The sequence below is a fragment of the Astyanax mexicanus genome, chromosome 20 (genome assembly GCF_023375975.1).
Source record: "Astyanax mexicanus isolate ESR-SI-001 chromosome 20, AstMex3_surface, whole genome shotgun sequence".
Taxonomy (NCBI): domain Eukaryota; kingdom Metazoa; phylum Chordata; class Actinopteri; order Characiformes; family Acestrorhamphidae; genus Astyanax; species Astyanax mexicanus.
This window is the reverse complement of record NC_064427.1, coordinates 8,665,001-8,795,000: the sequence shown is the minus strand read 5'-3', so window position 1 is coordinate 8,795,000 and position 130,000 is coordinate 8,665,001. Positions and strand designations below refer to the sequence as shown.

Here is a 130,000-nt window from a genome sequence, read left to right as displayed (position 1 = left end):
GAGCACCCGCCGCAGGCTGATGTCTGTGGGAGAGGCCATGTCCCACACGGCGATAGAACGGTCCTTGGAACACGTCACCATCAGACCGTTACAGAAGCGCAGGTGCAACACCGCCTCGTTGTGGTGAATCAGTGTGTTCAGTACCTCCCCCGAGTTCACATCCCACACCCTAGAGTTGTGCGTGTGTTTTGGTAGAGAGAGAGAGAGAGAGAGAGAGAGAGAGAGAGAGAGAGAGAGAGAGAGAGAGAGAGAGAGAGAGAGAGAGAGAGAGAGAGAGAGAGACAGAGAGAGAGAGAGAGAGAGAGAGAGAGAGAGAGAGAGAGAGAGAGAGAGAGAGAGAGAGAGAGAGAGAGAGAGAGAGAGAGAGAGAGAGAGAGAGAGAGAGAGAGAGAGAGAGAGAGAAATGTCAACACAACACAAAACAACTGACCAGTCATTTACTGCAGCAGAAATGGTGCTCAGTAAGAAGACAGAGGCAGCATGGAGGAGAACAGCAGTTATGGTTTAATTGTTTACAAAGTCGTTTTCTAAAAGACGGGTGCCCTGCTGTAATTACCATTTTGGAAGAATGTAACCAAAACACACAAAGCCGTGGTTTTGAACAGGTCATACTGTGAGCTCTGCAGTTCATTCTGAACGGTCAACAGAGTCTGCAGAACTCTTAATTTAAAGCTTCACAGAAAATACAAAAAAGAAGAGAACTACACTAACCGGACTGTGGAGTCAGAGGAGCCAGTAACAATGACCCGCTCGTCATACTGCAGACACAGCACAGACCCTGTATGTCCCGTTAGAATCTTCAAACACTCCAAAGACTGCTTATCCCAGATCTGAAAAAACAGAGAGAGAGAGAGAGAGATAAATAAATAAAATTGTAAAACTGCAAACATTTTAAAAACACACAATTTGAATTTGATACTAATGGTAAAGAAAAACAGGTTGCTAGTGAGTAAGTAAGCAGGAAGCACAAAAATGCTCTGTGGATTTCAACCTACTTTCTGACTGACATCACAAATCAATGTCTTTTAATTACAACAGAAATAAAAATCACATTAAAATACCAGTGTGCAACAGGATTATTTAAAATTTGCCTAGTGCTCACTAGGGCTGGGCGATTAGTCATGATTATTCATAATTCATGAGGAAGATTTTAAAATATTAAAAATATTATATATATATAAAAAAAAATAATAATAAAAAAAATAAATGATGGTACTGATGCTGGTGCAATAGCTGTAAAGTATGTTTATAACAATTCTAAATCTAAAGTAGTGTATAAATGTTTCTACACTGCTACAATGCTTTTATAATTACTATAGGTAAAACTTTAAATTGGTATTTGGGTAGATATTTGATTTATAAAAAAAAAAAGAAAAAAAAAAAAGGTTTAATACATAATCTTAATCTTTATGTCCAGACATGCCAGTGCACAGCATGGACTTTAGTCATTATACATACAGGCCTTACTATTTATTTTACAGTGAATGATTTATAGCACAGCTGAAGATGCATCACTGACCATTTACTGTTTAATTTGAAACATTGGTATCAACAGATGAGCAAAACAGAATTATTTAAATAGGGATGCACCGAATAATCGTTAAGCAAATTTATCCGTCCAAATACCCAGTATATTTTTGCCATTTTCAGTCAAATAATTGGACGGTATTGGTCATACTGCCCACTCCCAATTAATATCTACGTGTGCAATGCAAACTTTTTACTTTGCCGAAAAACAATTAAACATAATCCCAGTCATTAAGAAATGGGCATGTACTGCAGATTTTCTTTTTTTTAATTGATAGGATGAACCAATGAGCATAGTAGGGTTGTGCCATAATAGATCATACACAATATACAGTAATTTGATTAAAAAAAAAATCCATATTGCAGCAATAGTGGTTTTCTGTCTTGAAAGTAGCCCATTGTTTACTGTGAAGCTCTAAGGGTATTTTTTTTGTGTGCGTGTTTACGTTTGCAGCATATATGCATGAACTAAACACATGCTGCACTTTAAATTTTGAGAGATTTTATTTTTGCCATATCAAATAATTTTAAGTTACATATTTTACATATTTTAAGTTGACATATATTTTTTTTAAATAACGACTAATTCATTTTTAAAACTGTTATACTATACAAAACTACCATTTATTTAGTTGTACGAGCATATTCTTGACATTAATTTACATACTATCGCAAAAATTGCCTTAAATACTGTGATTTTATTTTAGGGTCATATTGCGCACCCCTATATGCATAGTCCATTTAACTGAAACATGTCCAGAAGGAAAATAAGTCATGCATAAAAGAGAGACTACCTGTTCAGTCCATCTATTCACTGCACCGTCCTGCATTAAAAATGTATCACAATAACAATAGCACTGACCAGCCCTGACCAGCATTCCAACATACCTTGATGGAGTTGTCTCGGAGGCCGCTGATGATCTTGTCATCATCGTACTGGAGGCAGTAGACTCCTTTACTGTTCTCAGACCTGCACTGGATCCTCTGAAGGTTGTGCCTTCCACAGCGCCAGTTAGCCTCAATGGTCTGTCAATAGCAACACAATGATGCAATATTAACAATGTTGTCTGCTGACTTCTAGGAGTGTACATTACCATCACACTGCATGATTTTCCTATGGTTCAGACTGTATGCTTTACAGGCAAATTTTCAACATGCCACTCCCCTTTTTTTGCAGCTTCTGCAACCCTTTGATGTCATACAAGCTGCCAGTAGCAAGTTGATCAAAGATAACAACTGTTTTTTTTCCCTCACACACATTTCATACATGCAGCACAGAGTAAACATAAGCAATTTGAGGTGTGAGGTACTCACTTCAATGTCCTGAATGATTTTTGGGTAAAGAGAACGGTAGTACGAGTTTGGCGGAACTTCTGTAGTGCGGTTCTTGAATAAGTACTTTTCCCTGTGGGAGGAGAGAGGGGGAAAGAAAAAGAAAAAAAAAGGTCACATTAAACCAACCACTAAACCACAGCAGCACAGTCACAAAAAACTAACACAAATAGGTCAACCAACTACTTTAAAGCAAGACTGTGGGCTTGAAACGGTAAGCCAGTTTTTAAAAAGTCCTTTCATGTGTTAGTGTTTTTTTATATTAGGCAGAATATTTAATTTACAATGGAGTAAATAAAAAACATTAAAGAAATGAATTAATTACCAATGTTATGTCTGCACTGTTTTTATTCTAATCTGCATATTTAAAATGGTTGATAACGGGTAGATATTTTAGAAAATGGACAAAGAAAAATGTAAAATTTAACGACATACAGAAAGTTCCCTAGCTATTATGGTTGTACATACTATGATTACTAATTCACATAACAGGTAAAATTCTCTCTACATAAAGAACTGTTTCACACCAAACCCCTCAAAACGAATCTGAACCTTGCTACTACTGCTACCACTGCTACTACTTTTATTAATTGGGATTTGGGATTGTGTGCTGGCCTGCTCCATATGGAGACTAATTCAATAGTCTTCAAATATATGAGTTATCAACTAAGATTTACATTTTTAGTTCTTACCATTTAAAATCATGCGCAACCTATTGTTTCTATAACATTTAATATAAAATGATTATTTTTCAAAAAACAATTAACAGACCCATGCAACCTTACATGCAGCTTTTATAAAAAAAAATAAAATAAAAAGAAAAACCTCCTTGTATTACAGTTAAGGAAAAGTGTAAAATATGTAAATCATTGCCACTTGAAAGTTCTTTACAGGTTTCTGACAGAAGCAAATGTCTATCTACCGATATTCTCTTTGGCCGCTTCTATATAAAAAAGATGTACCATCTCCATTATCCTATTTTAAAGATCAGTATAAAACTGCAATTAAAAAAAAAAAAAAAAAAAAATTATTTTTAATTCGATTAATCTCCCAGCCCCAGCTGGAGAGTTTTTAATAAAGTTGACTCAAAAAGTAAAGATTAGTTAATCTTAGGAGCTTAGGAGTAAATGCTTAGAACATTATAAAGGTCCTGCACGGTTGTGTAATGCCGTGTCTGCCTGGGAAGGGAAGAGTGGAATTCAGCTCCAGCCTCAATTAGAATCAGTGATAGAAAGCTAAAAGGTTATGGAGGTCACAATCGCCATGGACTGTCCATCATTACACTTACACAGTACACATTTTTAATTTCTGATCCTATATTATCCTGACAGCAGTAGAAAAGTGTCCTTTAAACTCAGTACAGAGTGGTGCTCTGTGTGTGTGTCAGAAACCATTGCACCATCACTCACCACTGATGCCTCTCGGAGAGGCCCTTCCAGAGCGGGTCTGTGCGCACCATGCGCTCAATCAGTTTCTTCCACAGCATTCCCTCGGAGATGACGCGCTGCCACTCCTTACATACCAGCTCAGCTGAGCAGAGCGAGCGTGCGTCCAGGAACGACAGGATGTTTTCCGCTATGTGGTCCAGACCCTGAGCTGCAATGGGCACAAGGAGGAAATTGCAGAGATAAGAGATAACAGATTCTAAATGCATCCTAAAACAGTGACTAATTATAGTAGTTACTTTACTGATGACCCTATATAAAACCAAAACCTGCTCAATACCATCACAAGACTATACAATATCAATATTTTCTTACACACTTATTTACAAAGCAAAAAGAAAAAGAAAGCAGGAATGGTAGAACATAAAAAGGAAAATTAAGAAAGAAAATAAAGGTATACCTGGCAGCGCTGTGATAAAGTCCCTTTGGAGCATGGGTTTGAGGTAGGAGTTGATGTGGCCGTGCTGGTAGTGGCACATGCGTGAGATCAGATGCTCCACAAACTCCACCTGGTCAGTTTCTGACCACTGGTCAAACAGCTGAATACAAACGTCCTTCTCTTTCTCGTAGTCACCCTCCGACGGCCTCTTCCGGGAGCCCGTCAGAGGACCATTAGTGATCTGACAGCGAAAAAAAGCCAGTTAGAACCACATGAACCATCTGCTTCCCACACGTATCGTGTGACATCAGTACACATCATTCTGTATCATATTTAGAGATTTATGAACCGATACAGCGATTTAGGGCTGAGGCAAATATCTGATGGACCACCAGACATTAAGACTTCAGAGTTTAAGGTTTACAGAAGTTCCTGAAGCTCCATTTTTCTAAAAGCTGAAATGTGGTAGGTTTTTTTGAGGTTGCTTTCACGCCAACATTGTTTTTTCTTTAGTTTGGTCCGAACCAAAAGAGCAGTTGAGAAACGTTCCATCAACCACAGCACAAAGGAAAGGACCCAAATTTTGTTCAATCAAAAGCTGTGGTGGTTTGGTTTGTTTGAAGATGTGTTGGACTTTCGTTTTGACCAATTACAGAAAGCTGAGGGGTTCTATTGTCAAATTCAACAACAGAAGAATAAAAAGAATCAAAAGCCAACTGCCTTGTACAAGTATAAGTGTCCCTAATGCATGTGAGTGCTGTATCTACTGTAACTGTAGATTAACCCTTTGATCAAAGAGAAATAAAATGAATCAAAAGGGTAATCTGTTAAGAAGCCGAATTCGGCTTTTTTTTTTTTTTTTTTTGCTTAATGAACCACATTTATTTAACATCTCAGGATAAAGGGCAATTTATACCCCTGTTTTAACCCTACACTGCAGCTTAGGCTATAGTTTGACAGACACCACGCCATAAATGTAACTACATCATGCGGACAACAGCAACTCTGATTGGACCGCTGAACTGCACACAAATTCCCACTTTCATGGTTTTAACTGCACGGTTTTAAGCGCAGCTTAGATCAGAACTTTTACTCTGAGATACCTATTAAATGACCATATAAACACCACAGTGCTGCTTTAAAATCTGTGTATATATTTTTTTTGCATATAATATAATTCAGCATTATAAAATCACATAAAAAAAAAACATTTAATTGCATTGATTTGTATTAGGAATTCAGTGTATGGTATGGTATTATGGTACACTATGTGTGTTCAACAGGGATTGGTCTCACTTTACTCACTTTAAATACTGTGGTAGTCTTCTGGGATAGATCTCCAGTATGGGACTCCATGACCGAGGTGTTCTGAAAGACAAGAGATGCAATCATTAATAGTTGCTAATAAAAACATCCCAAAGTTTAAAATAACAATAGATTTGCAATGTGACTTTCAACGTTTACAGAAATCTCCCTTGGCCATTTAAATGTGTATGAGTATTTTGGACAGAGAACAAACAATGTGGTGCTCTGTAAGCTTTGAAGAGAGTACATGGTGCATTTCAATGGAACTGCTATATACAAGAACCTGAAGCAAAAAGCATCTCAGAGCATTTAAGACATTGCTAGATTAACAGACTATTTATACATAAAAAAAAAAGTGTTCTTACTGGTCGCACTTTATTGTGCCTCAATAGACTGAAATGCTCGAATGGATGAATTAAGCTGATAAAATAGAAAAATAGATTTTCTCTCCTACTTCGCTTCCATATCTAAATGCTATAGATTTAATATTGCAACTTTTGAGAAAATTAAAATCAACAAGACGGCAAACCATTTGCCACAGCAATCGGGTTCGCTTGTATTCAGTAATCAGTCTAACAGGGCCAGGCTAGGTGGATGTTGTTTGTGGACACTGGGCAGGAACTCTCTAACCTATGAAACAGCTGCAGACTAGTCTTGTTCCACAGCCACATCAAGGAAGATATGACAAAGAGAGCAGCAAGACTGTCTCCATTCCTGCCACATAGTGGGCTTGCGTGTGCTTTGGAGTTAATTCAAGTGCTTAGGATCAAGCTACACGTCCCAGACACCTTAATTATCTCTTTAACAGAACAATATACTGGAACTGGACACTAGTAATTGTATAGGTGCCCTAATATAAGTTTACTAGAGTCAGGTTTAATGTTTTGCTTTGTGTACGGTAATTACGTTCAATTATTTAACACAACTTTCTTTAGAATGATCAATAAATTAGCTGTTATATACATACATAAACACACACACACACTATTGAATTGAATATCACAATATACTACAACACTGCAAAAGTTTAAATCAAAATGTTTTGCTTTGTGTACGGTAATTACGTTCAATTATTTAACACAACTTTCTTTAGAATGATCAATAAATTAGCTGTTATATACATACATAAACACACACACTATTGAATTGAATATCACAATATACTACAACACTGCAAAAGTTTAAATCAAAAAAAAAAAAAAAAAAAAAAGAAACACCACCACAGTAACACAAAATCTGAGTAAAAGAAAAGTGCACTTCTTATCCAACCAAAACAGTTGGATCTCATGTTAAATACAATACTGAACCACTTGAACAAAAATAAACCACTTCGAAGATTAACCTTCACATGTAAATGAATAATTAAAATTCCAAACTGTTTTTAAAACATCAATACACTACGGCAAGACTACTTTTTTTTTTTTGGTGGTGATTTTTCTTGACCAGGCAGTGTATAATAATACACCACATTCCAATGATCGGTCAATACATATATGTCAATATATATTTACACCCTCCATGTATCCAGTATTACAAGCAGGTACACGTCAGGAAAGTGAGAAGTGTTAATTGTATTTTTTTTTATCAATCTTTAGTTTAAATTTTTCATTTGTTTTAATTTAATTTGCTTTATGTGACCTTTGTCCTTTGATGACAATGCAACATTTCAATGACTGTGCAGAAACAATATTTAGTTTATATTTACCTCAACGGAAAAAGGACCAGTAAAACATAACCCCCACCTTCAATCAATCAGTAAGTGATTTAATCAATAAGTCCTTCAGGACACCCAACACGCATCTCCCAAAACACTCTAATAATGCAGTGAGCGCCCCACAGTGAAGTTAATACACTGAAGAATTGGCTACTACACCAGCTTCCAAAAAGAAGGGGTGCCTATATTACATCAAGATGGGTTTAAATAAAATATAAGCATTAGTATAAACCAGCCTTAAGGTCCCATTCACCCCTCAAACACATAGGTGTTCACACCACACATCTTCAGTGGCTGCTTGTGATCAGATTTCTAACATTTTTGCTGTGGGAGGGGCTGGTTACAATAAGAATTTTCCAGTTTTTCACTGAACTGAGTCTTCATCCTAAATAGTTTTAATTGTGCATGAGGTACGAGTATCACCTTTATTATTAGCTTGTAACTGCAGCTAATTCAGTAGTGCTGTTTTTTATTTTTTCCCCTTTGCACTGGACTTGTACAGTGAACTGTGGGCAACTGAGGGCTGTAAAGGATAAATCGTTTGCATCTTTCAGAGCAGTCCAAATGTCGGCAGCATTTTTCAGCTGTTTACTTAGAATTCTTTGATTTGGAACTGCCTTTAACAATGTAATGCCCAAGAAATGCAGTTCACCTAGGATGCTGCATCGCATCTGTGCATCCCTAAATTTGCAAGGTCATGTACGGCCAATGAATCCATACAAGTATTGCTACATCTTCTATAATACACAATTCACACTACTTTCTTTTTATACTTACAACTTATCTACCAGACAGGTAACATGAGCCAAAATGTCATTTAAACCATTCAAATCTATGATACACTAACATTATTAATATATATCAAACATATATCATGATCTATATATTGGATCACTGGCCATCCTCTAGAAAAATCTTGTGAAAATTCCTCTATTGTTTAATATTGCAATACACATCACAGGCCATCACAGCTTTTCCCAATATCATGCAGCCCTAATACAGTCTACATATAACAACTGAGTAGGCCTGTCACGATAACAATTTCTTGAGAACGATATTTTGTCACAGAAATTATTGCAATAAACGATATGGTTTGGCATTTTTAGACCACTAATAAAATAACTATCATAACAAAGGGATTGACCCTTTTAAAAGACAATAAACTTTCCTTTCTTGTTCTCACACCTACTTTTTTAACCTGAAAAGTTCCCAGCTCAAACCAAAGTAGGATATAGTAGGTTCTTTAGTGTATATAAACACATTGTGAAGTGCAGAGGCAGGATAACCATGGGTCTGCCCCACACCATGACATGCAGCCCCAGTCTGTCCCAGCTGGTACACGTTGAACAGGAATAAAAACCCTGTAAATGGAAGGCTGAGACAACATGAACCTAAGACTCTAAAATTTAGCTACTAGAGCCGCACCGGGCTGTTGCTATGTTTCTTTAAGTTTGTTTTTGGTGTTGATGGAGGGCATTTTTCCCTAATAAAAGGTATGTTTTGAGTGAATTTGCTCCCTGTGTCTGTGTCTCTCTGTGCTTACCGGATCACTGCAGCCACGTCCACAGTTACAATATATGTATGTACATTTTGAAAGTGCAAACACAATGGACAATATCACGCTTATTATAATTATTGAGGTAATGTCCATTTATTGAACGATAAGTCGATAATGTAGTTATTGTGACAGGCCTACAACTGAGATCCAGTTAATGAGGGTGCTGCTTTGCTGTCAAGGACATACGATTTACTGTCGTTTACATTACAATAATAATGTGGTCTTGTGTGTCCACATGTCTGACCTCATCAGATTACGGTACCCTGTTTACACCTGTACTTTGTCCCAGCCACTTATGATCAGATCATCCAGGGCGCATGTAAGTGGCAGGTGTGAACGAGTGTCCAACTAAAGAGGTCTGTGTTTTCATATGCCAAAACATACTTTGGGCTCCTATTTTTGTGTCATCTTATCATTTATTTACTGTTTACATGCTTAAAATCACATTTTTTTATATAATAACCTTTGTTCACTTTTTACTTAACCAGGACATTTGAACAGGGTAGCTAAAATGTTTGCACATGACTGGATGACCAATGGCGTCCCTTCTTAGACACACCTAGTTCAGTAAAACTACCTGCCTAACATTGTGCATGCCATAAAAGCGCTGGCCTGTCAAAGCATGAACCCCACAAGACCGATAAAATGGTGCAAGATAATATAGAAGTTGAGAGATGGGGACTTAGACAACAGTTTTGGGAAGTTCTTACCACTGCAAACTAGGAACACCCAAAACAGTCTAATGTTTTGGAGATGTTCTGATACAGTCACATCCAATCATTCAAGCAGTGCAGATTCTCCCACCTGGCTATTTTTCCAGCTTTCAATACACATACCCGACTGATTGTTCACTTGCTGCCTAAAATAGCATTACATATAAATATAGTAATATTAATAAAATATCCATATGATTACCACAAAACGGACAATCGTTACCAAGCTGTCCCTAGCAGTGATGTTCATCCAAGCAAGAAATGTGGAAGAAAGTCAATGGGCAGCAGGCAAACGTCAGGTTTAGTTTCATTTTTACACTTAACACTAAATTAAATTAAATTAAATTAGATGCACAAACTTTGTTTTCCTGCTAAAATCATTTGTTTGACTGGCTGCAAATTTGTGTGTAAATTTCACTTTCACTTTCACATCTGACCCGAGCAGCACTGCTGATGTAATTCATGACTAAAATTGCACTGCTAAAGTTAATGTAATTTTAAAAAAGCACTACTGGTATACACACACAATGCCAAAAATGAACTACTGAGTAAGCTAAACATGTGACTAAAAAAACTGCAAAAAAATAAATAAAATAATAATCATGATTAGAACAGCACTGCGGAAAAAGCTAAAAGGTATTGTGATTTGTTGGTATGTGTTTAAAAATCACAAAAACTACAAATTATTCTTTTTGGCTATGAAAATTATTCACATATAGGAAATTTAAGTGAAAGACCTTATTCTGTATTCATTGTTAGGACTTTAACAGATGTATCAACCAAAATCAGTTGGACAGTTTAGGCCCAAGTTTTATTCCCCTGACTTGCACAACTCCTCAGCTCTTCTGTCTTGATGGAGAAAAGAGTGGACACACTCCTACCCATCTCACTGTAGCCATGGCAACAGGAAGCAAACCCACAGCCAGGGCAGATGCTATAATATAATACAGAGACTGACAAAAAGTGATGCTATGTACTAGAGGAAGTCTGTACTGATTAAGAGCAGTGGATTCTGAATGATGCTTTTTCCCACACTACTAAAGCAGGAGAGTATCGCACATGCATTTACCTCTGCTGCCCTTCCATGCCCTGCTGAATTTCAGATCAGATTAAAATTTGACCTTAAAGATCACTTTCAACATTAAACTCGCTTAGCGCAGCAAAAGGTAAGGCAAAACAGACAAAGCTAGCTAACCACAAAGTCTGAGTCAAACTACAGGAAAAGAGAGACAATAATTGTTATGTTAGATTTTAGCAGAGATAATACTTTTATCCAGTTCACTATTCTGCTCTCTGTTTGAGACGAGGACGAGTCTGTGGGCATACAGACTCATATACGACAAGAGTGCAGTGGGCTTACTGACCAAAACATTACTCAGACTGGACCACAGAGGCACAGATTATTATGCATGTGGACAATAAATTAACTACCAAAGTTTAACCATAATAGTGTAGAATAAAGTTTTGCTTAGTAGTACACAGATGCCAAAACTGTATATACATAAAAGCATCTGTATTAGAAATAGTGAGCACAGGTACCATAAAGAAACTACTGATGATGCTGACTGAAGCCAGTAACATGTCCATGGTGAGGGATTATAATGCTTAGCTACTAGCACATTGCTATTTTTATTACTTTTATATAAATCTTATAATGCAGTTTTCCCCAAATAACACCTATATAACAAAATAGTTTCAGTTGGCATCAGTATCAGGATTCTGTATTGCAAACACCACAAAATCTTGAATCAAATTGGAGGGGAAACATAATATCGGTGCATATCTAGTTTTACTGCTGCTTTAGTTATTCACACGTTTATTCCAGCCATATTTAGACAGCATTGGTAGACTGGATTCCAATGCACAGCAAAAAGAAAATGCTTTTTACCTTGCAAAGTGTGATGCGTCTTTTGTGTAACAACAAACATCGCAGTAAGGTTCATGTCAGTAAGACATGTCAGTCATAACGTATTTATTCTCATATCTGACTCAAACTCAAAAGCTACTGTAAAATGTGTAAAACTAACATGCCACATAGGAAAGCCAAGACTAACACCACAAGCATTCTGAACTAGGAAACAGCAATCTTTATATGGCGTCGATATAAAAACATTAAATTTATCATTTAAAAAAACAGCACCCTCTTCAAACATTGAGTTGTGTGATCCTAAATTCAGTAACTGAGCCTGTATGTCAATTGTTTACAAAAAATATATATATTTATACACATATTTCAATTACATATTCAAAGGCTGTTTCTAACTGTCCAAACTCCACTTCTCTTTAAAATGTTGTAAATGAATTATTATGCCATCACACCATCATTATATTAGTGGCATAAAATGATAACGATTACAGGAACATGGTGGATCACAATTTTATGTACAATATATTATCCATCTAATGATTACTAGCAGACAGGCCTAATCACAACAATGACACGACTGGACGTAGGACATAATGCTAAAGTATTAAAATATCGTGTAATATATCTAAATATTGTGTTAACAATGGTTTTAAATGACCGTATTCATTCACTTCAGAACCGAACCTACAGGAGGAATCTGATGGAGACACCTTAGCCGCTGGCTAATGGTAGCTAGCTATGTCGTTAGCTAGCATTTCCTCGTATGCCGTATTCGGCTTGCTAGCGTTAACTCTGCTTAAGACTAAACAACCTAAATGTGTGACTAACAACGAAATACGCGTTACTTCTTATATATTTTAGACATATCTTAGCGCTGGCTCAGAATAAAAGCAAGCCAGAACCTATAATATCTAAGAAATGGTACTGTCAGCGTCCAATAGAAATTGACCTAAGCTAAGCTAACCGGTTAACTATAAGCTAGCTGGCTAACAAGCTAGCCGCGTTAGCGTCCTTCTACGCAGCGTAAATGGGACAGTGAATATGTATAATAAAGGGCAAATATTCATATTAATACTACACCAAACTACCTCTGTATTCGGATTATTATAGTAAAACAACAAATACGACGGAAATATGATTGTATATGTGAGAGACAACAAATCATTGTACCCCCCAAAAATCAAGGCGAGGCTTCAGCTGTAGCTAACCGCTAATAATGGCGCAGCGGCGCCGCAGTGAAACCCGGTGTTCTGTCGATTTGTGATACCCTGTCAAAACATGCTACCATGGTGTATATTTATAGGTAAAACTGGCTAAATTAAACAACAGAAGGTCAGATATTCACATAGGGTCAAATCAAAATATCAGAAAATGCTCGCAGCAGAAGTATTCCATGACGCCCTAAACCACAGTATCAGACCAAAATGTGGATTTTTTTTTTATATACACCATCAGTTTTTCATACTCTTGTATATAAACTTACATTTCTTTAAATTAAAAGTGCTCTTCATTGTCATTCAAACACTCATTAATGGGTACACAACTAGATAAGACTGTTTCACCAAGTTCCAAAAAGCAAATACAGAGTAAGAAATAGTGCATGTTTGTTCACAGTAACTACTGTGTCAGTGTAACATTTAACCAATTCAAATTTCAAACCTTTTAGGCTAAAAAAAATAATAAAAAACATTGTGTAAAACTTCAATGTTCCTTTTTCCCCTGTTTAGTATAGTAAAAGGAGAAATTGGTTAATCTATTTTTCCAAATTTCATCCTGTAACAAAAGTAGGTTGGGTTATGTCTATAGATTTTTGTTCCAAAATAAAAATAGTGAGAAAAAATATCAAAATAAAGTGCAACCTTTCCTAAAAGTTAGATCTAAGGTGTGGAACTGAAAAACTTGAAAATTGGAAAAATGAACGAAAACCTATTACTTGTTCACTGTGCTTTATGGAAAAAATAAAAATAGTTTTATACCAAATTTTCTGATTTGGCCTCAAATGATTAGAAGAATTACACTTTCAATATTTCCATCTCAAAACAATAACAAAAATAGATCCATCTATCTATCCATCTATCTAAAATTCCAAAAAATACACAATCTGCATGTGTGTCTAAACCGTCCAGTTACTCCAATATGGTGTGTTGTTGTAGTAAGGTGTACTAAGTTAAGTAAATAAAGTTTATCATGTTGTTGTGGTGTTTTTTTTTTTTAAATCACCGTACTATTGTACACATTTTTGTAACACACTTGTATTACAGCTGTACTCTACAAAAAGCGTGAATTATCAAAAAAAAAAAAAAAAAAAAAAAACACATGGAAGCGGTTAAGATTCTGGGTCCGCGCATACGCAAAAAGCAAGCAATCAGCACATACGGATGGGTAGCACAAATCGGCATAACACCGGCTAGCCAAAGCGACGGGAGCAGCAGCCTCAATAGCCAGCTAACCTAGGTTACCGACGTCGCGGTGGATCGGCTGAATTCAACTTAGCTAAGCTAAGCTAGCTGTTAGCTAAGCTAACTTCCTCTCTTTTCACCGTTCTACCAGAGCTACCCACCACACATTAGTCTTTAATCACAGACACGCTGGGCTATATTAACTTTAAATATAAGGTTTAATGTTATAGCTATAGATTCATAAAGAACAAGGCACAGAGCAGGAGTGATTAGGAACCGAAGCAGCAAAAAGCTGCCTGGATGTTCACAGGCCTCCTCCATAGCTAACATAACAGCTATATCTATTTAACCCCTCTGGCACATATTCTGCTTTCCCTGATTCTTTATAAAACACAGTTTATTCGCTTAAATAAGCTTAAAACACATATACTAAACAAGCTAACTAGCTACATCGCTAGCTAGGCAAGTCAGGGCTCATCTAACGCCAACGATACTCAAAGCTAAAGCTCCACACAGACCTCCCCACTTCCGACGTCCATTTAAATGTCACACTGTTCTCCTTTCGTTCTCTTTCTCAACAAACTGGAAAGCCCAGAGATCAACGCTCACCATCAGCTCCAACGTTTTGTCCTCCATGTCCGGCTCCATATTGTTGTTCCCCAAAACTCGCATCAAAAAATGGAAACCCAGCCCTGCAGCTCCGGCGACGTCATACGAAAAAAGGGAGAAGCAGGGGCGGGGCGGGACACCGCGGCCGACTCAGCCCGTCTGATTGGACCAAAAAAGCGCACCAAGGGCGTGGCTGTGGCCCGCACCTTCGCTGTGATTGGCTATCTCCAACCCCGATCTAGAGACAGAGGTGATCCCCAAATGATTCACGTTTTCAGTACGAGTGATGTTAAATGCCGAGAAACGTTCAGACGGCTGGATTTAACAGACTCGTTAAAATAGCTTTAAAATTAATCATCCTCAAAGGATAAATGGTGCTATACTGAATCAGTGTATCTGTAGGTATTGGGAACATTGAATTTAAGACTTTTAAATGCCATAAGAGACAGAACACCAACTCTGTAATAACTAGCTAACTAACCATCTAAGCAACAATCTATTTATTTATTTTTTATTTCATTCACCTGAAATTCACCTCCAGCATTCTGAAATACAGTGCTTTTAGCTGATGCTCCAAGCAGGCTTTAAAAAGCCTTGAAATTTAACACACTCGAGGATAAATTGTGGGATATCGAACCAGCATATCTGCAGGACATTACATTTAAGACTTTTAAATACCATTAGAGACATAAATAATTAACACCAGGTCTGTAACAATTAGCTAACTAACTAAGCTATCTAGCCAACAACCAATATGTCAGACACTTTTTTTTTTTACCAAAAAAATGTTTGTGCACTGAAAAAGGCAAACGGTAAAATGAACATTATAACGAGTACAAACTTTTGTTTGCCTCCAGTATTCCGAAATACATCGCTTTTAGCTGATGCTCCCAACAGGCTTACAATGCTAAAGATATGGGAATATCGTAGCCTGTGCAAAGAAATAGCTATTTTTATACCATTAACAAGCTCAAAATTGCTCCACACTGACATTTAAAACAAGGCACTGAAAAATGGCCTTTTTTAAATTTTGCAACCAATTTGTTCATGCTTTTCATCATCAGTCATCTTAACATACCTTATTTTTAAGGTGGTAATACTGGGAGAACTACCTGAAGGTACTGTGTTGAATAAAGAGTTTTATAACAAACTACCTGTGCACCTTTGAAGTTTTAAGTGCCTTGCTTTAAATGTCAGGATCCTCAGAACTCCACTAATGAAGTGTGGATCCACTTTAACCTTGTTAATGGTGTAAAAAGAGTAATTTCTTTGCCCGGTTAACGCTATTCAAGAGAAGTTTGTACTCGTTATGTTTCACTACATCGCAAGTCCATTTCACACCAGATTTCATCTTTAAAATAGAACCCCCTCAGAGCCTCAATCAGTAAGCTAAATTGCATATTAAGTTTTTTTTAGGACAAAATAAAGTCTTTTCTAACTAAATGAATTTAATATATTTTAAAGATCTGCAAATACCCTGGCTTGAACCAATAGCACACTTTCTAGCTTGGACCTTTCTCAAACACATAGCTACATGTTGAGATGTGCACTACCTCTATTCATTTGGATGTTAAGGGTGTGTCAAAAACCATTAACATGACCTTTTTACTGGTAAAGCTGTAAAAACAAACTATTTCTTCTTTTTGTAAATTATTGAAGATCATATGGAGAAAAAAAACGTAACATTTAAAGAACCAGATGTGTCATCATATATTAACGAAACATGCTAAGTTTAAGCAGTTTTTTTTTTCTTGCAGGGTTTCAGTCTTCATGGGTTCACTATGATCTTTGAACTTTCTGCTACAGCCTGGACATCGGTTTGTTTTAGTCTCTGATCCATTCTTTGGGTTGCCAGGTATGGAACACAATAGCAGGGAACAGCCTTGGTATCCTTTTAAGAAAGCTCCATGAACAGAGACGGAGTAAAATGCTAGTAAATATTTTGGTACGCTTGGTAGAGTGGTCTATACGCAGCTGGGTTAACAAGGCATTGATTATTTGAGATGGGTAAAGTGATCCAGACTAGTGCTTGTTCACACAGCCAAGTTGCAACATCAGTAACATGTAGGTTCAGTGCCTTCAACCTGGCAGCCTTGGTGCCTTGGTGGCGACTATGTCTACACAAGTATAGTACAGTGAATAAAACTTTATAATTAGTAAATAAAAAAAGACAAGACATTTGCAAACAATGAGAACGTTTAATACATCTGTGACCTTATGTAACAAATGATTTATACAAAATATTGATGGATTGAGCAAGGAGATGAATACAGAAAATATCTGTTAAAATAGGGAGCCTCTTTGTTGTGATTACTTCTCTCCTATTAGACTACATCATTGGGTTTGCCTGCTGCCTAGTAAATCTGACAAATAAAAAAAAAAACAATAAAAATAAATGAGACCGTGCCACAATTACTGATCATGTCCAGTATGTTCTCATCTTTACCCCCCAAACCTAATCTGAATATTGCTACTAAATGACTTGGCAAAGTGGAGGGCTTGAATTCTAGTTAACTAACATAAGGGGGGTGGTTACAGACATAAAGGATGGACGTAAACCCTAAATAAGAGTCGCACATCCATGCTGTAATAGTCCAGTTAAGCGGAGAGCCCCTCCACCATGATTAGAATCCTATCTGCTTTTCAATTGGCCTGTTCAGTCAAGAAGAGCTATAAGCTCCAAAGCTTAAAAGTCCAAATCATTAAAATACCACAAGGCATACAATAAAAAGGTCCAGACTCTGGTGAACTATGCCATCAGTTATTTTTTTCCACACACATCACACAGTTCAGGCACGCAAACATGGCTCGTATGAGGATGGGGTGGGCATTTTTTGTTCTGGGGTGGTAAAGCATATAAGTGGCGTATGCAAACCTGCCTTCTTTACATAAATGCAGCAGAACTGGAAAGGAGATCCAGCTCAGAGATGGTCCTTCTGTGGGGAAGACATCTTCAGGTGCACGGTCAGGTCATGTGCACACTGGGACAGGAGGAGCAGGGCAGGTAGAATTTAGCTGGCCTGGAACGAATCACCACTATACTGATATCCAGCAGAAACAAGGCCCACCAAAAAACAAAGGAGGGAAAAAAAAAAAAAAAAAACACAGAAGAACAGAAGTGCTAGTATGGACAAAAGAGCATAAGGTTGCTGTGAACACAGAACAGATTGAAGTCATTCCTTTTTGTCGCATACTTTACTTATGACCAAAAAAAAAAAAAAAAAAGTGTGTTGATTTAAGTACAGTCCTGGACTACTGTAGCTTTTCAATAGAGACTCTCCATTCAAAATGCATTGTTGTCCAGGACTAGACTCAATCCCCTCTCTAGGAAACCTTTCCTAAATACCATACACTCAAAACAGCACAGCAGTAGCAGCAGAGGCCAGCAAAATTATAAAGAAGAAAGTTTAAAAAAAAAAAAAAAAAAAAAAAAAAAAAGGGCTGCACAATATATTGTTTATCATGGTTTGGCCTTTGCAATACTGACACAAAGGTGACAGAATTTTTTTTGGTCAGATTTTCTGATATTGTTTGAGATATTGTGCAGCCCTAACAAAGAAAACTGGGGATAGGGTTTTACAAAAGCTTATCAGTATACATTTCATCTGGAGAGCCAAGGCAGGGCAGGAAGAGGGGTTCATCAAGTTGGTACTGTTGTTGTGATGCATTAATGAGGTGTAGAAAGGAGCAAAACCCAGTCAGCTTCATCCAGTCAGGAGATGGAGTCACTGTTTTCTAATGCCAGGGATACATACATGTAGATACCATTTCGCTTCACCCTCGCGTCGTAATCTCCTCGTCATCGATTCACCCTCCCTGCCTTCACCCTCCTCCCCATCCATTCTCCGAGCGGTAGAGGGAGAGATCCTTGACTTTTGAAAAATCTCCGGTTTGTCAGTCCCGACTACCTAGTAGTCATCTAAATCAAATAACTCATCATCCTCCCCCACGTACTCCATGCCCTGAAAATCCACCCGGTACCGCAAGATTCCTAAAAGAGAAGAAGATAAGTATGCACAGACGGAAAAGGTAAGTTTGCAATTTAAACATATTTGGGATAACGTGATTACACTTTAGTAAATGTTAAGTAAATGATTCAATTTATACAATGAATAATCACTTTGATAGACTTTCACTCCAGTATAACCCTGCATTAGAGCCACTAAGTGTCTATGAACAATATTTATCTTACCTCCAATACCGCCAAATCCTTTCACAAACTGCGACCCCTCCTGGCTCTTGTCTGTCACAATCTCCAGCGTGGCCCCAAATTTCTTGTAGTTGTTGGCAAACCACTCGAGCAGTGGCATGCTCTCTAAGAGTTCATGCTCTTGCCCTGTCTAAAACATTTGCAAAGAGACAGATCGAGTCAGAGGATATGCAGTTGAGAATACCACAATATCACTATCAAAACACAGTGAGGCAGTACAATTTCAGAAATGTAGGCTTAGTTGAAACACGTAACACACTTACCTCCTTGTCTGTGAAGTGAGATTTATCCTTCTCCTGCTCTGGTGTCAGATACAGAGTCTTCTCATCTAATGATTAAAAAGACAAAGTGAATTATTTAAAGTGCAATACCTTTATAATAATTTTGAAACTCCCAAACCTGTACAAGTTGTGAGGAGATCTTGTGAATGATTCTGAACAACTGACAATCAACTCTTATAGCATTCTATAACTTCCATTGAACACAGCAAAATTCATGGTGTCAGATACTAGCTCCTGTCCAACGACATGTGGCAAGCCAGCATAAAATGAATACTACATCTTAAAGCAAATCAGTGTCTGGGGGTTTCTTTGGGATGCTTCATGTACCATTGGCTTAATGATCTGCCAAATAACTATGAGAGTTTATCTGCAACATTTCTAACAGTAAAAGAACCTTGAAATGTACCATTTTCCAGCGTAGTGCCCTCAGTTCCATGGCAGCGCAAAACATATCGCATAGTGTCCAGGTTCTCATAAACGATGAGGATCTCCACAGCTCCCATCTCCAGCGCTTTGAGTGTGTCTTCCACTCCAAAACAGTACTTTCCTGTGTCCTGACTGATCTCATCAAAGTAGCGTCCTAAAAACAAAAAGGAACAGACACCGAGTGAGACTTATCACAAAGCCTTCACCAGGCAACCCTCTTTCAAGTGCATTTTAAGATTTATTACCTATTAGTTTCTTCTCTTGGATGAATTTGACGTTGGACAGCACCTCGGCAGACAGTTCGATGGCCTGATTAAACCCATTCTCCCCTCCATAAGAAATGTCAACGAGTTTCAGCACCTTCGCTTGTAACCTCTGTATGCAAGCAGAGAGGACAACATTTCAAAAAACAACCAGATTCACACTGGCTGCAAGAATTTCACACTTAGGCTGGACATGAGTAAAGTCTTGTGTTACAATTGAACTGCATCATAACGTTTTGATTTTCTCAAACTGATTGGGTAAAATGTATGGCGTCACATCAATGTTAAAAGACGAGGGTGCAAAAATAACGGGTGAAAAAAATTAAACAGTGCGTTTTAAAATTGAGAGTGTATATTAACTTCTCGTGAGCACAAATGTGAAACTAGCGAGTAAAATAAAGGGAATCGTGTGCGTCCTGAAGAAAATGTTGCTCTCAAGCTTAATTTTTTTTCTCTCAGGTGCTTTTTTTTTCCCTTTTTTTTTTTTGAGCTTGAGTTTTTAAAAAGGGGTGGTTTTGACAGTTTGGGGGTGGGTCCAAGGTTGCCTCCCTTAGCTATTGGCTGATATCCCCGGGGTTCGTGACAGACCGCCTACCTCCACAAGCCGAAGGAGGGTGGGGACAGAAGGACGGCAGGAGGGTTAGCTAACTGGCTATGCTACAATCCAAACAGCCCGTTCTCCGGCGATCGTCTTGCCGGATCGGTCTGCCTGGGTTAGCGCCTAGAGCTACAGACGAGACACGGTTGATACAGACGAGAGACCGGGCAGACAGAATAGAGCAGAGTCGGCACGCCGGAGAGCGCTAACTCTCCTGCCATCTTTCTGTCCCCGCCCTCCTCCGGTTTGTGGAGGTAGAAACATGAGAGGAGAAACATTTTCTTCCGCGAGCACATGATTCCCCTTTTTTGCTCTCTAGTTTCACATTTGTGCTCACAAGAAGTCAATTTACACACTCACAATTTTAAAACATGCTGGTTCATTTTTTTTTCCACCCGTTATTTTTGCACCTCCGACTTGTATTTTTGCGCCCTCGACTTTTGACATCGATGTGAGGCCATAGAAATACACCAGAAACAGAATCAATCATTTAAAACATACACTCAAGAAGCCAAAAGTATCTAGACATCGGATTCGAGCTTGTATAATTTTAATAAAAAAACCTCACTCAAGCCTGAAGTCACAACGCAGCGACTTCTAGCATTTAAAGTGATACATACCGGGTCAAACATGTCTGACTGACTAAGCTCAGTCTTGAAGTCAGCTGATCCAGCAAGAACCATCCCAGCCACGTTGACCTTGTCGTTGGAAACAAACAGCTGGACGGCCGTCTCTGCCACCTTTCTCACATAGTTGTGTCTCTTCTCCATTCTCAAACGGGCGAAACGCAAAGCAGACTGACCTCCTCTGCCTGAAAAAGAGCAGCAAAGAGCAAACTGGTGAGCAAAGGTCCCAGACAGGCAGATATGTTCAAAACACTGACACTGTGCAGATACATTGAGGGCATGTTCTCATTAAATCAATATTAATGTCCTATTTACAAACTGTACATGGGATTACACTGATTACACTCTACTGACTTGAACTAAAACGTGAATGTGTTACATCTATTTATACACCTGTATACGCCAATAATACTAATACTAATAAGGAATAATTATATAAAATCAACTTGTCAACCAATATATGGACCATGACCAAAAAACATGTTTGCTGACCATGATATTGTTCACGGTGCTAACTTGTATGTTGGTTCACATATGAATATGAATGAACTTGACAATTATTTTGACCAGTCATACAACAACCAATGATTTGATAACAGCACCTCCATACACACAGGTAGACAGGAACCAGACCACCACCTCTCAAAATGTTCCAGTGTGGTAGTTTTAGTTCACATCCAAGCGTGAATACTATACAGAGGTTGAAAACTAACCAGTGCCTGATTTAATTACAATACTGAATCTGAGGTAGACAGTAGGTAAATAAATATTTGGTAAATATTATATATAAAAATATATATATAACAGTATGATTAAACTAACAGCCATCTAAGTACTTCTATCAGATTTAATGAAGAGAAATTAAAAGGAGACAATAAGAGAAGATGTTTGTTATTTTACCGTGCTTTTTGGGCAAGTCCACAGTGAACTTGTGCAGCACCTCTCTCGTGTTGCCCTGCAGAGTTCCGAAGAGGGCGCCACTACCATCAATCACAATGAACCCAAACTTGCTGTCATCCGAGAGCAATGCAGTGAGAGCCTAAAGGTGTACAAGAGTGAGACAGGTTCATGTGTTTGGCTCATAAAATGCTGACCACGGTCAAAAAAGGAGCAGATCAGCAGAACGCATTTTATTTATTCATTTTTTTCACATTAACAATGTGCATTTGCAGTTATATTTTGTGAGAAAATGCAAAATGTAGGTTAGTTTTCAGACCAGTCAAATTTACAAATATCTTAATGGAGGTCTCACCTCTGTGTGGAACTTGTTGTCACATAAATACAGGGATGTGTTGATTGGTTTAAAGGGTTCAAAGTCAATGTTGACTTTCTTCTCTTTGCCCTCCTCCGTTACAATGGTGCCACAGTACACAACCAGACCATTGGGAGGCACTGAAAAGAAAAACAAAAAGGCCATTAATTCCACATTTCTGTAGAAAATACACCAATACATTGAAATACTGTGTGTTCTCTGTACGAATGCATGCCCCAAAGGACTGGTACATCTTTACTACCAATTTAATTACTTAAAACATTTTCTTGATTTATATTACATTATCGCATAAACTGATCTTCTGTTTTTGATCTTCTGTCTTCAAAATAATAGTCAGAAATATTGGTTTAAAATAAAGAAAGAGTGCCAAAAAGACATCTGTGTGAGCTAAAAGACATACAAAATGACTACCTACAGCCACAAGGCATTGTAGACTTAGGGACTTTGGTCTTTCATCCATTTAGCCAGTAATTCAACTCATAATCAACTCAGAATCATGGCTAAACAGCTCAAATCATCAAATGCCTGCTGCAGTGTCTGCATCTTTGTTTGAAACAATGTCTATTTACGACTTCAGAATTTTTAATAGAAACGTGAGGCATAATGATTGGCAATAATTGTGAATAAATAAGCAATAGTTTTGAGACACCACTGCAAAATATATAGGGATGTGAGAGCCAATGTGGGAATTCTGGGCTGATATGGATTATTACACATGTACATATCTGCTGATATACATATGTATAACCTACAGAGAGACAAGATAACCCCCAGTATAACTTTAAAACTAATACAAATAAATAACAAAAAGCGTGTTAAAATGTTCTGTGTTTACTATTTAAAAGTAATTATCAGTTTCTAATGGCTTTTTCTTTAAAAAGCGAAAAAAATAAATACATTTAGGCAATTTAAATTATGCAATAGTGAAAACGGTGGCAAAATTAATGAAAACCTGCGAAAAGTGTTTAGCACATTTTGTTCAGTTTAAGTCAAAACATTTTAGTTTGGTGCAGATCAAACACATGCATACACACCCTTATTGTAGAGTTTGAGTCTCTGCTGTACGGAAGTGATGGCACCCAGCACTGAGAGTCTGTTCACTCTGCTCTTAATATTAGAGGCTGTGCCAAATTCATCAGCCAGCATCTTAGCCACACGGGAGATCTGGTCCTTTGGAGGGATGATTAGGGAGATCATACTGGTACCATTCCTACAAAAAAACAGGAACAAAAAAAAAAAAAAAAAACACAAAAGGTGACTGGTAAGCATTAGTAAGTTAACATTCGCAATATAAGTGCAGGTTAGTAATTCTGCTTTGACCCTAGATAAGCTGAGAGTGAGCCTGCAGGCACTAGAGCACCAGAACTCAATTCTCAATAACATAACGCGTTTACACAACAGATCACTAATAATAGAGGCACTGAGGTATAATTGCTCACTGAAATTATGTTTGATGATTCACAGATGACCTCTTGAATGTTACTTACACACCCCTAAAGAAAGTCTATGGCAATACTCAGACATATTACAAGGTTTATATTGGAATACCAAATGCATTTTAAACAAATATTCAGTGATGTAGAGATTTCAGTGCCTCTCTACATACTAAAAAGCCTATAAATCAAGATATGTTTATAGACAAAAATAAACCTGGTCTGGTCCAATTTCTTTGAACGTTACACTGTCCTAGACATTACTGCGATACGTTACATTGTCGTTTTAGGACGATTTTACGCCACAGACTTTAAATTTATACAATACATTAATCATTTAAATAACCAATAGCTTCCAACAAATCAAACAAAGCACATCAAAACACTGTCAATATCTTAATAATTTTAATTTTTTTTATTTGAAAAAGAAATGGAGGTATACTAAAATTACCGACAACACAAAAAAAGACCTTAGTGATCAGCAGCTGTAGTAACCTCAGCTGTACAGTAAAACCTCCCAACATTAGAATGGAACACAGCCAAACCTTTCCACTGAGCAACAGCTGACCATTCTAAGTGGGTTAAGGGGCGGAACATTGTTACATTACCATTGTATCACTCCAAAATTTCAGCTTTCAGGGGTTATTTAGCATCCTTCCAAGCCTCTACTTAGAAGCTGGGTGGTTAAATTGCTCTGCCAGCTGCCAGGGTGGCTTATGTTATCATAAATACCCTAAACTAAACGCAAGGCCTCGTGCCATATTCCATATTCCTCACACCGCATTAAACAGCTGTCAGCAAAGCTGGCTGGCAGCAGGCTCAGTCTAGTTGCTCTAAAAGCTGGAGACACCACCCCCACCCCCACCACCACAAAAATTGTCATGAGAGAGGTGTGGCAGGTGCCCTCACCCTCTGGCAGCTTCAAGACTTTTGATCAGCTTCTTGATCTTCCAGATTTCCACGTTCCTGTCCGCCGCACTCGGGTCGTCCGCCATCTTTCAGCGTGTCGTTATCAGAGACCTAATGGAAAGGGAGAGTGAGAGAAGGGGCAGCTAAAGCTTTAGATATGAACATATCATTAGACACCATGTGCAGCTAAGATAAGCTTAGCAGTTGGTTCACAAAGACAACAAATGTATAGAATAGAAGCACATAGATAAATAACTTTAGGGTGGTGTTTTTAATCTGCATTTGTCTGTAGTCAGCAAAAATGTTAAATGACTAAGCTAATTCCCCTGGAGTTGCCTAAAGCAGACTTAATGCAACTATACACACAATGCCAAGCTAATGCTAACCAATGCTAATAAAATTAGCTTATAGTATGGGACACAGTTTTTGTCTAAAATGACAACAGCAACAAAGGCCCTTTTAGTAATAAACAGTAAAATCTGTAGTGTAAGACCTCTGTAACTGTTTTAATAAAAAATCTTCATGTTTATAAAGCCTCCTGACAAATCAATACCAGAACACCATATCTCAATCCCAAAACCTAAATTTTAAATTAAATTAAATGGATATCTAAAGTGATATTACATGGATCTAAAACTGAACATATCTGAAATTCTAATTGCAACTATTAAAAATGTTAATAAATACATTGATAAAACATTGATTTGCATTAATACTGTCTAGGGCTGCACAATACACGTTCAGCATCAATATTGCTTTGTACATATGCACAAACGTCATCACAAGAAATGCAATGTCTTGTGCAATGTCAAATTATTTTTTAAACGTTTTTGCCACATTCAAATAAAAGATTTACAATATATAGGGCCCTATAAAATATGATTTTTATTTGTTTTTGCTTTTTTGCTTTCATCCGTTCCTGTACATTTTGAATTTTTACATTTTTAAAGCACTGGTAGCCAAAAAAAAAAAAAAAAAAAAAAAAAACATATTACTTACATGCTCTGTGATCTAAACAAATCGCGTGCATCATCAAAGTATTTCAAACTGTACAGTTCAACTAAACTTTAGCTAAGGAGCAAATCAATAAAAGAAAAACTGTTGATTAAATTCTTACTAGTAGAAACATCAGTTACACATGCTTATAATTACTAAAAAGGAATTACATTGTAAATATCTGCAAACACTTTTTACTAGTGAAAAATACGTAAATTAGTAATAAGTAAACAAAAAAAACAATTAGTATTATTAACTAATAATTTTACATCTACAAATCCATTCAATGTAAATTTGACTTGTACATTATTATTTCGACATTAAGAGTATTTACTTGGAGTATTAGTTTACTAATAAAAACTTAAGTTATTAAACTCTATAATTAATTTTTACTATTAAGTACTAACTCTAGAAATGCCAAAATCAAAATAACATTTTACTAGTCAAAAACATTAAGGATATGTGGTCCTCTTAAAATTACCAGTGAGGACGGTTTAGTGGATCTATATATCTGACATTAACAATAGGCTGTCATAAAGAAATGTGTCATTTGAGATAATATTGGTAAAAAAATTGTTTCCTCTAGTTAGACTTCTAGTTAGTACAGCTGGTGTAATTTTGGGCTAAACGGTTTGCCAAACAACACGGCCATTGTTTTAACCGCTAGCTAGATAACTGCTACAGTCACAGTGGGTAGCTAACGTAAGCAGTTCTCTTATAGGGACCTCTTATGGGGGTTTTCCTTCCACTGTCTCTCCCAGCCAAGTCACGGTTACTAGCTAGCTAACTAGCAGGCTATATTACTGCAAGGCTGCTGTGAGAAAGCGTGTACTATACAGTGCTAGTTATACTAACACTTCAGTCTGACTAAACTTGAAGTTGAACAGACTCAGCTCCACAGCTGAATTTAGACACGGCTACAACTTCTCGCCACATGCCGACTCGCCAGCCAAGTTAGCTAACCTAGCTTAACTAACCTAGCTCGAAAAAAAGACAAACGGCGACAGCAGATTCTTTACAATTAATAAACTATAAATATATACATTTCTGATGTACCTTAACTACACAAATAAAGCTCATAATGCAGCTGTCGTTATAATATTGGGTAGCTAAAGTTCACACCAAGTCTCACAACTTAGCTAAGCTAGCGTTAGCCACCTAACTAACGTTACCTAGCTAACCTACGTCGCTAGCTTGTACCAAGTGCTAAGCTAAATGTAGATAGCCTGCCCAGTTAACAGGTTAGCCCAGCTGTTTGGGAATCAGGCAGATATAAAGTGTTAAACTGTGGCAGTGACAGAACTGAAGGGTTAATTTGGAGCGCGCCTGGTTGCTGACAGCTCGAGCTCCGATAATAAGCAAGTTCCCGGATCAAACAACCGGGCTAAAGTTCCCTCAGGCCGGCTAAGTTAGCTCAATAGCTAAGCTAAGCTAACTGGCTCATCTTGCTGAGCACCGCGGCCTCGTCTCTTCCTCCAGGCGGGCAGCGGTTTAACAGTGTGGGGTTTGCTCCCCGCGCTTCCCCGCTGGAGGGGACAGAGGTAAAGAGGACATCAGCTGAACTACAGCGTGTTTTTCTGATAGTAAGGCCGCGCTGGGCTGATAGAAAGCGGGTAAAGGCGCTTACGGCTGCTCGCAGTTCACCGGTTCTCTCTCGCTGCGCGCGGCGTGGTCCGGCTGAGAGGCGGCGCTCACATTTTTTTCTAAGATCACTTCCCTGGAAACGCCATGGATACGGCACACATCCGCGTCTGCGATTGGGTAGCTGTCTTGTCAGTCATCAGAAGAGACGGCCAATGCCCCGCCCTCCCAAATCAGTACGTAGTGTTAAAGTTTGAGTGTCATTTTTGGATTTGGCGACGAAATCAATCTAGATAAAATAGCTATGAATTTCCCTGATGCGCGTAAACTAAAAAGTAAAAAAGATAAGTGAAAAGATAAAAAGATAAGTTTAAAACTACAGCTTGTGCACCCACCACAAGGGAGTACATGTAAATAGTTTGGTGGGTGTCTTTCAGGCACAAGAAACGAGTAGGGCTTGCACTGCAAAAAAATCCATTGGCAAAAACTAGACAAACTATATGCAAATTAAGACAAATATATGTATATTGAGCAAAATAAATCTGCCAATGGGGTAAGCAACATTTTCTTAGTAAGATTTCTTACAAAAAGCAATGGCAAAGTCTCAAAACGAGTGAAGTAACACCTAAATCAAGCAACAAAGTCACTGTTTTGGACACAAGAATCAGAATAACTTGATTGCTGCTTGATTGTGCTTATTTTGAGTTCAAATTACGTAAAATAAGGTACAAATTCTAAGTAAGAATGATTAAGATATTTATCCCTAAAATAAGCAAAATAATCTAACACTTACAATGCTTAGTAAGGCAAAAAGTGTAATGTAAATTTACCACTACTAAAATTACTACTTAAAGTAATGTAAGGGGAAAAAAGGGCATTAAGGGCAAAAGGTTAGGCCACGCCACAGGGTCCTATAGTGCACTTCCCCCCAAAGACCACATTTTTCTAAAAGCCATGGTGACTATAATGTTAAATTACAATGATAATGTTGATAAACTTGGGATGCACTAGGCTCCCTGTTTCATGAATGCATTTTAGTACAATGCAGATATATTTAAGAAGCTTTTTTTATTTTGAGAGATCAAGTTCTCTTGAGTCTCTACACAGATCTTCTTTATACTAGGCTACATACGTCTGCTATGTTCTTGTTGGAGTGTGGGCGTGACATGTGCAGGTGCGATAGCTCGCGTATAAACCAATAGGGTGTCGGAATGGAGTATGTTTATACATCTCATCCAACCACAATCAGATTAACTTTATCCTGATGAAGAGATTTATCTAAATATTGGTTATGAATGCCAAAATGAAATCAAGCCGAAATGAAATAGGAGTAACAAGGCTACTTTTAAAATGTAAGGAATAGAATGTACAGACAATTGTGTGAAAATGTAAGGAGGAAGGTTAAAATTAATCTGAAAAAAAGTCACTCCAGTAAAGTATAGATAAATACATTTCTACTTAAGTACAGTAACAAAGTATTTGTTATTTGTTACTTGTAATTTACAAAAGACTAAATGGCTATAAAAAACATGTTACAACATTAAAAGGGACATATTATAACTCGATTTATACAAGTTAGAAAAGGTCTATGGGGTATACAAAACATGTTCATAAAGTGCTTTGCAAAAATCATTCTCACACAAAGAGATCACACCAGCTCTATACATGATTAACCTTAGATGGAAGCACAAAACTCATTATTTGATTTGAAAGTATTTACATCTTCCTTATCTGCTGACCTGCCACAAACAGTAGGTACAGATCCCCCCATCAGACGAAGTCTGCTGGCTAATCCTGCTGTGTACTGTCCAATGTTCTCAACCAGCAGACTGAAATGGCAGATGGTGGTGGTTGACAGGTGAGGGGTGGTGCTAGGGTTGTTCTATGTTGGTTTCCTTATTGTGACGTTACAATGAGAGAGTCATCCAAACAAAGCATATGATTCCTGACACCAAACTATGTAAAACTAACAGATTCACAGAAAACGAATAGATGGATGAATGGACGTTTTTTTTTTCCTGCTTGGAGTGTTTATAGGGGCAGTTGAGACCCAAGTTATAATACAAAAGCATGCATAAAATGAGTTTTGCATAATATGTCCCCTACAAATCATTGTTTATATGGTTCCAATGGCACCTATCTTGGAGTGGGATGCATTATCAAACAAGTGAACAGTCAAAGGCTCCAAGGAAGCAGATGAACTGACAACAGCATCTTGGGTGCCCAATCTACCCCCTGCCCTTTTACTCTGAATTTATTAGTGGGGTGATCCAGGCTGTACTGCTTTTCCAATGAAGCTCAGTATATAGAGCAGCCAATCAAAGCAGAGCTGATTAACACAGAACATTCATATTAACAAAAGCAGCCTGTTTAAATCTATAATAATAAGGGATAAAAAAAGCTTAATGGGGGAATAATATTTTGGATAATGAAATCATACAATTAGAGTCATAATTAGAGCAGAAATACATAGGATAAAATATATAGGATATATGCCCTTATGCACTGAAGGGGTACATGTAGATTGGTGGCTGTCAGAGCAGGGACTAAGTGGGGCAAAAATATATTTATTATATAATAATAAAATGAAATGGTAAAAATGAGTGATGAAAAGAAAACAAGGAAATAATATATCCCAAACGTTGTGTATCTGTAGGAAGAAGAAGAATACTGCCACCCCATTCGAATAAGTAATATTGCGTTATAACGAAGGATTCTTAGATCAAGATTTCTATAAAAGACAAAGAGGTATTACTGACATATATTTGAGTGGTAAATTGCTTATAGCTCAGAGCTCTTGAGTAGGTCAGTCTGCCCACCTTATAAACACTACTTAGCTGTTTGTAGGGAAAGCTGGAAATAAGCAGTTTTGATTGTGTGTGTTCATGTATTTCTCTCTCTTGTGGCCTATATACACTCATCATCATAAATCATCATAATTGCACTCAGAAGGAATGAACAGACAGGAAACATGGTGGGTAGTTTTGACATTGTGAGACATGCAAGTGACGTTTTTTTTATGTTCTGCTATATATGAGACGTTAACAATCACTGTATTTCACTGACTATACTGTATATCTATAACATGTAAGGTCCTGTTGTGTGTGCTTTCTTTTCTGACTGCAATTTGAGTAATTTAACCCTTGTGTGGTGTTCGGGTCTGTGGGACCCGTTTTCATTTTTCATCAAATGATACTAAAAAAATATTTTTTCTAACTCAAACTCATTGGCATTGGCTCATTTTTTGTGAAAAACATATATCAAAACACATTTTCAATAAACACACACTGTACACCCCCCACCGCCCCCCTAACCATTTAAATTACATACAGTATGTTTGGCCAAGGGATAATAAACATTGCTTCATTTGTAAATTTGAAACTAAACAAATTTTCTACTCATATCTTGAGTTTAATTAATTTTTTTTTACATTTTATTAAAAAACTAATAAAAAAAGAGTAGCACTTTTTGAAAGAAATGTAACATAAAGGTAAAGGACAAATATTAACCATGTAAGCTGTTTATATTGCTTGCAATTTAGTTGAAGCAAGCATGTGTAAAACATTTTAATGTCGAATTGCTCAATTTTGCTGAATTAAATACAAGTAACAAAGTAAACGAGTATCAAAAATATGAACACCACACAAGGGTTAAGCAGTTGGGGTCACATCATTGGGCTCTGGGAGGCAGGATGGCCTTATTGAAGTATTGCATGCCATACCAGGTGTACATGATCATACCATGCTGTTAGTGGCAGTGGATCAAAGAAGGCACTAACCAGTAACACAAAAATTCTGGGAGATCTATTTAAACCACAGAGAGGAAGAACTGATGGATTGTTCAGCATGCTAAATGTACATCATTATTTGTAAGTTGCTTTGGATAAAAGCATTCGCAAAATGTAATATAATTTGTAATATAATTTTAACATATCCGAAGCTCTTGTGGTCAATATTATAGAGAGAATCATGAACATATGGTTTGGGGCTGCTATTTTAATGGATTAGAAAAGCAGATTATTAACAATAACAAGGATTATTAAAAAGAATTATTGTCATTTTGTCATATTCTGGTCTTGTCTCTGTGTTATTCCCACGTGACCTGTGCTCTTTTGTGTCTCTTGTCAGTAGATTTCCACCACGTGTTTCTCATTTGTAGCTCCGCCCCTTCCCCAGGTGTTTCTAATTATAGTGTGTTTCTTGTTTCTTTAAATAGCCCTCCTCTGCCACTTTGTCTCCGTCGGTCTTTGCACCTTTCCCTGTTGTTTTGTCTCTCTGTTGCTTCACCGCGTTTCATAGCCCTAGTCCTTGCTCTGTGTTTACCTCTGTTTATCTCTTCTGTATATTTCTAGTTTCCTATTTATTTCCATTGTTTTCTCCCTTGCCCTGCTTAGTTTAGTTCTCCTTGTCTAGTTTAGTTTCTTGTTTAGCTCCATGTTCCCTAGCTCCCTGTATATAACCTTAGTCATTTGTTTCTCGTTTATTTCTTGTTTTCACGTTTATAGTTTATTTCCCTTGTATATATATTCTCTAGTAAGTTTATGTTATTAGCTATGTTTAGTTTCTCGTTTGTTAGCCTCCCTTTGTTTATATCATTAGTACTTCTTGTTTGTTTAGTTTATGTTCACTAGTTCCTCTCCTTTGTTTTGGTTTACTTTATTATTACGTGTTTTTTGTTATTTGTTTATCTTTGTTATATATATATATATATATATATATATATATATATATATATATATATATATATTTATTTATTTATTTATTTATTTATTTATTTATATATATATAAATAAATAAAGGCGGACACAAGTGCAGGTAGGGATGAAACGAATAATTTAATAAAAAAAAATATATATATATATATATTTTAGAAAAAGTATAATTGTTTTGAGATTATGAAAGTTTTTTCAAGAGTATTAGTAGGTTCTCTTCTAAGTTGCAACACAATGTTCAGATAAAATATTACCTAAAATTACTTTTTTTCTTAAATTCCAACTTTTTTTAATGAAAAAGAGCATGAATAAACTACAAATTGTAATTATTAACAATAACTATAAATTATAATATATTAACTATAAATAATATCGTCAACTATAGATAAAAACAAGATTAAAACAAAAAATGCAAGAATATAAACAAAGAAAAAAAAAATCTGCAAATATACACATATCACTGTATACGATAAATAGAAAATCTGTGAAAATAGAGAGATAAAAGGAAGATAAAAAGGCAGTGCAATGATGAATAAAACATGTGCAAGAGGTGCATGTATAAACGTGTGCTTATATAGGTATTAAAGTGGCTACTGTCCAGGAGGGCAGATGTATAGATGTACATCGTTATTTCATGAAGTACTATTTTACATGCTGGCCTATTGTATCCCGCTCCACCCTGTAGTAGTATTACAACTCAATTTCATCATTTAGAGGGTTTTAAATATACAGAATTTTCACGAGAAGTGATGGAGGTGATTTTTTTGACAGTCCATTCATTCCTGCCATGGAGGGCGAATTTCCAGCACAGCTCATTATATTTGCCCATTATTTTGACCATTTTTAGTGTTTAAATGTAGTTACATCCCAAAACCAGCAGAGGTCGCTATAAGCTCAGAAGAAGGAACACATCATGCACAGTGTTAAATGAGCTGCTCAGTGTGAATCCCAGTGGACTGTCCTGTGAACTGCTCTTTAATTAGCATGTTAACTATACCTGTCTGCAAGTCACTAGAGAAGTAATGACATTTAAACTGGACAGACAATTAAAAAGACAATACCATAATTACGATAAATCACATTTTTCATTCTTAGCACTGAAACCTTCAGTAATGAATACAATAGAATTAAATGGAAGACCATCTCAATGTGATTTTATTTATATTCAGATATAGAGAGAAAGGAGGGGATCTGAGAGGTAGAGATTTAATCCATATTAAAAATAAATCTATGTAATTTACCCCCAGAGAGAGGGGGCATATATATATATATATATATATATATATATATATATATATATATATATATATATATGCCCCCTCTCTCTGGGGGTAAATTACATAGATTTATTTTTGTGAACTGTGTAAACATTATGTGTATGTAAACATTACACACACATACATACATTTAAACATATATATATACATATACACACACATATATATATATATATATATATATATATATATATAGCATTTTGTAAAATGTCAATTTTACAACCAAGTGATTTTCAGACCATTGCCACCTGAGGGCCCGGAGATCACCAACATTCAATATTTACTGTCTGCCTTCTCCATTGTGCACAAAGATTTCTCCAGATTCTCTAAATCTTCTGATGATATTATGGGCTGTTTGTGGTGGGATATCAAAAATCATTGCAATCCATAATTTTTATACACATTTGCAGATGGTAAATCATTGCTCTTTTGTGCTTCTGAGAGACTCTGACGTTCTAAAATGCTCTTATTATACTCAGTTATGTACGGTAGTTGTACATTGCTTCTATTGTGGCTCTTTTTATGCACCATATTTTATGCACTATAAGGCGCACTACCAGTAAAACTCTAAAAACTTCTTAAAAAATATTTTCAAACAAGAGCTGGATGTTATTTTACACACATTTCTCTCCTGAAAACGGTTTATTTGGGTGAATAAAGCGCTTGTTTATTTACAGTAAGCTTAGATTTCCAATATTTTCAACTGCGCACTTAGCAGCAGCGCTAAACACGGTTAGCAGCAGTGCTAGCAGCAGTTAGCAGCACATAGCGCTAGTAAATGCTGCCCCATAGAATGCTGCCACATAGCGCTACACTAATACCTCTTTTCCACCAACAAAGTGCTGGTGCTGGAGCCGGTTCCTGCGGTCTGTGTTTCCACTACTTCAAGGAGTCACTCACTGCGTAAGTGAATGTGGGCGTAAACAGAAGCCGGGGGGACGGCTTCTGCCACCATCACAGGCACCATGCCGGTGGAAAAAACGCCTTTTCTAGTTCAGTTTTTGTTACTTCTGTCACATTTTTTGAGATGTGTTACTTCCTAAAGTGAATATAATATGGGTTTATAAGATTTGCAACTTATTGTATTTATTGTTTATATTTATATATAAACTTACATTTTTATTTACTTACATCATACATTGTCATTTAGACAATGTCTTTGGGAATTGTGGTTGTATATTACAATTAAATTGTTTTAGTAATGGAGATATAATTATTAAACAGACTAAAAAAAAAAACACATTGTAAAGACACAGGACCAAAAAATGTGACAATTGGCCTAGCTAAATTGGGGAGAAAAAATGGGAGAAAATTAGATTTAAAAATGTTCACAACCAGAAATCAAGTGTTTAATGTGTTTAAAGTGTAAAAAATGAATAACTGTAAAGTAAAGCAAGAAACAAATAAGAATACAAGACAACATTACATAACATTTAATCTTCATTTTTATTTCTATATTAAAAATAGCATATTGTACACTTGTATACTTGATTAATATATAATTCTTTTCTAAGACTTGTTTTCCTGCTTCAAAAAAATTAAACACAAACTACAATGCAATAAATATATATGTAAGTTTGACTAGTGTCAAAAAACTCTTTGCAAATGTATATTGTTAATCTAAATACAGTGTACTAAGCCAATAACTTATTTCTCAAGTCAATGCCGAAATATAGTCTTTACGAATTCTAACCATGTATTCTGACCATGGGTTAATCCTAAACTGTTCTGGGGAACTGGTCCCAAGTGTTTAAAAAGGCTACGCTGCATAGGAGAGTTGCAGGAAACAGGCATATGGACGAAGGTCAGCTGTAGTTTGAGACGAAGACAGTCTCAGAATTTTAGAGGCACTAGCTAGAACATAGCCTGCAGCATCTGGGCTGAAAGGTTGGTATCAGCGATGCAGAGAACAGAGAGTTCTTCAGGGCTTCTTGGTGGATTTACTGAGTCTGTCACCCAACTGCTGGATAAGGTCAGCAAGTTCCTCCGTGGCCTGAGATTTCTCTTCTAGGAGCTCATAGCGGAGGCTGGAGATGTCCTGCTTTATCTCCTTCAGCTCACCTGAAGAGGCGCGCACACACACACACACACACACACACACACACACACAACACATACACACACACACATTTTATTTGTGTGCAGTGAAGAGACCTACACACCAGTAGGGGTGGGATAAAATACTGATATTGCAATATATCGTATAGTTTCCATTAGCAATACATCCCCAGTATGTGATGTCACATATCAATATATATATATATATAAAAATCTCTCTAATATTTGACTAATAAATAATCTCTACAACCCCCTGATCTGAACCTGATTAACTGATTTGAGGTGATTTGAGGTGATTTAATTGGGATGAGCTGGAGCTTCACAGCATGAAGGGAAAGCAGCAACTATTGTTCAGCACCTCCAGGAACTCCTTCCTTCAAGACGCTGAGAAAACTATTCCAGGTGACTCTCCCTCATGAAGACACTGAGATTAAAATAGCAAGACTGTGCAGATCTGTCCTCAACGATAAATGTGCTACCTAGAGGAGTCTAAAATATAAAATGTTCTGGTTTCTTTAACACGTTTTGTTTACAAAATAATTCAGCATGTGTTCCTTTATAGCTTTGATATAGTCTTCAATATTAAATTAACAATGTTAAAAAAAATCATAAAAAGAAAAAGAAATCACATTGAATAAGAAGAGGTGTGTCCAAACTTTTGACAGCTACTGTACCGCAGAAAAATAGACATATTTTCAAGAGCAAGCTTGATTTATTTTTGAATCAATAGCAGATCATTCAAACGAATATAATTTTGAACAGAAAAAAATATATTTTTTTAAACTTACCCTTATACTACTAATTATCAACCACTAGCAACTACAGGTGCATCTCAGAAAAATAGAATATTATTGAAAAGTTACTTTTGTTTCAGTAATTCAGTTCAAAATGTAAAACTCCTATATAGATCTATCATCATATAGATGTATCATACAGAGTAATCTATTTTAAGTGTTTATTTATTTTATTGTTCATGATTATGGCTTACAGCCAATGAAAATCCTGAATCAGTATCTCAGAAAATTAAATATTGAATATTAAATAAGACCAATTGGTACTTTTGGCAGTATGGGCAGTGTGCCAAGACCTGCTAGAAAATGAAATCTGCAACTCCATAAAAGTTGTCAGCAGAGGGAAGCATGAAGTGCTGTAAGATTGTCCGGGAAAACAACAACTGCACTGACTTTAGACTTGATGATAAAACACACAGTAGATCAACACCAGCAGATGACATGTCTCTCCAACAAACCATCACTGATTGGTGGAAACTTCAGACCTCAAGCAGTTTGGACTGTGTGTCTCTCCACTCTTCCTCCAGACTCTGCTCCCTTGATTTACAAATGAAATGTAAAATGTATTGATGATCAGTGATGGTTTGGAGAGACATGTCATCTGCTGGTGTTGGTCCACTGTGTCATCCACTTCATGCTTCCCTCTGCTGACAGCTTTTATGGAGATGCGGATTTCATTTTCCAGCAGGACTTGGCACACTGCCCACACTGCCAAAGGTTCCAATTGGTCTTATATGATATTCTAATTGCACCTGTATCTGCTCTGCTTAAAGGAGTGGGATTTTAGTGTTTTTATTTTAAATTGAGTGGTGATAGGACAAAATATGACTAAAAAAATTACTTTAATGTGCTTCTGCCACCCTGTCTGGACACATTACATTCTGACAGCTTTTGCACGTCACCTGAGTAACTGTGACACTGCTAATGGCGCTAGAGCTACTGCAGACATGCAGATGGCAAGCTCAGTCTTCATCATTCTTGTTCAGGCATCATTAAACCAAAGAAACCCATGAATTAAAACTAAAGAAAGCTGGCAAGCTAAATGTGAGTGGGAGTCCTTGCTAAAATGACCAGATTCATTCACTTGAAAAGGAGGCTGAAACACAATGCACATTTTAAAAGTACTTTACTGCTTGCTGGGTGCAATTACACATTCTGAGCAGAGAGGCCTCTAAATGACAGAAATTGTCACTATAAGCTGCAAGAAATGTTCAAGAAATGTGATTTTCTAGTTAGTTAAGTAATTAGCAATCCTTTACATGAAAATAATATAACAAGACACCAGAAATAACTCGATATGAATAGATCAGTATCAAGTATCAAGATGCATAAAACCCCACTTCAAGCTTACTGTATTTCTCATGCTACCCACACAAATGGATATATATATGTGCAGCCTTGTGTATTATACAATAAAGAATTCTCCTTTATTCTCATTATAGTCCACTCCAGCTTTGAAATCAGGCTTGTAATGGTTAAAAATGGATGAAGCAAAAACAAAATACTTTGAAAGCACACTGACTAATGTTCCTTGATGATACAGTGTTGTAGTGAATGCTATATTAGGCATACCTTCATTGATTTCATCATTTTCACTGTCAGTTTGAGCCTTCAGGACATACCGCTTGATGAGGCGCTTCATAAGCTTCTGTGTTGGAGTGAGCAAGTGCGAAAAACAAGAGCAGATATTAAGCAATTTTGATGTCTAGGCATCATGTCAGCACACATCAATACGTATCAAATAACTCGGTAAAGTGTCGGCTGTAACAAAGATGAAGTAAATGACGTGATAAAAAGAAAAACCTGGTATCTCGTCGGATGTTTGATGGGATTTTTCACTGTGTATTCATCTTGAGCGTGGTAAGAACGGAACCTGTGGAGCTGACACGGAGAATAAACACAACAATTCATTTCAGAATTCATTTAATTATTAATATAGTTCAGCAAGAAAAAGGCAAACAATTCCTACATGATTGGTGGCAGAATTTAGCTTCTTTAGCTGTACACTGCTACACTGTACACTACAGAAACTAACAACTTTTTTAAGCTACCTTGTTTCATGTAGCATTAGCTATATAGCTTCAACTTTAAACGTCATAACATTACTACATACATTTTGGGTTGCATATGTTTAATTATACCACAGTTAGTTCCAACCCTGCAATGTGATTGGCTGAGAGGAGTTTTATGAGTGACATTATAAGCCGGTAATACACCGTAACCGAAGCTCTCCATGTATTACTCCACCACATACAGGTAACCTAGCAATGATGCAGCGCTTACAAACCAAATACAAACCGTCTCCAATAGGCGGCGCAGATAAATATGCGGTCCCACAAATAAATAAGCCCAGCAATTCGAAAATATGCATTATTACACACATTATTATCAGTTTAAGAGTAGAAATTATTAAAATAAAAGCTTAAGTGTATATATTTTCCCGTTATATTGGGTATTTTAAGCTGAATGTAAGGTGGACTTATGTTATTCTGCACGTCTTGCCGCTGGGGGTGCAGAAGTAAACAAAACTTTTATTCTTAACGAAAAACATTTTCTTTCAAAGTCAAATGATTACTGGACTTTAATCTACACAGATTTCTCTCCTGAAAACTGTTTATTTGGGTGAGTAAAGCTCTTACGTTTATTTACAGTATTTACAATTTTGACTGAAATGGCCGAAAGTAGAGAACTATTTTAACTCGAGTTTTTATAACCAAACAGGTCGTATCTTCTGGTCCTCTTTAACACAAAATCTTTTAATAAACAGCGATAATGGAACTGTGGTATAATCACAATAATGCACTCGAGCCTCGTGCCTATGACCGCATCACAGCAGTGCAAATAATACACGTTATAGCACTCCCTCTCGTGTATTATTGCTTAAATATACAAACTTTACTAAACCTTTTACAGATTATTATAAGGCAAGGTAACTTTAAAACATACATGCCACATTTACTGTAGACCTAAAAGTGTGTTTTATTTAATCACTGTGTTCCAATTTGGAAATGTAAACTACAGTAGAATAATCCCACAAGTCAGATTTATTTGGGAATATAAGTGGAACATACCTTGGTTAGATTTGTTAATAAACACAGATTTTTAAATGTCAAACCAGATGACAAACTTCAGCTAATTTCTTTTTTTTTTTTTAAGAAATGTTTAAAATAGGGTAGAATTAACTGAATGTTTATCTGAAACACAATGAACCTGGGTATATCATAATTCCCAGAACTGACATCTGATTTTTAAGATAAAAAGTAACGTACAATTACTCCATGCTTACCACAACACATGTTGAGTTGTTAGGCAGCTTTGTGCATTTCTTACCAATTACAGTACATGTACTTCAAAATGACAGTAATGGACTTGTACTTTCCTGAGTACTTTTACATGCTAACACTTTTACTTCTATTTGAGTGTTTTTTTTTCTATTTGATGTTGTTTTATTCATTTCCTTATCCGGGATGTCTTTTCTTTTACTATGTTTACTCTGTTCTTCTTCTGTACTGCAAGTCCTAAAATACCAGTTAATAGTTGTGTCATTTAATGTGTTTTCTTTGTTTTTATGATTTTTTTACATTCTAAAATTAATATTAAAGACATTAAAATTACACAGAAACACATCAGATCACTCTGTACTTGTACTATCTCAATTACTGATTCTTCTGTTCTGTGTATTTATAGGCATTTTTTTATTCAGTCTGCACTACATACTGTACTACTTACTGCAATCTACTGTAACACACACAATTTGGCATGTAAAGTTTGCTGGTGTGCTTGTGTTTGTGTGTGTGTGATTGTAACCAAACACTGTAAACTTGTATGTGTGAGCATACTTACAATAAAGTCTCATTTTAATTGTGATTTTTACTGTGATGACAATACCTGGACTGCTAAGCACCACATAAACAAGTCTATTAGGTTTCTATTAGCTTTACGTGGTTTCATATAGACCACCACAAGCATTTGTTAGCTAAAATATATATTACAGTTAGGAATCCGCCGCTTTCTTCCAAGCCCACGGAATGACTGGTGATGCTGCATCAGCGGCATCACCAGGAAGTAGTGGCTAAATTCACATGTATCAGATGAGGCATGTGCTTATCCTTACCTGCCTACAAGAAGAATTACAGGTGATAGGGGGAGTCCTTACAAGTAAATTGGCCAAATGGAATAAATTAGGGAGGAAAATTGGGAAAACTAGGGGGAAAAAATCATAGTTGTATGACTTTCAAGCTATTTTACTCCCTCCTACCCTCACACAAACTTGAGGCCTACCTGAAGCCCCTTGGCCACAATGGGCGCTATTTTAGTGATCTATAGCTCTGCCGTCGATTGCGTATCGTGCAGCTGGATTTAGGGCGTGTTGGTGTGTCTTTGGTCTCCTGAGGGCGTCAAAAAATAGGCTACATATATATCAATCAGTGTGTCACTTGCCATTTCCTTTAAGAGGCAGGTGTGCTCTGACTTTGGCACGTTCATATCTTAACAGTGTGGTGCTTTCTGCGTCTCAGCAGAAAATACTGACCTGCACGTGCTGTACTTTTACGATAGCAGAAATGTTATTTTTAGTATATTAGTTAAAAGTTGGGTAAAAGTCCTATATAAATGAACTCCGAGGATTTACTGATGCCTAGGTTCATTTCAGTCAGTGGCGTACCTGTGTTTTCCCCTGCCACAATAGCAACATGCCAGAAATTTACCTGAACACACCTCACTTCCAGACCACCACACCCATCAGTGTAGATTTATTTCTAAACTTCAATGCTTTTTTGATGGAACGAGTGCAAGGCGTGATAATAGACTGCTGACAGGGTGTAAGATAGGAATGAGCATTGCAACGCACTTTTTACACAGGGTGTACAAAGGACCCAATATCTTAATGATGCATGTCAGTGTGCCCCTAAAATGTGGTCACCCTAAGGTCCTCACATTAGTCTCAAAGCTCCAGTGTAAAAACAAAGAAGCAGAATCCAGAGACACAAAACACACTTTGACTTATCTTATCTTCGTTACACTTGTTCTCCAGATTCTAACCTTAGTCCGGGAACCGGGGATGTCCATGTCTCGCTGGCTGCCATGACGACGGCCCCTGGCCTTGCATTGTCTGACGAGACAGGCTCTGGTCCTTAAGGCCATGTAATAGAAGGACTTGGGGCTGGGCACCAGATTGAACGGAGGAGGGAGGGTCCTGCCCTCATCGAAGTAAGACAGCCACAGCTTGGCACGGGCAAACTTCCACTCAACATCGGCATCCTCCTGCTCACACAAACAACACAAGCTGTCACAGTGGCTGTCACAACAGCAGAGAGAGAGAGAGAGAGTACCACTCGCACTGCAGAATAACACACGCTGACAAATAACAAGATGCACTGAGCTCACTACATTCAGGTGTGTACTCTCAAAGCAAAACAGGCTTTTTGTAGGCGTGTAAGAAAATATCAATATATCAGAGTATCACAATATTTTGTATTGCAATACTTAAAACATTGGTATGAAAAGTTTGGGCACCCCTGATAATTTTTATGATTTTCTTTTATAAATTATTTGTTGTTAAATCAGTAATTTCAGTTAAATATATCACACAGCAGATGACCATCTCAGTCCCCAGACCTGAATATTATTTAAACTCTGTGGTGTGATTTAAAATGGGCTTTAAAATGAACATTCACTCAGCGGGATGTCTTCCATGAGTCACTCTGATAGTGCCAGCACCACTGGCAGATGGCTGCATGACGAAAGACTAAATGCACGCAAACCATTATGACGATATCATATTAAGTCTTGCTTTTTGCCTTAATCGAAATGACTGATGAATCCATGTGCAAAGGCACTGTGGTCAGAGTCAAATAAACATTACCAATGTGTGGGATCCTACTAAATGTGCAATCAACACCATATCTCTACTGCAAAATCTGCAGAAACTGTTCCAAGATGCTAGCAAACATGGCACCCTGATCCCATACTGAGAGAATACTATGTGTAGTATGTGTAATATGTGTAGCTCTATAAATGTTGCCTTTATCTTCCTTCCAAATAGCATTTGGGTGATTTTTTTACACCAGGAGTAAAGGCATAAAGCTATCCAAAAGCAGTGTGTAGGACTGGTGGAGAACAACATGCCAAGATGCATGAAAACTGCAAGTTTTTTGCAATATTTTCCACCAAATATTGATTTCTTACAACTTCATGAATATGAACTTTTTTTTTCTAAATGGTTTAAATGACCATATTTTTATTTGGAATTTGGGAAAAATGGTGTCCATAGTTTATAAAATAAAACAACAATGTTAATTGTACTTAAAGATATACCCATAAAAAGCAAACTAGAAACTAGAAACAGGAAACTAAAGTGGTCTCTTAATTTAAGTTGTTAATGCTGATAAACTAGGCCCAGAGTTATCTGGTCTTACCTCAATCTCCTGGTAAGAGTGGTTTATCATTGCAATCAGCATGTTGAGCAGAACAATGACCATGGTGACGTTGTAGACTCCATACAGAACATAACCGATGTTCTCAATGAACTTATGATCGTACTTCAGCACCACAGAGATAACCTCACTCAGACCAAAGATGGACCAGAACAACGTCTTGAAGCTTTCCTCGACCCTGTAGAAGACACATGCACAAACAAACCCACATCATATATACAATAGTATACACTATATGTGCAAAAGCATTGAAACACACGCTCAGTCATTATTTCTTACAAATTCAATCCTTTTAAAAATATTTTCTATTGGATTTTGTGTAAGGGCTGGTGGCCGACCGAGGCACCCTCCGGGGCATTGGAGGGAGCGCCAGGCCAGCGCCGAGGGTTAATTGGCTAATTGCCAACACCTGCTTTCAACACCTTATAAGCAGGGCCGATCAGCCACTCGGCGCTGGATCTTTGAAGCTCGTGAGAGCGAATCTATGCCGGTTTTCCGAGTGAGCCCCGGCTCTTTATCTCAATCCCTTTCTCCCTTCGAGTTTGGTGGAGCTGTGTAGAGCAGTGAGTTCCACAGCCGCCATCTACCTGTCTCTAGTCTGGTGGAGCAGAGCAGTGTGCTCTTCTCTGCCGCCCCTCTCCAGTCTCTGTGTGTGTGTGTGTGTGTGTGTGTGTGTATTAGTTTGTGAGTGTGTGAGTGTGTGAGTGTGTGAGTGTGTGAGTGTGTGTGTGTGTGTGTGTGTGTGTGTGGTAGCCGCTGCGAGGCACGCGGTGTGCTCACCTTTTCTCTCCCCTCGCTGTCCCTCTTCTCTCTGGTGGAGCAGCGTTTAATCCAAAAGCACCCCAATTCACTTCTTTGTTTAGTTTGGAAGCTCTTTTGTTTTTACCTCGCGCCATAAGAGGTAGCCGCACTTCCCGGCTTTGTTTACGTTTTCTCCCCCTCTCTTATACTCACGCTTGGCGTGGGGTTTGTTATATATAAATAAATAAAGATTTATATATATATATATATGTATATATATATATATATATATATATATATATGTATATATATATACACATAATAGTATTATATAATATTATATATCCTATTAATATATATATATATTAACGATTATATATTATTATTATTATTATTATTATTATTATTATTATTATTATTATTATTATTATTTTCCTTTTTTCTTGGGTTTACCTGCTTTGAGATCCACTGCTCTGCACTTGGGTTCTAAAAAGCTTCTGGGCTGGAGAGCTACTGCTCCCAACCCATTACATTTTGGAACATTGCTGTCAGTATTTTTTATGTTTTATGTGTTAGTGAGGTCAGGGGTGCGTTTCCCGTACAACGACGGAGCCTAGCATTGAACTAACGTGGTACGATGCATCGTTAAACTAACTAACATCTGAAGTACGACCGTTTCCCGAAACCATCGTACTTTGTTGGTACCACAGAAGTCTGAACTATGTTGGTTTGAACCACCGTGGTCTTAACTAAGGTGTTTCCAGATGTGTTCGGCCAGACTTTCCCAGCAGAAAACGTGCAAAACTCACAATCTTTAAAATATTATGCCAAAAATATGTTACTAATGTATCATTTAGGCTATTTATATTGTAATTATCACCAGAACATAACGGACAACAATACTATTAATAAAATAACAATGAACTGCAAGTAAAATGTAGACAATAATTGCTATATATTAATTATTATTTGTAACAGACAGTGTTACTTAAAAAAAAACATACACATATTTGCTATTGCAATATTTTTTTTAATAAAATAATCACCATTCTGAAGAAGTCTTATTAAAATGAGACATGAGAAATGTGTTACTCAGTGGTTCAGCAGAGCGCCTACAACGTGCAGCGCGCGGTGTTCTGTCGAATTGTGCAACCCATCGAGATGTGCTTCTCAACACCAGCGCCCATGCGTGGAAACATTATTTATTTATTTATTATTTTTTTATGGTAATTCTGTTCTTTTTGGTTGCATTAAACAACCAGAAACCCCTTGCCATTATTTCTGAGTATTACAAATGCGTAAATGACAGCTGATGATAATGAAAGTAATGATAAGTTAGCAATAATAAAAAAAATAAGGTTTATAATCACCCTAATAACCCTAAACTGTCTCCTGATATTTTGAATCAGGCTTTCCAAATATTCTACCGAAAGCATGTTTAAATATGGGGCTTTTTCTAGCAATTTTATATTTAAAAATTAAATATGCACTAGGATAATACGGTTTGACAGGGTAGCAAAACTCGACAGACACCGGATGGAAGCCTAGTTCGAATCCCAGTCGTGGTTTTATTCTCTTAATGTTTTTTCTCATAATGGCAATTAATGTTATTGTTTTTTACATATATATTAATGTAGCCTACATATTTCTACGTATTTCCTGTAATATATTATTTAACAAATACTAATTGATAACATTTGTATAGGCCTAGAGACACGTTGTATTGGCTAAATAATAAATTTTCTGTATTCACACTCTGTCTGGCCCTGTTACCTGCAGAGGATAATTAGGTAATTCAAAACACCTGCTTATTGCATATCTTATTCACAGAGTGCATATAGCACAATGGGTTTAACTATTTCATAAATGTTCACAGCACAAGTTATCTTTACTCAAGAGATGCCTGCTTGAATAATTAACATACATCTTTCCAAGACTGTAAAATACATTTTAGCTAAAGAGCACTTCTCTTTTCACTACACTGAATTCATGTTTGCCAAATAAAGCTAAATGTTAAAGACATACATTAAAAAAAGGACTGAATTTTATTATTTTACCTGGGCGCACATGGGTAAAAGTGAAGTGGCTCAATTAATGTAATTAACACAAACATTAAAAAAATAGGTACACTTGATATCTTAAATCCTCGTGCAGCAATATTAATGTGATTTATCAGCTTTCTGTATCCTACCGTCCACCGTCTGCACTAATCACCAGCAACTAAGCTCTTAACGACAGGTCTAGAGCTGTAGTTGGAACGACGCAGCTGAACCACGGTAGTTGCGAACATTCGCTGGAACCACGGTTCTGGGAAACACCTGAGTAGCTTAACTAAGGTTCGCACTATGCAAGTTACTAACGTGGTTACCTCCATAGTTCCAACCACGCTTTTGGGAAACACCTGCGTCGCAGCTGCATCGTCCAGACTATGTAAGTTGCTAACGTAGTTAGCAACTACGCTTTTGGGAAACGTACCCCAGGTTGTTGGATAATAACCACACCACCTCATGCCCAAAGGTGTTGTATGACGCAATATCATTTCAGAAAAAAACAGAGAAATGCAGTAAATATTTACCGATGTGCATTTAACTTTTAATTGTCTTAAATACATTTTTAACTACTATTATACAACTGAATAACCCTTAAGCATATGATATAGAACTATATATTGTTTTATTAATACAATTGTGACATCTTATTAAAAATATTATTATTATTATTATTATTAGTATTATTATTATTGACATACTTTTCTTTTATTTAATTTGTTTTAATTTTTGAAGTAATCCTTATAGAGGACGAGAATTCTCTCTGGATTGTTGCTACCTTTATTTTTTCTCCCTAATGGAAATCTCCACCAGGGTGGACTCAGTACAGACAGAGTTACAATAGGGACAAAATAAATAAATAAAACTCAGAAAAACAGTAGCAAACAGTACTGCAGTGACTGAGACTTGAGTTGGCTTTCACAATGTGAAATGGCCGTGTGTAAACAACTATTCTATGTGGTTTGTGGTGTGTTTGTGGCTGTATGAGGAGTTTATCTGGGGAGAAGCAAAAATGGCTGAGGCACTGCCAAAATAGACAAAGAAGAAAGAAAAAGGCGGGAAAATGAGCAAGTAAAATGGCCACTGCTCAGTCGAGGAATAGACAAAGAAGAAAGAAAAAGGCGGGAAAATGAGCAAGTAAAATGGCCACTGCACCATCGAGGAATAGACAAAGAAGAAAGAAAAAAGGCGGGAAAGAGAACAAAGCCACTGAAAAACAAACTAACGGGAAATTGTTGGTTTGTTAGAGGACTAAGAGAACTAAGGTGCTGCGACTATAATCAGAAGGTCACTGGTTTGTATCTCAGTCATGCTGCTTGTAACAGGAATAAAATTAAAATTTCATTCCTTGTAACAGGTTAAAGGTACTATAAATCATTAAAAAAAGAAGAAATTCATTTAATAATAGTTTAAAACATTGAGTTCAATCTGTAAGAGGTTAAAACTGTTTTTATTTCATGTAGAAGGAGAGTGTTTTCTTAAATAACACTTTTATTTTAACAAGATATTTTTTTTTGTTGTCATCGTTGGTGGTCATTTACAAAATTATTTAATTAAGTGAAAATAATATTTATGTAATTTCATTTAGTGTTAATTAATGTCATTGCTGATTAGCTTAAATTCTAAATCTTTAATTTGTGAATATTAATCTGAATCAATTCTGAATGTCTGAGCCCAAGCTATAGATGGTTGCCTGAACTGTCCACTAGGGGGAGCAACCGCGCGGTTTGTCCTCATACAGTTTAATACAAGAGTGAGGAAACTGCTTCTTTGTGTGGGCTTATCTTTTATCTTCCTTTTTAGGTATAAAATTGTTTAAAAACACAGTTTATGTAACAAAAATGTTCAGTTAATGAGTTTAATTGAATGTTGTGATGCTTTTACACTATACTTAGTGGTTCATTAGTTTAGTATTTGATCACAGGATAACTGTTATGAGCTAGCTAGCTAGATAGCTAACTGCACAGCCTCAGCCCCAGTGTGAAACACCATGAGGTCTATGCAGCAGGTGTTGTAATAATGGGTGTGCTTGAAATGGTGCAATTCTAGCCAAAAAAGGTTGGAAGTGTAAAGAAAATAATTGATTAATTTGGTTGAACACAAAAGTGAGGAAAACTGCTTCTCCGTGTATGCTTCTTTTGGAGACTAACTATGTTTCTTTTACTTAAAAACTAAGGAGGAATGAAAACATCCCTAAACCATGCCCTAAAAAGGAAAGAAACAGTGACCAGCCTCAAGAGAGAACAGCCAAATAGGTTTTAGAGACAAACTAAGGCTAGTCATTTATTTTTTAAACAAACAAACAAACAAACAAAGACTAGGAAAGATATTAGCTACCAATGTAACCTGAACAGTGTATCCTAATAAAGGCATTAACGAAGTGTAAACAATCTGATTATTGCAAGTGTTTAACAGGGAAATTAAACAGGGATTAAGCCTATTCCTAGATTACACAGCATTTAAATTAAGAGGTGGAAAGTAAATAATTACATTTACTCACATTACTGCAATTGAGTACATTTTATGAGTAATTTGTAATTTTTAAGGTAGTTTTTAAATTAGGTAATTTTACTTTTACTCAAGTACATTTTGACACAAGTAATTTACTTTACCACTTTGGAAAACTACCCATTACTGAGTAAAAAAATAAATGCTGGGGGAAAAAAACAAATAGTTTGAATAAAAAAAAAATAATTGAGTTTTGTTCTCCATGGCAGCGCAGCTAAACTTTTTCCAGCAGTGTTTATTACGGTTAGCGGGAGAGACGCTGTGTAAATCAGCTGTGCTCGGGGGAACCGGTGTTCTGTCGAGTTATGCTACCCATCGATATGTGCTTCTTTACGGCCCTGCGCATGCACTGACCAACATTTTTTTGTATGTTTTCATGTTTTTAATGATAATTCCTTAAGTTTTAACTGGGAACATTAAACAATCTGAAAATTAAAAAAAACATGTAAATAGCAGTTAAAGCATAGCAATGGCAAGTAAGAAAAAAAAAGAACTGTAAAACTATAAAAATACAGTTTATAGTCACCTATATGATATGACCATCACTTTTTAACATTTTTTTAAGAAAAAAATGGATCATAGAAACCTATACCACTTGTTCTTAAAAATGTTTTATGGGGTGGTCTGAACAAATACTGCCTGAAAGATCCAAATTTTTTAATGTAATAATTATTTAATTTATGATTTGTACTTTTTTACATTAAATAATTAAAAGTAACTATGTAAGTTTTACTCAAAGTTAATTTTTAAATTGAGTGCTTTTTTACTTTTACTCGAGCAGATTTTTAGATGGGTACTTTTACTTAATTTCCTTTTTTTTGTACTTTTTCTACCTCTGTTTAAAATAGAGATTTTGTCTATTGTATTGTATTCTGGAAACTTACGTGGTAAAAGCAGGGTTGTACTTCGCTCCCAGGTAGTACGAGTAGAGGTTAAACATGCCAATCATGAAAGCAAGAAAGACCATGATGAAGATGACCATGAACTTGAAAATGTCCTTCACGGTTCGGCCCAGGGAGATCTGCAAGGGTCCGAAACTTTCGTTGGCAGGCAGGATGTAGGCAATGCGAGAGAAGCTCAGGACCACAGCGATGGAGTACAGACCCTCAGAGATGAGCTGGGGGTCCGAGGGCAGCCATCGGTTCCTTGCTGAGGAGCACATTTAAACATTAATACACTAACTGCTGACAGACTGTTATTTTTATTAGTTAGGTTTTGTACATGAAATTACAGTCATATTTTGAGATACTATCTCAATATTTTGAGATACTAAGTCATTATTTTGAGATAATAAGTCATTATTTTGAGATACTAAGTCATTATTTTGAGATAGCAAGTGTGTTTGCTTTTGGGGAAAAAGTTATTTCCTCCAGTGAAGCTACCATACTGTGGTGTGTAGAGAACCACTAGGGGGAGCTGAGTGGGTGAAGAGAGAAGAGTATAGAGGGGAGAGTAAATCTCAAAATAATGACTTAGTATCTCAAAATATTGAGACAGTATGTCAAAATATTGAGATAGTATCTCAAAATAATGACTGAGTATCTCAAAATATTGAGATAGTATCTCAAAATAATGACTTAGTAACTCAAAATATTGAGATAGTATCTCAAAATAATGACTTAATATCTCTAAATATTGATAGTATCTCAAAATAATGACTTAGTGTTTCAAAATATTGAGATAGTATGTCAAAATAATGACTTAGTTTCTCAAAATATTGAGATAGCATCTCAAAATAAAGACTTACCGTCTCAAAATAATGACTTAGTGTTTCAAAATATTGAGATAGTATGTCAAAATAATGACTTAGTATGTCAAAATATTGAGATAGCAGTTTACTTAATAATAATAATAATAATAATAATAATAATAATAATAATAATAATAATAATAATAATAATAATAATAAATGCGGTATTATTTTTATTTTTTTAGGTGGCAGCAATGGGCTTCCATAGAGATTGCTGCCACTGCTGCCATATAAAAAGGCCCTCAGAGGCTTATTTTGGGGAGTGCCCATCTTGGTGAGAGATTGTTGACGGCTAGACATGCCTCTACGATGCACTTAAAGACATTTTGCCCAGTTGACAGACTTTGAGAGAGGGTGCATCATTGGACTGAAAGAAGCTGGATAGTCATTTTGACAAATTGCCCGCCATCTAGCCTGTCTGTCAGCCAGCCACTGTCGCCTTTGTGTGCAGAAGTGTCATGAATGAGAAACCTGGACTGCTACAGACTAGACATATTTTCTACAAATTTAGGTTCAGCTATTTGAGATCTGACAATGGCCAGGTTTGACTATGGAGGCTTCGTAAGTGAAGGCTTCACTCCTGCCTTTGCTACAGGTAGGAATATCTGGGGAGCCACCACATACAACAGTTGATCACCCCTAGTAGTATATACAAGTAATACAAGGGGTTCACACAGCTCAGCGGTGCATGCTGGACATTGAAGGGCTTCAAACTTGCATTTTTCAGCAGGATAATGCTCACCCACACACAATACCGGTTTCCCAGTAATATCAGCTGGGCAGATTTATCACTAATTGAGAATGTATGATAACAATTTGGGCCTCATTTTAATTGTCTGTACAATTTTTCCCAATAAACTGATTCCTTTTGTTCTAATATTCTAATTATTTACATATCGTATTTTACAGACTGTAAAATGCACTATAATATTAGGTGGACTATTAATGAATGTCTATTTTCTGGTCTATTTTCAGACATAAGGTGCACCAGATTATAAGACACATTTTAGGCAGCAATAGTAAGGAACAAGGGTGTTGTGCAGTAATCTACACAGATTTCTCTCCTGAAAAACTGCTTATTAGGGTGAGTAAAGCACTTCTGTTTATTCCCAGTAAGCTTAAATTTCCAATATATTATCAGTGCTGTTAGCAGCAGCGCTAGAAGTGGTTAGCAGCAGCACTAGGCGCGGTTAGCAGCAGCCCTAGATGCAATTAGCTAGCCACAAATGGTAGCAGCACTAGCCACAGGTCAGTGTTCAGTAAACCAGGGTGCTATTAGCTAGCGGTTCATACCAAGTAGCTTGTTTTAACACGGTAAACGTGCAGACTACAGTTTGATATACTCACCTCTGAATGGCAGAAGAGCTAGCGCTGCAGTCAGTGGCTAATGCTAATACAGCACCAGCCTTGGTTTTTATTAAAATCCTATATAACGCTGGACTTCAGCAGTTCAGAGTGGCTTTACTGCTCTTTAATACCTGACTGGTGGAATTCATACATGAGGAGCGCCAGATTATAAAGTGCACTGTCGATTTTTGGGAAAATGTAAAGATGTTAAATGTAAAGGGAGAAATAGTGCGAAAAATATGATATCATCATTACGTTCACACAAACTTTCATTTCATTCCAGCAACTGCAACTTCTTAGTGGCTCATTTTTTGTTAATAATATAACTTAATAACTTATGGTTAATAAGTGTTTTTTATCATTGCTGGCATTCAGTTTTCATTGCAGTTAGGTTTTATCGCAGAACAACTGGAATACTCACACTCATCTGAAGCTCAGTATATCCGCACTTACCATAAGTGAAGTAGGCCACCTCTTCAGGAAGAGTGGCATTACTCAGGTCAGAGGTCGTCACATACAGGTCGACATACAGCTGTGCGTTAGAAGCCCGCAGAAATGCCATAAGTCTTGCCGTGTACGATGCTATGAAGATGGACAGCATGCCAAAGTCCAGGATGTTCCACAGGTGCAGTATGTACTCCCGAGGTCCATCCTCCCAGATCTCCTTACATTCTGACCAGATCATTCCTGAACACAGCATTAGTCATTTACTACCAGCTTCTATAATGTTTATTATTATTATTATTATTATTATTATTATTATTATTATTATTATTATTATTATTATTATTATTTGTGGTCCAAGCACTGTAAAAAAAAAAAATCATACAGTCCATACATTTTATGGAAAATACATTTTTAAATACAAAAATAACATTAACAAAGCAACTGTTATTTTAAATACTAAGTTAATAATAAGAAATTTGACCAATGTTCTTTTACATAGAAAAAATACTATATTACTTATACTATCTATAGTATAAGTTTCTATAGTATCTATAATACAGTTTTTTTTGTTGCTTTCTTTATTTATATACAAATGTATGCAAAATATAATTTGTTATCTATAATAAAATGTTAAAAAGTTAATTATAAAGGATGGCCATACTGACAATATTTTTTAATGATTATTATTGCATCGTAAAAAAAATGGTGAAATAACTGCAAAATTCAAATATGTCAAATATGCTGTTTTTAAACAATTAGTAAAATAATGTAAATGTACACTTACAGTACAGTACAAGTAGAGTAAGAAAATATTTTTATTTTGACAGGAATTTCATGAGATATTTTCTGGAACCACTGTAGCTAAAACCTTATTTTTACATACATATTTTAGCAGTGTATTTTTAGTTGAGTTTTCATTTTTTTACAATTTGTTTCCAATGACGAGCTAAATAAATACTTCTAATATACGATGCATTTTTTCTGGGTCTACAAAGTAGAGCTGTGCCATATCGTACACAATAATATTGTTACAATTTTATTATTCATTTATTTGTGTCAGTTTCAAAGACCCTATTCATTTGAATAGCGCTACCACACTTAGAGCACCTACAGTAAGTTTTAATAAAAATGTAGATATTTGACAACTCCTTTTAAATATTTATAGCAAACTAAATTGTAAGAAATCGTAAGAACTTTTTTCCCCATTTCTAATTATTTTAGAACTATATCACCCAACCCTACTATAAAGTCACCTTGAGGGTACTTACCAAGCACCCATTTCATAATAAGCATCTCCGTCCAGGAGAACTGTGTGGTCTTGACGCGGAACACTTGGCGCGGGTGGTCGGTGATTGTCTCATTGGGTAGATTTTTTACTCCTAAAAAGCGATCGGAGGCATTGAGCACTAGCAGCCCCAGGAAAGTAGTGAAGGAGACAGCGTGGGCTACAAACTTCATGAATGGACTGCGAAGAACCTGACCCACCTTTGAAAAAGAAACAGAAGAAGAAATGTTATATAAAACTCGCCTGCTGCGGGTGATAGCACAATGTGCCCAGCTCTCCGCTTTCACAACTTCTGAGAGCTTGGATATAAAGTGGATATAAGTGTGTGCAGGTGCTGTTCTGGACCTACTTTGCTGTAGGGCATGATCCAGTATGCAATTGCCAGGAAAGGTAGGCCCACCATCACACCCAGCACCGTTAAACATTTCACTCCAATAGGCTGTTGCCTCAAGCCAGACAAGTTCTCATACCACAGGGTCAGGAGCTGCTGCTGACAGTTCGGATGAGCCACAAACTGCAGAAAAACGGTGAGGATTAATACAGCGGTGTGCAAAAAGTCCTGGGGCAACTAACAGAATGGTTTAAAACAATGTAGAATGTGAGGCTTGATTGTCAAAACACCACATATCAGCGTGAGGCATGGTGCAATCAATACATACTAACAGTTCTAACAGTGAATGAAAGTGAAAAGCTACCAATTAAAACAAGCACTGGACTGTTCAAAGGAAAGACTGGAATTTAATGGTACCCTACCTTTTTCACCTCGTATTTGATAGCCAGTTTTACACGGCTAAGGCAGGGCCTGTTGTGCTCCCTCGGCGTGTTATGGTCCACATCACCATTCAGAATAGCCTCAACCTCCTCTGTGTTCCGGCACAGGTCCAGCACCCCAACCACAAAGTCTTTACACTGCATAGAGAGCTTCCTGTAGTCATTCTGCAACAAAACAAATGAAGAGGTTGTGATCCTAAGACCAAGAGAACACACCACTAAGCTTATTTGTAAGGGGTCGCTTCATTTTAAACCTTAAGATAATGTGTCTGCTAATAATTCTAATGCAAAAGCTGCAGTGAATGTTAATGTATCTTGCGGAGTCCCACAGGGCTCTATTATAGGGTCTATGGAACTGATGTTGCTTCAGAAAAACTCTGGATAAGGAACAAAGGCAAAGAGCTGAAGTATGGGCAAATGAACAGTATATAAGGAGTTGACCCTACTTTATACACTTTATATTAGTTAATCATTATTTCTACAATCCTAGAAAACCCATAATATTAAATAATATAGAAAAGATCTAATCGTGGGGTCACCGAGTGGTCCAGCGGTGTACAGTGCTGCCACTATAATTGGGATATTGCTGGTCCAACTCCCAGTTATTCAGCTTGCCGTTGGCTGCCAGAGCCCTGAGAAAGCACAATTGGCCTTGCTCTCTTTGGGTCAGTAGATGGCACTCTTTCCCAGGGTGATGTCGATCAGCACAAGGCTTCTGCTCGCTGCACTTTTTGAGTCGCAGCAGTTTGAAAAGAGGCGGAGTCTGACTTCACATGTATTGGAGGAGGCATGTGCTGGTCTTCACCCTCCTTGTGTTGTGCCATGATAGAGGATATACAGCTGACTAACGGCTAAATGTGTGGGACAACTGGCCTAACTAAATGTAAAAAGAAAAAAAAATAATAATCACAACATAATTCTGTTCTTAATCATGGTAGTCATAGTTTTTCCTATTATTAAAGAAAAACTTTCATAATGGTTTAATAAAAGTCTCAGTGTTACATTGACAATGGTGTCACAACTGCTTAATTACAACAGTATTTTGTGATTAACCAGAATTGAAAAATGTAAATGCAGGTATTTCCATGTTTTTTCCATATTTTAGAGTGGGAGACAGTAATAGTAATGTAGTGTAGTGTGTATGTGTGTGTGCATGTGTGTGATAGAGAGAGAGAGAGAGAGAGAGAGAGAGAGAGAGAGAGAGAGAGAGAGAGAAATTTAATCCATATATCAGCATAAATAAAAAAATAATATACTCCGCAGTAACTATGCTGTGTTAACAGTGTTAAATAAAACTACCAGACTCAGGTAAATTATGGAAGGAGTTTGGTGCCAAACTTGATTAATTGATCAATTTGCTTTTAAAAACACAAAAAGTTTCATTTTATAAACTATTGATTTTGGGTCTGCTCTTGAGGCTGACTGATCTGTTTTCTCCGATTTTACCCTGTGAGTTAGACTTAACAACTCTCGACAGTTTGCTAGCACCAAAGTAAGCTTGTTAACCATAGCACCAGAGTAAATTCAGTAATGTGAATGCCATACAAGGTTATTGATTGATGTCAACGATTGTTCAGAGACTGAGCTCGCAGCGGAGAGCAGTGATTAGGGAATAACGATGGAGTGTTTACATGAGGCACCCTCAATAGAGGCCCTTCAATTAACGGCTTGCTAAATCAATGGGAGATACTAACAAACTGGCCATGAGAGTCGGTGATTAAGCAAGTTCTACGAGTGGCTCTTGGAAAAGACAGCCTCTACACTCTTATTCAAGCTTCCCCAACCATCAAACAGCATGCTAGAGCTGAAGGGTTCCTCTAAAGGGAGGCACTCAAGAGTTGTCTGTGCAGCAGCAATTACCACTTCACAGGCTCCAACCAAGACTACGAAGAACTGAAGTCAAGGCTTGATCTACATTTGCGCAAAAGACTGAAAGCGAAGTCGTCGGACCACAATCAAGTACTACCTTCTTTTCTCTTGTGTTGAACTAGGCTTATGCTACGTTTTGAGGCTGTGTGTGTGCTCAATGACTGAAACCTGGCCAGACTTATCCTGAGGATGTTTGAGAGTGTGTAAAAAACAGATTAAAAATGCAGATCTGGTCTTTGAAACACCATTAGGCCTCCCCAGGAGGCTGGCGTTAATCCCTGAATTATTGAATAAAGTGATTAAAAAGAGTCTCTCTTAAAAAAGATGTGGTTTAAAGCAGTTTCAGGTCTCAGTAAAGTGTAGTGGGATTTGACCTGAGAGGCTAATGCTACAGGCTAGGGCCGCAATGATTTGTCGACATAATTGACAGTGTCAGTTTTGAAAGTGTGTCAATTACAAATTTCAGTTTCAGCTAATTGCTAATAACTACAGTGCTCTGCACAAAGTGGCAGGGACAGAAAGGCATTGGGGGAGGGTTAAGGGCTGCTCACAAAAGTGCCCAAACACAAGAGAATACATATTTGCTCACAAAATATCAGAATATTTCACATTTAAATGTGTTTTGACCATTTAAAGTGCATTAAAAGCCCAAATTCAGCTGTTTCAATCATTTTCAAGTAATAGAGAATGCTAGGAAAATGAGCCGTACCGACAGGAAGCAGCCATGGATGGCATGGCAGAAATAATTGTTAACTAATCAAGTATTCGGAATTATTTTCGACAGATAAGTAGACTATCAAATCAATCATTATTTGCTGCCCTACTACAGGCTAAAAACATTCTCACTGGCACTCAAATACATATCACTCATGCTGTAAAATGTACATTAATTTAATAGCAAAATAGTTGCCAATAAAGGATTGTTAAATTACGGTAATTCAAAGTAGAGAAAGAAAAAAAAATACTGGGAATTAATTATAGACTATTACACCTTTTAGAATAAGTTTTGACATAAATAAATACCTTACAAATATGTAAATATTCTTTACGATGACCAGATGTCTTTAAATGTTTAGGGTTTTTAGATGCCAATGAAGTAATGTAAAATTATAGCTGGACATGAACTGTACAGAAAAGTACAAAGGAAGAAAGTCGTAATATTTCCAGATTGATTATTAAAATTAATAAAGTCACAATATGTTAAGAATAAAGATGTAATTCATGATTAAATTCATAATATTTTGAGAATATTCTATTGTTCTATTTCTGAAGTTGTGCAGGCTTTTTCTCCACCTACAGTGTTGTGTTTGTACCAAGAATAAATCAAGGCATTACCACCCACAGTGGACAGTGCAGTCTCAAAACGTATATCTCTTAAAGCTCAGTGCAGCTTTCTTTAGATTCTACAGGACTTAGGAAAACTCATGGGACACAATACTAGCTCCTGTCCCATGATTTATTGCATATCTGTGTATAAACATAATTGGAAAGTAATGGACTCTTTAGAAAAGGACTATATTAACAAAACTAACCAACTAACCAATGCTAAGAGAAAACAAGAGTAAGTCAGGCTATCATACTAACACCTACTAACTCCTTAAGTAAATGCTATGTTAATGCTAATGCTAAAGCTAATGCTAAATCTACTCTAATAGAAAGAAAACACATTAAAAGTAAAAGCTAAAGCTAATGTAAATGGATTTACATTCTGAATGTAATTAAGGGTACTTAAAACTACTTAACTAAAATATATTTTTAATCTCACCTTAAACTCAGTTTCGATGTTGGCCAGCTGGGAGAGCTCGTTGCTGAGCTCCAAGGCCGTAAGCACCGGGTCTTCGCTGGACAGTGAGAGGTAGGCAGCACTGGCTAGTCCTTTGTAGGCGTTCATCCTGGAGCGTGAGTGGCTGAAGGAGTCCTGCTTCTGACTCTCCATACACTCACTGCACTTACAGAAGTGGTCGTGTGGCTTCTCGATGCGGGCTCCCTTTAGCAGCAGTATGTGCACAATCTCGTACTCCTGCCAATAGAAAAAGTCAGATTGCATTTGCATATGATTTTATCTTAATTTAAAATACTGCTGTTAATATAGTAACAAATATTTTATACAAACACAGGTATAATCATGGCAACTCAATAAACATTATTGTTCAAATTATATGTTTTAAAATCATAAATCTCTGGTAAATGGAAACCTTCAGCAATGTCATATTATCAGATTGATGTAAATTCCCAATTTTTGCAGATCACCAGAATCAGGGACATTCTGCATGAATTTTGTAAATATTCAGGCAGCATGGGATGGATTATGGCAGGACACTGTTAGGAACCTCTACAACTCCATGCCAAGATGCCCAGAAGGCTGCGTCAGCCAATGGATGGGTCTAACTATATAGAGTAAAAACATCCCTCTCATGACCCCCCAAACTAAATCACTCCCATGCTCCACAAATTATTTGCAGTTCAGTTTTGTGGTATTCACTTTTTTCATATGGTCATACTGTGTCCAAACATTACCGCTGTATATGGTATTACCAGGGGAAGGTGGTTAAATTAAATTAGATACAACATTCAGTTTGTTTACAGAAGTGAACGCTGCACACACTGAAACTCCACTTATAAATGTTTAGATGAGAACGATAAAGCAACTGGATGGCCAGAGAGCAGAAAATGCCTCCACATAGATATATACACATATATTTAGCAGTATCAGATAGCTAGATGCTAACACACTAAGCAAAAAAGTTAACTGCTAACAGGCTAACTGCTAAACTATGAAGATAAACTGTTAATGACTTGAATTTCTTGTCTCTTAATGTGTTTGAGAGCATCAGTTGTAAAGTTGTGAAGAGGTAGATTTACAGGTATACAGTGAATAGTTCTTTTTGAGTAATGTTCTAATCCATATTATGGCAAGAACAACTCAAATACATAAGGAAAAAATTCTTTAAGGAATGAAAGTCAGTCAATTTGAAAATAATGTCAGGAACTATGTCAAGAACTTTAAAAATATCCTCAAATGCAGTTGCAAACACCATCAAAAATATTATGATAAAACTGATCAACTAATGAAGAGCAAGAGTTCATCAAAGTTACCAGCCTCAGAAACAAGTTAACAGTACCCCAGATAAGAGCACCTACTGTAAATGCTTTACAGAGTATTTTGGTTTGTTTTTAACACTTTTAAGTTACTACATAATTCCTTATGTGCTCCTTCATAGTCTGGATGACTTTAGTATTAATTTATAATAGAAAAAAACGTTGGGTTGGGTGTTTTGGTGTTTATCTTCTTAACTAAAAGCCCATGTGATGCTTTTCTATTGATAACTGTGCAAACCAAGTCAACCCAACAAAATAGAAATGCAAGCAGTTCAAACTGTCATTAGCATCTCTGAATAAGTTCATGCTCTAAATATGTTCAGCTTTACCCTTACCTGGCAGTGTGCAGCAAGAATGACAGGTGTAACATCCTGAGAGAAGCGAGTTCCGTCCTCATCGTATGCATAGAAGTCATCTTCCCGTGGCTCCTGCTCCAGCGGGCTGTGGGCAAAGCGTAGACCACCTTCGAAGGCCGGATGCGCCAGGATGGCCTCCACAATGCGGACGTACCCCTTGCTGATGGCCAGGAGCAGGGCGTCCCCTATCCGCGCCAGCCCCTCCGTCTTCAGCAGCAGCTCCGTCACCTCCAGGTGCTCGTTGCCCACTGCGAGCTGCAGGGCGTTCTGGCCCATGTAGTCCATGCAGTTCACGTTGAGGGTCTTGGACTCCTCCAGCATCTTGCGCACCACAGGGATGTTGCCGTATTCTGCAGCGTCCAGGAAGCGCTCCTCCTCTGCGGTGAGGCTGGTCCCTCGCTCACTGAACATGTAGGCCGGGCCTCTGCGGCCCTTCTCTCTCAGGGTGGTGTGTCTCCGCTGCATGGCTTCAAACCTACACAAAGAATATTTTACTGAGGGACTATATTGTAATGGTTTACATATTTACCATGTAATTAGACAGAAATTGTAAATTACAAAAAATGTAAAATGCAACAACAAGGCAACAACAATGTAATTTATTATTTTACTAAAATAGTTTTTGTATCTCTGTATTTTACCAAAGTATTTCTATTTTGATAGACTTTCTACTTTATTTCCACTTTAAATATCTCACTTTTGAAAGTACAGAGAAAGGCAGGAAGTCTTTTAGCTTATTAGACGTATGGTGGGTACCTCATCATGCTAATGATACGCTATCCTTAACATAAGATTGTATATTTCAAATGGTAAACAGTCAGTCTGTGTCAGCAAAGTTCAGTAGTAACTGATAACATGCATGAAAAGTGATGTTAAAAGCTTAATATCCTTAATAAATTAAAGGCTAATAATGTTGTCATTTTATTTAAATAAAGAACTTAAGGGAGGACTTCTACGTTTACTGGTGTTATATTTTACCCTGGGTGTTTCTATTTTAACTTAAGCATATGGTGTGAGTACTTCGTCCACGAACGGGAGTGCCCCATCTGGGCAGTTGGACTGTAATTCCTTTTTAATATAACAGTTTATTTTAATGAAGGGGTGATCCCCCAAGTGCTGCTCTCTTGTTATACTGTTACACACTCACTTGACCATTGTACATTTTTAAATTAATATATTAACCTCATAAAATCTTCAGTGAATGAATGGTACTGCCCTTACCCACTGGCAAAAAAGCACTATTTAGGTTATTATACCATCTCTTTACATTTTACAGTGTTTTCAATAGACACAGGTCTTTCTGGAGCAGAAAAACTTGAGTGGGCTGGAGTTGGAGAAGGGTGTTTATTTCTGTTTTTCTTCCATTTACTATCCTGGCCCCTTTTTTTCCGAAAGCATTTTAGCATTAAGATGCATCTAAGCATTAACATCTTAACATGTGGATAGTGTTCAGTGTAAAGAGTGCTCAGTGTAAAGCTGAGACCTGATAAACTAAGGATCATCTTTTTTATTTGATGTTTGTATTTACAGTAAATTTACATGCACAATAGGATTCAACATTTAAAAAAGCATAGTTGTACAAAACTTATGCGGTTTAAAAAACACCCTAAATCTGATATAGATTTTTTTTAACACCTCAAACAAGTTTAAGAAGAAAATTTGTAAGAAGACGTGTTAGTTAGGCCAATTCTTATGAACTTTTTTGGTGGTGTCATTTTAAGACCATTAATGCCACTTATAAAAGGCTAATAATAAGTGATAAGTTATGCCATTATGCCATAGTGACATAAAATGCATACAAATTCCGTTGTTCTCTAAGGTACGTCTACATGTGTTATTATTAATGATCTTAGAGAGCCAGCAACTTTTAATTATTAAGAATATTTTGACATTACATTATATTATATTAAAATATAATATAATTTGTACATAACATGTACATACCAACTTTATTTTTGTGGGTATCTTTATTATCTTATTTTAACTTTTTATGTCTTATTAGTTAAATCTCATTTTGAACATTTTATATTAGTGTTAATATATATTGTGCAATTTTGTAAAATAAAGGTTGACTGTTTGCTTGACATACACACAATGGACAATACTAAGGTTAGCTAATATTATGGAATATTATGTCAATACATTGTATAATAAGTAATTATTATGATGTCATTACCTGGAGTAAAAACACTGTTTTACAATACAGCATATGCATCAACATGTAGATGTAATCTGAATAAACACATTTTTACAAATATAGAGGAATTTTAACCTTCACTTAGTACTTTTTACATTTTATACAGTTTTCTCTGATGTGTGTATGATTTGCTATAAATGAATTTATGTTGATGATGTTGATGATCTTTGTATACTATAAATTATTATAAATTAGGGGTTCAGGGATGCTGGTAAGAAGGTCTTACAACCGTCTCAGTATAACAAGCCATGATTTTACCTCATGGGAACTAGCCTGACTGCTAATTTGACACTTCATTTCTATTTTTAGCTAATTAAACAGTGAATCAAATAATGCTTATTTTGATTCCTAGACATTTGATCTCAGGACAGTATCTAAAAATACCTCTAACAGAAAGTTAAAGCTCAAACACATAAAAAATACTATGTCTGGTTGTTTCAAATGTGGCTCCTTTTTATAAAATAATAATAATAATATATAATTAATAATTAATAATTTAAGGTGTTAAACTGTCTCTTGTCTCCCCTATTCTAAGGTGTGGACATGATAAATAGTCAAAAGAAATACAAATTTAAACAGTTTTGAGGTTCAAAAGGCACAATATTCTGATAATAACTGATTATAATCAGTGAACATGTGAATCCACACAACTATAAATTCAGTTTTTGCTGTTTTCCCGCCTCTACACTCTCCGCACTCACGTGTGCTGCGCGTGCCGGTGCGCGTGATCGTGCGCGCTCTCGCCATCCTCCTCCGTCTGCGCGTGCAGCGCCATCAGCTCCGTCCCGCTGAGGGGGATCCCGCACAGCGCCGCGTGAGACACCACGAAGCGCTCGTTCGCCGCCAGCATCTCGCGCTCTCCTGCACACGAAGCACGAGCCACGCTGACCATAGACTCCTACCTTCCCCAATGTCCTCCTCACGAGCTGTCCGCAGACTGTCCCCTCACGAGCCTCACCTGTCTACTGAGTCACTGTACAGTTAAGCTCAGGGCACGAGCCCTTCTGATGTCATAACCTCTTTACCTCCCACCTGAGCACTAGACACAGGTTTACTGTTTCTCCACCTCCATCCCCCTCCCTGCCACCCCTCTTTCATCTGAGTCCATTAATCTCATAATGCAACACTCAGCGCGCGCGCACGCACACACACACACACACACACACACACACACACATACACACACACACTCACACACACATGGTATAATCAAAAAGCTCTGTGCAGCTGTTCACACATCACAGATCCTTTAGAAACACTCAGCAGAACATCCATCATGTCCATCACAGAGCCGTGTAGTGACGTACTGTAGTTACCATAAACTCTGGAGAGGCAATCACATTGGGGCCAATAGTGCACCAGGGGTCCATGGTGACCTGGGCCAATAAAGCCGGTCCTGGACCCTTCTATTGCTACACTTGTCTGAATGGAAAACAATGTAAAATCTGGTCATTGTACCTACCCATTTATCTACCTACCCATCTACCCATTTATCTACCTATCCATCTACCCATTTATCTACCTATCCATCTACCCATTTATCTACCTACCCATCTACCTATTTATCTACCTATCCATCTACCCCTTTTTTTCTACCTACCCATCTACCCATTTATCTACCTATCCATCTACCCATTTATCTACCTACCCATCTACCCATTTATCTACCTACCCATCTACCCATTTATCTACCTACCCATCTACCCATTTATCTACCTATCCATCTACCCATTTATCTACCTACCCATCTACCCATTTATCTACCTACCCATCTACGCATTTATCTACCTATCCATATACCCATTTATCTACCTACCCATCTACCCATTTATTTACCTACTTATCTACCCATTTATCTACCTACCCATCTACCCATTTATCTACCTACCCATCTACCCATTTACCTACCCATCTACCTATTTATCTACCTACCCATATACCCATTTATTTACCTACTTATCTACCAATGTATCTACCTACCCATCTACCTATTTATCTACCTACCCATCTACCCATTTATTTACCTACTTGTCTACCCATGTATCTACCTACCCATCTACCTATTTATCTACCTACCATCTACCCATTTACTTACCTTCTTATCTACCCATTTATCTACCTACCCATCTACCTTTTTATTTACCTACTCATATACCCATTTATCTACCTACCCATATACCCATTTATCTTCCTATCCATCTACCCATCTATCTACCTATCTACATACCTACCCACTGACGATCTATCCTACCCATCAACCCATTTATCTACCTACCCATCTATCTACCCACCCATCTGCCCGTCTATCTACCTACTTATCTACCCATTTATCTACCTATCCATGTACCCATTTATCTACTTACCCTTCTATCTACCCACAATATACCCATTTATCTACCTACTTATCTACCCATTTATCTACCTATCCATGTGCCCATTAATCTACTTACTCTTCTATCTACCTACAATATACCCATTTATCTACCTACTCATCTACACATTTATCTACCTACCAATCTACCATCTATCTACCTACCCATCTACCCATTTACCTACCTACCCATTTATCTACCTACACATCTACCTACCCATCTACAGTGAAAGTGAACTACTATAATCATTAGTTCAGTACTATCTGCTGAGTAATTACTCACTTCTCCCTGGTAGTTAATGCAAAGGATTTAGGTGTTAATGCAGTTTTGGAACAGTATTATAAAGTGTTACCCAAAAATGTCTTGCTGTGTTGTTACCCCATCAATCTATGCAGATCACTTGCATATAACAATCTGATCTGATTTCATAAACAAATCAGATTTGCTTCTGAACACTGAACATGAAGCTAAAATGTCCTTCTTAAATACTTTCAAATGCTTCTTCATATCTGAAAACAAATTATAAGCAATATTTTTCTTTTTACGCTTTTCTGTTTTTCTTGTAGATCTCCTTCCTCCAGCAGCTTAATTGCTTTAGGAGCTCAGATTCAATTGCAGCTGAAAATGTGGTTCCTCTGTTAGAAATGAGCCTGAATGTGCCTTTGAAGTGCATCAAAGTGCAGACACAGGTGAGCTACTGCTGCTGATCCAGTAGTCCTTATTACATTCATCCTGCAGGGCCTGAGCAGTCTCATAGGATGAGGCCTGTGGATTGATGCTGACAGAGTAATGCAATCAGAGCTGCTTAGTCAACCTCCCCGATGCATTACAACTCACCTGGTCCACAGCGTTTGTGGTCAGGTAGACTCTTCAAACATCTTTAATGTGCAATAAAAAAGATATGCTTCCATTTGAAGACTCTAAACCTTTATGTGATGATTTACCTTTAGGCCTAATAAAGACTCCAGAATTATTTACACCTTTCTCTTTGATGAACTATAATTGGCCTAGAAAGCTGTAGAAATAGTTTGATTGATCACGCTACAGCTACCAATGTGCTCACCCCATTGTAATATCACTTTTTTTTTATGTCACTCTATTGTGATATCGCTCTAGTTTGATGTCACTCTATTGTAATGTCACCCCATTGTGATGTGATAACGGATATTGTAAAGTCACTCCATTGTGATATCTTCATGGCCATTGAGAAATGTCACTCAATTGTGATATCACAATGGTCATTGTGATATCGTCATGGCCACTGTGATGTCACTCAATTGTGATGTCATAATGGTCATTGTGATGTGATGTGTTGTGATGTGATGTGTTCTAGCCATGCTGATATTTGTGATAACATCACTGCCTTCTCACATTAACCTGTATCACTTCGCGGACGTGTTGCCGAGTAATGGCATATACACATAGGACCGTTTTAAATCATCACCTCCAGCGGCACCAGCAGCAGCATTAGCTTAGCACAGGCTAGTGCCCAACCACGGCACGTTCGCCCGCAGCTCTGGCTCGTCTTTTGTGGAAAAAAGGGAAAGAAAATCACCTCTGCAGCAGTCTGACAGCCAGAACAGCAACCAGCCAGACCAGGCTAAGCTAACTTAAGTTAATGCTGAGCTAAAGCGAGCTACACTAACCTAACCACAGGCCAGCCGGCTAGCTAACCAACACCACCCAGAAAACAGGCAGAAATGCTCGCAAATGCACAGCTTTCACCTGAACTTGACTTTTCTGAGTTTAATGTCCCTCTGTTGTAATGTCACCCCATTGTGATGTGAAAACGGATATTGTAAAGTCACTCCATTGTGATTTCTTCATAGCCAGAGGAGAGTTTTAGCATTATTTCACGGTCCTAACGTTTACCATCTTCACTTATTCCCAATTTTGATTTCAAGCTAACATTCGTTGTGTTAGTCTGTATAAACTATACCTCGTTTTGTAGTTACAATTCTGTTACAGTTGATGTGGAACTACTTTTTCGTCGGAAGGCACAGTCCATATTAAAGCATATTTATTCTGAATTTCTTAAGGTTCTTTGATTTATTTTCTTTATTCATTTTGTAAAAAAAACAAACAAAAAAAAATATTCACGATAACACACCCCTTCTCATGTTCTATTGCTTAAATAGCCATTAAGATATCACAGTGGGTTGTCATTGGTATGTCATAACGACCATAATGATGACTCCCAATTATGATGTCATAATGCTATTTTAATGTCATAATGGCTATTTTGACGTCACCCCATTGTGATGTCACCCCATTGTGATGTCACTCCATTGTGATGTCACTATATTGTGATGTCACTATTTTGTGATGTCACTCCATTGTCATAATGGCGATTGTGACGTCATCGTGAGGTTATAGCATTACCCATGCAAAGAAATCACTATTTTTTACAAAATTTACAATTCTGTGGGAATGCATGAATATTATAAAAATATTTTCAGCAACATCTGTATTAATTTCCACTCTATTCATTTTGTAATCTGTACCACTATCCTAACTATTTGTTTGTGCTTGTCATTTGACTTATTGCGACTTTCAAGATGTAGGCTGTTGTTCTCAGTGCTTTGGTTTAAAAGTCAGAGCCTCAGAGTTCTGTTTAATTTCAGGGCCCTTGGAATTCTGTTGGGAGCATCAGCTAAAACTGTTGTATTTCAGAATGCTGGGGTGAACAGAGGTGGGTGTTTCACTACAGCCAAAATCCATTTTACACCAGATTTATCCTTTAAGGTTGAATAGGAAAAGGACATGGCTTGTCATCTAATAGCTGAGATTTACTACCAGCTATTTCTAATGCTAATTATGATGATTGAATTTAAACTATATTAAATCACGATAATATATAAATCGTTATTGTAATTAACAGCAAAGAAATACTACTTTAGTGTGTTTCTTTGGTTGCTTGTGCCGTCATCTTGCTGGTCATTTTTCATAACCCCCCCCCCATTTAAATGGTTCCTCTGGTTGGAGCCCAAACACTTCACTCTACTCCTTTAACCCAACTAGAATTGGATTCGTGAACACACAAATGGAAGGTTAGGACTAAGGGGTGAAATGGGGTTGTTTTCTATTCAAATGCTGAGTCATTACACTGGATTTTTGTTTTTACAGTGCTGGGTTGTTTTTGTGTAGCTCAATTATTGGATTAGTGATTTGGTCAGAGCAACAACCTGGCCTAAGGATTATCTCTCAGTGCTAATTAACAGCACCTGAGAAAGCTAATTAGCAGCACACTGACTGACAGGAATCAGTGAGTAAACTGCCATTATATATAGACATTTTACATCTTAATCTGTTGAATTAATCTTGAATTAAAGCAGCCAAGATATGCATTTTATTTAATGTATAATGATTTAAAGTTTTTTTAATCTGAGCTGTGTATGTGTGACTGGTATCATTTGCTAACTCTTGCTTGTGAAGGCTTCCTAGCTTTTGCAGACATTAGAATGTTTGTTTCCAAGTTATTGGAAAGTCAATGGTAATTTTAACACTATTGTATGATGTTTTTTTCTATTCGTTGCAACATAACTGGCCAATTTAAGTTGATGTTAATACTATCTGTTTAGAGGTTTTTTTTTTATTTTATCACCTGATTTACTTAGTTAACCAAATATATTTTTCTGTGTCTTTAGAATAGTAGAATGGTACCATTCTAGCTTTAGCTTACGCAAGTCCACTTTAGAAGCTTGTATTTACAACTTTAGAGCTAGTCAGTACCATGTGATTTCTGTTTAAGTTGTTTGGTCAAAAACAGCATGAACCCTCTGGGGAAAATGTGTTTTTTAGTTCTTACTTCAGATTTTCTGTTTCCAACAGAGATCAAATCTGTTCAGAATTATAGCAAGCAAATACTAGCAAAGAGCATTAGTTCAGCAATATTTTTTTCTAGTATCCATATTAAGTGTGAATCTGGTTTTGAATAAGAGTAAACCATAAAAAATAGATAACAGTGGCTGTTAAATCAGTTTTAACTCTTTTTTGGAGATGATTGTATAGTCTTTTCCAACCTGTTGACCATGAATAACTAATTTCTTATGATACACTTCCAGTTACCAGTATTGTCAAGATCAGACTTCAATCCAGTTTAAATTCCTGTTTTATTAAATACCTTTAAATTATCTGCTAAGGCTAAAGGTTCACATACTTTTGCCATTCACAGATATGTAATATTATACCATTTTCTTCCCAGTAAAAAATGAGCATGTCTTGTTTGTCTTATTTATTTTGCTTAATGCACTTGAGTTTAGGAATTAATTAATGCAAGAAATTCTGATCATGTGCCCTCTTGAAGTTATGAAAATGTGATAATATGCCTTAATCTGTGCCCATCTGTTGTTGCACTTCTGCCTTTTCAGTAGTAAAAGGTGCAGTTATTGAGTGCCTTCTACAGACTGTGTTTGTCTATTGTTGTGACTTAGATGAAGATCTGAACACATTTAATGACCAATTATGCAGAAATCCAAGTAATTCCATACTATATATATATATATATATATATATATATATATATATATATATATATATATATATATATATATATATATACATGCCTCATCATCTGTGTGTAGCCATTGCCCCCAGACAATAGCAAAATACTAAAAGCTAAGAGCAAGATACTAATTCTGTGTTGGCTAGGTGATGTAGCATTTTCTTTCTCCATCTAATTTTGTATGAGTATTTTAAATGCATGTTTAAAATACTAATCTGGTTTCTTCACTTCTAGAATATAGAATTTTTTATTAACTAAGACGTTTTCTTAGTAATTTAGTGTGACTTATTAAAACCTACTTAATTTGGAATATTTGTTTAACTTACACATTTGAGTTACTTTTAATTATTTTTTATGATTTACAAATTTAAAGTTAAATTAACAACATCTAGGGTTAAATTAACTTACTGGGTTCTACATAATGGGATAAACTGTATCTGATTGTGCATCAGTCAATAATAAATAATTGCACAAAGTGTAAAGAAACTTATTTTTGTTGTTAAACTTGGTGACATAGTGTTCACGCTAAAGCATTTTTTTCTGCATCTAATTTTATATGAGTATTTTAATTCTATGTTTAAAATACTAATCTGTTTTCTTCACTTCTAGAATAAAAAGTTGTTTTTATTAACTAAGAGGGTTTCTTTAACTTAAAAAAGTAATATAGTGTGACTTATTAAAACCTACTTAATTTGGAATATTTGTTTAACTTACAAAACTGAGTTACTTTTAATTATTTTTATATGTAATCAGTTTTACAAATTTGAAGTTAAATTAAAGTTAAAAAACAACACCTGAGGTTTAATTAATTTGCTGTATTTTACATAGTGAGATAAACTGTATCTGATGGTACATCAGTCAGTTGTAAATAATAGCACAGTGTAGAAGTGTAATGATACCCATTTTCCCTGTTAAACTTGCATTTATTTGATCCATTTATATTTTCTATTTTAGCCACAACCCTCTATGATTGTGAGGTGCATAAATAATAATAATAATAATAATAATAATAATAATAATAATAATAATAATAATAATAATAATAATAATAATCATAAAAAAATGGAAAATTGGAATTGATTATTTGTATATATATATATATATATATATATATATATATATATATATATAGTTTTAAACCCAATTTCCTGTTTTTAAGACATTATGGGTAGATGGATAAGTAGATATGTGGGTAGATGTGTAGGTAGATAAATGGGTAGGTGGTTTGGAAAAAAGATAAATGGTAGATATATGGATAGCTAGGTAGAAAGATGGTAGATGGGTAGGTAGGTATAGGTTGATGGATATATACGATAGATAGATAGACAGACAGACAGACAGACAGACAGACAGATAGAAATAGGGTCCCTACTCTCACTATTCCAAAACAATTGATAATTAAAAAAAAATAAAGACAGATTAATCAGTGTAAAATGTCTTTAAGTGTGGGGTCTCTCATGTTTTCAACATCAGCTAAGATAAAAAAAATAATAATAATCAGTGGCGTGAGCTTGGCATTAGACATTTGATTAGATATTTGATCTAAGCTATTTTACCCACTAGAGGGCGCACTCATTCAAACCAATGGACTCAAATAAATAAATTCTGTTGCAATATGCTGGCAGAAACAGAGCTGGAGAAGAAACAGGGGAAACCACAGGTCAGAAGAAATCAACACAATCCCACTTTCTCTTTGTATAAATGTGTGTGTGTATATATATGTGTGTGTGTGTGTGTTTGTGTGTGTGTGTGTGTGTTTCCAGTAGGGTCTCTTAGGACAAGCTGAAGGCTTGGAGCTGTAATCCTGTCACTGAATGATTTAATGTTGGCTGCAGCAGCCCTGAGCTTACTGAGCCTCAGATCCGTGTGATCACACTCGTGCTGGTAGGTGTGGGCACGCACACACACACACACACACACACACACACACACACACACACACACACACACACACACACACACAAATAAACACATGCAGAGAGAGAGAGAGAGAGAGAGAGAGAGGGTGGTAAGTAACAGGTAAGGTGAGATTTCCAGCAGTTTCTTTTAAACACATTCAGTGCGATTTTAGTGTGAAACTGTAGTTTATCTTAGATGCTCAGATTCATGTTTATTTACAGTGGTGGTGTTAGAAACCAGGCAACACTAATATTGAATAGATCACTAATATGACTTTTACGATGATTTTGGCATATGGCTTCCTCTTTGCATGACTTGCCTTTGACTTGCATAACAGTTTTTCCACATTGTATAAACACAAAATATGGAACTATGCACACAAATCCAAAAACATGAAGCTCGTGTGTCAACATTATGACTCCAAACTGCTAAACTCTAAGCACAATTCCACATGTTCTCAATCAAATATCATTCTAAAACACAGCTTTACAAATGGCTAAACACAAATTGCATCATTTAGAAAACCTTAGTCACCTGAGAATCACTGACCTTCAAATACATAAATAAAAAATACATTTTTGTTAGCTCTTTGTATGTGAACTGATTTTTCTCGTCATGTTTCTTATTGTACTTACATAGATGAAAATGACAGTTATGCAACTTTACTACATACAGTAAAAACGACTTACATTTGTGTTGCATATACATGGAGCACTGTAAATGCTATACACCTCACCAAATAAATATAAAGAACAGAAAGCCAACAAGTTTCCATAGCCTTGTATGAATTTGAATTTGTACAGTAGCCTCATGAAGTCAAAAACAGAACCAAATACTTCTGATAAAAGTGCTTTGAATTGATCTTGTTATAGTGTTTATTTGATGCTCTGCAAGAGATAAGTATATAAATAGCTGTGTGTGTTGTTTTGATGGAAGGAAGAGATTTGTTGAGTTTCAACAAAGCAGTTAATCATTTGCAGTTTGTGTTTAGAGTTTGGAGAAACTGAGCAAAGTTTCTAGAAATGCATTTAAACATTTGGGAAAAACTGTAAAGCAAGCCAACCAGTGATTTTCTGAACCACTGCACAGTGATTTTTAATGCAGTGCCGCCTGAGGGCCTGAAGATCACCAACATTCAGTTTTTATCCTCTGCCTTGTCCATTATGCACAGGGAATTCTCCAGTTTCTCTGAATCTGTTGACAATATAATATACTGTAGATTGTGGAATAACCAAATCTTCAGAATTTTACATTGAGAAACATTATTTTATTACAGTTTTTCCCAAATGTTTAAATGCATTTCTCCACAAATCTCTAGCTAAACTGATTTTTTTTTCCACCAAAACAACACACACAGCTATTTATATGCTCATCTCCTGCACAGCATCAAATAAACACTGACAAGATAAATTCAAAGCACTATTATTATCAGAAGTATTTGGTTCTGTTTTTGACTTTATGAGGCCGCTGTACAAATTCAAATACATACAAGTCCATGGAAATAGTATGTTGGTTTTCTGTTCTTTATATTTATTTGGTGCGGTGTAGGACCCCACCATATAGCATTACAGTACTACATGTATATGCAACACAAATGTAAGCTGTTTTTACTGTATGTAGTTTGTTGGAAAACTATAATGTTCACTTTTGTAAGAACAATAAGAAACACGACGAAAATCAGTTCACATACAAAGAGGTAACAAAAAGAGGTAATAAATATGTATTTCTTATTTATGTACCGGTACTTGAAGGTCAGTAATTCTTAGGTGGGCAAGGTGTGCTAAATGATGCAACTTGTGTTTAGTGATTTGTAAAGCTGTGATTTAGAATGATATTTGAGTGAGAACATGTGGAATTGTGCTTAGAATTTAGCAGTTTGGAGTCACAATGTTGACATGCGAGCTTCATGTTTTTGTATTTGTGTGCATAGTTCCATTTGTTTGTAAACAATGTAGAAAAACTGTAATAAATACATTTTTGTCACCACTTTGTATGTGAACTGATTTTCCTTGTCATGTTTCTTATTGTACTTACATAGATGAAAATGACATATTATATATGACATATGATATGTATATATATATAGGCTTAGACTCTCCCAAAATGTTACATTTTTGCCTGACTTTGAACCGTACACTTGCATTGGGTAACTACAGTATGTTCACCATATCAAAACAAGCTCCAAACTGTGCGTTCCCTGACTGTTAAATTTTAATATACATTTAAACCGTAAGGAACAGCAGATTTTACATAATGTGTTTTATTAACGTAAAAAGTAAGAAAGTCATTTAAAGTAGAACTACTTTAGTAAAGTTACAGGAAAGTAAAGCCAAAACAACCTTTACTTCGTTACTGTCCACCATTGTTTTTATCACTGTAGAATAGTTTTTATTGTCTCTGAGAAAACAGATGTTTAAGGTCTCATTCCTTTAAAAAAATAATAATAAAAATCAATATTAACACTATAACATAACAAGATAACTAAAAAGGTAAAGTAATACTGAGGAAATGTACAGTATTAATATTAATTAAAGTGTTGTGTGCCTTGAGGGGAAGATGTTCCTTGAGATTGTCCATCGGGCAATTTTTCTTGAGTCATGTCTTGTCATTAAATGCTAAATAACTTTTTTTTTTTGTTCATATTTACTTCAGTTGTCAAAAAAAATGCCTTAAAGTCTCCCACTCTTTAATTAGATTGATAGGAATCCTGATAATTCATTTATCAAGTTTTTTTTTTTTTTTTTTTCAGTTTTTATGACTGGGAAACACCCGGCTGTGGTTCAGCGTATGCATGACATATATAAAGAAGCACAGCGGTTGGTTGTCACACAGTCTGGCTCTATTGTGTGCCAAATCAATTTATTCATATCAGCTAAACCCACATGTGACAGAAACCTGAAATGTCCTGCACAAACGAGTGGAGCGCTGTGTAATTGGTTTATTAGCATAATGAGGTTTTTAGGTTTTGAGTGGAAACTGCATATTTGCACATGCATGGGTTTTGCTGTCACTTTAGACTTCAACTGAATGTACTGTATTCAAGATATTCAAGAAAATCTCAGAGAATGGAATGTGCTATATGTGACCACCATCCTTACTAATACACACAATAGAAAACTATGTAGATATGCATAATTTTAAATTGTCAATATCAGTCCAATGATGTGCCCCTTCTTAAGCTCCTGAGACCTGGCCTTTTCTTGGTAAGAATTTGTCATTTCTTCTAGCCATTTGGAATTTATTAGGACCTAATAGGTATAAAATATAAACTTCGACTTTGTACAGGAAGTCGTTTTTCCAAAAAAAAAAAAAAAAAAAAAAAAAAACACGTCCTTGTATGGGGACAGTACACTCTTATTATTTATGTATTTATTTTATCGTAGGTTCCTATTATTGCTAAAACTAGTCAAAAATGCATTCCACATAAAGTTATAGATGTGATGTTATATAAATAAACTAGTTTTAAACTTACAATTGGATGATAATATTTATCTAGCACATGTTTTTGTCTGGATTGGCTGTAGAAACTTTTGACTGGGATTCTCACCATCGTGTCTTCAATCAAAAAAGGTATAATGTTGTCATGTGACAACTAGGTGGTACGGACATTGTCCAAATATGAGGCCAAAGGTCAGTGTTTAAAAAAATGATCTTTGTGCAGAGAAACATGAATATAATGTCCTAATATGAGAATGCAAGGTCTGAATAGATTAAAAATTCATTACTTACTTTATTGCATATTATTCTATCAATATTTAGTGCAATGGTGTTTCATGCCTCTAACAGGTAACAGGTAAATCGCTCATTTTTCAAATATTGTTTTAATGTTTCACTACTTTATTACTTTTTTAAAAGACCAACATATGTAAAACTATTGTCTTTTATAACATTGAAACGTAATATTGCAGTTTTGTTTTAGTTTTTGCAGGGGAGGTGCAAAATATCAAATATGTGAGATGCACCATTTTCATATTATATGTTGATTACACTAATTAAGGCAAGCAGAAGAAGTTTCATACTGAATAAATACTTTTAAAAACTATTTTTCTGAGATCTGCAAACTTTAACATAACAGGAGGGTTAAAATCTGTCTTAGCATGCATTGTCTAGCAGTCAATGATCTTTTCACATCATACGTCATCAACAAAGGCCGTTGCACAGTGGCGGTGAACAAAAGCAATTTTGCTCAAGACATGCCCGCAGATGTTGTCATGGTTTGCGCTGAAGAATCTAGTATTCTTCAGTTCCCTCTGCGAATGAACGTTCCTGGTTCTAGAACCTACTTTTATTGGTGGAAACGTGTTGAGCCGAATTCAGCACCCCCGCCAGGAAAAGTACCCCCTTTCTAGAGCACACGAACGTCTTCTTGGCTTTAACTTATTTCAGAACCGTGTTGTTGATTAAAGCGATTTAGCTTTACTTAGAAACACTTTGCGAGAGAGGGTGCTTTTCCTGGCCGTTGGGGGGGGGGGGTGCTGAATTTGGCAACATAGTAGTGGTGAAATCTGCACCCCCGCCATGAAAAGCACCCCCTCTCGGCAGCATGTACGCACCATCTTCTTGATAAAAGCGCTTTAACTTTACTAAGAAACACACTGTGAGAGAGGGTTCTTTTCCTGGCGGGGGGGGGGGGGGGGGGGGGGTTTGGGGGGTAGGGTTGAACTCGGCACCGTAGTAGTGCTGAAATCTGTACCCCCGACATGAAAAGCACTCCCTTTCGGCAGCACATACGCACCGTCTTCTTTTTTAAAAAAGGGTTATACTTTACTTTTAGAAATACGCTCCGAGAGGGGGCGCTTTTCCTGGGGGGTTGCTGAATTCGGCACCATAGTTGTGCTGAAATCTGCACCCCCCACCGTGAAAAGCCGCCCCTTTCCTGGCGGGAGTGCTGAATGCGGCAACATAGTAGTGCTGAAATCTGCACCCACGCAATGAAAAGCACCCCCTTTGGTAGCACATATACGCACCATCTTCTTGATAAAAGTGCTTTAACTTTTTTTAGAAACACGCTATGAGAGAGGGTGCTTTTCCTGGCGGGGGTGCTGAATGGGGCAACATAGTAGTGCTGAAATCTGCACCCCCTCCATGAAAAGCACCCCCTCTTGGCAGCACGTACACACTGTCTTCTTGATAAAAACGGTTTAACTTTACTTTTAGAAATACGCTCCGAGAGGGGGCACTTTTCCTTGCGGGGTGCTAAATTTGGCACAACACCAGTTCCATGTCAGTGCCAAGGAGCTATGAGAGACTTTTTAGAGAGCAGCAGGGGAAGCATTTTTGCACAAGAACTTGTGTCTTTTATGTTTGCATGGATTTTAAGAAATACATCCACCAGAGGTATAAACCAAGATGCAAAAAAGAAAGTTTATTATTTATTTTTTTTGCCAGAGTTTCTTCTTCTTCATGGTAACCATATGGCAGTGGTCATGTTTCACTTGACCTATTGCCTACACCGCCCCCTCAATCTCCAGTGGCATTGCTCCAATCCATCCATATCCGCAAGCTTTCGAAGAACATCCACAATGGGATTCAACACCTACACACAATACACATCTCAACTCATATGGTGCTCTCTCTCCTGAGTGGTACAATAATTAAGAATATAAAGAGACCCCAAATATCTCATTTAGTAAATTAAAAAAGTGTTAAACCCAAATATGTTTTATATTTTAGATTTCTCAAAGTAGCACCTCTTGCTTAGATACAGACAGTTTTGCACATCTTGGCTGTAGTATCCTCAAGTGCAGTCATAAAGACCATACAAGGAATTATGATGAAACTGGCTCTCATCGGAACCGCCCCAGGAAAGGAGGACCAAGAGTTACCTCTGTTGCAAAGGAAGTTTATTCAACAATATATTTTAATGTGGTCTCAATATGATTTTGTGGCTTCGATATCTAATTTCTTTGCGGCAATACATTTTCTTGCAGCCTTAATATATTATTTCATTGCTTAAATATATTTTCTTGTGGCTTCAATATTTTTAGCCACAACATATTTTTGTATGGCCTCAATATAATTTTTCATTGCCTCAATAATTTTTTTGTGGCCTCAATGTATTATTTTTTAGCCACAATAGATTTTCTTTTGAACTCAATATATCATGTATTTGCCTTAATACATTTTTGTGTCCTTAAGATATTATTTTTACACCTAAATATATTTTCTTGTGACTTCATTTTATCATATTATCCTTGACATATTTTTGTGTGGCCTCAATATATCATTATTTCATTGCCTCAATGCAAGTTTGTGTCCTTATTTATTATTTTAAATAAGATATTTTTTAAGCCTCAATATATTTTCTTGTGGTTTTAATATATTATTGTTTAGCCTCGCCATATTTTTGTGTGGCTTTAATATATTATATTTAGCCTCAATATATTTTCTTATGGCCTCATTATATTATTTTCTTGCCTCCATGTATTATGTTTCGGATTCAATACATTTTTGCGTGGCCTCATTTCATTTCATCTCATTGCAATTTTGTCTCCTAAAGATATTATTTTTAAGCAGCAATCTATTTTCTTGTGGCTTCAATATATTATTTGTAGCCTTAATATAATTTTGTGTGGCCTCAATATAATGTTGCCCTCATTATATTGTTGCCTCATTGTCTCAATACACAAACGTGTATTGAGACAATGAGGCAACAATATAATGAGGGCAACATTATATGAGGCTTAATCCGAAGCCATGCTTCACCAGGGGAGAGCGTGTCCTGTGGGAGGTTAATTAGCTGCAAGGGGGTGTGGCTTAAACTTTAATACAACTCACCTGAGCAGGTGAGTGTTTGTACAAAAACAAAAAAAACACAGGAACATGGAGTCTTTAGTGTTGTGCTTGTGGTTTATATCTGTAGGACTGGCTCAGATGTTTACTGGGCAGGACCCTCTCGCTAAAGTATGCTAACTGTGTGCTAACCTCTGACCTTTGGTGGAACTTGCTTTTCTCTAATTAATCAGAGACAAAACTCACTTGTGTCCTTTGTTTTTTTTTAAACACAGCAGGGCACGCACTGCAATGTAACCGGCCAATGGAAGAACGAGCTGGGCTCCACGCTGCAGTTGACCTCTAATGGCCCAGAGCTGCGGGGGGTTTATCACACTGCGGTGGAGACGGAGTGTGGGGCTTCAGGCCAGAACCGGGAGGCGAGGGTGGTCGGGGTAATCAGCGAAGGCCCTCAACCCACCGTTGCGTTTTCAGTGCAGTGGCTGAAAGGTAGGCGGTGTGTGAGACACTGATTTAGGCTTTAGCTTCTTAATCTTCTCCCCTGTTCAGCACAAATGATAGACCACGAAAATAACAGTTCATTAAAGTGTATGTTTTCTTTCAGCCCTTTTGGTCTAGGCTAAAAGTGCTAGCTACAATCTTGGTTTATTTGGGAAGGTAACGCTCTGAAGAGTGGCGCTGAAGTGTGAGAAAAATAATAATAATACTGTGATCTATATTTCCCTTAAGCCTTGGCTAAACTACATAACTTTTAGTAGGTAATTCTGAGCAGATTATAAACAGACTTAAATAAAAAATAACATTGATATTAAAATGCTGACCTTTTCATGGAGATCTGTGTGACTTGCCAGCTGATGTTGCTTTAGATTTGTGGTGTTTTTACCAGTGATGGTATAGTTACTTTGGAAAAAGTAATCCGATTACTGATTACTCCTTTAAAAAGTAACTTAGTTACTTTATGGATTACTTGATTTTAAAAGTAACTAAGTTACTTTAGAAGTTATTTTATTAGTTACTTTCAGCAGCTGCAGGCACCACCTCCCGCCGCCTTTACATAAACATTATAACCAGTTTTGCCAATACTCCCTTTATTGAAAAATGCATTTTTAACAGCAACAATGTATCTCTAGACATTTAAAATTGAACTACTTCTTGAACAAAAAAAAAAAATATTGAATGAATTTAACATAAATAATTGTTTTTATAAAAAAATAAAACATGGTCTTTCTTGATTTCACTGAACATAAATATTTGTTTTTATAAAAAATATAAAATAAAGAAAGTCTTTCTGTGGTGGGAGGTGGGAGATTAGAGTTACTGACATCACTGTTTTTTACTGAAGATGGTCACCCCCACATGGTTTGCATATTGTCCTGTTTTTTTTTTCCTTTCAGATTGTCTTTTTTCTGTTTCTGTACATGTGAAGTCTGATGCAAGCTACTCACTGCTGCATTTTCTTCGTTTCGAGGACTATTCATGCTTGCTTTTCTTGGTGGTGTCTCAATTGGAGACGATCCAGCTTTAAGACCTTTTGTTGCCAAAGACCCTGTTTTAAACCATTAATCCATATGTAAAACCCATTTCATTTTCCAGCAGGATTTGGCACACTGCCCACACTGCCAAAAGTTCCAATTGGTCTTTGATCTATAATAATCAACAATAAAAGAAATAAACACTTAAAATAGATCACTCTTTGTGTAATTACTGACATAAAGTAACTTTTCAAAGATATTCAAACTTTTTGAGATGCACCTGTAGCATGATTTAATGTCTAGTTAGGCAGCCAGCTAGCAAAGACTTGCCACAAATGGAAATCAGGGTTAAAATTGGACTAAAATCATGTAGTGTAACTCTACACAGCTTTAGTTTCTGTTCTAGTTGGACTATATTATATACTGCAGTATACTAAACTTTAACACTGTTATCTATATGCTTTATACTGCCTTATCAAACATCAGTTAGTATAAGAAACTAATATCCAATTGGTACACACCTGTATTTACATTTCTGGGGAGGTGTGTACTGGAGAGGATACATCATAGGCAATACCGTAAAGTATGAATAATGTGCTATGATGTGGTTTTGATGTGTATGTATAAATATACAGCTCATAAGTTTTGATTCACTTCAGTTCAGCAGTAGGTTGGAGTTGTGTATGATGAGAATGATTCTTAGCCATTTGGTGTACAATGCTTATTTTTTATGCTTTATTTGCCCCAAAAATTATAAACTCAGTGAGAAAGAATAAGACATCCAGTCTGTCCAGTTAATAATCTGCCACACCTTTTAAAAAAGTCTTGTAAGGAACCCTCTTGTTGGTGATTGATATCAAATTTTCACAGCGATGCTTTAAAATTCAAAATCGAGTAAAAGAGAGGGGGAAAAAAAAAAACTTTCCAAGACTGTAGAAGGAATCTTCCCAACTGCCCTATGGTGTATGTTATTGTATCCAGTCTCTGTTCAATGAATGCATTCATGCTTTTGGTTCGGTACATCCAGTGTAGGTAACTCCGGGCTGCGTGTGTTCTCGTATTCTCTTCAGGGTCCTGCAGTGTTTGGGTAGGCCAGTGTTTCTTGTTGCCAGGCGGTGGTCAAGTTCTGAAGACCTTGTGGATGTTGCGCTCGGCTGCTGAGAGCACTGCAGGCAACTGGGGAAGTACCAGGTAGGCTCGACTCAAAGAATGCATACAGAAGAAGAATTCTGAATAGAACATGATGCTCGGCATGTCCGCTTATCTCTCTCTCACGCACGTTCCTTCTGTTTCTTTCTCTTTTTTTTTTTTTGCTTTCATGCATTTATGTATTTCAGGTTGGGCGAGGACCAGTTCGTTTTCGTGGGAAAAGCTGAAGTTGCGGACGGACATTGATTTCATGCAATTTGCCAACGTCCATATTGAGTACTATTGGACTTGATGTTCTGAGTGTGTGTTCTTGAATCTCCTGAGAGTTGGTGTGCTGATCCACTGTCTGATTGGTCTTCATTGATTGTCTCACTGACGGAAACAGATTCCAGATCAGCACCGCTCCTCTGAAAAGGCTTTATTAAAACAGGCCCTGGTGGCATTTTGCTTTGCTAAATTGGCTGGCGTGAAGGTGCTAGCAATTCCTTTCGCAAAGTTCAGGAAAGGGTCACGGCATTCTCTCGGATTCTGACCTTTTGGACTTTGTGTTTGTCCAATACTTGTTTAGACTTCCTCAGTTCAATAAATAATGGCAAACTTTCTTTGATTCCTGCTTTTTTATTTTTTTCTTACTTTCCCTCAGGAGCATATAGATCTTCCTCTGATGTTTGCTTGGGTTTCCTGCATTTTGTATCTGTTTAGGAGCTTCTAATGGGGCTGGAAGGAGATGGGAAGAGACGTAAGAGGTCTAGGTCAAACAGAAAACAATTTTCTTGTAGCATAAAAGTTTTGTAGCATTGTAGTTCGTTTAGCGTTCAGACCGACAAATGTGATATGGCTAGCAGTTTTCTGAAACTAAGGGATCAAGATGGGGATTAAGCCTGGTCTTGGGCTACATTACATTTGAAATCAAGATTTTAAGTTAAAAGGAAAATATAGCCTTTGACTACGATATTTTTTAAGATTTTAGGGATTAAAATTAAATTATTTTAAGTTCTCCTAATAGTCTGAAAAATATTGGGCTAAAGGACTATAGTTTCCTTTCAACTGAAAATCTCTATCTACACTGCTACACTTGGTTTAAAATCGAGTTTTTCCGTTGAAAGTAAAAAATAGTGCTTGACCCTAATATTGTTCAGACTATACACCACACCTAAAATCCTTAAATTTTCCCAAAAATCAACAATGCACCTTTATAAACTTGTGCAGCTTATGTATGAATTCTACCAGCCAGGAATTAAGAAGCAGTAAAGCCACTCTGATTAGGTACAACGTTATAAGAGTGAGTTTTCAATTAAGTTTCTCCAGCACTAAGCAGCATTAGCATTAGCCACCAACCGCAGCGCTAGCTCTTATGCCGTTCAGAGGCGAGTATATTAGTATATTAGACTGTAATCTGCATGTTTACGGTGTTAAAGCAAGCTATGTGTGGCAAACCACTAGCTGATAGCACCCTGGGGTACAAGAACACTCGGTGCTACAGTGCTGCAGTTAGCAGCTAATGCTAATGCTGAAACACCCAGCCTTAGTGCTGGAGAAACTTTACTGAAAACTTAGCCTTGGCTAAAATATTGGAGATATCAAAAGCGCTTTGCTCACACACAGTTTAAATGAGAGAAATCTGTGTAGATTAAAATCCAAAGATTGTTTGAAAGAAAAATAATGTTTTTCTATTTAAAGAATTACAGTTTGTTTACTTGGGCACTTCCTCCAGCTTCCCCATTAGAAGGGAAACATGGCGACACCCTTGCTCACTTCGATGTAGGCATCCTTAATAGTGTCCCTTAATGCACCTTATAATCCAGTGCACCTTATGTACAAAAATAGACCAGGAAATATACATTTATTGACGCTGTGCCTTATAATCTGGTGCGATTTACAGTCCGTAAAATATGGTTGGCTTAATACCTGTTTGGGGAAACTACTTCTATTGGTAGTTTTTCTGGGAATCTAGGATTAAGACCTAGTAGTGAGATGCACAGCATTTTTAATGGAGATTTTGAAATAAAACTAAAATATAGTCTATGATTTGACCTAATAATTTTCTAGGAAACTGCGCCATACATTCTAAAATATTTTTATTATTATTATAGATTATATATGTATTACAAGATATTGGGACAGTTTCCCAGACAGGGGAAAGAGATGTTCCACTGAAAAAGGAAAATATTGTCTGCAGCTAGGCCTGATCCCTGTCTGGGAAACTGCCTCATAGTGTTTTAGAATGTATTAGAATCATGTTTTAAGAAATATAACCCTCGTTTAACCAATTTGGAGCCCATGAAAAGATATAAAAGTGCCTCCACATGTCAAAGGTGCATCAAAAATCCATCTGATGCTGGTAACAAAGCAGATATGGAGCATGCAGACAGTGTGTGTGTGTGTGTGTGGTCACATGTCCTCAGTAATACAAAAGCTTATTTCAGAATTTTGTCTGTAATCTGATAAATGGGATTAATCAGAAAAAGGGGAAAACTCTTGGTGTGCAATAATCCGATTTCTGTATTGAAAGAAGCATTTGATGTATTGTTTAAACTTCCTGCCACAACTGTACCAACAGTTTTTGAAATTCCAAGAGTATGCAGTGCTGCTTTTCTTAGTTTTATCTCTATTGCTGCAGAGTCAGAGATATGTTTTTTTTTTCCCGCCTCAAGCAAGTGTCTGTCCTATCTGGTTATTTCTGCATGCATGCACAGACTGTGAAACCCAAACATATCCTGAGTTACTGTATAACTCTATGTGAGGAGAAATCAGAATACTGGGCTGAAATGCTCTCTATGTTGATCTGTAATCTGAGTTCTATACTTTAATTCGATTTAAGAAATATAAGTATGCTGTTTACAAGACCACTTATCACATAACTGCAGGAATCTGATTATAGTTAGATTGTGTGCATTAAACACATTCACTATGTTCAGACTGCCAATGTTTGATTTTTGGCTACGGATGAACAATGATCTCGGGATTATTTTGGTGTTGGGTAATAACGGCTTTTTTTAAGCATTGGCTGATATGGCCAGCATTTCAAACCGATACTTGTTGATGTATTTATTGTATGCCAGAAAAGGAACAAGCAATGGTGACCTATAATTAAAACTTAGATTCTCTGCCGAAACCCGACCTGACCCAAAGCCCGACCTAAACTCGGGTGGGGTCGGGCCAAGATTTCCCACCTCATTCCTCGGGCCGGGTTGGGTCGGGCTCCAGAAAATAGTCTGAGATTGTTTTTTAATTATATTTTTATTTTATGTAAAGCTCTAGCGTGATAATCACAATGTAGCTAAGCAACCAATTATTATTGTTAACGAAAACTGAAAGTGAAAAAACATTTTTGTTAACTGAAACTAATAAAAACTGTAATTAAAAGGAAAAAATATAACTAAATGGAACTGTATTGTGTGTTTATAAAACTAACTAAAACAAATTGAAATTACTGATTTAAAATCCTTCGTTTTCGTGTTTGTTCATTTATTTATAAGCGCAGTTTCCACTCAGCAGTTTTACTGCGTGCGGTGTTGTGCTGCACACGGAGCTGGATTCTGCGGGGAGTCATATTCGGCACAACAGCGGCAGCGCGCGGCTCACGCTAGCCGCGAAATAACGAAAGAAAACCCTGAGAAAGCTGCAGAATGGGATTAGAATATGAGAGTGAGCTAGATAAAAGTACGTGTTCTGTAGTGAAACAGGAGATACAGTGGAATAAACACCACACAGCTACAAGTACCTGTGAGTAGCTCATACACCTAAACACCCCACACGGAAGGATGAACTGATAAATCTCTTTTTTTCTCTCTCTCTCTCTGTCTCTTACTCACTTATAGTTGAAACCTGTAAGTTTATAATTTTTTTGAGTTTGTTTACGGTTCCTCAGATTGAGCTCTCTGATATGATGTAAAAAAAAAAAAACCTAATAAAAACTAGCAAACCCACTATAAAAACAAATTAAAACTAACTGGAGGAGAAAAAGTGAAAACAAAATAAAATTAAACTATAATGAAAATTTCAAAACTATTATAACCTTGTAAGTTACAAGTTAAACTGTTTAAAGAAAGTTGCACCAGTTAGCATTTTATAATCGCGCAGATTTGGCCGCACGTGAAATCCTCCACTTGTCTGCGTTTGACTTGCAGCGCTGTGTGCAGCTGTTTTAAAAAAAAAACCTTTTTATTAAATAATAGGTCTGTGCTCCTTTAGTGTTTCAGTGTTAATTAACATCATTCTGAACAGATTTCGCTCATTAAAACGGCCTGAAAACAGACAGTATATTCAATTCAATTCAATTTTATTTATATAGCGCTTTTTACAACAAAGGTTGTCACAAAGCCGCTTTACAGGAAAAACAGGTCCACGCCTCTTATGAGCAGCACCACAGAGATGCCAATTTTATGGTGACACAGTGGCAAGGAAAAACTCCCTTTAAGAGGAAGAAACCTTGGAAGGAACCAAGACTCAGTCAGAGGAACCCATCCTACTCGGGTTGACCCACTCAGTACAAACAAACAACAAACAAATAACAGAACAAAAACAGTACAGAGAATTAATGTGAACTATGGCTAATATAACAGGTACTAATTTATGAATATAAGAATGTGATGGGCACAAACTATAGAGCTATGGCTAATACAGAAACAGATACTGAGTGTGTTAATGGTAATCAGTGCAGGGTTGCAGAGCCGGAGAACAACACAGCGGGCAGTGGAGAGCCAGGCTGGGAACATCAGGAACAGCATCTCCATACATGTAAAAGAGATAGATAGAGAAAACAGAAAGGAAAGGAAGAGAAAAAAAAAAGGGGTCGGGTCGGGCTCTGGCTCATATTAACAGTTTATTCTTTATTCGCCTATTCTTTTTTTGCACATTTGAATATTATATTCTTGCCTATGTCTAGAGGATTTTCACATAACAGAGTTGCTCTATCAGTATAATTCTAATTTGTGAACTTCCTAAAGTGCAGAGATTCAAGATCACCAAAGGTTAGATACAGACACCAACCTTGTTACTACACTATTATTTGTGATGTCCGGACATGCAAGTCCAATCTGATCACATGCAAACTTGTTTATACAGTAAATGCATTCAGGTGATTTGTTCTCATACAGAGTTCCCCAATGGTGGAACAAACTTCCTTCCACTACCAGATCAGGAGAATCTCTCACTATCTTTAATAAACTCCTGAAGACAGAGCTCTTCAAAGAGCACTTACTCTCCTAACACCTCTAACATACTAACTACTATTCCCCCTCCTTTACTCCTCTAACTTCTATTATTTTTTGTACTTCACTATTGTAAGTCTCTTTGGACAAAAGCGTCTGCCAAATGTAATGTAATGTAATGAGTTTAGTTCAGTGATGTGTGTGTGTGTTTGTGTGAAAATAAAACAATAAAAGTGCAGAGACAGTAATGTAATCGGCTATAATACTAAAACAGTATTATCTAAACAATTCTTATTTGGGTTTACAATACAAGTGTTTTATGTCACTGTTGCTATAATGCAGAGGAAGTTAGTGAGTACTTGGTGGAGCAGCTAGCAGATAACCCACTGAGTAGCTCCTGTGACCTGCAGTTTTCTGTGTTTTGCAGTACGTACACATAAATAGATATGTTGCGCCGGAGATGAGATGGCCCATCATTTTCAACAGTGTAACATAACATTCTTTAACCCATAAGATCACTCGTGTACCAGGAATATATCATAGAAGTCTTTACCACCCACAGTGGACAGCACAGCCATGGGTGTTAATGATCATGACCGGTAGTGTCTGGCTAGAACACACATAGAGATCAGGTGGCACCACCCACTCTGCCCTTTATTAACCAAAGTGCCCTTTTGAAACTGAAAGTGCCCTCAACAACTGAATAAGACCTGCGCGTGCCAACACCCCCCCCGTCAGCAAATGAAGACAACCTGCGCACCAACACCACCCCCCCCCCCATCGACAACTGAAAAAGGAACTGCACGCACCACTCCCATAACAACCAACCCCCCCATACCCCCCCCCCCTTCGACAACTTATTAATACCGGTGTGTGCGAACACAACATCAGCCCACCTCTCCCCCGTCAACAAATGAAGACAACCTGCGCGCAACCACCAAGCCACCCACCCCCGAGCACTTGCCCCCCATAATGTCTGTGCACGCCACTGAGGTGAACTATATGATACAGTTGACATAGTAGTTTGAGTCCCATGACATTTGGCGTGTCAGTGTAAAACTGATAGTGGTGCAATTTTTTTTTAATTTTTTTTATTGCAAATTTTTTTTTTTTTTTTTTTTTGGTAGACTCATTTGTAAGCAGATGGAGATTGATTTCTTCGGCTAGTGTCGACCCACTCGTTTGTGATCTAACAAACTGCCTTACCAGGAAAACTCCACCAGGGTACGTTTTAAATAAACAAAACCTGCCGGGTGTGAACACCCCTTTAACCAGAATCGATCTCCTTTGGTGCTTTCAAATAAAAACCGGTCTAAATACAGATCACAGTTAGCACTTACTGCACAGGGTTTTACTCTAGTGGGTTTTTGTTCGAACATTTCCAATGTGAGGTTAATATTAATAGCGGGAGCCAAGGCCAGGGCTGAATAGGCTTACCTTGGAACGATTCCAAGAAACTGGCAGCTAAGCTGAGCTCGGAATGAACTTTTCATATTGATCTATGAAGTCTTACTTGTCTGAACTATTATTTATAGGGAGCAATATTTTCCTTTCTAATTCCATGCACACCACTTATTACTGAAACTGCTTAAAAAAAAGAGTCTGGTAACCTTTATCATATCTTTCCCGCTTGTCTTTTCTGTTTATAGGTTTATGTCTAGTTTTGGGAGGCGATGGAGCGGTGGCAGCTGAGAGTAAAGGGGTGTTAGTGCAAGGAAAAGAGGAGAGAGGAGGAACATTAATCAAGGCATTAGACTGTGAAGTAAGGTTTAGCTAGAGCTACGTCTTCAAGAGCAGACTTGCTCATCTATCATGGGACTGCCGGAGATCACTTCTTGCTGTAATGGAACCTCTGTGTAGCGGGCTCAGTGGTTTAATACCTGGTGCTAATTGAGATGTTGAAATATTTTTAATTGGGCGCCAGTTATTAAATTAATTTAATTAGATTAATTAATAAATTAATTAATCAAATTAATTAATAACACAAGACATCTCAGGGTGTGGTTTCTACAGGTGACAGAAATTTTCATAACCAAGTTATCCAGAAAAACACACTGAAATTACAGGTTTTGTAAAATAAAAGTATTTATTAAATCACACAGATATGAGTAAATAATTCATTAAAAAGTCATAAATGTAGCCATTAGATATCAAATCATAGTGTAGAATAATAAATGAGAAATAAAAGAACAAACACGTTATAATACTGGTATGAAAGGAATAAAGATTAATAGAACTATTAAGTGAATATTTCTAAATAAGGGTCTAAATGTAATGAGGTCAAACTAATCAAATGAGAACACTAAAATAAGTAGATAAGTAAGATATTTTACGGCCTACAAAGATCATCCCTTTCGCCAAATAACTAAAAATTAATCTATACTAAGAAGAGAGTTAAGAACAATAACCAAACTAGACTTGACCAACCAAAACACCAATTACTGAGAGAAATACCCAAACTGCCTTACTCTGAGACGTCTACAAAGGGGGGTCCCCATCGGTTCGGTCCGCTGTTTAAACCTCTTGTTCGGCTGACATCCTGCACCCCTAGAAGGTCCGGTGTGGACCCATCCGCAGGGTAAAGATGGTGCTCTGTGGGCCAGCGGCGCACCTGGACGACACCCGCTTCTAGTCTCTGCACAGGGAAGGCCTTCCCTGGAGCTGGTTAGGCTGGCGTACCCTCTCGGTGATCCGTCGGTTGGTCTAGTTGGTTTACTGAACTATATTAACTATCTTGGCAAGCAGGAGAACTCCGTAGATCATAAAATAGCCTAGTTATTTAAACTAGGATAGCTAATATTAATATACTTGAAGATTAAATGCACTAGTCTAAGAAAACTAACTTAAGATGACTAAACTAACAGTCTATCCTTTCTCCATCTCTGGGCTCCCTAACCTCTCTCCTCTAACTGTTTTCCTCAACTCATCTTCTCCAACTCCTTCTCCCACTCCTTCTCTAACTGCTTCTCCTCCAACTGCTCTGACCTGAACTCCCAAAACTCAACTGGCAACTCTAAACTGGAAACTCCAACTGGCAACTGAACTGTGTCTGCCCAGTTTAAACTATTAGTCTCTGTGGCCTGTTTGGCCCTTGAGCTCCGATTGGCTCTGTGGCCCAAGTGTCTGTGTTTTGATTGGTCTAGGAGCAATTTCAAACTTTGGTGGGGACTCACAAAGGGTCATAAAACCCCCCCTCGCTCACATGGTCAGCATGCTTCAGAATTTTTCTAATAGATCAAACCAAAAGAAAACTCAATTAAACAGTGGATCAAAATACATTTTTCAGCATATCAGTTTGTGAGGATAAATTCAGAAAAAAACAATCTTACAATTGAATCACAATAAATGTAATATATATATATATTGCCCACAAACATGTAATATTCAAGATAATCTTAGAAATACAACGATGGATGGTACTCTGTCAGAAAGAGATCAAGAGTCATGTTATTATTTAAACCCAATTAAATCACTTAAAAGATAATACATGGTTAAACCACTGATAACCAAATAAAGCTATATTATCAAATGCTAATTAAACCTTGTTGATTCAGACTTGAACGTGTAGGAGAATTTAATCAGGACACATCCAAACACATATACCATATACCAGACACATATACCATTATTTAGTAAACATTCTATAAAACACCTTTTTTATATAGTCAATATATATGTATTTTAAGCAAAATCTTCTTAGTGAGAAATTCCTCCCCTCTGCTGTGTTTAGATAAGCGGCTGTCGTCGGAATTTACGACCGTGGGGGAAGTTGGTGAAGTTGGTGTTGGGAATGTAATTTCCAAGCTAAGAGCATTCATTTTAACTTCATGAATCTTATTTCTAAGTGGTTGCAGAAAGCACAAACCCCTAAATTGGTATAATATATTTGGTGAATTTACAATTTCCAAGGCATTCATTAAGTTTTGAACCCTCTCTCAAGTCCCGTAGTCCCGTCCTTGTCCTGGTGATTGTGCTGTTGGCAAAACCACAATTGTGCACAGTTCCAGATGTTTAAACATTAACGGTCCTAAATCCAGATTTACGACTGACAGCGTCTGAAGGAATGTCAAAAAAGAATTTAAAAATGTTTACCCTGACTTGCATTTAGGGTTCTCGAGCGAGGCTGAGTGAAGAAATAGTCAGGAAATGTCATTTTGAAATTTAAGGCTGTTTGAAAAAGATAACTCCAAGGCTTTTAGAGTGTTCTGGGGGTTGAAGTTCCTTATAGACCATAAAGTGGGGGTAGTATGTGTGTGTGTGTATGTGTGTGTGTGTGTGTGTGCCCAAGCGATGCAGGAATCCTCTGTTTAATCCACTACATTCCCCCCCCATCGATCGATGGGCCACTGGACGTTGGGTCATCGGTCGATGTCAACGTGGATTTCTGTAGACAGAGCATGTTAGGGTACATCTTTCATGCAATTGGTGTCCTGTTGGTCATGCTTTCTTAAGACAAACTACTACAAGGTCGCTGACAGAGTTTTTGGTCTAATGGATATACAATTTCTCTGATGATCAGTTTTTTTTTTTTTTGTTGTAGCTATTGGCTTTTGGTTCTGAATAGAATAGTTAATTTAATGTGATAGTGTGGCAACAAGCATATGAAAGGGTCACAAATAGTTTGCTAGCTATTTGTTCCTTTATAACTTTATCAAGACAACCTACCCATAAGGTATGCTTCAATAATTAGCCACTACTTAGTCAACAATTGAGAACAATATAGCGGAGCAAACGTAGTCAGAAGGGAAACAAAATATGTTTTGGGCACCTGAAGAGAAGAGAAAAAAAAAAAAAAATTGGCACCCCCCCTTCTCCATGTATTTATTATACTGCTATGCTAATGGTTTGAAATGGTGATTCAAACACTAGGTTTAACAAAATATCCAATTTGTTGTGAGTTATGCTACTTGGATAGGTGAGTTCCAGACAGTGAATGTGTGGTACGTTCTCAATTTAACAATTGCGTCAGGTCAGAATATGGTGGACAATGAACACTCAGTGTGTCTAGGTATTTAGCCCAGTATTATGATTTAACCTAGGGCATTATTGGTCCCGACTTGTCCCATGGGGCTTTTGCATAGTTTAATTGGGTTACAGTGAACTTGTTTGAGAATCGGTTTAATAAAACACTGACGATGCGGGATTTGGTTCCAGATGCGAGGCAGTTTGTCTGCCCCTGCATGAGGACCAAACCAATGAGACCTGAGCTCGCGAATTGTTTTGCCAGTGCTGTGCTGGGACCTCACCAGTAGCTTGTCAGCAGTGTAGCACAATGGTTGGTATCCAAGCGTGCTTTTTCCCAGTTTTGGGTGTTTCCGCAGTTCTCCGCTAGAACGGTGAGATATACCAACACCTGAGAAAGTGTGGTTCAGCGAAAAAGTTGTGGCCTGAGCCATTTCAATAGGGTCTGGGGGACGTCCCCTCCATCTGGCAAATGCACCTGCCACAGTGATGCGATGTTTGTTCCTTCGAACAAATTTCATGAGTCTTTCGACCCAATCCATTTGTGGAATTGGCCATATACCACACAGATCTTCTGAAGATTGGGGCTGAAAACACACTAGCCTTTTTCCAACAAGTGGCAGATATGTCAATTGTGGGAATGCTTGGTGTGTTTCCCCCATCATTTTGTGGTCCACCCATGGGTGATCGAGGGCCTGGGCCAGGCTCTCCCCCCCATGACGCTGAGGCACCACGAATGAAGATGAAGCGTGTGTATCTGGGGCATAAACAAACAGGCCCTTGAGCATCCTGAAAGACGCACAGTAAGTGGCAAGTGGATCAAGTTGAAATGCCAGTGTTCTGAAAGAAGTGTTGCCACATGCACCAATTGTCATGTTAACTTTCCATTTGATCTGAGCATTCCGAAAAGCACATCCATCTGTGTAGATGGTGGGAATGTTTTTACATTCATAAGAATCCAAGGGACTGTGTTTGTCTGGAACCACTGGTGCAGGAACAAGAAGAGAACAATCCTTTTGGTGCACGAACAGAGGATCACAGTTAGTCCGTGGCAAGGAACCTGCAGGTGTTCTGTGAACAGCTGACTTGTCAGCCCATGGAACAAAGATTTCACCGTTGACCGTTGTGTTAAGAGTGAATGACTTTCCAGCTTTTGGGTTGTACTCATCTACAGCCGTAGAGGGAGTCAATGCCCATGAACAGGTGTTTTGTTTTAGAATCATGGTAGGGGATTCTGAGGATGGTGGTTTCAGAACCCTGACAGTGAGCTTCTCATTGATTCCCGTGGAATTTGAAGGTTCAATGAGCTTGTGTGGCTCAATGTTGCTAGCAACATGATAGCATTGAACTCTATCCTGTGCCTTAGGACAGGGCAGGGGTTCGCAAACCTGTGCCCAGATTCTACGATGCTGAAAGTCAATCAATGGTTTGAACCGGTCAAGGAGGTCTTTGCCAAAGAGCAATGGGACGTTCTCCAATGGAGAAATGTGAATTGGATGGGTGAGGCTCATTGGACCGATGGCAACGTGCACCAGGGCTGCAGAATGCAGAGTGATACCAGTGTGCGAATATGGTTGAAGGTGAAGAGCACACTTTTTCAGAGGTATCTTTTTGTTGTTTCGGCGGGCTGTCGCCCTCACCTGGTCAAAAAGTGAATTTGACATTAAAGAAATGTCTGATCCCGTGTCCAAAAGAGCTTCATACCCGAACACATCTTCCAGCCAGGTGGCTAGGTAGAATTTTGGTGTTGAACCTTTCTCGGTTAAGAAACCCAAGAATTGTTTAGGTGGTGGATCCTCCAGGCTGAGGAAAGAAGCTTCCTCAGTGTGGTTGTTTTCAGCGTCTGGCTGTACAACCAAGGCTACATTGGGGTGGATGGATTTCGCACCCCCCCAAGCAGGTTGATCTGGAGCATGGACAATTGGCAAGAATTCAGATTCAGCATTGTCCTGCTTGCATATTTCATTACGAAATTGTCTGAGCAGACTGCCGTCTTTAGTGCTCAGGTTAGTTGGATATCTCTCATGCTTGTGCCCTTTAGGTGGACACCAACGTTTGTGGTGCTTTGGGCTCTTTCTCCTGAGCGGAGATTGAAGTTTGCTGGAGCTCTGTGCTCGAGCCTGGTGCTGTGAGTGTTTGCCATTCCAACTGCGTTTTATCCTACCTTTCCTTCGATAGGAGGGCTTTTGGTCACTTTGCTTGGCCCAATGTAGGGACGAGCGACGCCAAGAGTGGAACACTCTCTGGTTCTTGTGGTTTAACTGGGTCTTAGGTGGCATTGGAGCCTTGTGTGCCCCTTTTTGCTTGACGTGGGAGGACTGCTCATTAATTATCAGGACGTCATTTGACTCTGATTTTTTATTAATGTTTTGTTGGAACTTAGCAAATCCTCTGAGAGCCAAATCACGCAGCTGCCGGCTTGTTAGCGTACGAGGGCAGGCTGCGACTCCAAAAGAGTGACTGGTGGAGGGATGGAGGTTTCTCACGAACAATGTTTTGAAAACTTCCTCTTCCTCCATTCCAGGCTCATTTCTATAGCCGAAATAAGCGTGCCTGAGGCGGTGATAGTACTGTAGGGGTGTTTCCTGGCGACTCTGCTTTATTGCAAGAGCTGCAGCAAGGCCGGTTTGAACAAGGTGGTTGGAGAACTCATTCTCCAAAGCCTTGCAAAGAGCAGGATAGTCTCTCTTAACCTGGGGTGGTTGGCGCTCAATGAAACGTCCAACTTCCCGACTAGAGGACACCTTAATGAGGGAGATTTTATCATCTACCGTGGCCTTGGGGAAACGGCGTAAGAAGAAGTCAATGTCGCGAAGATACTGGTGGACATCATTAGAACCGTCCGGTTCTGGTTCAAAGCGTGGGATGTTACGCGCAATTTTGTCCAAATCTCTATCAGAGGGTGCTTGAGGTAGCACAGAGGTCCCATGTGGCTGGGAACGCTGAGTGAACCTTGGTTCTACTGGCGCTTCAGCACCTTTAAGGGAGACTAGAGGGATTGTATTTGTGGATGGTTGTTGCTTAGGATCCGGAACCCCAGGGGTTCCTGATTTACCAGCTAGATTGATGGGGGAGTCTCCCTCCATCATCAGCTCAAATGTTAACTCTGTTTGGTCTTGAGTTAATTTGACTGCATTGTTAGCATGTGCTAATTCAGTTTGTAGCTCAACCTGTCTTGCAATAGCATGTTTTAGTTTTTCCTGTGACTGAGCTGCAAGTTGGGTAGCTATGTTGGCTTCCTTTTGAAGCAGCTGCACTTCGGTTTTGAGGTCTCTTTGGTTAATTTCAGACTGTACAGTTTTGTTCTCTAGGTCTGCAACTCTATCATTTAAAGTCACAATCTCTGCTTGGAGATTTTGAATGGTTTTGGAGGAAGCAGCAAGTTGATCCTGTGACAACAGCAGTTGTTTCCACAGTATTAGGGAAATCGGATCCACTTGTTGCTTGCCCTCAAGGATTTTAGATACACACTCATTGAGGCTTTTGGCAATTAGCGCATGGAGACCCCCACTGTCCATTTGTTGGACTGGGATGGTAAGTCCTGGGGGTAGACCAGCTGTAAGCTCTAAAAGAGCTTTTTCGGTGGCACACATTTTGATTTACGTAAAGCACGTGGAATCAAACAATTTTGATGACAAACAAGTTTATTTTATGTTCGAGTCAATTAGCATTGTGCCTTTTCTAAGAAGAAAATCTGTTAAAAGTGGGCGACCTAAGGTTACAATTAGTAGATTAATTTTAAAAGAATAGTTAGATTTGTTGTCAGTGATGCTAGTGAACAGTTTAATAACTGTAGGGCACTATACACAATGTCTAAATCTAAATATGGGTATAGTTATTAACTATGTACAGGATGGGAGAATTTAACTATGTATTAAGCACAGGTGTGCTGGGTATATGGTTGAGTAACTGATAACTGGATAAGTTTTTTTTTTTTTTTTTTTTTTATGGTTAATCAATTAATTAATTTCAATCAGTTATTAATAATTGATCTTAATCGATCAATAATTAATCTTGATTTATTTGAAGATGGTTGAATTAAATTGAAAATAATTAATTAACAAAAATTTAATTAACTTTACTTAATCAAATTGATTAAAATGACCAGTTAATTATTTTATGTTGTGATTAGTTACTCAATGGAGATAGCTATTTAGCTTGGTTCAATGTAACATAAAGAGTAATGTTTGAGAGAGCAGACCTGAAACTTAAATTTAACTATTTAATATTAACCGATTAAATGAATGCAGTTATTTGTTTACTTATTTACAAACCATTTAACCCAACCACAATGCAAATTCCCTTTATTAACTTAACGAAAAGTTTGTTTGAAATTGGCACCCTCTGGCGACAGAAACTCTAAATGCACTCTACAGGATGATGGCAATTACACAAGTACAACACCAGGTGGCGACACAGCTATATGGCTAAGTGGCTCCCTCTGGTGGTCAAACAAATGAAATGCACCTTTCTGCACTGTATGCAGTTAACCAAATCAAACACCAGATGGCGATGTGGCAGTGTACCCCCCCTAGTGGTGAGGGGTAGTGAAACACCCTTTGAGTTTGAGTGTAAATAGTCAGGCTGTCCACCAGATGGTGGCAGAGGCCGACTGGTGGGAGTGGTCACGCCCACTGATGATGCCACGTTAAGGACCGCCCCTTGGGTCTGGGACCTGGTCAGCAGATTTGACTGACTCAGTCGACTGTGAATAGCAGAGGAGAAGGACACGGCTGTCCGAAAGTTTAACACAGCAGCAACACACTTCACAAGATGAGCAAAGAGGATTTACATCCTGGCGTGGTTAGTTTAATCACGCACACAATAAACTTCCTGCCACTCAGGGTGGTGTTACGTAAAAGTTAGCTACTCTTTTACGCACGTGGAAGTGTCCAGTACTGCAGGATTTTACGGATTTCGCGCAAAAACCGGCAGTTTTAACTGGAGCGCGGAGTCGATGAGCCGGAGATCCGCGACTCAGGGCTGCGCGAAGGCCTTATCAGATCAACACTGGCAAAATATGTCTATTTTACCGGAAACAGTTCGAACTTTATGTAAGTACACACGTATATACACGTATATACACCCGGGTTTAAGGTTGCCCACACACGGCGGTGTGTCAACCAAGCTTATTTTACAAATAAGCGTAATGTTTTCAAGAGCGCTCGCATACCACACACATAACTGTACACGTTATACAGACAAACAGGGGACCGTGCGCGCGACACAGACAGGGGACTGGCCAGTCCTGAATTGTAAACAAAAAACACGTGTAGAACATGTGCGTGTGTTTCTAACACGCTGGGTTTATGCAGTTAACTCCAGCTAGGCCAGCTAGCCAGCAGCTAACGCATTTAATAATAACAACAAAATACACTTTATTCTGCAACTTACAGCGCTATTTTCTGGAACTGGTTATGAAATGTGTATATATTCTGGTCTCGCGGCGGAGAACCAATAAGAATATAATCCTGCCCCACGTTGGGCGCCAATTATGTAGCGGGCTCAGTGGTTTAATACCTGGTGCTAATTGAGATGTTGAAATATTTTTAATTGGGCGCCAGTTATTAAATTAATTTAATTAGATTAATTAATAAATTAATTAATCAAATTAATTAATAACACAAGACATCTCAGGGTGTGGTTTCTACAGGTGACAGAAATTTTCATAACCAAGTTATCCAGAAAAACACACTGAAATTACAGGTTTTGTAAAATAAAAGTATTTATTAAATCACACAGATATGAGTAAATAATTCATTAAAAAGTCATAAATGTAGCCATTAGATATCAAATCATAGTGTAGAATAATAAATGAGAAATAAAAGAACAAACACGTTATAATACTGGTATGAAAGGAATAAAGATTAATAGAACTATTAAGTGAATATTTCTAAATAAGGGTCTAAATGTAATGAGGTCAAACTAATCAAATGAGAACACTAAAATAAGTAGATAAGTAAGATATTTTACGGCCTACAAAGATCATCCCTTTCGCCAAATAACTAAAAATTAATCTATACTAAGAAGAGAGTTAAGAACAATAACCAAACTAGACTTGACCAACCAAAACACCAATTACTGAGAGAAATACCCAAACTGCCTTACTCTGAGACGTCTACAAAGGGGGGTCCCCATCGGTTCGGTCCGCTGTTTAAACCTCTTGTTCGGCTGACATCCTGCACCCCTAGAAGGTCCGGTGTGGACCCATCCGCAGGGTAAAGATGGTGCTCTGTGGGCCAGCGGCGCACCTGGACGACACCCGCTTCTAGTCTCTGCACAGGGAAGGCCTTCCCTGGAGCTGGTTAGGCTGGCGTACCCTCTCGGTGATCCGTCGGTTGGTCTAGTTGGTTTACTGAACTATATTAACTATCTTGGCAAGCAGGAGAACTCCGTAGATCATAAAATAGCCTAGTTATTTAAACTAGGATAGCTAATATTAATATACTTGAAGATTAAATGCACTAGTCTAAGAAAACTAACTTAAGATGACTAAACTAACAGTCTATCCTTTCTCCATCTCTGGGCTCCCTAACCTCTCTCCTCTAACTGTTTTCCTCAACTCATCTTCTCCAACTCCTTCTCCCACTCCTTCTCTAACTGCTTCTCCTCCAACTGCTCTGACCTGAACTCCCAAAACTCAACTGGCAACTCTAAACTGGAAACTCCAACTGGCAACTGAACTGTGTCTGCCCAGTTTAAACTATTAGTCTCTGTGGCCTGTTTGGCCCTTGAGCTCCGATTGGCTCTGTGGCCCAAGTGTCTGTGTTTTGATTGGTCTAGGAGCAATTTCAAACTTTGGTGGGGACTCACAAAGGGTCATAAAACCCCCCCTCGCTCACATGGTCAGCATGCTTCAGAATTTTTCTAATAGATCAAACCAAAAGAAAACTCAATTAAACAGTGGATCAAAATACATTTTTCAGCATATCAGTTTGTGAGGATAAATTCAGAAAAAAACAATCTTACAATTGAATCACAATAAATGTAATATATATATATATTGCCCACAAACATGTAATATTCAAGATAATCTTAGAAATACAACGATGGATGGTACTCTGTCAGAAAGAGATCAAGAGTCATGTTATTATTTAAACCCAATTAAATCACTTAAAAGATAATACATGGTTAAACCACTGATAACCAAATAAAGCTATATTATCAAATGCTAATTAAACCTTGTTGATTCAGACTTGAACGTGTAGGAGAATTTAATCAGGACACATCCAAACACATATACCATATACCAGACACATATACCATTATTTAGTAAACATTCTATAAAACACCTTTTTTATATAGTCAATATATATGTATTTTAAGCAAAATCTTCTTAGTGAGAAATTCCTCCCCTCTGCTGTGTTTAGATAAGCGGCTGTCGTCGGAATTTACGACCGTGGGGGAAGTTGGTGAAGTTGGTGTTGGGAATGTAATTTCCAAGCTAAGAGCATTCATTTTAACTTCATGAATCTTATTTCTAAGTGGTTGCAGAAAGCACAAACCCCTAAATTGGTATAATATATTTGGTGAATTTACAATTTCCAAGGCATTCATTAAGTTTTGAACCCTCTCTCAAGTCCCGTAGTCCCGTCCTTGTCCTGGTGATTGTGCTGTTGGCAAAACCACAATTGTGCACAGTTCCAGATGTTTAAACATTAACGGTCCTAAATCCAGATTTACGACTGACAGCGTCTGAAGGAATGTCAAAAAAGAATTTAAAAATGTTTACCCTGACTTGCATTTAGGGTTCTCGAGCGAGGCTGAGTGAAGAAATAGTCAGGAAATGTCATTTTGAAATTTAAGGCTGTTTGAAAAAGATAACTCCAAGGCTTTTAGAGTGTTCTGGGGGTTGAAGTTCCTTATAGACCATAAAGTGGGGGTAGTATGTGTGTGTGTGTATGTGTGTGTGTGTGTGTGTGCCCAAGCGATGCAGGAATCCTCTGTTTAATCCACTACATCTGTCTGCAGCAGGGTGGAGTTTTACTGCCCCTGATCGCTGTCCTTGAAGATGATGTTCAAATGGACGATTAATGGCCGTAGAATTAAATATCTCCCTCTTGTGGTGGGATGGAGAAATCAAATACAGTGAAAGAGTGATGGATGAAGATTGTGATGATGGACAGAAATAGCTGCAGAACTACATTCAATGGCTGCCTTGGCATGCACTGTAACATATTTCTGCATTATTTCTATTATTTCCAACTCAGATACTAGTTTTTATTATCATTCAGACAGAAAGACATCTTTACATCCTCCATAACTGTATATCGTCGCTGTCCTATTAAAAACACTTATCTCCATTTTTCTTGATTGTTTTCTTTACTACATAATTTATTTATTTATTATTTTTTTTATTTTATTTCAGATTTTTCCCCATTTTTCTCCCAATTTGGTTATCCAATTGTCCCACCCCTTTGTGTGTCCCCATCACCGGTGGCACCTGCGACTCTTGGAGGATGCAGACGAGCACACGCCTCCTCCAACACGTATGAAGTCAATCACCCCTTTTTTCGAGCTGCTGCGGATGAATCATTACCTGAGCAGCTATAGCGCGCTCGGAGGAAAGCACAGCGACTAGGTTCCGATACATACGCTCACAGACGCTCCGTGCCGCCCAGCGCCACCTTTAAGCGTGATGAGGAGAGGGCGCCATCTACCCACCCGGAGGGAGCAAGGCCAATTTTTCTCCCCTTAAGCACCGGCAGCTGATGACAAAGCTGCATGAGCTGGGGTTCGAACCTGCAACCTCCCGCTCATAGTGGCAGCACATTAGACCGCTGGACCACTCGGCACCCCGGTTTACTACATAATTTGAACAGACAAACTGTCCCTTACACTGTGCCAAAACTTCTTGATGAACGGACCAATAGAAATACTTAAAAATGACCTGAAAACTCATTTTAGATTGGCTTCCATTTACAGTTTACAAGGTTTTTTCTCCTTCCTGTAAAGTTGCGGTTTTGGAGATAAGTGCTTTTCATTGGACAGCAACGATATACAGTGGTATAAAAAAAAGTTTGGGCCCCACCAATGATTTTTTTAATGATTTTTCTTCATAAATAATTGGCTGTTCGGATCAGCAGTTTTATATTAAATATATCATATAGCAGACGAACACAGGGATATTTGCGAAATGAAATGAAGTTTATAGGATTTACAGAAAGTGTGCAATAATTCTTTAAACACAATTTAGCACTAATTATTGAAATACAAAATTCATTTGGTAAGCTCACTGACTCTTGACCTTCATACTCAGGTGAATCCAATTATCAGAGAGTGTTAAAAAAATAAATAAATTGCATCTTCTCTAAAGAGTGGCAACATGGGAGCCTCAAAACTACTCTCAAAAGACCTGAAAACAAAGATAGTTCAACATCATTTTTTAAAGGAAGCATACAAAAAGCTAAAATCTCAGAGATTTCAGCTCTCAGTTTCCACTGTGAGGAGCGTAGTGAGGAAATGGAAAGTACAGGCAAAGTTCTAATTAAGGCCTGAAGTGGCAGGCCTTGAAAAATCTCAGATAAGCAGAGGAAAAGGATGGTGAGAACAGTCATAGTCAACCACAACCACAGACCAGCTCCAAAGACCTACAACATCATCTTGCTGCAGATGGATGGTGTCACTCTGCATCGTTCAACTGTTCAATGCACTTGAAGGAGAAGGAGAGGCTGTATGGGAGAAGAGTTATGCAGAAGAAGCCTTTTCTGAGCACACGCCACAAACAGAGTCGTCTGAGGTATGCTAAAGTAGATTTGGACAAGCCAGCTTCATTTTGGAATAAGGTGCTGTGTACTGATGAAACTAAAATTGAGTTATTTGGAGGGCGGTATGCATGCGGAAAAAGAACACGAAACCATTGCGATACAAAGGGCAAGGCAAGGAAGTATTCAAACAACACAAAATAGGTCGGTAACAAAAGAAAACAACAAAAGAAATTTATTGTAGGAGAGCTAGAAAACTAGATTCAATACTCAGCGAGGAGCTAAGGAAACAGAGGGGTATATATACTAACACAGACCAGGTGTGGGCAATCAGAAGCTGGGAGAAGCTGCGTGAACACTGTAGCGTCATGTGATCAGCAGTGTCATGAAGGTCCGGTGTGAGTGCAAGCTGGGAATTGGATTCTTTGTTGAGTGAATCAGGCAGACTGACAAAGTCTGGACTGACACACATTTAGTAATACAGTCTTCCTTCCCTTCACTTGCATTTTGATCAAATGCAAACTGAGCACTTAAAGGGAAAACTTTGATCCAAACAATAAATAAAACAAAGAAACTCATGTACATGAACTCTGCTCTCTGGAAGAGAGTTAAACGAGTGAACTGATCCAGAAGAATGCTTGGAAGGCAATATGTTGTTTTTCAACTAAACATATCTGAAGCAAAGGGCATGGATGGCACCAATAGAAAAAAACAAACAAACACAAACTCCTAATGGCTTGATCTAACTTTAACACTTAATTAGATAAGTTCCTTCTGGTTGTTGCCCAATTAAAACTGATGAGACCAGTTGAAGGGGAGCTTTAGCAGATGGCAGCACGCAAAAACACAAAACCGCATTTGTTCTAAGGATCATAAATCCACCCCGCCGCAACAAAAAAACACACATGGTAGGGAGATGACACGTTGTGCTACGCTAGACTTCCCCTTGCTCTGTGTATTCCTGCCTTGTGCACAGTTGTTCTGAGTAGGCTCCAAACATTGTGTGACCCTGACTAGAAAGACGTATTACACACAGAATGATACATTTTAAGCGTTTATTTCTTTTATTGTTGATGATTATGTTTTACAGCCAATGAAAACCCCAAAATCAGTGTCTCAGAAAATGTGAATATTATATAAGACCAGTTTGTACTTTTGGCAGTGTGGATAGTGTGCCAAGTCCTGCTGGAAAATGAAATCCACATCTCCATAACAGTTGTCACCAGAGGAAAGCATAAAAATGCTGTAAGATTTTGTGGGAAAACAAAACTGCACTGACTTTAGACTTGATAATAAACACAGTGGACCAACACCAGCAGATGACAAACATGTCTCTCCAAACCATCACTCATCATCATCATCATAAATTTTACATTTCATTTGTAAATCAAGCGTCCAGAGTCTTGAAGGAAGAGTGGAGAGACACACAGTCCAAACTGCTTGAAGTCTAGTGTGAAGTTTCCACCAATCAGTGATGGTTTGAGATATATGTGTTATATTAACTCCAAAGTCAGTGCAGTGTCCTTTAAGATATGGCAAACTTTCATACTAGAATACTAGTCCAGTCCCAGGGCTTTTGGAGTCTGGTTACCATAAATCTAGATCAGATCCAATCATGAAGGAGATGTACGGAGTCAACAAGCTAAATGAGCCTGAATTTATTGCTCAGGATACACAGTTTAAAGATTGTCGCCATGTCTTTGGCTCAATTCAATTTCTCATTTGTACCCCTATCTTTCCCCTTGGAACCAAATGGGAAGGTTTCCAAATCCTTTAAGAACCGGATATATCGACAAAAATAAACAAATGTAAAAGAACCCTGCTTTATTAGCAGCTACTCGCGGCATTCTGCAGGCACCCCATTTGTCCGTCTGTCAATTTAAGGCATTGTGCTTCTTCAAAAATGTATAATCCATCCCTAAAGCCCTAGTGAAAGGAGGGAGCTGAAGTTAGCTATTTACAACCTTTTTTTTTTTCTTTTCAAATTTTCCCATTCCACCTTAAATGCGTTCCACTCTGCTCTGCTCTGCTGCCCTTTTTTTTCCGGATGCACTGTGCCGGAAGCGACAAACCGCTGGGGAGACAGTTGAGCCCAGTGGGGGTCCGCGTATAGGGGTTCGGCTACTGCTATTTACAGTTCTGTAGAATGAAGCAGCAAATATTGCTGATAGGAATAGAGCCACTTCAGTCTCTGTGTGTGTGTGTGTGTGTGTGTGTGTGTGCGTGTGTAGAGTAATAGGTGGGTTCAGTACAGTTCTGTTCTGTGTGGTGTGTGGGTGGGGCTTCAGTCTCTGTGTGTTGAGGAGTCTGACTGCCTGGTGGATGAAGCTGTTGCAGAGTCTAGTAGTGGAGGCTCGGATGCTCCAGGATCTTCTGCCAGAGAGAAAGAGTCAGTGTGAGGGATGGGTGGGGTCGTCCACAATGCTGGTGGCTTTGTGGTTTGGTGTGGATCTCTGTGATGGAGAGGAGATGATGACTCCGATGATCTTCTCAGCTGTCCTCACTATCCGCTGTACTGTAGGGACTTGCAATCCGAGATGTTGCCTTTAAGCTTGTTATAAAGAAATTGACCATGATACATTGACTACAACTGCATGAAACTAAACTAATACAGTGGTTATTTGTGGGTATTTGCCAACAAATAAAACACTACTGTTTTTGGGTTTCTGTGAGCAGCCACTTGAGAAGCCATCTTGCCCATGACTTTTCCTCTATCCCAACAAGAATTGGGACTTTCTGACAGGGCCGCTGCTAAGGTTTTGGAGGCCCTAAGCATAACTGGTCAGGGAGGCCCCCCCCAAAAAAAAAAAAAAAAAAAAAACAAACACACACACACACAAACACAAAAGGTTTACGCAAAATTTTACTATTTATTAAAATTACACATGTAACTGTGAATATTTACAACGTTATAAGTAAGGCCAATAACAGTGAAGAACAGCACAAGAGTACTATTTATAATGCATAAATAATAAATGAAACGATGCATGTCTATTTTAAGCAGTGGACACGTCATTTACACAAGCCAGCCTTAAAGGTTATGAAATTATCGTTTATATTCGTGGTGTATTTATATCAGCCTGTCAAAATCTATAGAGCTGTCTGATCCTGCTGTCATACAGACCATTTGGATAGTGCACTGACGGCATTAGTCAATAGGTAGGCTACTCTGTTTATTAATTTTTTATTAAAGTCACTAAAAATCTTCAAACTACACTACTACTATTTGCAAACGTGCCACGTGCCTTGCAATACCCAGATTAGTTTCTAGTTAAGCGTTTAAAGCTACCAAATCAGCAAAGCCAACGTAACTAGCTCAGGCAACACCACTGAACATGAAGTAATCAAAACTATTTAAACCTTTATCATCGAAGTTACTCACCAGAAAGGGATGCATGGGCCTCATCTTTCTGCTTCTTTTTCTTCTTCTCAGCTCCAGACTCAAACCGTCGCTTCATAGTTGAATTACCATTTAGTAGCAACTTCGCGCGGTGAACTTGTCTCCTGCCAAACTCAAGTAGCGTTGCTACTTTAGTTAGGACTAAGGTTGCCAGATAAGTTACGATTTTTCATCCTATTTGTTTATTTTATTTTAAGTTTTTAACTTACACAAATATTGCACTGGACAAGTTTTTGTATAGAATGGCCACATACACTTTAAAAATGGTTAAACATGCGCAAGATTTAGCGCCTCCATGCATTTTTTGATTATTTATTTGACTGGAAAATGTCACATCTGGCAACAACCAACAGAGCAAACCGAGCCGTGCCATTTCAGGCAATAGGGGTGGGGGCATTATATTATGCACAAAAATAATAACGTGCCGCTTTTAAGTAGTAGAGTAGGTGCCCCATGCAATGTTTAAAGACAAAAAAGATGAGCGTATCATAAATAATTCACATTGGGTTTTAAATTTAATAATGTCATAATTTCAACACATTTCATTCTCAGTCAATTTGGCTCCCTGCAACTGCAAAATGGTTGAGGCCTAACGCTGGCTGCGTTGTCTGCGTATGCAGAGCGGCGGCCCTGCTTTCTGACTCCATAGGCATAAATGCACAAAACTGAGGGGTAGTGCTAAGTGGTAGGGGCAAGCGGTTAAATGGAATTGGGCCTTTAACAGCAAGTCCCTCCACAAATGGAAATACATGAAGCTTCCAAGCATGATGTGTTCATTTTCTCCAGACTGAGAGATCCCATATCTCTTGAGTTCTGCTTTCCGAACCACCCGAAGTCCCTGAGATTCTCATTCTCATACCGATGGATCACTTGCTCTGTTTCCTTCCAGAGAATGGCTTCTCTTCTGCAGTGACTGCTGGCCTGAATGAATTTGAAATGGATGCCCTTGACTGGCTCTGTGAAAATCCCTTAAAAGGAAGAGAAATCAATATGTACTCAAGTCTGTTTTTTGCCAAATGAATTGAAAATTGCAGAATCCATTTTTATTGCGATTGTAATAAAAACGTTGTCTCCTCCTGTGCATCAGAGGCTGGAAGACGGCGCTTTATAGGATGTCTTTCGCTTGATTTAAAAAACTCCCCGCGGGACTGTAAACGAGGGCTGTGCGAATTGAAGAGTAAGTGCATATTATCTGTGTACAAGTTTCTAATTTAATCCTTATTAAACACATGATTATTTAAATACGTGTTTATTTGTGCAAAGTGTCGTTTAAAGCAAGCCTAGATAAGCACAGTAGATTACTCTGGCCTGTCTGAGTGAGGCATCGCACTGCAAATGGAGAGAAGATTATCCATGCATCCATGAATCCTCGGCTGAAACCCTTTGATTATATTCATAGCAGTGCCCTCACATTTGTTACCAGTGACCTCTCGCACTCCCATCACTGCCAGCTATCCATGATTTTCTGTGTGTGAGGCCTATTAACAGAAATAACCCCCTACATCTCAGCTATGCTGGCAGTTAGACACAGATTATACCATTGATTGTACCACAAAACAGGCTTTCTACATACAGCAATGCTGCCCATTAGACTGTTGGACTTTGATCTTGCCACTGTAGAACATATATGGATGGCTGAAGTCAAAGGGGTCAAATATCATTGGTGCCCAGCACAGGTACGATTAATATGGCTGTCTTGTCTTGTCTTGTTGTGTCTTGTTATGTCTTGTCTTGTAGATACTTTACTCACCATTAACTTAAAAATCAACTAAATTATTTAATCATTTCAAATATTTACTCTCATCTTCCCAAACTCTAAACCTCATTATTTCCCTAACTCTACCTATCAACCCAAATCACACCCCTTACCCTGCTAATAAATATAGCCCTGATCCTAAAGCTAATCCAAACATAAATCTGAAATACATTTTCATTATCTCCTTGTATACTGCACCATCCACCTTTCCTTCAGTTTTAACAATATTACTAATCCGTGCTATAGAAAAACCTCCCCATAACATGGTGCTACCACAACTGTTCAGAGTTCAGCTGGGACTTTAATTGTTAAGAAATGGGAAGTATTAGGTTTGCAGCATTTAAAAACAAAAGCTAAGTTTGTGCCACCTCTGACCACAAAAAAAAAAATGTAATCGCTTATTTTATTACTTGTTTCACTAAGATATTTTTGGGCAAACACAATACTTTGAAGGCTTTGATGCGTTTCTACTTAAGTAATGGTTTCTTTTTAGACAACCAAACTTCTGTACAGGCCTGTTGTATCTGATCTCTGCAGCTCTTTTAGAGTGATGGTTGGCATTTCTTTGGCTTTCTTTTCCACAAATCTCCTTCTTGCTCTAATATAGAGTTTTTAAAGGTATCAAAAATGAATTGTTTGTATCAAATGAACTTTACATATGTGAATGTAATGATGTATGATATATTTAAGTGCAAGTGAAAGGATACATTTACTGTGGAAAACAATACATGAGAGCAATGAGAGCAGGCTCTAGCATGGAGGCTTTTACAGCTGCCAGTTGGAAGACCTGCCATGAGAGGAAATCCATATGGCGATGGGATGCCCTTCACATATAGATGAGTTGTAAGTGTCTCTCGTATCACTACTAGGAGTGACTGACTGTTGTATGCAATGACACAGATCATCACTCCAGCTGGTACATAGAGTTACTTCACAGTGAAGGCAGGATTGAAATGTTTACCACAAGGCCTCCATTATGGCGTCACATCAATGTCAAAAGTCGGGGGTACAAAAATACTAGGTGAAAAAAATTAACCAGAATGTTTTAACATTTTGAGTGTGTAAATTATACTCATCAACACACACAAACACCAGCATACTATTAACCGGAAATGACTGTCCATTAGGAGGACTGCATTGGGCACTGAGGACAATTTAGATCATACAATTATAGTATCCAATTTACCTTGATCTACATCTGTGGGACCCAGACATAAACAGAACATTGGAACTGCTCCCAGATAGGGACTTGAACTCAAGACCCCAGTGCTGGGAGGTAAACATGCTAACCACTAAGCCACTGTGCTGCCCAGTGAGACTTAACTGCATGTCGTTTTGCAGCAATCTCTGGTCTTTATTTTCGCAGTTTTCTTCAGTTTCACAGGCTGCCCGACAGTACTTGAATCAACCCTTTTAAACCCTAGAATATTTATTTTAGTTATTAATCCCAATGCACAAACTATTGCACATTATTTAGTAGCTGGATTGTTTAGCATAATTTGTCGCATCCCACAGGGCTCTATTTTTAAGTAGAACTCCATTGTTAAATTCATTATTGGTGTAGTAAAACATGAAAAAGAGTGCTAACCTTTGTTGAATAGCCCACTGGTCCATTCTACTGCAGCTTGCCGAGGTCTAGCAATTTTTGGAAGTTTCTCCAAACATGCTTTAGAATGGATGATATGGTAAAAAGAAAAAGATAGAGGTGCCCAGAGATTAAGTTATGCCTTGGGTTGTTTTTTAAAAAGATTCTTGTGCAATGAGGTGTGGAGCTACTTTGAGCCTGAATAACGGTGTGAAAAGTGATTTATCTGCAGGGGCAAAATATGCCCCATTTCATTCATTTTAAAACATGCTTGGAGAAACTGCATAAAATTACTGTCTCTCATAAAGCTGTGGGTGAATTGAGGTGGGCTATTTAACAAAGAACACTTTGGTAGAACCCTTTATCATGATTTACTACACCAAAATTTAATTTTATTTTGATATTTTAAAGGCCTTTGCATCTGTGGTAAATTGTGGCAGTGGGAGATTTTTTGAGAGTATAGATCCAATGCTATCTACTTTAGACACATGGTTTCAGGGATTATGGAGGTCAAAAAACATTGACTTTTTAATGGCTCACAGTTAGAAACCAAATGCAAGCCATTGGTTTGTTTGTAGGCCGGATATCATGCATTTCTGTAAACATTCTCTGGTATTAAAGGTGCATTCGCACTCTCCAGGGTAGTGGACCTTCAGAACTGTAAGCATGCCTGGATTATAGGTACTGCTGGTCTTGCAAATGAGTTTTCTGGATTCTAGAGCACGTGGATATCTTTAGGGCTCCAGCTTCCAGCTTATCCCTTACTTCGCTGAAGATGCCACCTTGGCTCTTGAATCCCCATAGAACCAAGGACAACATCTCAGACACGTAGAGACGCTTACTTTATCTGTTCGCACACTTACTCACACAAACGTGCAGCCATGCAATTATAGAGTTCCAGGTCCTGACAGTCAGTTCCATAGTCGAGTAGCGCACACACAAACACCTAATACAATAGAATTGAGCTACAGGGAAGCAGGTGACAGCCCTTGCTGTTTTTCAGCTTTTCCACGTCAGCTTTCAGCTGCTCCACGGGTGAACCCTGTTCATGCACCAGACTTGCCTTCCTGCCTCCGTGACTTCTCTCCAAGGACACTCAGATCTTGGGCTCGCACTCGGGCTCCGCTTGAAAAGGAACAGAGACATGGTGAATATAAAATCACACCATGATGCAATCCATAGACAAGCCAGACTAGCCAGTGCACATGTAGGCTTCCAATATAGGCTACAGTTGGTTACCTAAGGAAAGTTTATATTAAGCTTTTTTTTTATTTTTTGTGAAACTCATGCAAATTGTCTTTTAGAATTGTACGCTTTATTTGATCATTCAACTAAGAACAGCAATGGTGTTCCTGGCTCAATTTGACCTGGTGCATGTTTAATTATCCAAAACAGGTCTGAAAAAATCCAAAACTCCATTGCTAATTATTATCAATATAGTTAATAATTAGTGCAGTGCTGTTCCTCACCTGTAACAGGTAATGTTTATTTATTATTACTTTATTTATTTATTTATTTATTTATTTATTTTTATTTGTATTTTTTTCATTTTAATGTTTTATATTTATATACTAATTTAATCATTTATCATTTTTAACATTTTACTTTACTTTTACTATTATCTGTTTACTTATTTTATATTTTATTCATTTTTTACTTTTTATGTGTCAAATTTGTTTTTATGGTATTTTAGAATTTTCTTTTACATATATTTTTATTAAATGTTGATTTAAAATGAGTACTTCTTCTATTTTATTTATTTATTTTATTATTTTATTTCTTATTATTTCTTAATTATTATTTAATGTGTTTAATCCCTTTGATGTTATAAAGGCTCGGCAACATTGTAAATGAGGGTCACCCTCAATGTTTATCCCGAGTGAAAAAAAAGGTTGATTGAATGGTTCAATTAGGATAGTTCACTCATTTTTCATTAAAATAATCATGTTCAAACTTTTTTTAATGCTTCACTACTTTATTACTTTTGAAAGACCAACATATAAAACAATAGTTTTACATAACATTGAAATGTTGTTTTAGTTTAGTCTTGGCAGGGGGTGATTGCAAGTATGTGAAATTAACCATTTTCATATTATATGTTGATTATACTAATTAGAGCAAGCAGAAGAAGTTTCATACTGAAAAAATACTTTTAACTATTTTTCCTAGATCTTCAAACAATAAGATCGGTCAATTTGACCTGTAACATAAGGGTTAAAATAATTTTATTTCAATTTTTTTTCCCATTTTCTCCTCAATTTTCATGGCTACTTACCCAACCCACTCATTAGGACTCTATTTCCCTATCACTAGTGATGCCCCAACATCAGGAGGGTGAAAACTAGCACATGACTCCTCCGATACATGTAAAATATCTTTGTGATGCACCAAGAGCCATGGTATCCAGGGTAATGTCAGCATACCACCAAGAAGGACGAACCACAGAACTCCATCCAACAGGATTAACTGTGGACGCTGTAAGAGGAAGCTGTCTGAAAGGGATGTTCGGGAGCTAACCCGGATTGTATCCAAAAAATAAAACTCATAAAAGCACGGCTGCTCAAATCAAGGCAGAATTCAATGTGCACTTCAACTCTCCTGTTTCCACCAGAACTGTCCGTCACCACAATAAATTATTGTGGTCTAAAACCAGGTGTTTCAGTTTCATTGTCCAACCCCTGTATTTACAGATGTTAGATTTAGTCTCTTTTAATCTCTACTCATGTAGCTTTTTAGAAGGATGTTGAGCCTGCAGCACTGTTTTGCCTGCTATGGTGTTATATACATGGCAACCCAGATTGTGGAAATTGGACTGGGGAATAGACAGTGTGTGGGATTAGACTCTAAAACACAATAGCATGTTTCCTCATTATGATCATTTTATGAGTACAGAAAAATACTAAATAATACATACTGGTATTTTAAGAGATTGTGTTCAATTGAAGACACCTTTGTTGGCGTGATCATCAAGCCCAATGCTGTCAAAGCAGAGGCAGGTTTAAAGCTGCACGTACCCTGCCGATGTAACATAACCATATTCGGCAGGGTTAGTAATACAGCCCTGCAGGGTTTATCCACATTCCCTTCTGTAGTTCTTCAACGCAGGCCTTCAGCTCCGCCACTGCAGCTCGCTGCGCTTCAACAACCCTGCTGGTCCAGCTTGACTTCTCATCAAGGGCTTTCGGCTCTGGAGCTCTCGGCAAACTCAGGCGAGCGTACACTGCTTTGAGACAGCGATATCACAACTGCTGACATAAAAGGTTAGGCAGCGTTAGACAGGTGGGAGGAAAGTTATTTTACCTGCGTTCTCCTTTTTCTGCATCTCCACTTCAGCTCGTAGTTGCTCCACCACCGTCTGTTTTGTGTCTGTTAAGATCCCAGTAGAACCGGACTTCTCCTCAAGGGCATTCAGTTCTTCAGCATGAGCCGAAACTGCAAAACAAAGTTACAGTATTTTCTGATTCCTCACTCACTCGACTTAATCCACATATACGTTTTTTTACTGTCTGAAGCTCCATTTTAAGGGGCAAAGGTGATGGATTAGAAAAGTGTCAATTATTTGGCTCTATTTTAAGAATCTATAGTGTGTCGGTCAATTATGCATTGCGCAGCAGGGTTTAAGGCATGTCAGTGAGCACTGGCATAGAAACCTGGGGAGATATCAGAAAAAGGTGGGTTTGCCCCCCCCCCCCCAAAAAAAAATGATACCGCAGAAAAAGCAGAAATTGTTTTAAAATAAACTTTTATTTTGAAGGTGCGCAGAAATCTGCACCCCCCCATTGGAAGAGGCTGCAGGTGACGTTTTTTTTTTTTTTCACATTTCTTACGAGTCAGCGTAGCTTAGAACAGTATCTTGGGTATTTCTATTTTCGTATGGGAAATTTTGGCATAGCGGGAGTGATGGGAGTGGCTACACGATTTATGCACTGTTCTGCAAGTGCACCTTACATTATGATAACCACTTTTATAACACACCTAGAAATGCTGGAGAAGTACCAGCCTGTTAGACTTCTCAGCTCATTAGAACCAGAACGAAACACAGTGAGGCAGCTATCAGACGTTATGCTGCGGTCAGTTGGAACAAACTTCCAGAAGCTGTGAGATGCGCTCAAACTGTAACCTCTTTTAAGAAAAAGCTGAAAACACAACTGTTTAGCTGCGTTTTCCGCACTGTGTTACTTGAATATTATAATGGTATATTAAATTATAATGTCTTGTATTTTGTGTTTTCTTTTTCTTTTCCTTTTAACATTGTTCTTAAACTATTTTCTTAAATTACAATTTTTCTTTTACATATTTAATTTGACTTCTCTTTGTTTTAATTATGTTTGAATCATGTTTTATCCATGCTTTATTCTGCTTCATTTCTTCATTACATATTTTTGTAATTGGACCTCTCCTTGTATTTTCAAATTTGTAAAGCACTTTGAATGACCATTGTGTATGAAAGGTGCTATATAAATAAACTTCCTTGCCTTGCCTTACCTATAAAAATAATTTTGTTGTAAAATTCTATATCTTTTGGCTCACCTGGATTTTTTTTTCTCTTCTTGATCATCTTCATTTTTCAGAAAAAAAAACATGAAATAAAAAAATTCCTTTTCCACAGCATATGACAGAATATTTGCCCACATGTCAATGTGCCCAAGATTAACAGAGGTTATAGAGAATTTTAACAGCTCATATTATAAAAGATAAAAGCCTCTGAAATCTTTAATGACGCAGAAGAGCGCAGTCCGTAAAAATGACTGACATGGTGCATTCAGACAGGACTAAAATAATTGCATTGCACCCCCCCCTGCAAAATGCGTCTTGTCTGAATAGTGCTTAAGAGGTTAAAGAACAGAAGAAAAAACACCAGTGATTGTAGTCATACAATGTTTGTTTGATTAAAAGTTTTTATACCTTCTTATATATGTTTTTTAAGGATCCATATGGCACCAAATAGGCTCACGCTGATTCACTGTCACTTAGAATGTTTTTAGATAGATAGATAGAAAGATAGATAGGCAGACAGACAGACAGACAGACAGACAGACAGACAGACAGACAGACAGACAGACAGACAGACAGACAGACAGACAGACAGACAGACAGACAGATAGATAGATAGATAGATAGATAGATAGATAGATAGATTTAGGCATTTTTTAGCATAGAGTTGAAATAAACAAATAATTATTTTAGTCCTGTACATAATATGTTGTGTTTGGAAAGTGTGGGTTGTTTGAGTGGGTTGTATCTAGCAATAATTGAATGTTAGAGCTATTAATTATTTAATATATATATATATATATATATATATATATATATATATATATATATATATATATATATATATATATATATAATAAAAAAACATTCTTGGAAACAACGTGCACAAGAGGTTTTACAAAATCAAGAAAAGACATTCAGCCTGGAAAAGAAGAATATAAACACTTACAGTGGTGTGAAAAAGTGTCTGCCCCCATCCTCCATAAATGAACTGTAATTATTTATCTTTATAATAAAAATTTTTAAAGCTGAGTTCAATTTTACTACTAACCACAACCAGGCCTGATTACTGCAAGACCTGTAAAATCACTTAAATAGAACCTGTCTGACAACATTAAGCAGTTAAAAGATCTCAAAAAGCAATGCATGATGAAGAATACAAAAACAGATGAGAAACCAAAGTCATTGATGAGAAAACAATGTATTTTATTCCAAAAGGGCATGGACAACTCATCCAGAAGGTCACAAAAGAATCTAGAATAACATTTAAAGAACTGCAGGTTTCACTTGCCTCAGTTAGAGTCAGTGTTAATGATTCAATAATAAGAAAGAGACTGATCAAAAGGTGCATCACTAGATCTGTATAATATTTCATATACAATACCATCAACACTCCACCCCTACTGAAAAAAAATCTGCAGGAATATTTGACCTGCATGAGCGATGTAGAATTGCCACTAGGACACCACTAGGAACCTTTACAACTGCATGCAAAGGCTTTTGACTTCTTGAATTACACATCTTACATATTCGTTTTGGATGTGTAGCTCAATATACAGGGGCTGGACAGTGAAACTGGTTTGAAACACCTGGTTTTAGACCACAATAATTTATTGTGGTGACGGACAGTTCTGGTGGAAACAGGAGAGTTGAGGTGCACATTGAATTCTGCCGTGATTTTGAGCAGCCGTGGTTTTATGTTTTGTGGATACAATCCGGGTTAGCACCTGAACATCCCTTTCAGACAGCTTCCTCTTGCATCCACAGTTAATCCTGTTGGATGTGGTTGGTCCTTCTTGGTGGTGTGCTGACATTACTCTGGATACCGTGGCTCTTGATTCATCATAAAGACTTGCTGTCTTGGTCACAGATACGCCAGCAAGAGGTGCACCAACAATTTGTCCTCTTCTGATCTCTGGTATGTCACCCATAATGTTGTGTGCATTGCAGTATTTTGAGCAAAACTGTGCTCTTACCCTGCTAATTGAACCATCACACTCTTCTGTGCTCTTATTGGTGCAATAATGTGCAATTAATGAAGATTGGCCACCAGGCTGCTGCAATTTAGCCATGAAACCTCCCACACTAAAAAGACAGGTGTTTCAGTTTCATTGTCCAACCCCTGTATATGTCACATATCGGTCTCTTTTTTTTTTTACCTTCCGAAGAGCATTACAATCTGATGCTTAAACTATTTTTAGGGTTCCTTGTACTGAATGAAAGACAGACACAAATAGACAATGCATTCTAGACTCAATTGAGTGTTCTCAACAGATACAGAAACATTGTCAATTCAATATTTGTCAATATATATTATGACAATGTACTGCATACTTGAAGGGAGTAAGAGTATATGTCAGAACAGCAATTCGAATTTCTCTTGATAAGCACTTTAAAACAGTAAAAAACATCAAACACAACAGGTTGAACAGTCTTCTAATCTTCTACAGCAGTCTCGTAATGACGCTTATGGAATATACTGCCTATATTTTTAGGATGCTTTGACATTTTAAGACGCTCTGACGAGGACAATTTACAGCACTCTAATGTATTCTTCTGCCCGGCCGTATGAGAGAATATAGCATGTTTTATGGGGCGATTGATAGTCTGAATGAAAGCCCCGGGTATCAAAAGATGACACTTCCCATTGTTATATACTGTCTACAGTATTACTGCTGAGGCTGCAAGGTAGCCAACTGTACATTTCAGCACATATGGGTTTTCAAAAGCTTTCCTTTTGTAAGAGAAAGAGAAACTCGAGCGTCTGGGAATGTGAAGGTCGGCTAGTGCACGGGCAGCTAGCCTTCGAACTACAATACACTGGTGAATAGAATAGAAATGGCTGCAGTCAGAAATGGATATTGGTTTTTAAGCTCAGTACTCTATCAAGTGCTGCATGGAGCTATCATTTGGAGAATTCCAATTCTGATAATTGGCACACATTTTTATGAAAAAATAAAGAAATTTCAATAACAATAGCTATGAATGCTTCATTCATAATGCATTACGAATGCATGCATAATACAGTACATTAAATGACATACAGGGGTTGGACAATGAAACTGAAACACCTGTCATTTTAGTGTGGGAGGTTTCATGGCTAAATTGTTGCAGCCTTGTGGCCAATCTTTAATCATTAATTGCACATTGCACCAGTAAGAGCACAGAAGAGTGTGAAGGTTCAATCAGCAGGGATAGAGCACAGTTTTGATCAAAATATTTCAATGCACACAGCATTATGGGTGAAATACCAGAGTTCAAAAGAGGACAAATTGTTGGTGCACGTCTTGCTGGCGCATCTGTGACAGCGAGTCTTTGTGATGTATCAAGAGCCACAGTATCCAGGGTAATGTCAGCATACCACCAAGAAGCACGAACCACATCCAACAGGATTAACTGTGGACGCAAGAGGAAGCTATCTGAAAGGGATGTTTAGGTGCTAACCCGGATTGTATTCAAAAAAACATAAAACCACAGCTGCCCAAATCACGGCAGAATTCAATGTGCACCTCCACTCTCCTGTTTACACCAACTGTCCTTCAGGACAATAAATAATTGTGGTCTAAAACCAGGTTTTCAGTTTTATTGTCCTACCCCTGTAGATAATATGTTGGTGTACACGTTTGTGACTTTATAGAGACTTTAGAAAACGTCGAAACTGATGATCAATTGGGGAATACATTACATATCATTACAGTCTTCTAGTAGAACTTTTGCTAGAACATTTTTCCTGACTATATTGGTGTTGCTGATCAATTAGACCTATTTAGAGATATTAATCAAACTACTTGGTCATGCTTATCAACCAGCTTGGTCTTGCTGGTCATTGTGGTCACCCTACATGGTCTTGCTAATTAAACTACTTGGTCATAACAGTCAACCAGCCTAGTCTTGCAGGTCAACCAGCTTGGTCTAGCTGGTCATACTGGTTAACCTACTTGGTCATAATGGTCATCCTACTTGGTCTTGCTGATCAAACTACTTGGTCACAACAGTCAACCAGCCTAGTCTTGCAGGTCAACCAGCTTGGTCTTGCTAGTCATACTGGTTAACCTGCTTGGTCATGCTGATCAAATTGCTCATGAATCTGCATGGTCTTGTTAAATTGTATTGTTTACCACAGTGGGAGTTTATTTTATTTATTTTAAAATGTCTAGTTGTGGTCTCTAGTATGAATGAATGCCATGTGATCTGTTTTATTTGTGAAAAAAGTACTCAGGTGTTTCTTTTTATCCTTGCTTTAGTTTACTAAATTAGAGGTCTCTGAAGAAAGACTGATTGGCTAAAAGCACTGCAGCAGAGAATGCCTCCCTGCCTTTCCCACACAGTCATTTTTACAGCTCTTAAACTCAATAAACAACATATTATCAGAGATACAGCCTTTTTAGTTATAAAGATAAAGCACATTATCAATGCCACGGTCTGAGCTTAGGCTGCCCACCCTGGCGCTGTTCTCCCTGTGGTTTTACCCCCCACCCGCCTTTCTTGTAGGCATTGACAATGTTTCTATTAGCTAAAATAACGCTACTAAGCTCTTATCTCAGAATTGGTGATTGGGCAGTTTCACCACATCGAAGCCCCAGAGTCTGCTCTATATCATAAAATCTGATTCGTACGGCTCCCGTTTTGACTGGTGTTCTGTTGAGTTGTGCTACCCTGTCAAACCTTGCTTCCCTAGTGTTTCTTTAAGGTCTCGGAATCAACCGGAGATCCGATTTAAACCTACAGTTACTTACACAAGATTGCCAACGTTAACTAGTTACTAGCTGACAGTGTCGGCTCTGCTGCCTCCTGGCTTCAGTGCTGTCTGTGAGCTTTCCTGAGCCGAAGGTGGGCGAGGCCATGAGCTCACTGGTTGACATAGACACCTAACGTCTCTCTGATCGACTAGTTTTTCTGAGCCTTTTCTTTTCTTAGCTACTGCAGACAATGGAGGCTGAAGAACATTTAGTTTCATGTGCAGCATGCATATACAACTCATTTAGACCTATAGTATTTTACAAAGAACAAGAAAAAATGGATTTTAGCAGAAGGAGACCTTTAAGTTAAATAACTAAAAAATAATTTGAAGAATGAAATAGAAAACTTTTTGCTCAAAATATGAGTTTGGGTTGGGACCAAACCCATAAACGATGAAACGCCAGCACTGGTTCCCAGATCAGTTCTCCCAAAGGTCCACATTTGTTCTCGCTCTCAAAGTGTTGTGAGTTGTGTTGGAACAAACATGTGGACCATCTGGGGGCCGGGTGACCGATTTGAGAACAGGGTCAATTCCACTGCGACCCAGATGGAGGAACGGTGCACCGAGCTGCAGGAGCTGAAAATGAGACCACTGGCAGAAGACTGCTGGGATGTGGAGTAGAGAATATAGAAGGTAAGGTCAGCAGCAGCTGCAGGATGGATATTTTGGGTGGGCATGTCATAGACTGATGCTTTGCTATACAAGGACATAATATGGTGGGCACTGGATTTATAGTAGGTGGGAGTACATAAAACACAAAGCCCTTTAACTGCTGCAAACTTACTTTTATAGATTTTCAATGAATGGAAACCAGTGATCATTAACTACATTTAGTTTATTTTTTAAGTATACTTTTTATGTGATGTCTATGCATATATTTGCATGTGCCCAATGGTCATCATTACATTTGTTGACATATGTTTGTCTTTTCGTATACTATACAATATATTTAACTTGCTTATCATTTTTTTATTTAAATTGCTGATATGAACAACCAATAATTTCTAAAGGTAAATCATAAAAATGATCAAGGGTTCCCTAACTTTTTTATACCACAGTAAATAAACCTCTACAACAAAACAAAATTTGTTTAAATATGCATGTGCGAGGACTATTATTTTCACAGAGCGTCAGTAACATGAGATAATGTTTTCATTAGTTTGGTTAATGCTGTGTTGTTTTATGTGTGTTTATATATTAGTTTGAAATATTATTGTAATATGTGTTTTTTCTCCTTTTATCGCTAACAGAATTAAGTGGTTTTATCTTACATTGCTTATGAAAGTCACCGTAAAAAGATCAAAATATTTTTCCATGACTTTTAGGAGCAATTCCTATTGGTTCATCATTAATTAATGTTTTACAAAATGTGAAGGACTGCTCCTGGATTCAAATGATGTACTCAACTAAAAGAAAAAGCAACAAAACAAATTGAGATGTTTCAAATTTTTTTATTGGACATCACAAATGTGATTGCCAGTTAATATTTCTTCTAGCATGGCTTCACTGTAATTTGCAGTAATTTAACCCAGGATATATTACCTTTTTTAAATGTTCTTAAAAAACATATTTCATACAACATCACATTTTTCAGATTATCATTATTGTTAAAATGCCACAAAACACAAAACTGGGCTTATCTGTTTTTTTTTCTTGTTTTTCCTGTTTGTTCTATTAAAGTCATTGACAAAATATGTTTTTTCCAAGACTTTTATGAGCAATTCCTATTGGTTCATCATTAATTAATGTTTTAGGTCAGATCCTGTATTCAAATGATGTACTCAACTAAAAGAAAAAGCAACAAAACAAAATGAGATGTTTTTACATTTTTTTATCGGACATCAAAAATGTGATTGCCAATTAATTAATTTATTTACTGACACTTTTACTAGTGTGTAATTGCTGTTATTCAAAGTAATGGAACACAGGTTGTATTATCTTCTATAAATGTTCTGTAAAGACCACCTACATGTCTTTTTCCAACATTGAAAACAATTATATAAAACAAAAAAGTTTATTTTAGCACCTTTTTCAGATCACCCCTATTGTGGAAATTCAACAGACAATTCAATGTAGTTAATGGTGGATCCTACAAAACTGGGCTTATTTGTTTTTTTTCCCTTGTTCTATGAAAGCCATTGCGAAAAGACAAAATATGTTTTTTCCAAGTCTTTTAGGAGCTTTTTTATTGGTTCACCATTAATTAATGTTTTACAAAATGTGAAGGACAGATCCTGGATTCAAACGATGTACTCAACTAAAAGAAAAAGCAACAAAACTAATTCAGATGTTTCAATTTTTTTTATTAAACAGAAACAATATGATTGCAAATTAATTTTTTTAAGCATTTTTTCTAGCATGGATTTGCAGTATCTTTTATAAATGTTTTCAACAAAATTAACTACACGTCTTTTTCCAACGTTGGAAACATTTTCATTCCTATTGTTAAAATACCACTGATGATTCAATGAAGTCAGTGATGGATCCCACAAAACTGGGCTTATCCGATTTCTACTTGTTTTTCTTGTTAATTCTATGAAAATCATTGTAAAAAAAAAAACAAATAAACAAAAAAAAATGTTTTTTTTAGGAGCATTTCTATTGTGTGAAGGATGGCTCCTGGATTCAAATGATGCAGTGAACTAAGTAAAACATACTGTACATGTTTTTTTTTGTGTCAGGTCTTAGCCCTGTCTCGTGTCTCTGTGTGTCTTCCCCACGTGACCTGTGCTCCCCTGTGTCTCCCGTCTTAGTAGATTTCCACCTGTGTCTCATTTGTAGCTCCGCCCCTTCCCCAGGTGTTTCCAATTCTAGAGTGTTTCTTGTTTCTTTATATAGCCCTCGTCTACCACTTTGTCTCGGTCGGTCTTTGCACCTTCCCATGTCGTTTTGTCTTTCTCTCCGTTTAATAGTCTCTCTCAGTGTTTTCTTGTCTCCTAAGCCTTAGTCCCGTGTTTCTCGTTTATATCTTGTTTCATGTTTCTAGTTTCTTGTTTACTTACGTGTTCCCTAGTTCCTTGTATATACCCCTGCTTGAAGTTTATTAGTTTATTCCATTGTATATATTTCCCTTGCCCAGTTTAGTTAATCCTGTCTTGTTTTAGTTCCTTGTTTGTTAGTATTTTGGTTTATTATCTTTGTTACATGTTTACTTGTTTCTTTGTCTTTCTTTGTTATTTATTTAATACATTTATTTATATCGCCCTTACCTGCACCTGTGTCCGCCTCCTCGTCTCCCTGCCTGGGTCATCCGTGACATTTTGTTTGTTTTGTTTTTTTACTGGCCCTTTTACTAGCAATGATTTGCTGTAATTCGTTATAATGGAACCCAGGTTCTATTTGTTGTTTAACAAAACCACCTAAAAGTCTTTTTTCAACATTGAAACCAACTTTTTTTTTAAATATAAGAGATCACATATTTCATACAATATCAACTTTTTCAGATCATCCCTGTTGTTAAAATGCAAGTGATGATTCAATGCACTGAATGCAATCAATAGTGGATCCCATAAAACTGGGCATTTTTTGTTTGTTTTTCCTGTTTGTTCTTTAAAATTCAATGTAAAAAGACAAAATACTTTTTTTCTGAGACTTTTTGGAGCAATATGCAAATTAATACATTTTTAATGGGCACTTTGTGTGAATTCTACAACTGTACCCAGGTTTTATTTTTATGAAGGTTGTTTGACAAAACAACCTACAAGACTTTTTCCAACATGGAAAACAATCTATCTATCTATCTATCTATCTATCTATCTATCTATCTATCTATCTATCTATCTATCTATCTATATAAAATGTTATATTCTGTATATCCATGTGTATATCCACGTTCTTAATTAGATAGATAGATAGATAGATATATAGATAGATAGATAGATAGATAGATAGATAGATATTTAGATAGATAGATAGCTAGATAGATAGATAGATAGATAGATAGATATTTAGATAGATAGATAGCTAGATAGATAGATAGATAGATAGATAGATAGATAGATATTTAGATGGATAGATAGATAGATATGGTAAAAATATATATTATTAGATATTATAATATTTATTTTATTAAAAATGTGATATTCTGTATATCCACGTTCTTCATTAGATAGATAGATAGATAGATAGATAGATAGATAGATAGATAGATAGATAGATAGATAGATAGATAGATAGATAGATAGATATTTAGATCAGGGTGGCTGGAATGAACATGGTTAGTACTTCAGCTCCTCAGGTTTACCAGTTTCTGAAGAGAATTCTATGGGGCTTCAGTAGCCCCCTAATCAACATCCAATCACATTTTCATGTGCTTTGAATAATTTATTTCTCCTCTAGAGGGCAGCGGAGCTACACGTGATGGAGGTCTTTTCTCCCCGGCAGCAGGAAGTGAAAGGCACAGCAGTAAGGGTGTGGTATGGATTACAGTCCGGCAGTTCTGTTGTCATGAAACATAATTGAAGTGAAAGGCCAGTGTTGTTCTCAGAGCGACTTTATGTTGTGTAAACTCTTTACACAGAGGCTTTTAGTACAGTCACCTGAGCTCCTCTCAGAACCGAGCACAAACAGCCACGCGGAGCCCGTTCTACAGCCATCTTTAAAGACCTGTTTTAACAGGAAGGTATATAGTTCAGTTCCTCTGTTCATGATCTCCTGCAGCTCAGTCCTCTGCTTTTATACATACAGTACAGTGGGTTTAGATCAGGGGGGTCCAAACTTTTTTTGTTGGGGGCCAGAAGGAGAAATATATTTGAAGTCACGGGCCACACTCTATAATAAAACAAATAATGAAATAAACCACTTTAAATAATACATTTTCCTGATTATTTCATTTACACACTATTTTACTTGACTTACTCTCTTTATCTTTGACAGTGTTGTGGAAACTAAGATTTTTCAAATTGATGTTTAATTTCATGATGTTCTGCACTAGAAATGCGCACTCTCTCTGCTTTTAGACTCTTTTACCCCGTTTTTCTGTGCTAGAAATGCGCACTCTCTTCGCTTTTAGACTCTTTGGCCTGTTTGTCTGCGCTAGAAATGCGCACTCTCTCCACTTTTAGACTCTTTGGCCCGTTTTTCTGCACTAGAAATGCGCACTCTCTCCGCTTTTAGACTCTTTGGCCCGTTTTTCTGCACTAGAAATGCGCACTCTCTCCACTTTTAGACTCTTTGGCCCGTTTTTCTGCACTAGAAATGCGCACTCTCTCCACTTTTAGACTCTTTGGCCCGTTTTTCTGCGCTAGAAATGCGCACTCTCTTCGCTTTTAGACTCTTTGGCCTGTTTGTCTGCGCTAGAAATGCGCACTCTCTCCACTTTTAGACTCTTTGGCCCGTTTTTCTGCACTAGAAATGCGCACTCTCTCCACTTTTAGACCCTTTGGCCCGTTTTACTGCGCTAGAAATGCACACTCTCTCCGCTTTTAGACTCTTTTGCTCCGTTTTACTGCGCTAGAAATGCGCACTCTCTTCGCTTTTAGACTCTTTGGCCCGTTTTTCTGCGCTAGAAATGCGCGCTCTCTCCGCTTTTAGACTCTTTGGCCCGTTTTTCTGCGCTAGAAATGCGCACTCTCTCCGCTTTTAGACTCTTTGGCCCGTTTTTCTGCGCTAGAAATGCGCACTCTCTTCGCTTTTAGACTCTTTGGCCTTTTTTTCTGCGCTAGAAATGCACACTCTCTCCGCTTTGCCAGCAATTGGAAAGAAAGCAGAAGAGGCATGTGCAAAAAAACAAAAACAAAGCAGCTTTAGAGTTAGATCTACAGTATAATATAAGCATATTAAATATACTTATTTAAACTATTCTGCTCTTGCATTTTCTGGCTTCTCCAAATAACCATAAACATGCAGAATAACTGAGAATTGAGTGAATTCCAGCACTGAGTTCTTTTTGACGTCTTTTATAAACAGCACAAGCAGCTCAACGTTTTGAATTTCTGTGCCGTTTTGCTGAAAGCCGGCTTTCTGAAAGCACATTCATACAAACTCGTGTCGACCATAGAAACACGCTCCTTTGTTTCATAAGTGTGTTCTGGCTTTATATAAGGCTTGATTGCCTTTTGCCTTTTAACTGCAGTGTCCTTGGCCTACATAAATCAAAAATTAAAGGCCCATATCATGGAAAACTAATTCAATTTCCGTACTTTTTTTATTAAAAGAGTTTGACATTTGAAAAGTTTCAAAACATACTATTCATTCCCCAGACCATAATCAAGCCTTTACACACTCGGCAAAGACTAACACTTCTGTTCTTTAGTCTTTTAAACTCTATTACTGCTATAATTGGCTGCAATTTCTCTCAAACCCTAAAACAGAACCCTGTGGGAACTCCACAAAATGTGCTAAGCTGTTAACAAATAATTCACCAGACAAATGAATAATATCTTATGTTTTAATGTGTTTAAAGAAATCTGGCATTGGTTTGGAATTTGCTGTATTTGTGATGTTAAACATTTATGTACAGCTGCCTTTTCATGTGAAAGTTCAGGTCAGAATTATCTTGAATGGCGTACATGGCACAGTTCATGGCAGCCAATCAGAAACAAGCTCATACAGTTGGAAGAAAAAGTGTGTATGTATGTACACCCTTTGGGATTACTTTGATTTCTGCATAAATTGGTAAATGTGTTCTTCATCTTCATTGATCTTCATCTACGTCACAACAATTGACAAACACAGTCTGCTTAAACTAATACCACACAAAACATATATATGTTTTTACATTACTTTACATTACATTACATTGCATTTGGCAGACGCTTTTGTCCAAAGCGACTTAGAATAGTGAAGTACAAAATGAATAGAAGGTAAAAACTACTTTATATAGGGCCTAAAGGAGTTCAAAGAGAAATAATAGGATAGAGGAATGAAGGAGGGGAAGAAGGAAAAGAGGTTAGAAGTTAGTTCGTTTGTTAGAGGTGTTAGGAGAGTAAGTGCTCTTTGAAGAGCTCTGTCTTCAGGAGTTTATTAAAGATAGTGAGAGATTCTCCTGATCTGGTAGTGGAAGGTAGTTAGTTAGAGGTGTTAGGAGAGTAAGTGCTCTTTGAAGAGCTCTGTCTTCAGGAGTTTATTAAAGATAGCGAGAGATTCTCCTGATCTGGTAGTGGAAGGTAGTTAGTTAGAGGTGTTAGGAGAGTAAGTGCTCTTTGAAGAGCTCTGTCTTCAGGAGTTTATTAAAGATAGCGAGAGATTCTCCTGATCTGGTAGTGGAAGGTAGTTTGTTCCACCATTGGGGAACTCTGTATGAGAACAGTCTGGATTGCTTTGTGTGAATGTTTGGCAAAGCGAGGCGACGTTCATTGGAGGAGCGCAGCGGCCGGGAGGTAGCGTAAGCTTCAGGAGTGAGTGCAGGTAGGAAGGAGCCTGTTCTGTCATCACCTTGTAGGCGATTGTAAGAGCTTTGAGTTTGATACGAGTAGCAACTGGTAGCCAATGGAGCTCAATGAGCAGCGGGGTGACATGAGCCCGTTTTGGCTGGTTGAAGACCAGACGTGCTGCTGCATCCTGAATCATCTGGAGTGGTTTTACTACACAGGCCGGGAGGTCAGTTAGTATGGCATTGCAGTAGTCGAGTCGTGAGATGAAGACTGCTTGTACCAGGAGTTGGGTGGCCTTTTGCGTCAGAAACGGTCAAATTTTTCTGATGTTATACAGCGCGAAGTGGCAGGATCGAGCAACTGAGGCCATATGGTGCGTGAAGGAGAGCTGGTCGTCAACCATAACACCCAGGTTCCTAGCAACCTTTGTCGGTGAGAGAGAGAGAGAGAGTCGATGCTTATAGAGAAGTTGTGTTGAAAAGATGGTTTCGCTGGTATAACCAGAAGTTCAGTCTTTGAGAGATTTAGTTGAAGGTGATGCTCCTTCATCCATGAGGATATGTCAGAGAGACACTGCGTTTGTCTATTGTTGTGATTTAGATGAAGATCTGAATACATTTAATGACCAATTTATGCAGAAATCCAAGTAATCCCAAAGGGTTCACATACTTTTTCTTGCATCTGTATCTGGCTCATATCAAGCTCCATTTATACCTTGTTTTATTAACATTTATAGTGTATTATAAAAATACTGCTGTATTTTCTGCATGGTACTTACAGTACAATCTTATAAATTAAGTGTAACGAACACCAGGACCAGGAGAGGATTAGGTACAAAAGGATAGCCAGAAGCAGGCAGGGTCAGTAACAAAAGGGCAGCATAAATTAACAACATACCAGAAGTAGAAAGGTAAGCAGGTTCGGTACACGGGTAGGCAGGCAGAAAGGGCATAGGTAATGCTATAGTCCAAAACACAAGAAAGGTCAGCAACTAGCTAACAAACAACAAATAAACTGTGCAAGGCAAGAGAGTAAACGGTCAACGGAAATGTGTCAAAAACAGAGTAGAAAAAAACAGAAGAGAAACACATTGTAGAAGAGCTAGGAAACCTAGATTCAAAGCGTCACGTGATCCGATACGTTATTGTAGTCCTAAGAGTGAGCATGCTGGGAAATGGAGTCTCTGAGGTGCATTAGAGTCCTGAGCAGGCAGACTGGTAGCTTCAAATGCTTCTATGATAGCGCTTTTCCACCTAAGTGGAACTGGCCCCATTCTGATTCGTGAACCTAATTTTGAACCATTCATTGCTTTCGCAGCAGGAACCAAAGAATGCTAGGTTCTTCAGCACAAACCGTGAGCGGGCTGTTTTGCTGAAAAGCATCACGGTTCTTATGAGCCCGAACCAAACTAGTATGAGAACCAGAGTTCTTTTGGTGGAAAAGCGCTATGAGTAATGTCCTTTAATAGCTAGTTTGTTCCATAAATCCTAGAGGGTGGGAATCACAAGTAGTAGTAAGTGTAGAGGTAGTAATATTCACAGCAGAAGTAACATTAGCAGTAGTAACAGGAACAGTCATAGTAGTGGTTAAACAGCAGTGTTAATGGTAGTAACAGTGGTAGTAAGTGTAGTAATAGCAACAGCAGCAGTAGCAGTAGTAGAATCAGTAGAAGTTGCAGTAGCATTAGCAGTATTAGCAACAGTACTACAACTATTAGTAGTAACAGGGGGGAGTAACAGCAGCAAGAATATTAATAACACTAGAGAGAGACACACTGCAGACTTATGCACATATTCCTTTAACACTAACTTCTCTAATGCTTTTATGGAGGCAATATTCAGAGTGCTGTAAAACATGAGCACTGTTTACTTTCAGCATAATGCTAAATTTCCTTCGGGATCAATGCTAAATTTCCTTCGGGATCAATAAAGTATCTATCTATCTATCTATCTATCTATCTATCTATCTATCTATCTATCTATCTATCTATCTATCTATCTATCTAATGAACATCGTTCACGTTCATTATTTGGGAAATTATTCAATCAGTTCAGCATTCACAAAAAAAAAAAAAAAAACGTGATTCAGATCAGTGAATGCGCTTCCTGCACAGCTTTAAATGAGCGTTTGAACCTTTAAAATGTTCCTCACACTCACAGATCTCTGTTAACCCTTTGAACCCTAGGCTGTTTTGGTGTGTTTTTTCTTTGTTTATGTCAGTTCCTCTTTCAGCAGGTCTTATAACACAGTAATTATTATATCAGACAGACACATGCCCTGATCTCTTTTACTCCAGAAGCCATACAGCTGCTCAAAAATACAATCATTTAAAATGTAAAAGGAAGCAGAATTGTTATATTTTCCTGGAACTGATCATGTTTTTATCAAAATTTTACCAAGCGCCTGTTTTTTTTTTTTTTTTTTTTTTTTACTTATTTTTGAAAGTATAGACTTCAAATATATTCACACCTAAGATATCTTTTCAAAAATGCTTAGACTAGAGTGTATATGAGTTGAAAGCATTAGAATATTGATGATTTGAGTTCATTACATGGCTTATTAATTATTACTTTGACAAAATACACGGAGAAACAGCATCAGGCGGAGTTATTTTATTTTTCTTGATAATCAATAATCACACCTCTAGGATACATGTAGATACTAAAAACCTGACACAGAGCAGCCTATGCAGCCTTTCAGTATTTTAATCAGGACACACAAAGAAAACTATACATATATACAAAAATGTAAACTTTCTAGTCTAAATAAATAAAATGTTTAGTGCAAAATAACTACTTAGTAAAAATGTGCAAGTAAAATTATATATAACTATATAAAGTAGTGCGCTCATCATACTTAGCTTTAGTTTGAGTAAAGCAGGTAGTTTCACACTTTTGAGTCTTTATTTACTGATATAATTTGATTTGAAACATCATATAAATATGTTTGAAGCACTAAAGGTAAATGATATTGGTTGGGGAAGGAGATCTCACTTCTTTAGGTTTTTTTCTCAATGGGCACTATTTTTAGAAAGAATAAGCTCCGCCCTTTCTAACCATATATGGATTATGTTTGTGTGAAGGGTTTCCTGAGTAGTTAAGCTGAGAATACAAGGTGCAATTTTGCAAAAAGACGAAAAGTGGATCTTCTATGGCATCAGTACTTTTAAATATATCAGTAATAATCTTCTAGTGACCTTCAAACAGCTTTTTTCTCTATTTATCAACAGACAATTCATGCTTTCACTCTCACACAAGACCTTCAATCTGAAACTCATTACAGCCTGATCTACAAAACTCTTCATCTGTTCATGTAATCAGTAAAAAAAAAAAAAAAAGATAAAACCGATACACAAGCAAGAGTCTCTAAAAGTTTTTTTTTTTTATGTTTATTAGTAATTTTGTTACATAGTATAATTGTATTCACATTTTTTACTCCTTTTTGGTGCTTTGTTCCTTGTTCCAGTTCATCTCTTTTCTCTTTTGTTGTTGTTGTTGTTGTTTTTACCACTTCTTTGTTTATCTGTGTTTTTTTTTTTGTTCTTTTTCTTTTTGGTTCACATTGTGTACTTTAATGAAGCAAAAATAATAAGTAACCCTGAACCTGCATTCTGTGGATTGTCTGCATGGCTTCATTCCAGGCTTTATAACACTGGATTAGTCCGACATTCAGACACGGAACAGACATTACAGTAACTCTCAGCAGGATCTAACATTTATGCTTCTATCAGGCATCAAACCCAAATCAGCACTTAATCTCAGTCTATGGATCAATAATCTATTTATTATTTTAACCTTATTATTTATATATTAAATGTTTCTACATGTGGTTTGTGGTCAGTTTAGCTGCTGCTGATTCTAAATCTACCGCAGATCTGTGAAGGTCTGCCGCACATGTCGAGTGCACAGTACCAGCATGTGAAGTGTGTGTGTGTGTGGGGGAGAGGAAGGGGGGGGGGGTATGTGTGGATTGTGTGTTATTTCTCAGAATCACAGCTAAAACTGTCGCATTTTCAGTCCCTTTTTTTTTTTTACATAGTTGCTCATAATATACAGTATCTGACAGCTCATTTTCCTGTTCATAATCTGTACGTACACATATTACACTGAAAAAAAAATGGAGTATGATTTACTTACCTTTTTCCCGTTAAAACAGCAAGTAAATTTAATAGCATATATTCAAGTAATATTCACTCATAATTCTAAGTGTAAAGCTTAACTACAATTGTTTTTTTGCAGCAATTCAATATTCAATTAGATTTTACTCAGTGTATCTTAGGTTTTTACTACAACAATGCAGCGCCACATTCTCCCATGGCTTTTATGTTTTACTAAATAGTACTGAATAGCACTGAGTTAAAACAACTGAAGTGTTCAATTGTCCTTTTTAAAAAATGATCTGTTTAGTCAAACAAACGAACAATTCATCTTTATTTTAACGCACACTTTCAAGTTAATAAAACTTTAATAATATTCACATAAATTATCATTTTAAGTTAACCATAGGTATTCTCAACATATTTTGTATATTATTATTTAACTGCCAATACTGACAGTATAATAATGGAGCAATACAGGAGTAAACTCAGTAAAGAGTGAACTCTGTAGCTCAAAGCCAGCTGTCGTTTACTGCAGTTATACCCCTTCTAGTTAAAATACTTTTTTTTACCCCAATTTAGAACGGTGCATCCTCCCCACATCTCCACAGCAAAATCTAACTACACAGGACTCACAATGCGACCAAATAGTAACAGCCCACAGCTTCTAACAAACAAACTAGCACCCCAAATCATGTGAGAAATGCTCACCGTATTTGCCGGCTTGGAGCGGCACAAATGGCAGTCAATGTCCCTGTTCGGGCGCCAAGTTTGTCGTTTACTGCTGTCTCTTTGCTGTGAAGATGCTTGAAGATGAGGAAGAAGACACCGCAGACATTGCCTTAGGTGGAATACAATTATTTATTACAAAGACTAAGACAATATCTTCAAGGCTTCCTAGGCCAGCCTTGGAGAGAGATGTTGCCCGATCTGATGTTCCTCTTCTCTCTCTCGTACACTGTGTCGGGACCCCTTTTAAAGGTCTGTGGTACACATCTGGAAACACTTAAAGCCATACATAGCCATAGGCGGAGTCTACAGTACATGCATTAGTGAAAGAGTATAAGAGAAATAAAAGAGAATATAAAGAAAATATACATATGCTGAAAATATACGTCACAGCATACTGTGATCACTAGGAACACAGAATAAAGTTAATGTGCTCTCACAGCCTACAAACACTGAGGCCTGGCAATCAACGTATATATTATAATTACTGCACGCCCAGGATAAGGTAGCTTTGGGCAACAGACAACACAAAGACGGTAAGTAAGGGAGAGGCCACACCCAATATGCAAATATATGGTTTTCAGTTTTGCTTCTCACAAAAAGAAAGAATTACAAAAACGTAATATCTGAAGAGCTTAAGCAGAAAATAGGTTGTGTACAGTAGAGTGGAGCCGGTTTTGTGCTAACAGTAACAGGAGATCCAAAGGTGGTAGTAGAGTTAGTAGTAGAAGTAAAAGCAGTATTAAAGGTGGTGGTTGTAATAGTAGTAACTGTAGTTATAGTATCAGCAGTGGTAGTAGGTGTTGTAGTATTAGTTGTAGTAAAAGTAGTAGAAAGAGCAACATCAGCAGTATTAGTGGTAATAATAGTAACAGTAATATAGTAACATCAGTAGTAACTGTAGTAGTAGTAGTAGTAGTAGTAGTAGTAGTAGCTACAGTAGTAGTGTTTAACCAGCATTATAATAGTTGTAATAGTAATAACAGTATATACATAGAAGTATCAGTAGTATAAGCAGTAGTAGTGACAGTACTGCAACTATTAGTAGTGGTGGAAGTAACAGAAGCAAAATGAGAAGTAGTTGCAGCAGTAGTAGTAGCAGCTATATTATTGATAATAGCATCAGTACTAACAGCAGTAGTAGTGGTAATAATAGTAACAGTAATAATAGTAACATTAGTAGTAACAGTAGTAGTAGTAGTAGTAGTAGCTGCAGTAGTAGTGGTTAACCAGCATTATAACGGTAGTAATAGTAGTAACAGTATATAAATAGAAGTATCAGTAGTATAAGCAGTAGTAGTGACAGTACTGCAACTATTAGTAGTGGTGGAAGTAACAGCAGCAAAATGAGAAGTAGTTGCAGCAGTAGTAGTAGTAGCAGCTATATTATTGATAATAGCATCAGTTCTAACAGCAGTAGTAGTGATAATAATAGTAACAGTAATAGTAGTAACATCAGTAGTAACAGTAGTAATAGTAGTAGCTGCAGTAGTAGTGGTTAACCAGCATTATAATGGTAGTAATAGTAGTAACAGTATATAAATAGTAGCAGTAGTATAAGCAGTAGTAGTGACAGTACTGCAACTATTAGTAGTGGTGGTAGTAACAGTTGCAAAATGAGAAGTAGTTGCAGCAGTAGTAGTAGTAGTAGCAGCTATATTATTGGTAATAGCATCAGTGCTAACAGCAGTAGTAGTGGTAATAATAGTAACAGTAATAGTAGTAACATTAGTAGTAACAGTAGTAGTAGTAGTAGTAGTAGCTGCAGTAGTAGTGGTTAACCAGCATTATAACGGTAGTAATAGTAGTAACAGTATATAAATAGAAGTATCAGTAGTATAAGCAGTAGTAGTGACAGTACTGCAACTATTAGTAGTGGTGGAAGTAACAGCAGCAAAATGAGAAGTAATTGCAGGAGTAGTAGTATTAGCAGCTATATTATTGGTAATAGCATCAGTGCTAACAGCAGTAGTAGTGGTAATAATAGTAACAGTAATAGTAGTAACAGTAGTAGTAACAGTAGTAGTAGTTGCTGCAGTAGTAGTGTTTAACCAGCATTATAATGGTAGTAATAGTAGTAACAGTATATAAATAGTAGCAGTAGTATAAGCAGTAGTAGTGACAGTACTGCAACTATTAGTAGTGGTGGTAGTAACAGTTGCAAAATGAGAAGTAATTGCAGGAGTAGTAGTATTAGCAGCTATATTATTGGTAATAGCATCAGTGCTAACAGCAGTAGTAGTGGTAATAATAGTAACAGTAATAGTAGTAACAGTAGTAGTAACAGTAGTAGTAGTTGCTGCAGTAGTAGTGTTTAACCAGCATTATAATGGTAGTAATAGTATTAACAGTATATGAATAGAAGTAGCAGTAGTATAGGCAGTAGTAATGACTACTGCAACTATTAGTAGTGGTGGTAGTAACAGTTGCAAAATGAGAAGTAGTTGCAGCAGTAGTAGTAGTAGCTATATTAATGGTAATAGCATTAGTACTAAGAGCAGCAGTTGTAGAAGCAGCAGCAGCAGTAGCACTACTAATGGTAGTAGTAGTATTAGTAGTAGTAACAATAGTATTATTAATGCTAGTGGAATTAGCAACAGTAGCAGCAGCAATAATAGTAAAAGCATTATAGGTAATATTAGTAAAATTATTTATAGTACCAATAATGGCGTAGAGGTAGAAGTAGCAGTGTTAATGGTAGTATTTGTGACAGCCACAGTAGTGGTAACAATATTGTTAGTAACAGAAGTAGTAGTAGTAGCAGTATAGTTCTTTAAACAGTAGTAGTAGTAGCAGTAGAAAAATA

The 130,000-nt window shown here is 37.4% G+C and overlaps 4 protein-coding genes across 5 annotated transcripts in view; 1 reads left to right on the top strand and 3 right to left on the bottom strand.

Annotated features, from left to right (window-relative positions):
- The window catches only part of fbxw11b (F-box and WD repeat domain containing 11b), a 21,431-nt gene extending 6,468 nt beyond the window's left edge, over window positions 1-14,963 (bottom strand). Inside the window, exons 1-8 of the mRNA XM_007237793.4 lie at window positions 14,849-14,963; window positions 5,989-6,051; window positions 4,705-4,924; window positions 4,269-4,455; window positions 2,842-2,932; window positions 2,416-2,553; window positions 712-830; window positions 1-169 (exon numbers count right to left, since the gene is read on the bottom strand). The exon at window positions 1-169 is cut by the window's left edge and continues 81 nt beyond it. Coding sequence (XP_007237855.3) covers window positions 1-169; window positions 712-830; window positions 2,416-2,553; window positions 2,842-2,932; window positions 4,269-4,455; window positions 4,705-4,924; window positions 5,989-6,051; window positions 14,849-14,911 — 1,050 coding nt within the window. The 5' untranslated portion in view covers window positions 14,912-14,963. The remainder of the gene's footprint in view (window positions 170-711; window positions 831-2,415; window positions 2,554-2,841; window positions 2,933-4,268; window positions 4,456-4,704; window positions 4,925-5,988; window positions 6,052-14,848) is intronic.
- Window positions 14,964-17,026: 2,063 nt separating this feature from the next.
- Window positions 17,027-27,559, bottom strand: etf1b (eukaryotic translation termination factor 1b). The gene is made up of 11 exons (XM_007237791.4): window positions 27,491-27,559; window positions 24,868-24,978; window positions 23,560-23,735; window positions 22,505-22,644; window positions 22,153-22,291; window positions 21,247-21,437; window positions 20,011-20,140; window positions 19,746-19,919; window positions 19,322-19,386; window positions 19,041-19,188; window positions 17,027-18,839 (listed from the first exon to the last, which is right to left on the bottom strand). Exons 2-11 carry the CDS (start codon window positions 24,951-24,953, stop codon window positions 18,757-18,759), a joined length of 1,332 nt encoding a protein of 443 aa, XP_007237853.1. The 5' UTR covers window positions 24,954-24,978; window positions 27,491-27,559; the 3' UTR covers window positions 17,027-18,756.
- Window positions 27,560-34,911: 7,352 nt separating this feature from the next.
- On the bottom strand, window positions 34,912-62,062 carry trpc7a (transient receptor potential cation channel, subfamily C, member 7a). Its single transcript, XM_022681040.2, has 13 exons — window positions 61,835-62,062; window positions 58,916-59,411; window positions 57,247-57,501; window positions 53,595-53,777; window positions 53,191-53,355; window positions 52,825-53,041; window positions 51,563-51,796; window positions 48,897-49,161; window positions 42,698-42,893; window positions 41,322-41,543; window positions 38,085-38,162; window positions 37,854-37,929; window positions 34,912-35,493 (listed from the first exon to the last, which is right to left on the bottom strand). Exons 1-13 carry the CDS (start codon window positions 62,023-62,025, stop codon window positions 35,354-35,356), a joined length of 2,718 nt encoding a protein of 905 aa, XP_022536761.2. The 5' UTR covers window positions 62,026-62,062; the 3' UTR covers window positions 34,912-35,353.
- Window positions 62,063-76,696: 14,634 nt separating this feature from the next.
- avd (avidin) lies at window positions 76,697-79,868 on the top strand. 2 transcript variants are annotated; one of them, XM_007233814.4, is made up of 4 exons: window positions 76,697-76,811; window positions 76,919-77,129; window positions 79,183-79,303; window positions 79,450-79,868. In XM_007233814.4, exons 1-4 carry the CDS (start codon window positions 76,731-76,733, stop codon window positions 79,505-79,507), a joined length of 471 nt encoding a protein of 156 aa, XP_007233876.1. In that variant the 5' UTR covers window positions 76,697-76,730; the 3' UTR covers window positions 79,508-79,868. The 2 variants fall into 2 exon arrangements, with proteins under 2 accessions (XP_007233876.1, XP_007233875.1); XM_007233813.3 differs by having other exon boundaries at window positions 76,698-76,811; window positions 76,916-77,129.
- The last annotated feature ends 50,132 nt before the right edge of the window (window positions 79,869-130,000 follow it).

Coding starts and splice junctions, on each gene's coding strand:
- etf1b (XM_007237791.4), bottom strand. CDS start 24,953: ATGGCGGACGACCCGAGTGCGGCGGACAGGAACGTGGAAATCTGGAAG. Junction 23,736..24,867: donor AGTCTTGAAGCTGCCAGAGG/GTGAGGGCACCT, acceptor GTTTTTTTGTAG/GAATGGTACCAGTATGATCT. Junction 19,920..20,010: donor CCAAGAGAAGAAACTAATAG/GTAATAAATCTT, acceptor TTTTGTTTTTAG/GACGCTACTTTGATGAGATC.
- trpc7a (XM_022681040.2), bottom strand. CDS start 62,025: ATGGTCAGCGTGGCTCGTGCTTCGTGTGCAGGAGAGCGCGAGATGCTG. Junction 57,502..58,915: donor TTCTTGCTGCACACTGCCAG/GTAAGGGTAAAG, acceptor TTCTATTGGCAG/GAGTACGAGATTGTGCACAT. Junction 38,163..41,321: donor TCCCCGGTTCCCGGACTAAG/GTTAGAATCTGG, acceptor TCTCCGTGTCAG/CTCCACAGGTTCCGTTCTTA.
- avd (XM_007233813.3), top strand. CDS start 76,731: ATGGAGTCTTTAGTGTTGTGCTTGTGGTTTATATCTGTAGGACTGGCT. Junction 76,812..76,915: donor GGCAGGACCCTCTCGCTAAA/GTATGCTAACTG, acceptor TTTTAAACACAG/CAGGGCACGCACTGCAATGT. Junction 79,304..79,449: donor GGCAACTGGGGAAGTACCAG/GTAGGCTCGACT, acceptor TATGTATTTCAG/GTTGGGCGAGGACCAGTTCG.